The following is a 144,179-nucleotide window of genomic DNA, read 5'->3' as shown; positions in this document are numbered from 1 at the left end:
CAAGCTGACTCCTTGCTGAGTGTGGAGCCTGACACAGGACTCCATCTCAAACACATGAGATCATGACCTGACTTGAAACCAAGAATTGGATGCTTAAATGACTGAGCCACCCAGGGTCCCCGTTTACTTCCTTCTCTTATCCTATATCATGGAACATAAGATGTATTCATAATTGTTAACTTCCTATCAGAGTATTTAAGTTATAGGATATGAAGGAAAAGAGTATACATCACCCAAAGACTGCATCATCTCATTGGGAGAGAGCATGTTTTTGGCTGTATGCAGGATAGTTGTATTATCAGAAGTATGACTTTGCTATTTGCCTTATTTGGAGATTAAATGTAGTTTAAATGTATATGGGTGCCAAGTTGCCAAGGTTTCCAGTGTAGGGCTATTGCTAACAAGGTTATGACATTCTTGTATATTTTTTCCTGGTGTACATAAGTAGTTATAAGGACATATACTGAGTAGTGGAGTTGCTGATTTATAGCATATGGGTATTTTTGGCTTTGAAAGATATTGCAAAATGTTTATTTTTCAAGATGTTTTTGCCAATTTATATTCCTATTAACAGTTGATATGAGGTAGTTACTGCATCCTTGCTTATACTTGACACTATCAATTTTTTCAATTTTAGCTATTCTTGTGAGTATATAATTATATTTCATTGTGTTTGCAACTGGCATTTCTTTTTTGGTATCAGTAAAGTTGGGTTATTTGCATTTCTTTTGTGAAATGTCTGCTTAGCTCTTTTGCCCATTTTTCTATTGGGTTGTTTGGCTTCTTTTTTTTTTTTTTTTTTTAATTTATTTTTTATTGGTGTTCAATTTGGAGTATGAATTTTTATTTTATTTATTTTATTTTTATGATAGTCACAGAGAGAGAGAGAGAGAGAGAGAGAGGCAGAGACATAGGCAGAGGGAGAAGCAGGCTCCATGCACCGGGAGCCGGACGTGGGATTCGATCCTGGGTCTCCAGGATCGCGCCCTGGGCCAAAGGCAGGCACCAAACCGCTGCGCCACCCAGGGATCCCGGTTGTTTGGCTTCTTATTGATTTGTATTAGTTCTTTATATCTTTTGATGAACAGAAGATCTTTTTTTTTTTTAAATTTTTATTTATTTATGATAGTCACACAGAGAGAGAGAGAGAGAGAGAGAGAGAGAGAGGCAGAGACACAGGCAGAGGGAGAAGCAGGCTCCATGCAGGGAGCCTGATGTGGGACTCGATCCTGGGTCTCCAGGATCAGGCCCTGGGCTGAAGGTGACACTAAACCACTGAGCCACCCAGGCTGCCCAAATAAAGAAAATCCCTTTTTTTTTTTTTAATTTTTATTTATTTATGATAGTCACAGAGAGAGAGAGAGAGGCAGAGACACAGGCAGAGGAGGAAGCAGGCTCCATGCAGGGAGCCTGACATGGGACTTGATCCCGGGTCTCCAGGATCAAGCCTCGGGCCAAAAGTGCCACTAAACCACTGAGCCACCGGGACTGCCCTTGAGCATCTTTTCATGCACTTATTGGCCATTTATATATCTTTTCTGGAGAAATGTCTTTTCACGTATTTGCCCCCTTTCCCACCAGGAACCCCCACCTTGCAATCCCATTATTTTATTTAGAAAAAATTTTTATTTTATTTTTATTTTATTTTTTTTAAATATTTTTTTTTCAATTTTTATTTATTTATGATAGTCACAGAGAGAGAGAGAGAGAGAGGCAGAGACACAGGCCGAGGGAGAAGCAGGCTCCATGCACCGGGAGCCCGATGTGGGATTCGATCCCGGGTCCCCAAGATCGCGCCCTGGGCCAAAGGCAGGCGCCAAACCGCTGCGCCACCCAGGGATCCCAGAAAAAAATTTTAAATTGAAGTATAGTTGACACACAATGTTAATCCTTTGTGTATTTTTTTTAAGTTAAAAAAAATTTTTTTAAGTCATCTCTATACCCAACATGGGGCTTGAACTCACAACCCTGTGATCAAGTCCTGTGCTCCACCAACTGAGCCAGCTAGGCACCCTTCCTTTGCCTAGTTTTGAATTGAGTTGTTTGTTTTTTTGTAGTTGAGTTTCAGTAGTTCCCTAAATATTCTGAATCCCTTATCAGATATGATTTGTAAATATTTTCTCCCATTCTGGAGGTTGCCTTTTTACTCTGTTGATCTTGTCTTCTAGTGTACAAATTTTTAAATTTTTACAATTTTGGAGTTTTATTTTATTTATTTTTAAAAAATATTTTATTTATTTATTTGAGACAGAGAGAACAAGCAGGAGCAGCATAAAGGGAAAAGCAGACTCCCCACTGAGGCGGGAGCCCAACATGGGGCTTGATCCCAGGACCCCTGGATCATGACCTGAGCCCAAGGCAGACATTCAACTGAGTGAGCCACCCAGGTGCCCCCAATTTTGGAATTTTTTTTTTGTTTTTTTGTTTTTGTTTTTTTTTTTGGAATTTTTTTTTTTGTTTAAGATTTTGTTTATTTATTCATGAAAGACACAGAGAGAGGCAGAGACACAGGCAAAGGGAGAAGCAGGCTCCATGCAGGGAGCTTGACGTGGGACTCAATCCCTGGTCTCCAGGATCGCACCCTGGGCTGAAGGCGGCGCCAAACTGCTGAGCCACCTGGGCTGCCCTTCTTAAATTTTTTATTTTTTATTTTTTATTTTTATTTATTTTTAATTTTTCCCCTTCTTAAATTTTTTAAATTAAAATATAGTTTTCTCTGTAGACATGTTACTTATCATTTGTTACATCTAGTTCTAGGTCCTTGAGATTTTTTTTATGCTATTGTACATCACATTCTTTATATATATATATATACACACACACACACTATATATATGTATTCTAAAGATATATCTAAAGATATATTCTGAAGATATATATATATATATATATATATATATATATATTCTGAAGATTTTATTTATTTACTCATGAGAGATAGCAGAGACATAATGAGAGGCAAAAGGAGGCTCCTTGTAGGGAGCCCAATGTGGGATTTGATCCTGGAACTCTGGGATCACACCCTGAGCCGAAGGCAGATGCTCCACTGATCCACCCAGGTATTCCTCACCTCATATTCTTTTATTAAATTTTATTTTCTTCTCTTGTAAGTTGAAATATGATAGAATTTTATATATTGATTTTTGATCTAGCAACCTTTCTAATTTTTAAATTCTAATAATTTATCTGTAGAATTATAATTTTTATGTACATAATTATGCAATCATATTTTTTTCCTCTTTCAAATTCTTATACCTTGTAATTTTGTGTGCATGTGTCATTATTGTACTTGCTAGGGTTTCCAATACAATAGTAAACAGAAATAGGAATAATGGTGGCTACAAATTATTCTCAATCTAAAAGGGAAAGCTTTGGGGGATCCCTGGGTGGCTGAGCGGTTTAGTGCCTGCTTTTGGCCCAAGGCTGATGCTGGAGTCCCGGGATGGAGTCCCCGGATCGAGTCCCGCATCAGGCTCCCTGCATGGAGCCTGCTTCTCCCTCTGCCTCTCTATGTCTCTCATGAATAGATAAATAAAATATTAAAATAAATAAATAAAAGTGAAGGCTTTTAATGTCTTACCATTAAATATTATATTTGCTATGGCTCAAACTTACACTTTGATTAAGAGGCATGCCTATTTGTAGCAGAACACCTTGTCCTCAGCCCACTTCCTCTAGAAATGTAGGGCAAGTAGGCCCTGTGAAGCCTTGTAAATCTTCCAAAAGCCCTGCCCTGTTCTTGTGGTGGCCCCGGTGTCCTGTAGAGAGGAAAGCGGAGGGGAGGAATTCTCACTAATGCTTCAGTTACAGATGGACCTAGTGGGGGCAATCTGCCTTTGGGGATTGCAGTTGCTCTTCAGCCCAACACTGACACCATCTGGATGGAGGAAGAATGATCCATTGCAACCAATGGATTGAATTTAGAGCAGTAGGGTGATTACTCAAAAACCCTGGCCATTAACCTTTGTGTGGACAATTGGACTGCTCTAAGGGATTCATCCTATGGCTTGGACAATGAGAAGGTCTTGTAGGACCAGTATGCATGGAAACAGGGGAGCCTGGCAGACTTACTTGATGGAGCAGGAGACTTGTCCTCAGGGTCGTGAGTTTGAGCCCTACGTTGGGTGTGGTGATTACTTTAAAAATTTTTTAAATAAAAAAAAATATATGTGGAAAGACTTTGGGGTTCACTTGCAAGATCATCACTGTCTTCCCATGTGTAAGGCGCTGATACCCTCTAGCAATCAGGAAGCGAATGCCCTATTTCTGGTACAAGTCCTAGCAACTGGCCCTTCAGTAGATATAGCAAATTGGGTGCATAGAAAGAGTGGCCACTGAAGTGCTTGGATGGGATGGCATTTTGCCAAGGATGCTGGGTTGCCCTTGAAATACAATGACTTGGGGACGCCTGGGTGGCTTAGCATTTGGGCACCTGTCTTCTGTTCAGGTCGTGATCCTGGGATCTGGAATCGAGTCCCACGTTGGGATCCCTACATGGAGCCTGCTTCTTCCTCTGCCTCTCTCTCTCTCTCTCTCATGAATAAATAAATAAAATATTTTTTTAAAGATTTATTTATTTATTTATGATAGACATAGAGAGAGAGAGAGGCAGAGACACAGGAGGAGGGAGAAGCAGGCTCCATGCCAGGAGCCCGACGCGGGACTCGATCCCGGGACTCCAGGATCGGGCCCTGGGCCAAAGGCAGGCGCTAAACCCCTGAGCCACCCGGGGATCCCCAATAAATAAATAAAATATTAAAAAAAAAAAGAACATATCCCTGGAGAGTAAGGGGGAGGGGACATTATTACTGTCTTGTAAGGAGGCACCTGTGGCATTATCCAGAGAATGCTTTGTGGTCATAGTTGATGATTCTGCTCATGTATCATCTTTATTAAATCACATGAGAATACACGTGAACACCCTGAGTGATTTAAACTCTAGCCTAGGGGAATTAATAAATCATGGGGCTCTTGGTAGAAAAAAGTTTATTACTTATTTTGGGAATTATTATCTTAATCTGTGTTTTCTCTTGCATGTGCCTGTATTTCTGCTATGGTATCTGCCTCTAGTGCAGCCAGAGAGCCACCAAATGAGCCAACTCTGTGCTAATGAAACCCTTTGCTCACCCCTCAGGGCACACTTGAGAAGAGGGCATGCAAGATTTTAAGAGCCTGTCACACAAGAAGTAGTGTTGGAGAAAATCAACCAAGAAGATGTGATTGCTGGTTGACCTATGACCCAGCCCTGGGCAGTTGGAGGCTCCTCACCCCCTCCCATGTCCTTGGAATGTATGTTCTGTCCACAGTTCCCACAGTGGGGGGCCATTTTCAAGGACAGAGCCTTGAGGGAGCAAGGTTTTGTTGAGACCGTCTGGACGGCATACGTGACTGAGTCCACGGAAGGCCTCTCTACAACTTTGAAGACTGGCAGGCAGATTCCGAGATCCATTCATCTTGTGGCTGCCCAAAGCAAGGCTCATAATTAGTTCCCTGGCTTATTAACTCTGCCACCTACTCATCTGGAATGGTCGGTCTCTTTCTGCTGTCTTTCATTGCCCTCGGTGTGGGGCGCCAGTTACAGATTTCCCTGGGAAAAGTCATGAGGTTACAACCAACAGGGTAGAAGGCAAGAGTTTTTGCTTTTGTTTTTCCCCCTGTGAACTTCAAGCATTTATTTAGAAGGTCCTAGTTCATACCTGGAATATTTCTGGAGCTGTTTTTTACTTCTGCTTAAGTATAATGCCTTATTCAGTAGAGTGCACAGCAGGGTGCGAGGTACTTTCAGGAACAGTATCTCATTTGATTTTTTTTTTTTTAAGATTTTATTTGGGGCAGCCCGGGTGGCTCAGCGGTTTAGCGCCACCTTCAGCCCGGGATGTGATCCTGGAGTCCCGGAATCGAGTCCCGCATTGGGCTCCCTGCGTGGAGCCTGCTTCTCCCTCTGCCTGTGTCTTTGCCTCTCTCTCTCATGAATAAATAAATCTTTAAAAAAAAATTATTTATTTGAGAGAGAGCAAGAGAACACAAGCAGAGGGAGGGGCAGAAGAAGGAGAAGCAGGTTCCCCACTGAGCAGGGAGTCCCATGCAGGGGGACCCCCCGGACCCTGAGATCATGACCTGAGCTGAAGGCAGACGCTTAGCTGAGCCACCCAGGTGCCCCACATTTGATTTTTACAATTCAACTGCTTTTATATAAACACAAAAGTATTCCAAATCATGTACAAAAGAAACCCTGCCCTCATCTATGACTCTTTCCCACGCCTGAGGCATCAATGTTGACAACCAAAAAGCCCTATTTTGGGAGGTGCCTGGGTGGCTTACTCCGTTCAGCATTTGACTCTTTTGATTTCAGCTCATGTCATGATCTCAAGGTTGTGAGATTGAGCCCTATGTCTGGGTCTGTGTTGTTCCAATTTAATTTAAAAAATTTTTAAAGATTTTATTTATTTATTCATGAAAGATAGAGGAGAGGCAGAGACACAGGCAGAGGGAGAAGCAGGCTCCATGCAGGGAGCCCAATGCGGGACCTGATCCTGGGACTCCAGGATCACGCCCTAGGCTGAAGGCAGATGCCCAACTGCTTAGCCACCCAGGTGTCCCATCGTTACAATTTTAGTATATGTGCTGCTGAATCGAGCACAATGTCTGGCTCTGTGCTGGGCCTGGAGCCTGCTTAAGATTCTCTCCCTCTCCTGTTCCCCTCTGCTCATTCTCTTTCTTTCCCTAAGAAAACAAAACAAAAAACCCCAAACCCTATTTTGTCTTACTCTTCTGTGATTTTTAAAAAGATTTTATTTATTCATTCATGAGAGACACACAGAGAGAGAGACAGAGACACAGGCAGAGAGAGAAGCAGGCTCTCCACAGGGAGCCCAATGCAGGACTTGATCCCTCCCCTGACCTGTGATCACATCCTAAGCCAAAGGCAGACGCCCAACCACTGAGCCACCCAGGCGTTCCTGTGATTTTGTTAAAAACTGATTTTCCCAGGGCACCTGGGTGGCTCAGTTGGCGAGGTATCTGCCTTCAGCTCAGGTGATGATCCCAGGGTCCTGGGATTGAGCCCTGCATTGGACTATTTGCTTCCAGGGGAGCCTACTTCTCCCTTTCCCTCTGCCTGCTGCTTCCCCCACTTGTGCTCTCTCTCTCTTAAAAACCAAAACTGGTTTTGCCAACTATATTCAACTGTCTCAGTACAGAACATTTTGAGACTCATTTTGAGATTTTGCCAGGCATGTGGAAGGGCAACAGGGCAAGACAACCAAGATAAGATGGTGATTCAGGTTGTTAACTACATAATCCAGACTTTAAAGAACTGAATGAGACCAGCGAGTGCTACTAGATCAGAAGAACATTGAGGCATCAAGTCACAAGTTCTCTTTGAGGTTGCATCGAAGCTAGGGAAGGGCAGTACAAACCAGTTAGAAGAACAGAAAAAAAGTTAAGAGGAAAGTGTCTAGGGGATTCCTGGGTGGCGCAGCGGTTTAGCGCCTGCCTTTGGCCCAGGGTGCGATCCTGGAGTCCCGGGATCGAGTCCCGTGTCGAGCTCCAGCATGGAGCCTGCTTCTCCCTCTGCCTGTGTCTCTGCCTCTATCTCTCTCTATGTCTATCATAAATAAATAAATAAATAAATAAATAAATAAATAAATAAATAAATAAATAAAATAAATAAATAAAATCTTAAAAAAAAAGTGTCTACAGTTTGAGATTTCCAGTGTGAAATACCCATATAACAAGGTCAGATCTTTACCATAAGTGAGTGAAAGTCAGTGAGTTTCAGAAATTTCAAAAACTATAAGGCTTAGATAGTTGGATGGTTCATACTCATGAAATGAAAAATCACACTGATACCAAAGTCCGATGAGAGCTGGGGAGAGACCAGAGCAGTGGTAGATAAGGATCTAGTTTCTTTACTGATCATTTTCCTTACTCCCACTCAAGCTCCAACTTCTCACATGTCCTTATGTCCACTGGTATCATCTTTTTGCCTTCACTTCCTTGTCGATGGTTCATGTGTCTGTTCCCTCTGGCAGAAAACCTGAATAAGCCTGCTTCTCTCTTTTAGTCACACACACCAGATTAAAAAAAATCACCCTTCCAGGAGCACCATTATGTTTGCAGAGAAAAGTCAAAAGGGGCTGGTTAGAGATATGTTGACAGATGGCAGGATATATCAAACCCTTTAGATCCTACAGTGGGTTTCCCTTTCATTCTCTGAACATTTCCACAGAGGCTAGTCATTTTTTCATTGTTTTTTTAAAAACAAAATCAATGAATATATGTTATACAGAAAAACTTCAAATCCATAGTAGGGAAAAAAATGTTTAGAAACTCCTTTACAGGGCGCCTTGGGTAGCTCAGTGGTTGAGCGTCTGCCTTTGGCTCAGGTCATGATCCTGGGGTCCTGGGATGGGATGGAGTCCCGCAACAGACTCCCTACTGGGAGCTGCTTCTCCCTCTGCCTATGTCTCTGCCTCTTTCATGAATAAATAAATCTTAAAAAAAAACCCAAAAAAACAAACCTCTTTACACTCACCTCATCCAGTTCTACTCCACAAAGTTAACAGTTGTTCTAATTTTTTGTTTATCCTTCTAAAACTCCACTTACACATGAGAATGGTGTCACACAATATTTCACAAGACAGTCCATGTGTTTAACATATATCAAAATGTGTTAAATCTGGAAAACAATTTAAACAAATATGTTAAATCCCCAGAACAAAAGGATCTTCCTAAAACACATTTGAAAATTTCAAATAGGGGATGCCTAGGTGGCTCAGGGGTTGAGCATCTGCCTTTGGCTCAGGGCGTGATCCCAGGGTCCTGGGATTGAGTCCCACATCGGGCTCCCTCTTAAATAAATAAAATCTTAAAAAAATAAAAATAAAAAAAATTTCAAAGAGGTAAAGAGATAAAAGTTATGGAGAAGGTGCAAGAAATTTGAAATCCTCTTGCCCTGGAATGTTAACAGAGAGCATTATGAGTGTATAAACACTATATATGAAATACAAATTGATACAGCCTAGAATATTTGCTAGGTTGTAACTGAAAAGACAGTGTTTACAGCTAAGAGATGCAAGCAGAAATTGAAGCTTAGGCATTAGGAACTGGTATTTTTTTTTTTTTTTTTTTTTTTAAGATTGTATATCTATTCATGAGAGACACAGAGAGGCAGAGACACAGGCCAAGGGAGAAACAGGCTCCTCAAAGGGAGCCCCATGCAGGACTCGATCCCAGGACCCCGGGATCATGATTTGAGCTGAAGGCAGGTGCTCAACCACTAAGCCACCCAGGTGTCCCCCTCCCCACCCTTTTTAAACAAGTAGGATTTATTGACAGACATGAATAGGGAGGGGGCAGTGTCCAGGTTCTCATGAGTGCAGAGCCCACCATTTTTCCAGGGGGCCATGAGTAGGGATATATTTGACCCCACAGCCATCTGGGATGAGCGGCTTTTCAGTCACCATGTCTTCAAATCCGTCCACATTAAACTTAGTAAAGCCCCACTTCTTGGAGTTGTGGAGCTTCTGGCAGCCAGGGAACTTGAACTTGGCCCTATATAGGACCTCAATCAGCCACTCCTTGTCTTTCAGCTTGGTACAGATGGACACGATGACGTGGCCAGTGTGGGCCCTTGGCCACTGTGCCCTGGGGCTTCCCAAAGGCACCTGGCATACCTTTCTGGAACCTGTCAGCCTCAGCACAAGACAACACCTTGATATAGATGATGTGGAAGGGGTGGAGCCTCACTCAGATGTGAAAACCATCTTTGCCACAGCTTTTCACCATGTACTTGCTGGAACAAATATGGGCAGCCTCCGGAGCTTCAGAGAAAGGCTGCACATATCCATCAGACACTATCTGGCCACATGGTGGGAACTCATCCACTTTTGCCTTCTTCTGCCCCACCTCAAAGATGCAGATTTTGGCATCAGGGGCACCTCTGCAGAAGGGAGATTTTGGATATGACCTGTTCTTCCAATACTACTAATACCTGGAGGAGCAGCAGCCCATGGCGGCACCAGGTTCTTCAGTGGCTGGGAAGGAAAAGAGAGGAACTGGTACCTATTGGTAAAATCACATTTCCCAGCAGTTCAGTTTTCTCATTTATGGTTTAGAATGATGATCAAGTTGAGATAATGCATTAAAAATTGTATATAAATATACATATATAAAAATTCTATATAAAGGCTATTACTTTTAAAAATGTTGATGTTCTGGGATGCCTGGATGGCTCAGCGGTTGGGTGTCTGCCTTCGGCTCAGGGTGTGATCCCAGGATCCGGGATCAGGTCCCGCATGGGGGTCCCTGAGAGGAGCCTGCCTCTCCCTCTGCATGTCTCAAATGATTAAATCAAATCTTAAAAAAAAAAAAGGTGATGTTCTTTTTTTTTTTTTTTAAGATTTCATTCATTTATTCATTTTTTTAAAAAATTTATTTATTCATGAGACACACACACAGAGAGAGAGAGAGAGAGAGAGAGAGAGGCAGAGACACAGGCAGAGGGAGAAGCAGGCTCCATGCACCGGGAGCCCGACGTGGGACTCAATCCCGGGTCTCCAGGATCACACGCTGGGCCAAAGGCAGGCCCTAAACCGCTGAGCCACCCAGGCTGCCCTTGTTTATTTATTCATGAGAGATACAGAGAAAGAAAGGCAGAGACACAGGCAGAGGGAGAAGCAGGACTGGATCCCAGAAGCAATCCGGAGCTGAAGGTGCACGCTCAACCGCTGAGCCACCCAGGTGTCCCCAAAATGTTGATGTTCTTATCTTAATTTTTTCCAGTCATGTGAGGTTCTACCAATAGGAAACACAGAAAAGACAAGCGTCATAAATATTCAGTGTCTAAGGAACAAAAAAAGACAAGATTATGAATTCTATACCGCAATCAATAACCATCTAATGGTTGTAGTTGTATATTTGATAATATGGCTACATGGTAGATGGTGTCGTGTCTGTGTATCCATATGCATTTTTTGTGTTGAGCAGAATAACAAATAGGGCAGTCAACAGTTCTTTGTGTCAGCAGCCAGAACAAGAAGTTTCTTTTTTTACATGTATTCTTACTTTATTAAATCTTGCTAGCATTCTTTAAAGGAAAAACACACAGATAAGTAGGTTACACTGAAGAAATCTAATTTTATAGGAGAATTATTAAGAAGCGTTGGGGCGCCTAGGTGGTTCAGTCGGCTAAATGTCTGCCTCATGATCCCAGTGTCCTGGGATGGAGCCCCATGTCACGGTTGGGCTCCCTGCTCAGCGAGGGGCCTGCTTCTCCCTCTCCCTCTGTTGCTCCCCCTGCGTTTGCTAGTTCTTTCTCTCTGTCTGTCTCTGTCAAATAAATAAAAAAGAAAGGAAAAGAAAAAGCCTTTAAGACACTTCCAGAAGGACGCCTGATGGCTCAGTGGTTGAGCGTCTGCCTTTGGCTCAGGGTGTGATCCCAGAGTCCTGGGATCCAGTCCCACATGAGGTTCCCTGCAGGGACCCTCCTCCCTCTGCCTGTACCTCTGCCTCTGTGTCTCTCGTGAATAAATAAAATCTTTTAAATATATATATATATATATATATATATATATATATATATATATATAAAGACACTTTCAGGTATTATCTTCAGTGATGCTTGTCTTTATTCTGGGACTTCAAGTCATATTCAGCCCCTACAGCTACCACAAATGCAGCAAATCCCTATTTGAATAATGCACCAAAGGAAACATTGTTTGCAAAGCCAGCCAATGGTTGGCTCCAAGCTTCCTAGCAGCCCCATGGATCCCTTGGCTTATGTGCAGTCAGCTTCTCCTGGACAGATTGAAATGGTTTTCCTTCTGTCTTCCACTGTTTATAATCTGAAGTTCCAGTTTAATAGGACAGCGTCTGATAGCAATCTGACCTCTCGTAGCACTTAATATTCAACCCTCCAGCCAGAACCAAAGGGAAACGGTGGTATATGAAAAGTTTTTGGGGTATCTGAGAGTTATGGGACACAATCTGTCTCTAAAAGTCAATATATGCCGCCTGAAGCCCGGGGTGTGATCCTGGAGACCCGGGATCGAGTCCCGCATGGGGCTTCCTGCATGGAGCCTGCTTCTCCCTCTGCCTGTGTCTCTGCCTCTCTCTCGCTATGAATAAATGAATAAATCTTTAAATAAAATAAAATAAAATAAAAGTCAATATAGGGACGCCTGGGTGGCTCAGCGGTTAAACGCCTGTCTTTGACTCAGGGTGTGATCCTCAGGATGTGATTCTGGGGTCCTGGGATTAAGTCCCACATTGGGCTCCTTGCATGGAGCCTGCTTCTCCCTCTGCCTCTCTCTCTCTGTATCTCTCATGAATAAATAAATAAAATCTTTAAATAAATAAAAGTCAATATGTTCCTTTTTTACTTCCTTACAACTTAGTGTTCTGCATATAAAACAATCTTACCTCTTAGATCTTTTCTTATATTTCTGCTTGTACATATCTTTATTGTAGCTCTTCCTCCTTTTACGAAACCATTGCTTTATCTAAAAAAGTGAAGTTAGGGAAATGATGAACCAAGGAATAAGACCACTGGTTTATATGGGTGATAGCACTACACAGGTGACTCTTTCAATAAAGAAACATGTTGTCATACCTGTTTTACTGTCATGTTAAATTCAAATGCCAGTGATTGGCTATCTCCTCTTGTGGGGCATTTGTTTAACTTAAACATTGCCCAGAGAGTGTCCATGAGGGGTTTGCTGACTAATCGTTCCTGGGGACATCGTTCTTCCTTTTCCTCTTCCTCTTCCAGTTTTTCTTCTACTTCCACTTCTTTTTCTTCTCCTCTTTCTCTCCATTTTTCTTTTCTCCTTTCATCTTCATGATGATTCCTATTTGATTGCTCTGGATTTTGACCACAAAGCATAGCTGGTTCTTTCTGTATAGCAAAATCTGTGGAATAAAATCAAACTGCAGCTAAATTTGACTTTTAGATCATAGTCAACATTCTTCAGTGAAAGAATATATTTGATTCTCATAAAGTAACAGTGTTGTCCATTGTTGGAAAAAAGAGAGGAAAGGAAAAGCAAAATTATTAAAAATCAAGATATTAATAAAAAGATCAGTTTAAAAATAATTTACATTTGGATTTAAATATAGACTGAGTAGGAAAGGGGCTATGTATTGAAATTAATATGTCTTCTTGTGATGTTAGTAAAAAATAGGGACGCCTGGGTGGCTCAGCTATTGAGCGTCTGCCTTTGGCTCAGGGCGTGATCCTGGTCCCAGGAGGGAGTCCCGCATTGGGCTCCCTGCGAGGAGCCTTCTTCTCCCTCTGCCTGTGTGTGTGTGTGTCTCTCTCTCTGTATCTCTCATGAATAAATAAATAAAATCTTTTTTAAAAAAGTAGGTTACCTTGGGGTGCCAGGGGTGGCTCAGTCAGTTAAGCGTCCAACTGTTGATTTTTCCTGAGATCATGAGATCAGAGTTGTGATATCAAGCCTCATGTAGAGACCCTCAGACTCCATGCTCAGTGCAGAGTCGGCTTGAGGTTCTCTTTCTCCTTCTCTCTCTACCTCTCCCCCTGCTTATTCTCTCTATACATACATATATATACATACATACAATCTTAAAAAATATTCACCTTGAAAAAATTATAAATGACCTTACTTTATTATTTTTTTTTAAATGACCTTACTTTAAGGACTATCTAGGCTTTTTATTTTCTCTTGAGAGAATTTTGGCAAGATATATTGTTTTTAGAAATTTGTTCATGTTTCAGTTTTTTCCCAGGATATTTCTGGCATGCACCCATAAACTGACATTATTATTATTATTATTATTATTATTAATTAAGTTAGGTTTATACTGAATGTGGGGCTTGAACTTAGGACCTCTAACTAAGAGTTGCATGTTCTATTGAACAAGCCAGCCAGACACCCGATAATTATTAATAAACCACTTTTTACTATAAAGTACTCTGGTTAAAACTACATATAATCCCTCTACTTATACTATTAAAGAAATCAAATCAGTAATTTAAAAATGACCAAGATAAGGCCTCTGGGTAGCTTCGTTGGTTAGGCATCTGACTCTTGATTTTGGCTCAGATCATGATCTCAGGGTCATGGGATTAAACTATGCATTGGGCTCTACACTCAGCATGGAGTCTACTTGTCCCTCCCCTTCCTCCCACTCTCCTCCTCTCTCTCTTTTTCTCTTGGATAAATAAATAAAAATCTTTCTTAAAAAGGAAAAGAGGCTACCTGGGTGGCTCAGTGGCTGAGCATCTGACTTTGGCTCAGGTAGTGGTCCTGGGATCCTGGGATCAGGTCCTGCATCAGGCTCTGTACAGAGAGCCTGCTTTTCCCTCTGCCAAAGTCTCTGCCTCTCTCTCTGTCTCTCATGAATAAATAAGTAAAATCTTTTAAAAAAAAATAATAAAAAAGGATAAAAATAAAACACATCAGAAAAAGAATATATTCAAGAACTTAGTAGAAAGCAATAGTCATTGAGATGGTAAAGTGTTGTACAGATGGACAAATTAACTACTGAAACTGAAAGGGAGTCTAAAAACAGATCCAGGGGATCCCTGGGTGGCTCAGCGGTTTAGCGCCTGCCTTTGGCCCAGGGCATGATCCTGGAGTCCTGGGATCAAGTCCCACATCAGGCTCTCTGCATGGAGCCTGCTTCTCCTTCTGCCTGTGTCTCTGCCTCTCTCTCTCTCATTCTCTCTCTGTCTTTCATGAATAAATAAATAAAATCTTAAAAAAATAAAAACAGATCCATGTATATAATCAAAAGTTGATATATGATAGAGGAAAATTACAGCTCTGTAATGGGCCATTTAATAAGTACTGCTACAGGGATGCTGGGTGGCTCAGTGGTTGAATGCCTGCCTTCGGCTCAGGTCATGATCCCGGAGTCCTGGGATTGAGTCTTGCATTGGGCTCCTCTCGAGGAGCCTGTTTCTCCCACTGCCTGTGGCTCTGCCTCTCTCTGTGTGTGTGTCTCTCATGAATAAATACTATATATATATAAGATTATTTATTTATTTATTTATTTATTTATTTATTTATTTATTTATTTATTTATGATAGAGAGAGAGAGAGAGGCAGAGACACAGGAGGAGGGAGAAGCAGGCTCCATGCCGGGAGCCTGATGTGGGACTCGATCCCGCGACTCCAGGATCGCGCCCTGGGCCAAAGGCAGGCGCTAAACTGCTGAGCCACCCAGGGATCCCAAATAAAATATTTTATTTATTTATTTTTTAGAGATTTTTACTTATTTATTCATGAGAGACAGACAGAGAGGCAGAGACACAGTCAGAGGGAGAAGCAGGCTCCATGCAGGGATCCCGACATGGGACTCGATCCCAGGACTCCAGGTTCACACCCCGGGTGTGAAGGCAGGCAGTAAAACCTCCGAGCCATACAGGGATCCCCCAAATAAAATATTTTAAATAAATAAATACTGCTAGAAAAGATTGATAAAATTTATATTAAAATTAAGAACTGCTGGGATCCCTGGGTGGCGCAGTGGTTTAGCGCCTGCCTTTGGCCCAGGGCACGATCCTGGAGACCCGGGATCGAATCCCACGTCGGGCTCCCTGCATGGAGCCTGCTTCTCCCTCTGCCTATGTCTCTGCCTCTCTCTCTGTGTGTGACTATCATAAATAAATAAAAATTAAAAAAAAAAAAGAACTGCTGTGCAAAAATCCCATAAATAAAGTGGAGAGAAAAAACATAAAACTAGAGAAAATATATGTAATAGACTTATGTAATTTATTTCAGGCACCTGGGTGGCTCAGATGGTTGAGTGTCTGTCTGCCTTTGGCTCAGGCCATGATCCTCAGATCCTGGAATCTAGCCCCACATTATGCTCTGGCCCAGCAGGGTGTCTGCTTCTCACTCTTTTCACTGCCTCTCTCTCTCTCTCTCTCAAATGATAAATTTTTTAAAAACTTAAAAAAAAATTTTAAATTTATTTATTTAGAGAGACAGCACAAGTGTGAGGGGCAGATGGAGAGAATCTCAAGCAAGCCCTGCACTGAGCGTAGAGTGCAACACAGGGCTCAATCCCTCCGACCCTGAAATCAGAACCTGAGCTGACACCAAGAGTCAGAAGCTTAACCACCTGGGGTTCCCGTATGCTCCTGTTTAGAAAACAATTTAATGCATTCTTAGAAAATTTTACATTCTGGGCAGCCCCATGGCTCAGCGGTTTAGCGCTGCCTACAGCCCAGGGTATGATCCTGGAGACTCAGGATCGAGTCCTACATCAGGCTCCCTGAATGGAACCTGCTTCTCTCTCTGCCTGTGTCTCTGCCTCTCTCTCTCTCTCTCTCCTCTCTGTGTAGTCTCACGAATAAATAAATGAAATCTTAAGAAAGAAAATTTTACATTCTCTTATCCTTGATATATATACATAGAAAATCTCTTGCAAATGTGCATCAGGAGATGTAGGAATGTAATAGCAATGTGAAAAAATAGAAGTAGAAATAATCCAATGTCTATTGTCACAGGAAGTTAGTGAATTAAAGCCACATTCAACTACAGTTAATTGTAGAAACATAAATTTTGTTTTTTTTTTTTAGATTTTATTCATTTATTCATGAGAGAGAGAGAGAGGCAGAGACGCAGGTAGAGGGAGAAGCAGGCTCCATGTAGGGAGCCTGACGTGGGAGTCAATCCTGGGACTCTAGGATTATGCCCTGTGCCAAAGGCAGGCGCTAAACTGCTAAGCGACCCAGGGATCCCCGTAGAGACATAATTTTGAGTATAAAAAGAACAAGTCTCAAAAGTACATAATAATATTTTTTATTTTATTTTTTCTATTTAAAAAAATTTAAATTAATTTACTTATTTATTCATGATAGACAGAGAGAGAGAGGCAGAGACAACAGGCAGAGGGAGAAGCAGGCTCCATGCCGGGAGCCCGACATGGGGCTCGATCCCGAGACTCCAGGACTGCGCTCTGGGCCAAAGGCAGGCACTAAACCGCTGAGCCACCCCGGGATCCCCATAATAATATATTTTAAAAGCTCAAAAACCAAGGGACATCGGAGTGGCTCAGTGAGTTAAGCAATTGACTCTTGGTTTTAGCTCAGGTCATCATCTCAGGGTGGTGAGATGGAGCCCTGCATGAAGCTCCACGTTCAGCACAGAGTGTGCTCAAGATTCTCTCTCCTTCTCCCCCACCGACTCTGCTCCTCCCCTTGGTCTCTCTCTCTCTCTAAATAAATAAAATCTTTAAAAGCTCAAAAACCAAGTAATATTATTGAAGGGTGCATAAATATGTGATAAAAACTATAAAACTAAGGCAATAATAAAATTCAAGAAGATGGTTAGAAAAACAGGATAGACTAGAGGAGGCATACAGTAAGTAAATGAAATGTATGGATAATGCTATACTTACATTGGTAATGTTACATTACTATATTATTATTTTTTTATTTTTATTTTTTTAAGATTTTATTTATTCATGAGAGACAGGGAGAGGCAGAGACACAGGCAGAAGGAGAAGCAGCCTCCACGCAGAGAGCCCGATGTGGGACTCGATCCTGGGACCCCGGGATCACGACCTGATCCGAAGGTGGCACTAAACCACTGAGCCACCGGGGTTGCCCACTATATTATTTATATATATTTTTAGTACACAGTATATGTTAATACGTAGTTTTATATTTCATAAAATATATTGTTTTTGGAGTTGGTTTGTTGATTATGGGGATCCCTGGGTGGCTCAGCGGTTTAGTGCCTGCCTTTGGCCCAGGGCACAGTCCTGGAGTCTTGGGATCGAGTCCCGCGTCGGGCTCCCTGCATGGAGCCTGCTTCTCCCTCTGTCTGTGTCTCTGCCTCTCTCTCTCTATCTATCAGAGACAGAGATTGGTTCTTGCATGTTCATGTGATTGATTTGGTTATAAATTAAATATATATCAAATATGTATTTGTATATTTCAAATATTACATATAATTTTAAAATATTTTATTTATTTGTCTTGAGAGAGAGAGAAAAAGAGCACAAATGAGGGGGAAGTGCAGAGGAGAGGGAGTCCAATGTAGGGCTCAATCCCAGGAACCCTGGGATCATGACCCGAGCTGAAGGCAGATGCTTAATTGACTGAGTCACCCATGTGTACCTACATATAATTTTTTAAAAAGTAACCTCTAGGGGCACCTGGGTGGCTCAGCAGTGGAGCATCTGCCTTCAGCTCAGGGTATGATCCCAGAGTCCTGGGATCGAGTCCCACATTGCGCTCCTTGCAGGGAGCCTGCTTCTCTCTCTGCCTGTGTGCCTGCCTTTCTCTGAGTCTCTCATGAATAAATAAATAAAATCTTAAAAAAATAAAATAAAACAAACATACTTCATATATTATACTATGGAATATAATACAGCAATAAAAGTATTCAGTCGATCAATAAATACTAACATGGAAAGATGGAAGTCCCAGATATATTTGAAATAAAAGAACCACTTTAAATTAACACATACGGGCATCCCTGGGTGGCTCAGCGGTTTAGCACCTGCCTTCAGCCCAGGGTGTGGTCCTGGAGTGTCAGGATCGAGTCCCACATCCGGCTCCCTGCATGGAGCCTGTTTCTTCCTCTGCCTGTGTCTCTGTCTCTGTGTCTCTCATGAATAAATAAATAAAATCTTAAAAAAATAAACACATACAGTAGAACACATTTATTAGAACAAATCTTTTTTTTTTTTTAAATACAGAGAGAGAGAGAGAGGCAGAGACACAGGCAGAGGGAGAAGCAGGCTCCATGCAGGGAGCCCGACATGGGACTCAATCCTGGGACTCCAGGATCACGTCCTGGGCCGAAGGCAGGCGTTAAACTGCTGAGCCACCCAGGGATCCTGAAAAAGAAATCTTATAAATGTTCACATAGTCAGAAAGTTTCACTGGGAAAATCTACCAACATTTAAATAATAAACACTTCACAAATTCTTCCCCAAACCTCAATTCATTCTGTGAGGCCAGTATTACTTACCCTGTGTTATCAGTCAGGGCTCATCTAGAGAAATAGAACCAGTAGGAGATGTATATGAAGAGACTTACTGCAAAGGAATTGGCTTGCACAGTTAGGGGAACTGTCCAGGCAAGTCTGAAATCCGTAGAGTGGCCGTCAGAAAAGGAAGGCTGGCACTCTTGGGCATCTGGTGAAGCAGCTCTCCACAGGCAGAATTTATTCTCTTCAGAGAAGCCTCAGCTCTACCCCCCACCCCCTGTTTTTTTTTTTAAGATTTTATTTATTTACTCACGAGAGACACACAGAGGCCAAGACACAGGCAGAGGGAGAAGCAGGCTCCATGCAGGGAGCCTGATGCAGAACTTGATCCCAGACCCCAGGGTCACGCCCTGAGCCAGAGTCACGCCCTGAGCCTGAGCAAGTTCAACCACTGAGCCACCCAGGTGTCTCTACCTCAGCTCTACTCTTAAAACCTTAATTGATTGAATTAGGCTTACTCAGTCTATCTAGGATAATCTCCCCTCCTTCAAGTCAACTGATAGAAACTTAAATTAGATTTATAACTTTAAAATACTACCAATACCTACATTAGTGTTTGAGTAACTGGGATCTTTAGCCTAGGTAAGTTGCACATAAAACTGACCATCACACCCTGATGCCAAAACTAGACAGATATTTTAAGAAAAGAAAACCAATTTTTTAAAGATTTATTTGAGAGAAAGACAGAGAGAATGAGTGAGAGGGGTAGAAGGAGAGAATCCCAAGCAGACTCCCTGCTGAGTGTGGAGCTGGAAGTGGGGCTCAATCTCACGACCCTAAGAGGGATCCCTGGGTGGCGCAGCGGTTTGGCGCCTGCCTTTGGCCCAGGGCGCGATCCTGGAGACCCGGGATCGAGTCCCACGTCAGGCTCCCGGTGCATGGAGCCTGCTTCTCCCTCTGCCTGTGTCTCTGCTTCTCTCTCTGTGACTATCATAAATAAGTAAAAATTAAAAAAAAAAAAAAAAAAAGAATATCACGACCCTAAGACCTGAGCCTAAAGCAAGAGTCAGACATCCAACTGACCACACCATCTACATTCCCCTCCCACCCCCATCTTACTTGAAGTATCAGGAGCTTTCAAAGTGTCAGGAGTCCTCTCCACCTTGAAAAGCTTTCTTCTCATAGCTTCCAGCACATCATCTTTTTCCGAGTTTCCTTTTAAATCAATGGCTGCTCCCTCAAATTTTCTTTGGGGTGCCTGGCTCGGTCAGTTGGTAGAACACGCAACTCTTGGTCTCAGGATAATGAATTTGAGCACTGCATTGGGTTTAGAGATTATAAATAATTAAACTTTAAAAGAAAAAAAACAGGGATCCCTGGGTGGCGCAGCGGTTTGGCGCCTGCCTTTGGCCCAGGGCGCGATCCTGGAGACCCGGGATCGAATCCCACGTCGGGCTCCCGGTGCATGGAGCCTGCTTCTCCCTCTGCCTGTGTCTCTGCCTCTCTCTCTCTCTCTCTCTCTCTGTGACTATCAAAAATAAAAAAATAAAAAAAAAATAAAAGAAAAGAAAAAAAACAGTTTTCTTTGTTCCTTCTCTTTCCTCCTACCTTTCCCCAGCCTTGGTCCTATTGAGTCACTCAAGGCTAAATCCCTAGATCTCTTCTCTCCTATTTATACATGGTCCTAGCCTCAGTAATCCATTCTGAAGGATTTAATGCCATCCAAATGGTGACTACCTGCAGATTTTTATCCCTAGGCTCATATATCCAACTCCTAATTCAATATTTCTGCCTCGATGTCCACCAGGTAACTTAAGTGAAACTTAAAATTCCCAGATTTGGAGGCACCTGGGTGGTGTAGTCAGTTAAGCATCTGACTCTTTGTTTTGGCTCAGGTTGTGATCTCAGAGTCATGAGATCGAGCCCTGCTGGGTTCCTTACTGAGCGTGGAGTCTGCTTGAGATTCTCTCTCCCTCTGCCTCTCCTCTTTGCCTATTCTCTCTTTACCTCTCTCTGAAATAAATAAGTAAATCTTAAAAAAAAAAAAAAATTCCCAGGCTCAGTCACAATCCCTTTCACTGAACCCTGACCCACTTTCAGTGCCCCCCACTTGAGCAATGCCAACTCCATTTGTCCAGCTAATTGAGTTAAAAACCTTGGTGGTATCTTTGATTATTTTCCTTTTCTCATAATCCAAACTCAATTTGTCAGAAAAATCTTGCTTTTCTTCCTTCAAAATTCTCAGAATACTACCACTTCTTAACCACCATTATCTCTAGATATATTTCATAACTCTCACTTTTTGTCTTTGCCCTTCCCACCTCATAGTCTGCTTCCAACATAGAATAGTCCTTTAAAAATATAAACTAGGGGATCCCTGGGTGGCTCAGTGGTTTAGCGCCTGCCTTCAGCCCAGGGCTTGATCCTGGAGTCCCGGGATCGAGTCCCACATCAGGCTCCCTGCGTGGAGTCTGCTTCTCCCTCTGCCTGTGTCTCTGCCTCTCTCTCATGAATAAATAAATAAAATCTTAAAAAAAATAAAAATATAAACTAGGTAATACCATTACTCAAAAGTTGACAATGCCTTCCTATTTTTTTTTTCAGAGCAAAAGCCAAAGACTTTACAACAGCTTAGAAAATCCTATAGGATTTGATTTCTTGCTACCTTTCAGATTTCTACTACCATTTCCCTTCACTCCCTTTGCTCCATCCCCTCTGGTTGTCAGGCTTTTTAATAAACAAGCCAAGCACAGTCTCAGTTTAGGGGGCTGCTATTTCCTCTGCCTACAAAGTTACTTCTCCAGATAAAAGCACAACTTTTTCTCCTACCTTCAGTTTACTCTTCAAGTACATTTATTGGTGAAACAGTGACCAGAAATGAGACTTGAGTCAGTATTTGGTGAGACACTTAGGGTTTTTGGATTAGGGTTGGAGGGTAAATGGAAACTACTGGGGAGTTTTAATCTGGGTTGTGATCAGGTAAAATTTATATTGGAAAATTGATTAGAGCTATTCTAACCTGGGGACCATCAGGAGGCTGAAGTCTTTTCCAACTCAGGCTAAGGGTTTTGTGCTGAATATTTAAGACTACTGAATACCATTGAAGAGTTTTAAGGGATGAGATAAACTACAGAGTAAAGAATAGATTGGATTAACAACAATTAGAGACTAGTTTATTCCCGGGTAGTAGAGATTACAGTGATAATAGTGACTAGAACTAAGATAGGTATCATCTGCATCTTGGTTTGTCGATGGGTTGCAAAAAATGAACAGCCAGTGAATTGGATAAATGGGTATGCTGAATCCCCTAAATGCATTGTCTGTTTTTTCTACTTATTTTTTTTTTATTTTTATTTATTCATGATAGTCACAGAGAGAGAGACAGAGAGGCAGAGACACAGGCAGAGGGAGAAGCAGGCTCCATGCACTGGGAGCCTGATGTGGGATTCGATCCCGGGTCTCCAGGATCGTGCCCCGGGCCAAAGGCAGGCGCCAAACCGCTGCGCCACCCAGGGATCCCCCAAACCATCTTTATACCAGTGGGTCTTAACTCTTTTTTATTTTATTTTATTTTATTTTATTTTATTTTATTTTATTTTATTTTATTTTATTTTATTTATATCTTATCTTATCTTATCTTATCTTATCTTATCTTATCTTATTTTATTCATGAGTGACAGAGAGAGAGAGGCAGAGACACAGGCCGAGGGAGAAGCAGGCTCCATGTAAGGAGCCCAACGTGGGACTGGATCCTGGGACTCCAGGATCACGCCCTGTGCCGAAGGCGAAGGCGCTAAACCGCTGAGCCACCCAGGGTTGCCCTTAACTCTTGATGCTCATTAAAATCACCTGGGAGAGCCTGGACTGCACCTTAGAGCAATTTAATCAGAATATCTGTAGGGCAGGGCTCAGGCATTAGCAGCTTCTAAAGTACCTCAGGTGATTCCAATATGCAATCAAGAATAAGCCCACAGCTTTCCTTTTTTTTTTTTTAATTTTTATTTATTTATTTATTTATTTATTTATTTATTTATTTATTTATTTATTTATGATAGTCACAGAGAGAGAGAGAGAGAGGCAGAGACATAGGCAGAGGGAGAAGCAGGCTCCCAGGGATCCCAGCCCACAGCTTTCCATTCAGTCTCTCCTCTTTTGATTAAATCACAGAGAGATGTAAAATGATGATTGTATCAGCACACAATTTTTGGTAGGTATAAATCTGGTTCTCAGAAAGGATTTATGCCTGTTTGATATATTTTAAAAAATAGTAAGTGTGAACTGCTTGGTATACACCTCCCAGGCTAAGGCAACATTGGAAATTAATGTCATCCGCTCTTTTCTTGAGCAAATGAAAAGAAAAAAATAGTGTTGGGAGTATAGTACTTATGGAAGAAGTTTCAGACAAGGAAAGATAGTGTGTCTGATGTATAGATTGACAGTGGAAAGACATTTGAAAGTTTGATACTTGGGATCCCTGGGTGGCGCAGCGGTTTAGCGCCTGCCTTTGGCCCAGGGCACGATCCTGGAGACCCGGGATCAAATCCCAGGTCAGGCTGCGGGTGCATGGAGCCTGCTTCTCCCTCTCCCTGTGTCTCTGCCTCTCTCTCTCTCTCTCTGTGTGACTATCATGAATAAAAAAAAGAAAATTGAAAGTTTGATACTTTAGATAATGGGTTGATAAAGGTCATGTGAAATCATTAGACATTTTGTGCTCTTGTTGATGTTATTTGCCTCTACAGTGGAGATTTTTTAAATGGTGCACAATCTATCTATAGTGATATATATTCTGGTGATTTTAAAAAAAATAATTGATCATTGATCAATTAATATTAATTTATTTTAAAGTAAAATAAATTTTACTCTACACCCAAACTGTGGCTCGAACTCATGACCCTGAGAGCTAGAGTCACATGCTCTACTGACAGCCAGACTCTATTCTGGTGAATTCTTGAAATTCCAGAAAATGGGCAGAATTAGTTATACATCTTTTTAAAAAAAAAAAAGATTTTAATTTATTTATTCATGAGAGACACAGAGAGAGAGAGGCAGAGACACAGGTAGAGGGAGAAACAGGCTGAATGCAGGGAACCGGATGTGGGACTTGATCCCGGGACTCCAGGATCACACCCTGGGCCAGAGGCAGACGCTAAACCGCTGAACCACCCAAGCATCCCACTTTTTTCTTTCTTTTTTTTTTTTTTTACATTTTATTTATTTATTTGACAGAGAGAGAGAGCACAGAGGAAGAGGGTGAAATAGACTCCCCCTACTTGTTGGACTCAATTCCAGGACCCTGAGATCATGACCCAAGCTGAAGGAGGACACAACTGAGCCACCCAGGCACCCCTAGTTAAACATCTTTGTTGGGAAAAAAGATATAAATTTAATTCAAATTTAAATTAATTTTTAGGGCAGCCTGGGTGGCTCAGAGGTTTAGTGTTGCCTTCAGCCCAGCGCGTGATCCTGGAGACCCGGGATGGAGTCCCGCGTTGGGCTCCCTGCATGGAGCCTGCTTCTCCCTCTGCCTGTGTCTCTGCCTCTCTCTCTGTGTGACTCTCATGAATAATTAAAGTCTTTAAAAATTAATTTTTAAAAGGCATTAAATTCATAATACTAGACTTCTCCACAACATGAATTAATGTCAAAAGGTGAAGACACTGATGTCGAGTGACTAAGTTTAGAGATTCTTATTCAGTAAATCTGGGGTAAGGATTGGAATTCTGTATTTTTAAACCTTACTGCAACAAATCATAAAACATCAAGAGAAAGTGTCTGACACAAGATACGGTGTTTAAATAATTGAGAAGATAGTCTTAGGTCTACATTTCTGAGAATTTTTGAAACCCAAGATACAATAAAAGAAAAAAAATAGAACAAATATTCTATGAAGATTAGGCACCGAGGCAGCCCTGGTGGCCCAGCGATTTAGCGCTGCCTTCAGCCTGGGGTGTGATCCTGGAGACCCGGGATGGAGTCCCACCTCAGGCTCCCTGCATGGAGCCTGCTTCTCCCTCTCCCTGTGTCTCTGCCTCTCTCTCTTTCTGTGTGTCTCTGTGTTGTGAATAAATAAATAAAATCTTAAAAAAAAAAAAAGAATAGGCACCGAGGATAAGAACTGTCCAGAAGGAATTGGTTATAGTGATAGAACTGAGGCATGTCATTGGTTTGAAGAAACAATCCTCCAAAAGTTCAACCAATCTCACACTGTAAAGACTAGGAATTGGGGTGCCTGGGTGGCTTGGTGGTTGAGTGTCTGCCTGTGGCTCGGGACATGATCCTGGGGCCCTGGGATCGAGTCCTGCATCAGGCTATCCACAGCGAGCCTGCTTCTCCCTCTGCCTATGTCTCTGCTTCTCTCTCTGAGTCTCTCATGAATAAATAAATAAAATCTTAAAAAAAAAAAGACTGTAGGAATTAAACTACTATTATTGTCTCTGAATTCTCCCAGACAAATTTGGAAGCTCTAAGCTTTCTCTGATCTCTGGAAAATGATTCAAAGGTAAGTTTGAAACAATTATCATATTAATAATATTATCATATTTCATCATTAGTATGCACCAGCATCATAGTTAATAGTTTGGATTAAATATTCCCCTGATGACATTATTCCCAATGGGCTGACATTAAACCTGTCTTACATATGAGTAAACTGGGGCTTAGAAAAATTGAGTAACTTGCTCAAAGTCACATAGATAGCAAGTGATAGCTGAGTGAAGTAAGTCAATCGGAGAAGGACAAACATTATATATTCTCATTCATTTGGGGAATATAAATAATAGTGAAAGGGAATATAAGGGAAGGGAGAAGAAATGTGTGGGAAATATCAGAAAGGGAGACAGAACGTAAAGACTGCTAACTCTGGGAAGCGAACTAGGGGTGGTGGAAGGGGAGGAGGGCGGGGGGTGGGAGTGAATGGGTGACAGGCACTGGAGGTTTTTCTGTATGTTGGTAAATTGAACACCAATAAAAAATAAATTAAAAAAAAAAGATAGCAAGTGATAGAGCCAGGCTCGAGACAAGCTGTCTGATTTCAGTGCCTACGCTTTTAAGATTACACTGTATTTCCTCTCACTAAAGGTAATGGATATTTCCAACTTTGGGAAAGGGCAGAAGTGGAAAGTGTGATATGCATGTGAGACTTCTAGGAGAAATAATTTATTTGAAAGGAATAAAAATGTGAAGAGCAGTATTACAATTTAGACATTAAAGAATATTGATGTCAAGAGGTGTGTTGGTGGCTCAGTTGGTTAAGCATCTGCCTTCTGCTGGGGTCATGATCCCAGAGTCCTGGGATGGAGCCCTGTGTCCAGCTCTCTGCTCCATGGGGAGCCTGCTTCTCCCTCTCCCTCTGGCTCCGCTCACCCTGCTTGTTCTCTCTCTCTCTCTCTCTGTCAAATAAATAAAATCTTTTAACATTTAAAAAAATTAATTTCAAAAAGAAAAAAATTAATTTCAATTTGCTATTTTACATATACCAATCATGGTAAATGATTTAATCAATCATGCCTATGTGATGAAGCATCTGTAAAAACCTTATAAGAAAGAATTTGGAGAGCTTCCAGGTTGGTGAACCTGGAACATATCACATGTCACTGTGTGGGGCCCCAAACCCATTAGACAGAAGCTCCTTCATCTGGGGCCTTGACATGTGTATCTCCTCATCTGGTTGTTGATTTGTATCCTTTAATATTCTTTGTAATAAACCAGTAATCTAATAAATAAACTGGTTTTCTGAGTTTTATGAGCTACTCTGGCCTATTAATCAAACCCAAAAAGGAGGTCATGGGAACCTATTACTTGTAGTCAGTTGGTCAGAAGCACAAGTAACAACCTGGATTTGTGATTGACATTAGAAAGAGAGGTAGACTTATGGGTCTGAGCCCTTGACTTGTGAAATCAGATGTGAACTCTGGGTAGATGGTGTCAGAATTGACTTGAATAGGACAATCAGCTGGTGTTCAGATAATTGCTTGGTGTGAGGGGAAAAAAGCACCCATCAGAATTGGTGTCAGGATTGTATTAGGTATGCATTTTTAGTGTTTAAGTTAATTTTATGTGCTCATTTGCATACATGAAATCAGAGAGAATTGAAATTTGTCTGGAATGTGTGACAAATTTTGTGAGAATATTTTCAGGTGGCAAGTTTAAAGGTATAATGCTAAATACACTGTAACCAGATGCAAATTTGATCTTTCTTTCTTTCTTTCTTTCTTTCTTTCTTTCTTTCTTTCTTTCTTTTCTTTTCTTTTCTTTTCTTTTCTTTTCTTTTTGAGTTTTATTAGCATCCCCCCAAACTATAAATAGGATGTTCTGTATAAAACATGCTAAGAGATTATAAAACAGGGGCGTCTGAGTGGGTCAGTCAGTTAAGTGTCTGCTTTTGGCTCAGGTCATGTCCCAAGGTCTTGGGAGGAGCCCCACACTCTCCCCTCAGCAGGGAGTCTGCCTCTCTCTCCCTCTCTCTGCCTCTCCCCCTGGCTTGTTCTCTCTCTCAAATAAATAAATAAATAAATAAATAAATAAATAAATAATATTTTAAAAAGATTTTATTTATTTATTCATGAGACACATAGAGAGGCAGAGACATAGGCAGAGAGAGAAGCAGGCTCCATGCAGGGAGCCCGAGGCAGGGACTGGATCTCAGGACCCCTGGATCATGACCTGAGCGGAAGGCAGATGCTCAACCACTGAGCCACCCAGGCATCCCAATAAATAAAATCTTTTTAAAAAAAGGGAAAGAGATTATGAAACAGATTTTGCTATTTATTAGTAGCTTATCACCCACCAAAGTGTTTCTGAGGCAAGGAGGATGATCAATAAAGGTAATCAAATTTCCCTAAAAAGAGTTGGTGGAGAGCTGAGCTAGCCTTCCCTGTCCACACACCAGCCTCACGCTCTGGTGGAAGAAAGGGTTGCAGCTTTGTCAATCCCCGTCAAGTAAAGAGAGTATCTCAGAGTCACTCACAGAGCTGGACTTTGTGTTTGGAAATGCGCAGGGCCTGACACCTGACTCAAGCCGGAGAATGCTTGTGTGAGGCACAGTTGGGAGCTGTCCATGGTGGCCAGAAGGTCCTCCTGGCAGCGGCTTCACTAAGAAGCTGATCAGGCGGCGGTAAGCCATATATATAACCATGTGACAGGGTCTGGGCTGGGCCTGACATGACAGGGCTGCTTTCTCTGGCTTCCCAGGTCATCTATACTAGCAGCCCCTCTTGAAAGGGACGCTGACTACTGGAAGGCTGGTTCTGAGGAGGAAGAACCCTGGGACAAGTGTAAGAGGTACAGCCCTCATATAGAAATTCATGAAAAAGGCACCCAGGGTGGAGATATTTTAAAAGACAATAGAAAATGCCTTGGGAAGACAATCCTGAAGCAGGATCTCTGCCATGTCCAAAGGGCACACTTGGCAGAGTTACAATCACACCAGTAATGTAGGACTTTGTCCTTTTTCTTTAATTTGCCTATCATCTAGCTGAGTCAGACCTTGTTAGGCTGGGGAGGTGCACGCTTTATCATAATTTTTTTTAGGTTTTATTTATTCATGAGAGACACACACACACAGAGGCAGAGACAGAGGCAGAGGGAGAAGCAGGCTCCCTGTGGGGAGCCCAATGTGGGACTCGATCCTGGGATCCTGAGATCACACCCTGAGCTGAAAGCAGACTCTCAACTGCTGAGCCACCCAGATATCCCTCTCATAATTTTTAGATTTCTTAAAATTTCTTTATTCATGAGAGACACACAGAGAGAGGCAGAGACACAGGCAGAGGGAGAAGCAGGCTCCATGCAGGGATCCCGAAGTCAGACTCGTTCTGGGGTCTCCAGGATCACACCTCAGGCTGAAGGCGGTGCCAAACCACTGAGCCACCTGGGCTTCCCCCTCTCATAATTTTTCAAACATTTCCAATGATATATTTGAAATTGTTTTCAATTAGAAAATGAGTTTCACCCCATGGCTGATTTGTCTATTATTTGAAGAATATGTTAAATCCTAGACAGATAACTCTTTTGACAATCTTAAGCCACTGATTTGTTTATTTGTTTATTTTTTTAATTTTTATTTATGAGAGACACACAGAGACAGAGGCAGAGACATAGGCAGAGGGAGCAGCAGGCTCCATACAGGGAGCCTGATGTGGGACTCGATCCCGGGACTCCAGGATCACACCCTGCGCTGAAGGCAGGCGCTTAACCTCTGGAAGGAAGAAAGGGTTGCCATTTATTTTATTTTTTTTTTAATTTTTATTTATTTACGATAGTCACACACACAGAGAGAGAGAGAGAGAGAGAGAGAGAGGCAGAGACACAGGCAGAGGGAGAAGCAGGCTCCATGCACCGGGAGCCCGATGTGGGATTCGATCCCGGGTCTCCAGAATCGTGCCCTGGGCCAAAGGCAGGCGCCAAACCGCTGCGCCACCCAGGGATCCCAGGGTTGCCATTTAAATGACAGTTCCTTAAAAGTCCAAACTTTGAGGTCCAAAATCTTTGGGAACACAACTGGACAACATATTCAGCACTGTTTCCATCTCTAGTCCTGTCCATATGCCACTTATGCTGCATGGTAAGATTAAGGAATCAACTAACTTCGTGTATTTTACCCTTTGTTAATTAAGCCGAAACTTAATTGTGTACCGACAAACCTGTAAAAGCCAGTAGAAATTCTGGATTTTCAAGAGTTACTTCAGGGAGGAAAAGTAATGAATCATCACCCACTTTATCTCAATTTATCTCAAGGCCAATGATGGTGCCTTCTTCTTCTTCTTCTTCTTTCTTCTTCTTCTTTTCTTCTTTCTTCTTCTTCTTCTTCTTCTTCTTCTTCTTCTTCTTCTTCTCTTCTTCTTCTTCTTCTTCTTCTTCTTCTTTCTTCTTCTTCTTCTTCTTCTTCTTCTTCTTCTTCTTCTTCTTCTTCCTCTTCTTCTTCTTCTTCTTCTTCTTTGTCTTCTTCTTCCTTTCCAGTCTAAACAGTTACTTTTTTCAAATTCTATTTTCAAGTCAAAACTTGTCCCTCTAGGGGCACCTGAGTGGCTCAGTCAGTTAAGCGGCTGCCTTAGGTGCAGGTCCTGATCTCAGGCTCCTCGCCCAGCAGGGAATCTGCTTCTCCCTCTCACTCCTCCCCACTGCTCATGCTCATGCTCATGCTCTGTCTCTCTCCCTCAAATAAATGAATAAAATCTTAAAACACAAAACAAAACAAAAAACTTGTCCCTCCAATCTCCAGTGAAAACCTGGTAAAAGTTGAACTGTCGGGGCACCTGGGTGGCTAAGTGGTTGAGCATCTACCTTTGGCTCAGGTTGTGATCCCGGGGTCCTGGGATCAAGTCCCACGTCGGGCTCCCCGCATGGAGCCTGCTTCTCCCTCTGCCTGTGTCTCTGCCTCTCTCTCTCTCTCTCTCTGTGTCTCTCATGAATAAATAAATAAAATCTTAAACAAACAAACAAACAAACAAACAAACCAAGAAACCAAAATTGAATTGTCCCGACTGCAATGTGAAAGTTGGCTAGAGACCCTTAGAACTTTAAGGCATCCTAGAGGTATAGTTAAATCACAGAACTAATGTCTATTTTTTTTTTTAAGATTTTATTTTATTTACTCATGAGAGACACAGAGAGAGAGAGAGGCAGAGACACAGGCAGAGGGAGAAGCAGGCTCCATGCAAGGGAGCCCGACGTGGGACTCGATCCCAGGTCTCCAGGATCACACCCCAAGCTGAAGGTGGCACTAAATTGCTGAGCCACCGGGGCTGCCCAAACTAATGTCTATTTTGTCCAGACCTGTGTCCGGGAGCATCAGGCAATCTGCAGCAGTATCATGAGTGTTATTATGCATTTAATTTAAAATGTCTATTTAAAAAAAAATTATGTTTATTTGACAGAGAGAGAGAGAGTACATGAAGGAAAGGCTTCAGGCAGAAGGAGAGGGAGAAGCAGGCTCTCTTTGGAGCAGGGAGTCTGATGCAGGGCTCAATCCTAGGATCCCAAGATCATGACCTGAGCCAAAGGCAGGCACTTAACTAAGCCACCCAGGCGCCCCTCTATTGTTATCTTCTAGGGAAACTTTGGGGAATATCTTAGTCCTCTCACATACAGACACTGAATAAACTCAGTTCTACTTAGTGGTTTGCCATATCAGAGAACTTACTTGGAAAGTGACATGAGGTTGTCTCTATTCTCGTATCTCACAAAAAAGGGGAATCCCCTCACATTACCAAGTCTTGGACTTTGTTTAAGATCGTACATTATACTCCCATTATACTCTTGATGTGGTTCAGGAGATACTACTCCAAAATATAGCACTTTGATATATCGAATATTCTAAGCTGAAAGAGTCTGAGAAAACTGCAGGAACAGGAAGGTCACTCTGACCCCACGCCCCTTCTCCCTTGAAATAGGCCATAAAATCCTCCTGTGAAAGGTGCTCTTCCTATACCCAGAGGAAAAGAAAACATCCTTATCTCTGAAGACAAAGAGATGCCTAGAAGAATCCTAACAAACAGGCCTGGCTGGGTTTCTCCTAGTTTACCACAATTAACTCAAACTCTTTGATACATCGTATTTCTTCTCAACTGTCTGTTGTTCATCATACCTAGCACAAAAATACCCAGGTTTAACCATTTCTTTGGGTCTTCATTTTCTTTTTTATTTATTTATTTATTTATTTATTTATTTATTTATTTATTTATTTATTTATGATAGTCACAGAGAGAGAGAGAGAGAGAGGCAGAGACACAGGCAGAGGGAGAAGCAGGCTCCATGCACCGGGAGCCTGATGTGGGATTCGATCCCTGGTCTCCAGGATCGTGCCCTGGGCCAAAGGCAGGCGCCAAACCACTGCGCCACCGTTTTCAACGGGTCTTCATTTTCTTATTTATTTATTTTAAAACTATTGGGCGGCCCGGTGGCGCAGTGGTTTAGCGCTGCCTGCAGCTCAGGGTGTGATCCTGGAGACCTGGGATCAAGTCCCATGTCGGGCTCCCTGCATGGAGCCTGCTTCTCCCTCTGCCTGTGTCTCTGCCTCTCTCTGTCTCTCATGAATAAATAAATAAAATCTTTAAAAATAAAAAAATAAAATTATTTATTTATTTATTCATGAGAGACACAGAAAGAGAGGCAGAGACACAGGCAGAGGGAGGAGAAGCATGCTCTATGCAAGGAGGCGGATGTGGGACTTGATCTCAGAAATCTGGGATCATGCCCTGAGCCTGAGCCAAAGGCAGACAGAGACTCAACCACTAAGCCAGCCACCCAGGCATCCCTAGGTCTTCATTTTCTTATGAAGTCTCCAGTGTCACATCAAACTTATATGTTAAATGAATTTGTATGCTTTTTTTTTCCTGTTAATCTGTCTTTATTACTTTAATTTTTAGACCCAGCCAGAAACCCTAAGCAAGTTAAAGAAAACTTTTTCCTCCCCTATACTCTATAACTTAGACTGTAAACTCCTTCCAATATGTGAAAGGGTCTTTGACCTACACATGGTAAAGAAGAGAGGAGCAAAGCTAGTTCTGTTTAATTTTTTTTCTTTAAAATCTTTTGTGTCGGGATCCCTGGGTGGCGCAGCGGTTTGGCGCCTGCCTTTGGCCCAGGGCGCGATCCTGGAGACCCGGGATCGAATCCCACATCGGGCTCCCGGTGCATGGAGCCTGCTTCTCCCTCGGCCTGTGTCTCTGCCTCTTTCTCTCTCTCTCTCTGTGACTATCATAAATAAATAAAAATTGAAAAAAAAATATTAAAAAAAAATCTTTTGTGTCTTTTTTTTAATCTTTTGTATTTTTTAAAAATATTTTGTGTCTTAAACCAGATTGCACACTGTGGACTTAGAAGCTAAGAACTTGGACACTTTTGTTGTCTGATTTTACCATGCCTGGGTATAAGCAAGTGAACTGGTGTTGAAGGGATCCACAGGAGAAAAGACACATCTGTTAATTCTTTGCAGAATTATCCTACCTCAATGGAGTTAAGGACCATCCTCTTATCATCCTATTTCAGTGGAGTTAAGGATCATCCTCCTATTATCCTACCTTAGTGGAGTTAAGGATGGAATTCTTTGGTTTTTAGCTGATGAATGATGGTTCCAACAGCAGAAACTGAAAATTTTGGAAAGAAATAAGTAGGTGTGTGAATTAGTTTCAGACAACAGGTATAAATGAAGAATATCCCCACCAGTTGAAGATATGACTTTAAAGACCTCAGGAAAGTTCAGAGCTAGACAGTGAACTTGGGAGCCATTAGCATGGTAGTGCAATGATTCATTTAGATGAGATGCATCCAGAAATTGCTTCAAATGGCAAATGGATTTTTAGAAGTTACTTCAGGGTGAAAAAAAAAATGAATCATCACCATTTCCACCTCAACTAGCCAATAACTTTTTTTTTCTATCTAGACAGTTGTTTCTTCAAATTATATTTTCAAGGCCAAAAATTTGTCCCTCTAACCCCTTATGAAAACCTGATTGTTCAGAAGATGAATATTTTGGGAATAACAAAATTAAAGGGGAAGAATTAATCAGCTATATGATGATAATCATTGATGATCTTTTTTTTTTTTTTCAACTTAAATAATCTCTACACTCAATGTGTGGCTCAAAATCACAACCCCAAGATTGAGAGTCATGCATGTTCTTCTGACTGAGGCACCCAGATGCCCCTCTGTCAGTCTTAATGTAACTATTTTATGTGGCAGGTTGTGGGGAGGTGTGCGGGGGAATGGCAAGGAAATACAGATAACCCTTATCAGAAGTTTGAATGGAAAAAGGAAACAGGTGGGTGAAGCTATTGTCAGACCAAGTTTGTTTTTTTGTTTTGTTTTGTTTTGTTTTGTTTGTTTGTTTGTTTGTTTCAGACCAAGTTTAAAGGACAGAGGAAAAGGCAGCAAACGTCTCTGGACTAAGCAAAAGGGTCAGAGTTAAGGACTTAGGTGAGTGTGGTTGGCCTTGAGTAGAATGAAGACAAGGAGGAGTCCCTCAGCTTTTATTCTTAGACCCCAGAAGTGACAGTGACAGGTACCAGGTACCTTTATGAGTTGCTTGGGCAGGAGGGGGCATTCCTGGGGGGCAGGGAGGAAATTGAAGAAAGTCGCTTACTGGTCTTAGTTTTTGTCACTGAGTTAGGAGAGAGGATATCTGCTTAGACAAAGGGGAGCAGGGTTCCATGGGGGATATGAGGATTGATGAATAAAAATTATATAAACTGTTTATTGAATACTTTCTATTTAATATAAACTAGCAAGATAAAAAAAATTAAAAAAAAATAAACTAGCAAGATAAGAATATTACATAATTTTATTTATGTAATTACAAAATACTTGATTTTATTTATGTAATTATGTAATTACAAAATACTTAAAACAACCCTATAAGATGGAAACTACTAGACTACTCATTTTATGAACAAGGACGCTGCTGCTTAGAGCAAGTCAGTAGCTTGTCTTAGATCATGGTTTATTTAGTGAGTGGTAGAGCCTGGAGAGAAAGAAGGACTGCTGGATTCCAAATTTCGAAAGTCAGGATGCCATCCAGGAAAGCTCAAGAGATCATCCCCAGGGGATCTGAGAGTCATGAGGTGAGATATCTCTACTCTGATCTGCCTAGCTGCTTGAGAATAATAAGCATCTGTACTTAAAACATTAACAGAAGTCTTGTGTTTCCAGAGTGAAAAAGAACAGGGCAGGTAAGCGATAAAAAGAGATGTGTCAGAACCTTTCTAGCCTGAGTGCAATCAGCAAATCTGAAAGCTCTGCAGGGCGCATTTATCCAAAGGACAAATCTGCTTAACAACAACCCGGTTAAAGTGTGCTGCAGAGGCCTTGTATACAGGTTCTCGTACATTTTCTCCTACAAATGCTCCTTATGGCAATTTTATTGAAGAAGCCACATATGAAATGAGATTAACAAAACCCCTCTGGCAACATTCCCTGGCACCTCCACCTCTACCCTGCCAAAGGCTCTCAAATTTTGGCATGCATGATAATCCCCAGGAGGCCTTGTTAAAACAGAAGCTCCTGCTGCTCAACCCCATAATTTCTGATTCTGTGAGCCTCCAGAATTCGCATATTTGACACACCCCTGGGTGATGGCCAGTGGTGGCCACGCTGCTCCTCCTCCGGGGAGCACACTTTGAGAATCCCCACTCTGGCGTGCTTCACATCCATGCTCAACTGAAGGATTACAAAGGGTAGACCCGTGGGTTAGATTGGAAGTCCTGGTGCACCAACTAATGCCTGAAGGAGAGCTGACCCTCCTGCTCACCACAAGGGACTCCCCATGGTTTGCTTCAGAGGACAGAGCAAAAAAATTAGGACTTTCAGAGCACTAGCTAAAACATTATAGGGATTACACAGATAGCTGAGCTCATCTAAACTTTAACCAACTGAAAGAAGGTTTTTTTTTTTTTTAAAGATTTTATTTATTTATTCATGAGACAGAGAGAGAGAGAGAGAGAGGCAGAGACACAGGCAGAGGGAGAAGCAGGCTCCACGCAGGGAACCCGATGCGGGACTCGATCCTGGATCCCGGGATCACACCCTGAGCCAAAGGCAGATGCTCAACCAGGAAGCCACCCAGGCATCCCAAAAGCAGGTTTTTATTACAGTCTTCTCTTACATCAGACCAGTAATATCTTTAAGAATCATAAAGAGCTGCTATTTAGGTATTTTCTACTAAAGAAATTTTAGGAAAACATGGTGCTTTATGACAGAAGACAGAGTCAAAAACTTCAGTGGTCTGTGCCCGATGCTTCTGATGGAAATTTTTTTCAAGCATTCTATTGCTCCATTTCTGGGAAAAGTTTTGTTGTTTTTTTAAAAAAATTCAAATCACATTGATAATAAATTTTCGTGTGGACTTGAAAAATGTCCTGGTGTTTTAGATGCTGGCAGTTTTAAAATATGAAGTATAAATTCCCAGAGGGCCATTGGTAGAGAAGCACTCACCATATCATTATCTCAGAGACTTTTAAAATATTTTTTAAGAGGGACAATAATAGTATTTATTTTCAAAGTATGATTAAAAAAACAATAGCTTAAGACCTGATACATATTTTTTTTACCTCTTTTCAATAAAGTTAAACTTGGTTTGTGTAGTAGTTTGCTAGCGCTGCTGTAACAAAGTATAACAATCTGGGTTATGGAGACGTTTATGACATAGTTCTGGAGGCTAGGAGAATAAAATTGAGGAGTTGAAGAAGTTGGGAAGGATCTATAATATTGTTTTTAATTTTTAAATTTATTTTTTAAAAAGATTTTATTTATTTATTCAAGAGAGAGAGAGAGAGGCATAAACACAGGCAGAGGGAGAAGCAGGCTCCTCGTGGGGGGGGAGTTGATCCCGGGACTCCAGGATCAGGCCCTGGGCTGAAGGTGGCGCTAAACCGCTGAGCCACCCAGGCTTCCCAATATAATACTGTTTTTTAATGGAGATATAAACTTTGCCATAGAGGAAATCTAATGTCTGAGATTAACAAACAAACAAACAAAAAGAAAAAAAAAAAAAAAAAAAAGGAGGGGGAGCGGAGAGGGTAAAATGTCAACTTGTTGCTTGAGAAAAATTATTGTTAGGTGAAAGGTACTGGACTATCATCTGAATGCCAAATACAACTGTTCTTTATATCCCCAGGGACAAACATAATGTTCTTTTCCACCTTGGGACCCACTTGCTGGGAAGCTTCTAACTTTGTTTCTTTCTCAGGTACAAATGGATTGTCCAGATCAGGACTCTAGTGCTATAGATGTGCCTGGGGCAGTCTCATTTCTTTTTTTTTCTTTTTTATTTATTTTTTAAATTTATTTATGAGAGACATAGAGAGAGAGACACACACACAGGCAGAGGGAGAAGCAGGCTCCATGCAGGGAGCTCGATGCGGGACTTGATCCCAGATCTCCAGGATCAGGCCCTGAGCTAAAGGTGGCACTAAACCGCTGAGCCACCCGGGTGGGGCGGTCTCATTTCTAACTGCAGGCCTCCCTTGAAAGCTCCAAGAAGTATGTGATGTATAAACATTACATTGTATACTTATGGATAGTAAGACTGGGAAGAAACACAAAAATGTTCAGGCTGATTCTTTCTGAGTAATTCACTTGCAGATGATTTTTATTTTTTCTTTTCACTTTTTGTATTATTTAAATTCTCCAGGATAAAAATGTGATACTTTCAAAGTTAAAAGAAAATACTGTTGTTGTTGTTTTCGTTTTAAGGCTATGACTTATTGATTCATATTAGTGCTACCACTTCTGATAAATATTTATTGCAATTTGGAAGGGCCATTTATTTATTTATTTATTTATTTTTAAAGGTTTTATTTATTTATTCATGAGAGACACACAGAGAGAGGCATAGACACAGGCAGAGGGAGAAGCAGGTGAGCTTGTGGTGAGCCCAATGTGGGACTCAATCCCAGGACTCTGGGATCATACCTTGAGCTGAAGGCGGATGCTCAACCACTGAGCCACCCCAGCATCCCTGGAAGGGCCATTTAGACAAAATATAAACACTGACACATCCTTGGTACATCTCAGTTCAGTAAAAAAGCCCTTATCATTTTTACTTGATTGTTAAGTCATCCCCCCACCACACACACACACGTGAATGTGTCCATGTACTGCGTCTGATGTCTCAGTGAGCACTACTGCCATGATTCTTCTGAACCCATAACCACCCATATTTCAGTACTAAGAATAACCTGAGAAATATTAAAACAAGGAAATAAATAGCAAACTATTGACCACAAATGACATTTATATAATTCAAGGGACTTCTAGTTAAACAGCAGCCAACCGAGGATATTTTTGAGTAATTGCTGAATTTCTTTCTGCATCTAGAGAGAGCGAGTTGCAGTAGAGCTAATCCTCATCCCAAGCAGCAGACTGGGCAACTGAGATAGGAAGAACTTGCCAGGGAGAAAGCAAAGCTGCCTCCACCCAGGCCAGTTAGAGATTTTCCAGGACAGATTAAAACTACTGAGAAATCTGCCCCGATGGGACTTCTCACTCTCGTGTACTTGCTCTGTACACATGAACTAGAAGATAATTAGAAAATGGGGCCCAGGGGCACCTGGCCGGCTCTGTCAGTAGAGCTCGGAACTCCTGATCTCAGGGTTGTAAATTCAAGCCCCCACACTGGATGTAGGGATTACTTAAAAATAAAATCTTAGGGGGCAGCCCAGGTGGCTCAGGGGTTTAGTGCTGCCTTCGGCCCGGGGTGTGATCCTGGAGACCTGGGATCGAGTCCCACATCGGGCTCCCTGCATGGAGCCTGCTTCTCCCTCTGCCTGTGTCTCTGCCTCTCTCTTTCTCTCTCTGTGTGTCTCATGAATAAATAAATAAATAAATAAATAAATAAATAAATAAATAAATAAAATCTTAGGGACCCCTGGGTGGCTCAGTTGTTGAGCATCTGCCTTTGGCTCAGGGGATGATCCTGGGTCTGGGGATCGAATCCTGCATCGAGTCCCACATCGGGCTCCCTGCAAGGAATTTGCTTCTCTCTCTGCCTATGGCTCTGCCTCTTTCTGTGTCTCACATGAATAAATAAATAAAATCTTAAAAAAAAATTAAAAAATAAAATAAACCTTTTTAAAAAGTGGGGCCCAGAGAGGAAGGAAGCAAGGAAGCCTACTGTTTCCTAAACCCTGTGATTGTACATTGCTTTTTATTCACTCACCAAAAAAGTAGAAGGTTTTTTTTTTTCAAGATTTTATTTTTAAGTAATCTCTATACCCAGGGTGGGACTCAAACCCACAACCTCAAGATCAAGTCACACGCTCCACAAACTGAGCCAGCCAGGCATCCCTCCCTTTTTTCCTTGTCTTGCTAAAGGTTTGTCAATTTTATTTATCTTTTTTTTTAATAGCTCTTAATTTTGTTAATCATTTTTGTTTTTCTGCTATTTCATTTATTTCTGCTCTGGTCTTTGTGATTTTCATAGCTTTTTTATTTAAGAAAATTGGATGGATTTGTGATATTGAGTTCTAATCTGGAGCAAAAAGAATCAGATGATCACTCAAGATAAGAAGCTTGTGACGGTCATATTATGATCACTGTTTTACAGATGTGGAAATTGTGTTGATAAGGTCACATAGCTGGTGTGGGGGTGGGGGATGGGGGTGGAGGAGAAGGAAATCTTGGTCTAACCACCTCATGGTCCAATCTTCAGAAATACTCTTTGGAAGTTAGGAGGATGTCTTTTCCAGCCAAAGCAAGTACCTGATAAGATATCAGCATTCCAGAAAAAGTCTATTTTTTCCTGAAGTTATCATGACTTCAGTCATTTTTTTTGTATAAAGAGATTACACCAATAGTCAACCACCTAGGGAAAGAAAAAGTTTTACTTTAGTGGCTCAAACTGGTGCTACTGGAAGAAGCTTTAAAAATACTAAGCCCTGCACTCCATCCTTAGAGATTCTGATTTAATTGGTTTGGGGTATGTCTTAGACATTGGGATTTCTTAGAGCATCTCCATCTCCAAAGCCACTGGTCTAGTTTGGTGCTTTTCAAAGTTCTGTAGCACCTAGGAATCTTGTTAAAATGGAGATGATTCAGTAGGTGTTGAGTGGGACCCAAGAATCTGTGTTTCTAATGACCTACTGCTGTTAATTCACCTTTTTAGTGTCAGGTGTGCAAGGTGACAGAATTATTTTCCTATAACTTAACTAGAGGTTGATGAGCGGGAAGCAAGTTGTAGTGTAAAAAAAAATGCAACTGACTTGAACAAAAGGGGTAGGGGAACTCCTGAGGGAACCAGACTATCAGAGAGGACAAAAGCATTGGGTGGCAGGAAGCAACAGGTGGCCATTAGGGTAGTGAAGTTCTCAGGATTTCAAAAGTTGAGAAAGGGGCTTTGTTGAAGGATCCTATATTAGTCCTCATCGTCCCCCCTGGAGGTGCAGGCTAGGAAAGCACCAACAATTCAAGCTACCATTCTGAAATTTGGGGCGTGGGAGTAGGGAAGTGAGTTGAGTGGCTCACTGGGTGGCTCAGTCAGTTGAGCATCAGCCTTTGGCTGAGGTCATGATCCCAGGGTCCTGGAATTGAGTCTGCCTTGGGCTCCCTGCTCCATGGGGAGCCTGCTTCTCCTCTGCCCCTCCCCCTACTCATTCTCTCGCTCTTTCAAATAAATATATAAACTCTTCTTTTTTTTAAAAATTTTTATTTATTTATGATAGTCACACAGAGAGAGAGAGAGGCAGAAACAGAAGCAGGCTCCATACACCGGGAGCCCGACGTGGGATTCGATCCCAGGTCTCTAGGATCGCGCCCTGGGCCAAAGGCAGGCGCTAAACCGCTGCGCCACCCAGGGATCCCTATATAAACTCTTCAAAAAAATAAAGTACATTTGGTAATGTGGGGTGGGAGAGTCTCCCTGAGTTATAGGGTTCACTGTCCTAAGAAATCCCAGAGTAGAAGATGAACACAGCAAAGACTGAGAATAGGAACATGTGTGTGGAGGGGGCACTGGGCCTTTGAGCAACACACATGTAGGATTTGCTGAGAAGCTCGCCTATTTTTCACTGTAATCTACCTACTAGTCTAAGCTCAATTCTTGGGGAGCCAGGGATGAAAAGGAGAAGTAAAAGGAAAAAGAGAGCTTTTATGTACATAATGTTGACACTAAAAAGTGAAGGAAAGTCCCAGGAAAAACCTAATGGGTTGATGGTGCCACTTTTGCAAATTTCTAAATGCAGCAAGAAGGCAAGAGTGCATTAGAGGTCATTATTGATGAATTCATTTATCGAGTCCTTACTGAAGGCCTGTTATGTGCTCAGTGGTCTTCTAGGTCTTTGGGATACATTAATGAACAAAGCAGACCAGAGACAGAGCTAATAGAGCTTTCTGTGGTGAGAAAAGGGAGATATTTGCAAGACTACAAGATTTTTCTCCAGGAAATGAGAAGCATAGAGGCACAGTTAACCTTTAGAAATTGGTGAGAAATTTCTAAGTAATTTTTAAACTAATAGGTGAAATTTGTTCCTAAAAAATTGTCAGCATTTTGAATGTGAAACCATGAAAACATTTCTCTCTTCTGTTTCTCCGGCCTATTTCTTGTTTATAGCCATCACAAGTCTTTTTTTTTTTTTAAGATTTAATTTATTTATTCATGAGATACACACAGAGAGAGAGGCAGAGACACAGGCAGAGGGAGAAGCAGGCTCCATGCCGGGATCCCGACGCGGGACTGGATCCTGGTCTCCAGGATCACGCCCTGGGCGGAAGGCAGGTTCTCAGACGCTGAGCCACCCAGGGATCCCACCATCACAAGTCTTTACTCTGATTGTGGGTAAATAACAAAGAGGAGGATTTCAGACTTGAGCGTTGGAGGTGCCTAGGTGGCCCATTTGGGCAAGCATCTGCTTTTCACTTAGGTTGTGATCCTAGGGTCCTATGTTGGACTCTGCTCAGGGGGAAGCCTACTTCTCCCTTTCCCTTTGTGCTCTATCCTCCCCCTCAAATAAAAAAAAAAAAATTCTCAAAACAAAACAAAACAAAACAAAAAAAAAAAAACAAAACCGCACAATACTTGAGCCTGGGAAGAACTTTGTTTGGGATGTGCTATTTTTCTTTCTTTCTTTTTTAAGATTTTATTTATTATTCATGAGAGACACAGAGAGAGAGAGGCAGAGACACAGGCAGAGGGAGAAGCAGGCTCCATGCACCGGGAGCCCCATGCGGGATTCGATCCCGGGTCTCCAGATCACACCCCGGGCTGAAGGCGGCGCTAAACTGCTGAGTCACCGGGGCTGCCCTCATTTTATTTTTAAAGATTTTATTTGTTTATTCATGAGAGACAGAGAGAGAGAGAGAGAGAGAGAGAGGCAGAGACAGAAGCAGGCTCCTGAGGGGACTCCAACGCACAGCTCACGTCATTGCACACCGATGTTTCCTGGGCTGAAGTTAAAACCACGGAGAAGCCCAAGCATAAACCAGACACCAGGAAACTTCCTGTCAACCAGGAGTGTCAGTGTGCACAGGCCTTTGCTGCATGTGTTGCCTGATTATGATTGCTTTATGCTTCAGGAAGGTGCAGGTTATCCTCTGTACTAGAACTTTTTTTGCAGTGTTTTGCTGTCTAGATTCTCATTCCTGGTAGTGTGGGCAGTGTGCATTATTATTATTATTTTTAAAGATTTTATTTATTTATTCATGAGACACACACACACACACACACAGGCAGAGACACAGGCAGAGGGAGAAGCAGGCACCATTCAGGGAGCCCGACGTGGGACTCGATCCCGGGTCTCCAGGATCATGCCCTGGGCTGAAGGTGGCGCTAAACCGCTGAGCCACCTGGGCTGCCCCTGGCAGTATGAATTATGATGAACACTTGCCCAAGCAGTGAGGATCCTGCAGTTCGTTTATATGAAGGCCTTGATTGGTCCTGGTAGGTTGGGACTGGGGACGCAATGGTGCGGGCTCCACAGGAAGGAGGACTTGATCTGTGGAAGAGCAAGTTATAAATGGCAGATAAGAGTTTTGACAGCATGAGATGCTATCACTGGTTACTCATACTATAATTTTTTTTTTTTTAGTATTTATTTATTTTTTTTTTTTTTATGATAGTCACAGAGAGAGAGAGAGAGGCAGAGACACAGGCAGAGGGAGAAGCAGACTCCATGCACCGGGAGCCTGATGTGGGACTCGATCCCGGGTCTCCAGGATCGCGCCCTGGGCCAAAGGCAGGGGCCAAACCGCTGCGCCACCCAGGGATCCCCCTCATACTATAATTTGATGAAAATCATAGAGTAGGAGCAAGCGATTTCATGTCTATAGTTTTTAAATAAATCTTAATCCAGTTTTCATATTTGATGTGGCTTTCCAAATCGTTAGTACCGAAGTTAAGCCTCAGACCCTTAATAACCTTAGTGTTTATTGGGGCAGCTGGGTGGTTCAGGGGTTGAGCTTCTGCCTTCAGTTCAGGGCGTGATCCTGGAGTCCTGGGATGCAGTCCCGCATCAGGCTCCCCTTTCTCCCGCTGCCTGTGTCTCTGCCTCTCTCTCTGTGTCTCTCATGAATAAATAAAATCTTAAAAGAAGAACATTAGTATTTATTAAGAGATTTTAGCTATTATATTCTTTAAAGTCTTTTTGTTTTTCTCAAATGTGCCTTTGTACTGAGTATAAAAACAACAGTGCACAAATTATTTTACACTACAATTTACTGAGTTTCTTACTCTGAGACATTTTCTTCTCCTCTAAGTATGAAAAGAGGCAGTCTTTAAAAAAAGAAAAGAGGCAGCCTTCAATGAGAAATTAGTAATTTAAAAAAAAATTAGATCTTCTGTAAGGATAGACTTAAAAAAATATTTTATTTAATTATTCAGCAGAGAGAGAGAGAGAGAGAGAGATAAAGCATGAGCAGGAGGGGCAGCAGAAGGAGAGTGAGAAGCAGACTGACTGCAGAGCAGGGAGCTTGATGCAAGGCTCAATCTCAGATCATGACCTGAGCTGAAGGCAGGTGCTTAATGACGGAGCCACGCAGGTGCCCCTAGAATATGCTTTAAAAAAAAATTTTTTTTTTTTAAGCTAGGTTCCATACTCAATGTGGGGGTTGAACTCAAGACCCTGAGATTAAGAGTCACATGCTCTACCTACTGGGCCAGGTGCCCCAAAAATAGACTTTTATTTTTATTTACTTATTTTTTTTTCTTAAAGATTTTATTTTTTTATTCATGAGAGACACAGAGAGAGAGGCAGAAACATAGGCAGAGGGAGAAGCAGGCTCCCTGTGGGGAGCCTGCTGTGGGACTTGATCCCAGGACCCCGGGATCACTACCTGAGCTGAAGGCAGACATTCAACCACTGAGCCACCCAGGCACCCAAGAATAGATTTTTATATCCACAAAATAAACACATATTTACTAGACAAGATGAATGGATCCATGTGGATTTTAAATGGAATGAAATTCATGTAAAAAGTGTGGCCATGGGCAGCCCAGTTGGCTCAGCGGTTTAGCGTCGTCTTCTGCCCGGGGCGTGATCCTGGAGACCCAGGATCGAGTCCCACGTCAGGCTCTCTGCGTGGAGCCTGCTTCCCTCTCTGCCTGTGTCTCTACCTCTCTCTCTGTGTCTCTCAGGAATAAATAAATAAAATCTTAAAAAGAAAATAAAGTGTGGCCTTTTGGCCTCACTGCTGTATCTACCTTACCAAGGTTTCTAGAGTGTGACTTTAAGGCAAAGCAAATTGTGTAAAACTGGGGGCAAGCCAGCTTTATCAACCCTACTTTACTCACATATACAAAGAACATGTATAGAATGGGGAGCTATGGGCAGCCCCGGTGGCGCAGTGGTTTAGCGCCGCCTGCAGCCCAGGGCGTGATCCTGGTGACCCTGGATCGAGTCCCGCGTCAGGCTCTCTGTATGGTGCCTGTGTCTCTGCCTCTCTCTCTCTCTCTCTCTCTCTCTCTCTCTCTGTCTCTATGAATAAATAAATAAAATCTTAAAAAAAGAAAAGAATGGGGAGCTATAATCGAGGGCCACCAAAGTATCGTAGAACATTCACTACAGATTGTATCATCACAAAAGTCAGATGTTTTTGCCCATTTTTTTCTGAGTCCGGATTCGACCTAATATGTTTTCTACATCCCGAGGAAAGAAATCGGGGAATTTTTTTTTTTTTTTTTTTAGATTTTATTTATTTATTCATGAGAGGGATCCCTGGGTGGCGCAGCGGTTTGGCGCCTGCCTTTGGCCCAGGGCGTGATCTTGGAGACCCAGGATCGAATCCCACATCGGGCTCCCGGTGCATGGAGCCTGCTTCTCCCTCTGCCTGTGTCTCTGCGTCTCTCTCTCTCTCTCTCTCTCTCTCTCTATCATAAATAAATAAAAATTAAAAAAATATTTATTCAAGAGAGACACAGAGAGAGAGAGGCAAAGACACAGGCAGAGGGAGGAGCAGGCTCCATGTAGGGAGCCCGATGTGGGACTCGATCCCGGTCTCCAGGATCACACCCTGGGCTGCAGGCGGCGCCACACCACTGCGCCACCGGGGCTGCCCTGTTTTTCTTTTCATTAGAAAACAGAGTCAATTGGAAGAGGTATTAAAGAGTGAAAAAAAAAAAAAAAAAAAAAGAGTGAAACATTGCTGGTTTGGCTACAGATAAGCCGATGTCTTTCCTTTCAGACCACATTGTGAATTCCCTTTAAAAACAATTGTAGGGATCCCTGGGTGGCGCAGCGGTTTGGCGCCTGCCTTTGGCCCAGGGCGCGATCCTGGAGACCCGGGATCGAATCCCACGTCGGGCTCCCGGTGCATGGAGCCTGCTTCTCCCTCTGCCTGTCTCTCTCTCTCTCTCTCTCTCTCTCTCTCTCTCTGTGACTATCATAAAAAAAAAAAAATTAAAAACAATTGTAATCTAGGGGTGTCTGGGTGGCTCAGGGGTTGAGCATCTGCCTTTGGCTCAGGGCGTGATACTGGGTCCTGCGATGGAGTCCTGGTCAGGCTCCCCTCGAGGAGCCTGCTTCTCCCTCTTTCTATGTCTCTGCCTCTCTGTGCCTCTCATGAATAAAAATAAATAAATATGTAAATATAAATATAAATAAACAAATCTTTTAAAGAATTGTAATCTAAATATTTCGGAATTAAGTTTTTATAACATAGATCCTGCTGAAACTTTTCAGTATAAATGGTATCAGTTATCTTAAGAAGAGACAAGGGCACCTAGGTGGCTCAGTTAGTTAAGCATTCAACTCTTTTTTTTTTTTTTTTTTTTTTTTTTTTTTTTAATTTTTTTTATTTATTTATGATAGTCACACACAGAGAGAGAGAGAGAGGCAGAGACACAGGCAGAGGGAGAAGCAGGCTCCATGCACCGGGAGCCCGACGTGGGATTCGATCCTGAGTCTCCAGGATCGCGCCCTGGGCCAAAGGCAGGTGCTAAACCGCTGCGCCACCCAGGGATCCCTTTTTTTTTTTTTTTTTTTTTTTTTTTTTTTAATTTTTTTTATTAGCATTCAACTCTTGATTTCAGCTCAGATCATGGTTTCAGGGTCCTGAGATTGAGCCCCGCATCAGGTTCCCTGCTCTGCTTGTCTCCCCTCCTCCTCTCCTCTCTCACAAATAAGTAAATCCTTAAAGTAAAAGAGCTACTTAATAAGCACATTAGTTACATTTTTAAAAAAAGATTTTATTTATTTATTCATGAGAGACACAGAGAGAAAGAGAGAGAGAGAGAGAGGCAGAGACACAGGCAGAGAGAGAAGCAGGCTCCACGCAGGGAGCCCGATGTGGGACTTGATCCCTGGTCTCCAGGATTACTTCCCGGGCTGAAGGCGGCGCTAAACCGCTGAGCCACCTGGGCTGCCCTCTTTTTTTTTTTTTTTTTAAGATTTTATTTATTTATTGAGAGAGAGTGAGCAAGAGAGAGAGCAGGAGCAGCGGGAGGGGCAGAGGCAGAGGGAAAAGCCGGCTCCCCATTCAGCAGGGAGCTTGATCCAGGACTCAGTCTCAGGACCTGGGGATCCGGGTGACCCGAGCTGAAGGCAGATGCTCAACCAACTGAGCCACCCAAACGTCCCTAGTTATATTATTTCAATGCTATTTTTTATTTATTGCCTTAGATACACTTAGGCACTTACACTTAGATACACTATTTTTTATTTAGTGTAACAATGTTAAAACTTTAGTTACAACTTTTTATAGGCATATATTTGATCAAAAAAAGTATATATTTTTTACTTATGCAGAAACGTATACAGTTTTGTTTCTTTTATCTGACCATGTAAAAGCCGACTATTTAATGGCTTATATATTCTTTTTTTTTTTTTTTTTTTTTTTTATGATAGTCACAGAGAGTGAGAGAGAGAGGCAGAGACACAGGCAGAGGGAGAAGCAGGCTCCATGCACCGGGAGCCTGACGTGGGATTCGATCCCGGGTCTCCAGGATCGCGCCCTGGGCCAAAGGCAGGCGCTAAACCGCTGCGCCACCCAGGGATCCCCTATATTCTTTTTAAGGCAGAATTTCTCAGACATACTGCATTTGTGCACCTGTCAAAGTTTTTTTACTCCTTTATGAAGAATCTCACAAGGAGATAATGGGCTCTACCCATTCACGGTGACTTGGGAAGTAAGAAGGTTTATACACTTTAAGTAAGCTTCCCCACTAAGTACAGCTTATTATTGACTGCTGCTGTTTTATTTTTTATAGTCATAAACATGTCATGTTTTTATTACTTGACATGAATTAAATTTAGGACACAAGTTGGAGCTATCTTCCCAGAAATACCATTAACAGAAACAATAAATAGTGTATCTGAGATGCAAACTGTAAGCAAATTGATCTGTGGATATTTGTCAGTTCCAAGCAGCAAAATTTGATCCCTGTCCAGGTGCCTGTTTTATTTAATTTTTTAAAAGATTTTATTTATTTATTTGAGAGAGAGAGAGAGAGAGAGAGCATAGAGCATGAGTATGGGGGAGGAGCAGACTCCCAGAGAAGGAGAAACAGGCTCCCAGCTAAGCAGGAAGCAGGACAAGGGGCCTACATAGGGCTCGATCCCAGGATCATGACCTGAGCCAAAGGCAGACCCTTAACCAACTGAGCCCCCCAGGCACCCCCAGGTGCTTGTTTTAGCTAGCAGAGAAGCACCAACTGTCCAGGAGAATTCTGTTTGCAGAGGAGTGGGATCGTCCTTTTTTCTCAAACAATTATCTATACTTTCAGCATTCAATTTCAATTATTCAAAGATTCTCTTAGATTTTAATTTTTTTCATATTGTCAGTGTTGAGTTTCTCAGAACTGCTTCTTTTCCTGTGTTCAGCTTTGAGAATACAGGTTTTCCTAACAGAAAAATGTTAGTAAAAAGAATCTTAGAAACAATTAAGTATTCTTCTTCCCCTGAAACTACAAGCAAAGGCTCTCTAGTTCTGCATCATAAAACTGTCCTTGAGTGAAATATCCACTCTCCTTTCTAAGGCCAGTACCTCTTGCCTGATGCTTGAGCTCATCCTCTCAGATTGCTCCCAGCTGTGACTCCGGAAAATCTTGCGGCTGTCTAGTGCGTCATCACTCTTTCCCTCAGTACTTCAGCTTTCCCCTCAGCATACCAATATACTACTAATGCAGAATTCTAGAGCCATCTGGGGACATCTGATGGTAGACTATTAAAATTCCTTAATCCATTTTTAAAGACTTTCCCAGCTGCCTCTAAAAAACAAGAGAATTGAACTTCTTGACATAATTGTGTTCATAAAAGACTCAATCTCAAAACTGGGTTGCCCCCTCCCCAATAGCTACTGAATCAGAATCTGCATTTTTAGCAAGATCCCTAGATGCTACATAGAAGTTTGAAAAGCACCAAACTCAACCAATGACTCCCAACGCTAGAATCTGATGTCTGGGCACACTGCAGAGCAATTAACTCAGAATCTCTGGGGGTGGGGGTGGAGTCCGTGTGTGTGTGTGTATATATATATATATATATATATATATACACACACACACATTATAGGCTTTATGCCCAATGTGGGCCTTATACTCACCACCCCAAGATCAAGAGTTGCATGCTATACCAACTGAACCAGTCAAGGGTCAATTTTTTTTTTTAAGGATTGATTTATTTACTTTAGAAAGAGAAAGAGAGCATGAGAGGGGTAAAGTTTGGACAGAGGATAAGGGGGAGAATCTCAAGCAGACTCCCCACTAAGCAGGGAGCCCACAACCCTGAGCTGAAACCCAGAGTCAGACGATTTAACCAACTGAGCCACCCAGGTGCCTCAACAATATAAAATAATTGATGCCAATTTATATAGCTTCACATCAGGACAAACATAAGTTCTACTTGTTCTACAATAAATGTGGCTAAGATTGACTGCTGGATTGGTGAGATTGCAGTGTAATCTGGAGTAATGGATTTTTATGTAGTGGAAATGACTAAAAGAGGAAGGCCAAATGTATGTATTTGCAAGAGTAATTGTGACTATGGACCATGGCTAAGAAGGGAAGTGCAGCAAGAAGATATGAAAGGGTAGACAGAAATTGAGGCATCAGAGGATTGGAGATTGTGCAAAAGTATGGAAAACTGTCACTCCACAAGTCTTGCCCTTTTGTAAAGTATCCTGGATAATGGGAATAAGAGACCTGGTGTTAATATTCACCAGTATTTGTGTTTCCTTTCTCTTTTGGAGGACACACCTTTTCTGCAGTTAAGAATGACCATATAATTGACTTCTGGCCAATGCAATGTGAGTGGAAGTGACAGGCATCACCCCCAGTCTGGCACAATCCTTTCTCTCTTTTCCACATCTATCGATTGACTGGAGAAGATGCTTAAGACCTAGGAAATGGCAGCACATACGATGGAAGGAGTCTAGGTCTAGATGCTATGGAGAGCCACCTAGCCAAGCATGTTCACATTGGGCTGGAATATGAGCAAGAAATACTGTACTCTTCTGAGGAGTTTGCTGTAAGGAAATTAGCTAAAGACACAGGAGAGTAGCTGATGGTGAGAGTAGCTTTAAGAGAAGGTGTATTTAAAGTGGGGGAAATGAGGACAATTTTGATGCTCATGGACATGATCCACAGGGAGGAAAAAGAAATGATGAATAAGGAGAGAGGGGAGCAACATCCTAGACTAAATCACGGGGATGAGATTTTGTGCACACATGCTGAGTTTGGCATTAGTTAGATGCATAGAGAGGCTGTCTGTTGTAATAGGAGAAAAGGCAGAGCATGTGGGTGCAAGTGCTAAGTTAGAGGCAACATTTTTTTGACTTTTTTTTTAAGATTGTATTTTTAAGTAATCTCTATACCCAGTGTGGGGCTGGAACCCACAACCCCAAGATCAAGGGTCACATGTTCCACCAACAAAGCCATCCAGGTTCACCTGACTTACTTCTTAAAAGCATTTATGTATAGTTTTAATTTTATTTATTTTTTAAATATATTTTTAAAATTTATTCATGAGAGAGAGACAGAGAAAGGCAGAGACATAGGCAGAGAGAGAAGTAGGCTCCATGCAGGGAGCCTGATGCGGGACTCAATCCGGGACTCCAGGATCACGCCCTGAGTTAAAGGCAGATGTTCAACCACTGAGCCACCCAGACGCCCCTATGTATAGCTTTTAAAAACCCAGAAATACAAATATGGATAGCTCCAGTTAGTCCTGGAAAGTCTAACTCATTTCTACAAGGTCAGAAAGTAATTTCATAATATAGAAATACTTCATTTTGTTAAAAAAACATGCTCACCCTATAATATTCTGTGACAAATTATGCTGATATGAACATACTTGAAACATAAATTCTTTTGCACATATCTAAAATAGTTTTCTGGAAGTAACACTGCTTCCTCAAATGGCACGCATGTTTTACATTTTGATAGGTACAGTTGTCCTCCAAAATAGTTTTATTTGAAGAGTAATCAATAGTCCCTGGGTAGATGGCAGTTGTCCAAGGTGTTTGGTGTTAGGGCAGGTGTCAAGGTTGATGGTAAAGTAAGCATGACTACAGAATTAGTAATGGGTTATTGGTGGCTGTCAAACATCGATGGATCAAGATAACTTTCCCATATTAAGGTTTTGTGTGTAGTTGCTTTTGAGTTCCTTTCTGATGTTTCTCTGTCTTTGTCCTTTGATATTTCTGTTTGCTTTAGACATCTAAGTGCTTTCCCATTCATAGCCTATCATGGGTTTCTTCCCTTGTATCTAGTCAATCCTACATCCCACCAACAAAGCTTTCAGCTCGAGCCTCTGTAATAGTTGTCATCAAATTCATCATCAAGGAAGATCAATAGGGGTCCGACCAACATATCTAAAAACTCTCATACCTTACTGAGTAAAATATTATTGTGGTCCAGTTATTGATCTAATGGCCCAACCATCCAGACATTTTTTTCTTTTCCACTTCTGGGAAATATCCACATTCTATCAAAAGCAGAGTTAGTTGCAACATATTGCTAAAAGCTTTTGAATAATAATAAGTTTGTTGAGGGCAAAGATCTCATATTAGAGTAATTATTATCCCACATAAAAGCAGTTGGCGCTTGTTAATGAACACACACTTAATAGTTTCAGTGTAACACTTCAGCACCATGTTGCTGGCCTCTTCCATGTGGTCATGCACTTCCCTTTCCATCAACATCATCCCCTGAGTCTCTCTAATCATGATCGTTTTCAACTTCCTCCATTCTTAATGTGCCTGTTTAAGCATGGGAGTCAAAGTTGAAATGCCCTATACAGGATAAAAATCTATGTATGCTCAGAATGATTGCTATCTAGTTAGAACACTGACAAAAGTAATAAATTTTTTTTCCCATGAACTGATTCTTTGATATTCCTTGTAGGTTTTTATACGCAGGCTTATAAAGTCTCTGCTTAACAGGAATATGTGTGTGGAGGGAAAATGGGGTGGTGGGAGGGGCACAGAAATCTTTCAGAGGGGGCACCTGGGTGGCTCAGTCAGTAATGCATCTTACTCTTGATTTTGGTCAGGTCATAATCTCAGGGTCATGGGATGGAGCCCTACATTGAGCTTCATGCTGGGCATGGAGCCTGCTTGGGATTCTTTCTCTCCCTCTCCCTCTCCCCACCCCATTCATGCATATATGCACTCTCTCCACGCCTCTGTCCCCCCCCAAAAAGAAAGAAATCTCTCAGAGGAATACTGACAGCTCCAAATCCTACAGCCTCAGAGTATAATGAGCATAAACTGCTGTGACATTCAAATTTTCCTTATGGAACCCACGTTAGCCAAGATACAAGGGAAGATAAGAAAGAAAGAAAGAAAGAAAGAAAGAAAGAAAGAAAGAAAGAAAGAAAGAAAGAAAGAAAGAAAGAAAGAAAGAAAGAAGAAAGAAAGAAAGAAAGAAAGAAAGAAAGAAAAAAAGAAAGAAGAAAGAAAAGAAAAAAAAGAAAAGAAAAGAAAAAAGAAAAGAAAAAAGAAAAGTAAAGAATAAAAGAATGGGGGACGCCTGGGTGGCTTAGTGGTTGGGCATCCGCTTTTGGCTCAGGGCATGATCCCCAGGGTCCTGGGATCAAGTCCTGCATCACACTTCCCATGAGGGGCCTGCTTATCCCTCTGCCTGTGTCTCTGCCTCTCTCTCTCTCTCTGTGTCTCTTATGAATAAATAAATAAAATCATTAAAAAAAGAAAGAACTAATTAAATGTATCTGATGCTGTTTTTTTCAAGTATTTAATTCCTATTAGGCAACTTATATTAGTTTCTGATGCTTAATTTTTAATAATATTTTATTTAATTATTCATGAGAGACACACACAGAGAGAGAGAGAGAGAGAGAGAGGCAGACACAGGCAGAGGGAGAAGCAGGCTCCATGCAGGGAGCCCGACGTGGGACTCAATCCCAGGTCCCCAGGATCACGCCCTGGGCTGAAGGTGGCGCTAAACCGCTGAGCCACCCAGGCTGCCCCTGATGTTTAATTTTAATGTTTTATTTATACACACTTATTTGGTACTGATAACTACAGTAGCATTGAGAGTCTTCTTCCACTGCTAATCCTTGAAAAATATTCAGTAAAAAAGCATAAAATAACAATTTCTCAAACTATTAAATTGTTAAAAGGTATCATTCTAGAGAATGATGTAGACATCATCTTTACCCTTTACATTCTTTAGTACTTTTGCTTCCCATTTTCTCTGATTGGTTCAAATTATTCTTTGTTTTGTTCTGCTCTTGTTTGTTCTGTAATCCCATGAGTGTGAGGAACACCTTGACTCTGTCTTGATGTCATTCCTCAGTTTTGTAAAATCTTGGCCATTTCATCTTCAAAATTTTCTTTTACCTCATTCTTTTTAAATTCTCCTTCTGGAACTCAATTACATATGTTAGACCTTCTCACAAGGACCCATATATGCCACCTAGGCTCTCTCCTGTTGTTTTGTCTTTCTGGTCTTCTGTATGGATTTTTTAAAAAAAGATTATTTATGTATGTATATATGTATGTATGTATGTATGTATGTATGTATTTATTTATTTATTATGAGTGACACACAGAGATAGGCAGAGACATCATGCCCTGAGTGAAAAGCAAATGCTCAACTGCTGAGCCACCCAGGCATCCCTGTATGGATATTTTCTTCTCACTTATCTTTCAGTTAACTAAATTTTCTCTCTCTTTTTTTTTTTAGGTAACCTCTGTGCCAAATGTGAGTCTTGAACTCACAACCCCAAGATCAAGAGTTGTGTGCTCTACGTGTGCTCTACTCACTGAGCCTGCCAGGAACCCCAACTAATTTCTTTTTTTTTTTTTTTAAGATTTTATTTATTTATTCATGAGAGACACAAAGAGAGAGAGGCAGAGACACAGGCAGCGGGAGAAGCAGGCTCCATGCAGGGAGCCCGACGTGGGACTCGATTCCGGGACTCCAGGATCACGCCCTGGGCCGAAGGCGCCAAACCGCTGAGCCACCCAGGGATCCCCCCAACTAATTTCTTATTCAGCTGTGTTTAATCTGCTGTGAAATTCACGTATTAAGTTCTTAATTTGGAACGCCTGGGTGGCCCAGCGTTTAAGCTTCCGACTTTGGCTCAGGTCGTGATCCTGGAGTCCTGGGATTGAATTCCACATCAGGCTCCCTTCATGGAGCCTGCTTCTCCCTCTGCCTATGTCTCTGCCTCTCTCTGTGTCTCTCATGAATAAATAAAATAAAATCTTTTTTTTTTTTTAAGTTCTTAATTTGTGGAACAGCTGGCTGGCTCAGTGGGTAGAGCATGGGACTTTTGATCTGGGGTCATGAGTTTGAGACCCACATTGGGCATGGTTTTAAAAAAAAGTTCTTAAAAAAATAAAATGATAAAATAAAAAAAAGTTCTTAATTTGTTACTCTTTTTTCCAAATATATACATGTATACTGGGACACCTGGGTGGCTCAGCGGTTGAGTGCCTGCTTTCTGCCCAGGGCGTGGTCCCGGGGTCTTGGGATTAAGTCCCACATCAGTCTCTGCCTCTCTCTCTGTGTCTCTCATGAATAAATAAATAAAATCTTAAAAAAAGAACAAACTCCCAAACCCAAATATACATATATACATATATAATGTATGGATATATACACATATGTATATATATTTTTTAGTTTCTAGTGCTTTGCTGAAATTTTTCCTTCTATTACTTATATTCTTAAGCATATTAATCATAGGTATTTTAAGTCTGATTCTAATAACTCTAATCTCTGGACCTGGGTTTTTATTTTATTTTCTGTTTAAGTCAACTCTTGTCTTTTTTTTTTTTTAATTTTTTTTTTAATTTTTATTTATTTATGATAGTCACAGAGAGAGAGAGAGAGAGGCAGAGACACAGGCAGAGGGAGAAGCAGGCTCCATGCACCGGGAGCCTGATGTGGGATTCGATCCTGGGTCTCCAGGATCGCGCCCTGGGCCAAAGGCAGGCGCCAAACCGCTGCGCCACCCAGGGATCCCAACTCTTGTCTTTTTGTATGTCTAATATTGTTTATTAAATACTAGATATTATGTATACAAACTTAAGTCGGAGCATAACTCCCCATCCCCCCCCCTTTTTAACTCTCCGTCCCTTAAATGTGGCTGTGCATAGGACTTCTTTCCAAAGAGTACAATACAAAGGAGGATAAAAGAGTAAATTTACAATGGAGAAAACTGACAAACATTACCTCAGCCAGGTGATCAAGGTCAACGTTAATAGCAATAAGCATGTTGATAGTATGTATCCTTGATATGATGAGATGACAATGGGACTTTACCTCTGGTTTTGCTCTGAAAAACCCTCAATCCAATTTATCATGAGAAATATATCAAATTTCAATATGGGACATTGTACAAAATATATGACCAATATTCCTCCATCAAGGTCATCAAAAACAAGGAAAATCTGAGAAACTGTCACAGCCTGAAGAAATTTAAGACTTGATGACTAAATGTAATGTATCCTGGTTAAATCTGGAACAGAAAAAGAACAGTAGGTTGTAAAATAAGAAAATCTGAATAAAGTATAGGCTTTAGTCAATAATAATGTATCATTATTGGGTCATTAGTAGTGATGACCATACCATACCGATGTTAATAGTAGGAGAAACTGGGTAGGTAGTATATACAGGAAACTCTTGGTACTATCATCTCAATTTATTATTATTATTATTTATCTTTTTTTATCATCTCAATTTAAATCTAAAACTATTTAGGACACCTGGGTGGCTCAGTCGTTGAGTGTCTGCCTTTGGCTCAGGGTGTGATCCCAGGGTTCTGGGATCGAGTCCTGCATCAGGCTCCCCACAGGGAGCCTGCTTCTCCCTCTGCCTGTGTCTCTGCTTCTCTCTGTGTCTCTCATGAATAATAATTTTTAAAAAAAGATTGTATTTATTTATTCATGAGACACACAAACACAGAGGCAGAGACACAGGCAGAGGGAGAAGCAGGCTCCCTGCAAGAAGCCCGATGTGGACCACAGGATCATGACTAGCCTAAGGCAGACACCCAACCACCGAGCCACCCAGGCATCCCCCAAATTTACTTTTGCAAATGTCAGTCTTTATGAGGTCAGAATCTATTTTTCACCCTCCAATATTCCCTGAGGGCAGCTCAGGGTGGGTCCTACACTTGTTTCTCCCTTCTTAACCTGTGAGATTCCTGAAACTATTCAGATTCCCAGCCTCTGAATTGCCATTTTCAGGGTGGGTACCTAGTCTTTCCGGCACTGCTGAGTCAGCAAGAGGCAGGTCCAGGCTTCCCTTCTCTGATACCTTGGCTTCTTCAATTCCTTACTGCATTGAAAGCTCTCTGATGCTTTCAAGTAGTAGTAGTTGTTGTTGTTTTAAGATTTTATTTATTCATGAGAGACAGAGAGGCAGAGACACAAGCAAAGGGAGAAGCAGGCTCCCTGCAGAGAGTCTGATGTGGAACTCGATCCCAGGACCCAGGGAACACAACCTGAGCTGAAGGCAGTCGCTCAACCACTGAGCCACCCAGGCATCCCTCAAGTAGTTTTTGTGTTTATCCAGCTTTCCCTGATCTCAGCAGAGAGTTGACCTGACACCAGCTATTCAGTCACAATCCAAACTGGAAATTTCTGCTTCTCATTTTTTAGATTGCTTTTCATTTCCTCACCGATACCAAAATACTGAAAAACACTTCTGCTTTCCATGAATCCTGGAGCTTCTTCTTTCAGCCAGCCAGTAATTTAGTAATAACATTTTTTAAAAGATTTTATTTATTTATTTGTAAGAGAGGAGAGAGCAAATGGGACAGCACAAGCAGGGGGGTGGCGGAGGCAGAGGGAGAGGGAGAGGGAGAAGCACGCTACCCACGGAGCAGGGAGCTTGCTGCGGGTGGAGCTGGATCCCAACACCCTGGGATCATGACCTAAGCAGAAGATAGATGATTAACCAACTGAGACACCTAAGTGCCCCTAGTAATAGCATCTTAAACATCAGTCAGATAAAAAAAAATTACATAGATGCTAGAAATGATTAATAACTAATTAAGGAATAAAATTAGAGAGTCAACAGGAAAGAACCAAGTGACATGACTAAAATCATCTTCTAGGAAAGTAAAAGGTACTGGTATCTGTGCTTGCTTCAGTAGTTAAATTGGAAAGGTACAGAGATTAGCATGGCCTCTGTTCAAGGGTGACACATAAATTCATGAAGTGTTCCATATTAAAAAAAAAAATGTACTGGCATCCGGTCTGTTATTTTGATAAATACCCTAGTGATCGAGCTCTCTAACTGCACTAGCAGGACAGCAAAGTTCCAAAATAAGAACTAACACAGATGAATTCACTTTCTTTAATTCCATATAGATCGAAGATGAGCCTGGAATATCTTGTGGTACCAAAAAGTAAGGAAATACTCAAAAGAGTGATGGCCACATGTCAAAAGGATGTAGTATGAAGGCTGAACTGGCTCTCACTACCCACATCTAGGAGAATTTGAATATGTTTCCTTAAATATTTATAAACTACTTATATTACTAATAAATTATGAAGTTATGCTTACCATAAATTGAATTTCCACCAAATTAATCAGCTCTTATTTTTATTTTTTATTTTTTTTAAAGATTTACATATTTATTTATTCATGATAAACATAGAGAGTGAGACAGAGGCAGAGACACAGGAGGAGGGAGAAGCAGGCTCCATGCCGAGAGCCTGATATGGGACTTGATCCCGGGACTCCAGGATCACGCCCTGGGGCCAAAGGCAGGTGCTAAACCGCTGAGCCACCCAGGGATCCCAGCTCTTATAATCTGATATGTTAGACTAACATAATTGTTTGAATATTATTAGAAGGAGATTCATAATCATATGATCATAAAGCTGATCAGTAAACTTACACTAAAACTAGTTAAAATAATTTTATTTTTTTAACTTTTTTTGTGTGTGTGTGGCACCGGGCTGGCTCAGTCAGTAGAGTATATGACTCCTGATCTTGGGGTTGTGATTTCAAGCCCCATGTTGGCTGTAAAGATGACTTACAAGTAAAATATTGAAAAAAATAAAAGTACTTTTTTTCTTTGTGTTATCTTTTTTCTAGAGTGAGAGTTAGGGGCAATAAAGTCTAGATCTTTTCTAGCTTTATATCCCACTCTCTTCTGCATTCAGAACATCATCAATCCTTCATTCCTATGTTCAAATCTTTTTTTTTTTTTTAAGATTTTATTTATTTATTCATGAGAGACACAGAGAGAGAGGGAGAGAGGCAGAGACACAGACAGAGGGAGAAGCAGGCTCCATGCAGGGAGCCCGACATGGGACTCCATCCCGGGTCTCCAGGATCATGCCCTGGGCCCAAGACAGCGCTAAACTGCTGAGCCACCCAGGCTGCCCCATTCCTATGTTCATATTAAGATTTTTGCATTTGGGGAGCCTGGGTGGCTCAGTCAGGTAAAAGTCCGACTCTTTAAATATTTATCTGGAATACTAAGTTTTGAAGTGCCCTCTCCATGTGTCCTGGCCTTCCTTGTCCCATCCTAGTCCCTGTCCTTCCTCTCCTATGGCCAGTAACACCCATTCCCTTATTCCGCAAACATTGGTAGATATTGCCAAATGACCCTGGGGTGGGGGGTGGGGGGGAACTGCCCCTAGCTGAGAACCACTGCTCCAATGGTGTTAAATATCACTTTCCTGGCTCACACTGCACCCGGGTTCCTGTCAGGAATCCTGATTCCCTTAACACTCCCCTCTAGGAGTCCCTTTCATCCGGATCAACCAGGTTTTTATCGCTAGAAACTGCTGCTCTATTTGGTCCCAGGATTCGAAAAGGTAAATACATTTTCAGCTGCTGGAAGATGGCATTTGAAGAATGGACAAACCCTTTTAATTTCTAAGAAAGAGAATTCTTGGCATAGCCTACTAGTCGCAGAAGCAGTTGAGATCATGTGGTATTGTGACCCTAATCTAGACAAGATAGTGCCCGCACAACCCATTTCCTAACTTCCAAACACACATTCTAGAGGTTGTCTCAGAGAATGAATTTGTGCAGGATAATTTTTAACAGTCATATCTGGTTTTAGATTCTCTACTTCCTGGCTTGTGACTTAAGTCAAATATTCAGGTTTTCTAAGACTTCCATCTTAGGGATACTCCTCGGTGTAATGAGCATCATGATACCCACTGCACAAAGTGTTGCAGATAAAAAGATGATCTAATTTTTATTTATTTTATTAATGATAGTCACACACACAGAGAGAGGCAGAGACACAGGCAGAGGGAGAAGCAGGCTCCATGCACTGGGAGCCCGACGTGGGACTCGATCCCGGGTCTCCAGGATCACGCCCTGGGCCAAAGGCAGGCGCTAAACCGCTGCGCCACCCAGGGATCCCGATGATCTAATTTTTAAAAACTTCTCTGGACTTGCCACAAATTAAAATGTTGCAGGAGCACCCGAGTGGCTTAGTTGTGAAGCATTTGCCTTCAGCTCAGGTCATCATCTCCCGGTCCTGGGATCCAGCCGCCCCCCCCTTCCCCCAACCACCCCCGTGTCAGACTCTGGGAGTCTGCTTCTCCATCTGCTCCTTCCCCTGCTCTTGCTCGCTGTTTCTCTCTGAAAAGGTTGTAGTTCCCCTGGCCATTGGAGCCTCTCTGCTGACTCCTTTCTTGCCTGTGGACAGGCTCCCTGGTGAACATCATGTTCATGTTCCTCCCGCATAGGAGTGAGACATGCTCTCTAGCCATACATGTCAACAGGCATGAAGGTGGCTTCACTTTTCAGATCTCTTCGGGGACAGATCCTGAAACCTAATAAAACCCCTGCTTCTGGGTAGGATGTACAATGTACCCCAGCTTTTGGGTGCCTTGGAGCTGGACCAACTGGGATTGAAAACTGCTACCAGGTTTGGCACATTAGAGTCAGGAGCTTGGCTGATTTCAACGAGGAAAACCCGTGCATCCATCTGTTAAATCATCATAGAAGGTGGTCTGTGGGGTCTTTAGCTTTTTTTGCGGCAAGTTGTACATGTCTCAATGGCTCCACCTGCTGTCAGAAAGAAGAACGTGACTTCATCCCTCACATTTTTAGACTTGGGGTCAGAGCGAAGTTAGTGGGGGGATTGGGAAGGATGGGACTCCTTCTGCTACTGTTTTATCAGAACCCTCCTGGACTGAGGACTTGGTGAGTAGCTTTCTGACTCAGGTTTGTTTATATTTTAAGTCTGTCGCTTCTGTTATATTAATAGCACTCCAATCTATGTTTTTCCCTTTGTGACAAGGTTTTACTTAGAGCTGGTGAAAAATGCATATATAACTCTTCAGATTTCTTCCTTCTACAGATATTATTGGTATGTTGTGATTTTGTAGGAAATTTTTAAGTAAATTTCAAATTTATCAGGGTAAGGATTTACATGCTTTTTTTTTCAGTTTTACTGAGCTATAATTGGCATATAACATCATGTAAGTTTAAGATGTACAATGTGATGATTTGATACATGTATATATTGCAAAATGTTTATGACAATAAGGTTAATTACATCCATCCCCTCTCATAATTATCATTTCATTGTTGTTGTTGTTGTTGCTATGGTGGGTACATTAAAGTTTTACTCTTATAACAACTTTCGAGGATACAATAGAGTATCACTAACCATAGTCACCGTGTTGTACATTAGCTCTCTGGAATTTACTCCTCTTATGACTTACATCTTATTGTAAGACTCATCTTATTATTATTATTTTTTTTTTAAGACTCATCTTATTGATGAACATCTCCCCATTTCTCTCCCCATGCCCAGCCCCTGGCAAACACCATTCTACTCCGTTTCTATAAGTTTGACTTTTTTGGATTCCACATGTAAGATCATGTAGTATTTGTCTTTCTCTGACTTTATTTCACTTAGCATAATACTCTCAAGGTCCATCTACATTTTTGCAAATAGAATTTCCTTCTTTTTTTATGGCTGAATATGACACTTTAAAAAATTTATTTATTTTTCTTAAAGATTTTATTTATTCATGAGAGAGACACAGAGAGAGAAGCAGAGACCTAGGCAGAGGGAGAAGGAGGCTCCCAGCAGGGAGCCCGATGTGGGACTCCATCCCTGGACCCCGGGATTACCACCTGAGCCAAAGGCAACCGGTCAACCACTGAGCTGCCCAGGCATCCCTATTTCCAAATTTTTGAAGAACCTTCACTATTTTCCACAGTGGCTGCACCAATTTACATTCCCACCAACAGTGCACGAGGATTCCCTTTTCTCCACATTCTTACCAACACTTGTTATGTCTTATCTTGATAATAGTCATTTTAACAAGTGTGAGGTTCTCTTATTATATATATTTTTTTCTCTTATTATATTTAGAGCTTTTGGAATAAATAGGAATGCCATGTATTTTCATTCCTAAAATCAGAATGTGTGCCTTATCTTTTTAAAATAATCAAGTCTTTCCAGATTTTATCAAAATTGTTTAAAGATTTTGTTTTTTAAGTAATCTCTACACCCAATGTGGGGCTCAAACTTATAACTCCAAGATCAAGAGTCACATGATATAACTGAGTCATCCAGGTGCCCCCAGAATTGTAGACCTTTAAAATCTTGCATTGGATTTGTTTTTTTTTTTAAGTGAGTGTGTTCCATTTACCCCTCAATTGCTGTTGCTCCTGAGGTTATAGTTCTGTGGCTTTCAAGGTGGATACACACTCTCTGTGGCTCTTTGTCAGGAGCTGAAAGTTGCTCTCCTAAGTAGATCCTTCTAAACCAAGCATGACTCATTTTCCCTAAACAGTCAGCCTATCCATGTATATGACTCCTATTGGGATGTAATGGGAGAAGCAGGCTTGAAATGCGTATGTATTACCAGGGGCCATGCTATTAAGTCTATTCCTGTATTATACCATCTTCTCTAATAAAAGACAAAGGAAGCAAAACACACTCAAAAACCTCTATGTCGGGATCTCTGGGTGGCGCAGCAGTTTGGCGCCTGCCTTTGGCCCAGGGCACGATCCTGGAGACCCGGGATCGAATCCCACGTCGGGCTCCCGGTGCATGGAGCCTGCTTCTCCCTCTGCCTGTGTCTCTGCCTCTCTCTCTCTCTCTGTGTGACTATCATAAATAAATAAATAAAAATTAAAAAAAAAAAAAAAAAAACCTCTATGTCAGGGTGACTGGGTGGCTCAGTTGCTTAAGCATCTGCCTCCTGCTCAGGTCAGGATCCCGGGGTCCTGGGATCTCGGAGCCTCACATTGGGTTCCCTTCTCAATGGAGAGCCTGTTTCTCCCTCTCCCTTGGGCCCTCCACCCCACACACTGCTTATACTCTTTCATAAATTAATTAATCAATTAATTAATTATTTTTAAAGATTTATTCATTCATTCATGAGAGACACACACAGAGAGAGGCAGAGACACAGGCAGAGGGAGAAGCAGGCTCCTTGCAGGGAGCCGGATGTGGGACTTGATCCCAGATCTCAGAATCACGCCCTGAGCCAAAGGCAGATGCTCAACCACTGAACCATCCGGGTGTCCCTCTCATAAATTCTTTTTTTTTTTTTTCCTCTCATAAATTCTTAAAACTTAGTTTCCTCCTTTAAAAACAAAAAGACAAACAAAAAACCCCTCTACATCTACCCACTAACCTGGGTGGATGGTATTGAGCAGATTAATTCCAGACCAAGACCTTAACAGTCATCCAGAGCCCTCTGTCTGTTTAGCTACACTAGGCCATTTCAAACACTCTGTCAGGGTGCAGACAAGAAAGCCGAAACCACACCAGGTATTTCAAACATCGCAAATCTATGAAGAGGAATTGTTATGAAAATATTTGAAGGGATCCCTGGGTGGCGCAGCGGTTTAGTGCCTGCCTTTGGCCCAGGGCGCGATCCTGGAGACCCGGGATCGAATCCCACGTCGGGCTCCCTGCATGGAGCCTGCTTCTCCCTCTGCCTGTGTCTCTGCCTCGCGCGCTCTCTCTCTCAGTGACTATCATAAATAAATGAAGAGCTCATGGAGCAAACTGAGAAGGGCGGGTAACCCGAAGTGTAGTGTTTGCAGGTGTTGCTCCACACCCAGGGCAGGGAGATCTGAGCACAGAACACACTCCCTGCCAACAATATTGCCAGAACCCCTAGAGTCTGCTGCTGAAACTGCCCAAGCCTGTATAGCCTGCAGCCTTGCATTGTTAGAGGGGAGCTTTCCAGAAACAGAGATAGAACAATGGCTTCTCCCATTTTCCTGTCTTCCAGTCTCTCCCAGGACTTCCTCTCTTTGGTCAAACACAACCAGAACCCAGCTGCCCACAGATTCCAGGAAGTACAATTTACAGGGGTCTAGTCCTCTGCAAAACAGAGCAGAGCACAAGGATAGATGCTCTGTTTCCATTCCACTGAAGAGTGGAAATGGAACTGAGGACAGGAAAATAATTGGACTACTCACCTTTTGGGTTTTGTCTTTATTTTTTGTTTGTTTGTTTATAGCAGGGGAGAGGGGGGGTGCAGAGGGACAGGGAGAGAATCTAATGCAAGTTCCAAACCCAGCACGGAGCCTAATTTCAGGATCCTGAGATAGTGACCTGAGCTGAAATCAAAAGTCAGATGCATAACTGACCCAGCTACCTAGATGCCCTTAGATTTTTTTCTTAAAGATTTTATTTATTTGAGAATGAGACAGAGAGAAAGAGAGAAAGCACACAGAGGAAGAGGGATAAGCAGACTCCCCACTGAGCAGGGAACCTGATGCAGGGCTCAAACCCAGGGCCCTGTGATCATGACCTGAGCCAAAGGCAGATGCCCAGCCATCTGAGCCACCCAGCTGCTTCTAGATTGATTGATTGATTGATTTATGATTGTATTTATTCATGAGAGACACACAGAAAGAGAGAGGCAGAGACACAGGCAGAGGGAGAAGCAGGCTCCATGCAGGTAGCCTCATTCGGGACTCGATCCCAGACCCCAGGATCACACCCTGAGCCAAAGGCAGACGCTCACCTGCTGAGCCACCGAGGTGTCCCTAGATGGTTGTTTTTAAATAAAATGAGACAAGTATCTGTCTCCCAAACTCTAGAGAACACATGTTAGCTCTCTGATTGTCCAAAGCATCCCTTTATTTGGCTTGAGATGGGCAGTGAGCAGCAAAGCACAACAAACTTCCATGTTGCTGAAATCGAAATACTGAATAACTTTTTTAATCTCATGGTTATCCTGTAACAATTGTGTCGATGTTTTGCACTGAGGATGCAAAGGCAGAAGTGGGGAAGACGCTGGTGCCTTCCCATGACTGGAAACAGTGGTACCAAACTTTACTAATACTTACTGTATAGTTTGCTACCAGGCCTGCACAGTAAAACTAAGTGCCACTGTCACTAAGGAACGTTTTTGACTGTAGTAAATGGAAGGATGTGTAAAGTGCTCTAACTCCAGGCAGCTCCAGCCCGGGCTCTGGTTAGCCTTACCTTATTCTGGACCCAGATACTTAGAGAACAGCAGGTTTGTTTATCTGTGAGAGTAAGGCAACTGAAGACCTCTTTGTACCACCTATAAAATCAACAATGCCTCATGGATTATGTCTTTTTTTTTTTTAAGATTTATTTATTGACTCGAGAGAGACAGCAGAGAGCGTGCACTCAGAAGGAAGGGCAGAGGAAGAGGGAGAAAGAATCTCAAGCAGACTCACTGCGGAGTAAGGAGCCTGCCCTGGGGCTTGATCTCAAGACCCTGAGGTCCCAACATAACCTGAAATCAAGAGTTGGACACTTAACTGGCTGAGCCCAGGTGCCAGGGGTCACCTTAATAAGGGTCTAGTTACCATGTAGAGGGAAAGTCCCTCAGAGCTCCTGCTCATATGATAACAGAAATGATTATAGGGTGAGCATAAAATAAAGGTATTCCAGATAGGCAAGTTTCTTTTCATAGAAAGCTGCAAAGGCAATATTTATCAAAATAGGGAAGGAACCCCCCCCCCCCAAAAAAAAAGGAAATGAGCATGAGCTCAGGAAAAGGCAACAACTCATTACCTGAAGATGATGAGGAAAGTAGCTCCACAGTGACCGGTATACACAGGCATAGAGAACAAAAAATCCACATGCATGCCCAGAAAGCTTCAGGAAGGAATTTGGATAACTGGGAAAGAATTCAGAGTTGAATTACTGATCAGCACTGATAAAGTGTGTAGAAAAAAATTAATCCCTGAGAAGATAGTTATGCAGAAAAGGAAAAATAATTTGCTACGTCTTTTTTCATTTTCTAACACCTTTTTTTTTTTTTCTCAAGATTTGTTTATTTATTTATTCAGAGAGAGAGAGAGAGAGAAAAGCAGAGGACACAGGCAGAGGGAGAAGCAGGCTCCATGCAGCGAGCCCGACGTGGGACTTGATCCAGGGTCTCCAGGATCATACCCTGGGCTGCAGGAGGCGCTAAACTGCTGCGCCACCGGGGCTGCCCTCTAACACCATTTTTTTATTTATTTTTTATTTTTTATTTTTTATTTTTTATTTTTTAAATTTTTATTTATTTATGATAGTCACAGAGAGAGAGAGAGGGGCAGAGACACAGGCAGAGGGAGAAGCAGGCTCCATGCACCGGGAGCCCGATGTGGGATTCGATCCCGGGTCTCCAGGATCGCGCCCTGGGCCAAAGGCAGGCGCCAAACCGCTGCGCCACCCAGGGATCCCTAACACCATTTTTTTAAAAAAAGTTTTAATTTAAATTCCAGTTAACACACAATGTGGTATTAGTTTCCAGTGTATGATCTACTGATTCAGTATTTCCTTATGTCACCTGGTGGTCATTAAGTTAATGGTCGTTCCAGTTGGAACTCCTTTTCTCCTCACCTCCCTACATTTCAGTTATATGTTATTATATTTCACATCCCTTGGTATGTGTTAAGTTCCTTCACTGATTTATTTTTTGAGATTTTATTTATTGATTGATGAGAGACACACAGAGAGGTGCAGACACAGGCAAGAGCGAGAGGCAGGCTCCCTGCGGGGATCCTGATGTGGGACTTGATCCCAGGACCTCGGGATCACGCCTGAGCCAGAGGCAGATGCTCTACTGCTGAGCCACCCAGGTGTCCCCCTTCACTGATTTTTATGTAAACATTCATTTTCACTGCTTTTGTGTTTCCTCAAGGTGGCCTCTTCTCTCCCCTTCAGCTGTGGAGTTTGTTGTCCGCCTTCAGGTCGACTTCTGGGGTATTGAGGATGGTTTGTTAGTTTTCTAGTTGTGTTGGTGGGAGGAGGTGAGCCTAGGTCCTTCTCCACCAAGGCCATCTTCCCGTTCCTATGTATTTCCGTTTTTAATAACTTTCAGAGTCCTGATAATCAGAGTGGGAGTTTAATGTACAAGGCCTTCTGCTGAGGAATCAAGAAACAGCAAGACAGGGGCACCTGGGTGGCTCAGCCGTGATCCCGGAGTCCTGGGATCGAGTCCCACATCAGGCTCCCTCTGACCATGTCTCTGCCACTCTCTCTGTCTCTCATGAATAAATGATAATTTATTATTATTATTTTTTAAATTCTGGACTTGAAGACACTGGAAAACATGGTCAACACTATTGACCTTTTGCTTTGGGGGCTCTCTGCACGGCGGTCAGCATACCGGGCTTTTACCCCCTCTACCCACTAGATGTCAGTAACACTCCCTTATTTGCCAAACTGGGGAGAGGAGGAACTACTGGCTGTTTTCATCTGTCTTAGCTTTACAATGTGCAGCTCTCAACATCTTACTGATTCTGTCTTCTCAGGTTGAGAGGTAAAAAGAATTTAAAGATTTTAAGAAGGTTTTGGGGATTGATATATGTGGACCACATACAAGGTTTTCCCCTAGAGTTGCTTTTCCTTTCCTGAGAAGGAAATTTAGACAGGAAGGTCTTTACAGATACTGTCAGAGAATCATGGGCAGTAATTACCAACTTTGGCCATATGTTAGAATCAGCTGCGGGAGAAATGTATGCATATTTCCTCCTCAACCTCAACCATGCCCGGGAAAACACTGAATTGGTTTGGAGATGGGCCCAGAATAGGTATTGTTTAAAAGCACCTTGGGAGACTCTACTTGCAATCTCTGCAGAGAAGCACTGATCTAGGAATGAGATGAAGCCTGGGTAGCAAACAATGATTAGGCTGAACACAATTTTTTTTTCCCCCATAGAAAATACTTGATGGGGCAAAGAATGATTCTCAAAGAGGAACAAACTGATTTTTCCAGCAGCTTCAAGTATCTGAAACATGGATGCAGCTTGTCTGAATACAGACAAGAGAGTTTGGATTTCTTTCCAAGTATCTGTGGGGGAAATCTTCAAAATTTAAGATATTAATCATTAAAATCCATTTCCAAGTTGAATTTGATGTAGTTTTTTTTTTTTTTAAGATTTTATTTATTTATTCATGACAGACACACACAGAGAGAGAGAGAGAGGCAGATACACAGGCAGAGGGAGAAGCAGGCTCCATGCAGGGAGCCTGATGTGGGACTTGAACCAGGGTCTCCAGGATCACGTCCTGGCCTGAATGCAGGTGCTAAACCGCTGAGCCACCCGGAAATCCCTTGAGGTGGTTTCAAATAAGTCATATATCTGCAATAAACCAGTTTAAGTCGAGAGAATATTTTTACCTTGAAAGAGATAAAAGCAAATATTCTATCTCTAGCCAATTTTGCTTGAACATTAAATCCAGCACCAGGGCAGCCCCAGTGGTACAGCGGTTTGGCGCCGCCTGCAGCCTGGGGTGTGATCCTGGAGTCACTGTGTTCTTTGCTTTGCACGTATTTAAGCATGTCTCTCACCTAGATAGAATTCAGTTTCATCTCTAACATAAACACCTTCAATTTTCTTTAAAGATTTTATCTATTCATAAGAGACACAGAGAAAGAATCAGAGACATAGGCAGAGGGAGAAGCAGGCTCCCTTGATGTGGGACTTGATCCCGGGAACCCTGGATCAGGACCTGAGCTGAAGGCAGACTCAATGACTGGACCACCTGGGTGCCCCACCGTCAATTTTTTTTTTCCTTTTTACCTTCAATTTTAAGAAGAGCTGTGTGATTCCTTTGGTTTCAGAGACACCAGTTATAGTCAGCAAAAATGGCCTTAGAAGTCCTTTCGCCAGCATCACTACAGCCTCCAAAATGGCAGGAGAGAGCCTTAGGTAAAAGTTGAGGACTTATATTCAAGCACAGCTCACCTTGTACTTTCTGTCCTCCTTCACGCAGTATTGTCCAGAGTGCATTACTCAAACACAAAGATAAACCTGGAGTATCTGAGAAGTGTTATTTTTCTTCAGTTCTATTTCTTTGATGTTTTAGAAACAGTGGGATCTTGTGCAGTCTAATGAACAATTTGGAGTACTGCTGTTTTGTTGTTTCTGAATGTGGGTTGAACAAATCCTCCTTAGGGTAATTATTTCTTTTTAAATCTTCTGTGTTCTTAAGGATAAATGAACTAAACAGCTTTTTTTCATTCACAGAAATTGGGGCATGAAGATGAGCCTTAGTAATTCAAAACTGAGGGGCACCTGGCTGGTGGCATCAGAAGAACATGGGACTCTTGATCTCAGGGTCATGAGTTCAAGCCCCACGTTGGGCAGAGACTACTTAAATCTTTATTTTTAAAAAGTATAATAGGGTACCTGGGTGGCTCAGTGGTTGAGTGTCTGCCTTTGGCTCAGGTCGTGATCCTGGGGTTCTGGGATTGAGTCCTGTATCAGGCTCCCCACAGACAGCCTGCTTCTCCCTCTTCCTATGTCTCTGCTTCTCTTATAAAATCTTTTAAAAAATTAAATTAAGGGATCCCTGGGTGGCGCAGCGGTTTGGCACCTGCCTTTGGCCCAGGGCGCGATCCTGGAGACCCGGGATCGAATCCCACATCAGGCTCCCAGTGCATGGAGCCTGCTTCTCCCTCTGCCTGTGTCTCTGCCTCTCTCTCTCTCTCTCTCTCTCTCTGTGACTATCATAAATAAATAAAAAAATTTAAATTAAAATTGAAATTTTAAAAAGTGGAATACCGAGGAAGAGGAAAAGGATTCCAGAATTCACTATCCTGAGCGCTGAATTCTGTTCTGATGTCCAGGTAATTCCTTTCAATACTATTCAAATATTCTTTAATGCATTTGCGACAGACTAAGAGTTGCTTTTCAAGTCGGTTTTCTGTCTCCTTTGGTAAAACTTTAATTTTTTGCTTGGCATATTGCACCCTCAGCTAAATATATGTTTCCAAACCACTCTTATTAGTATGGCTACAGGATTGAATGCTAGCCAAAGAGGAATAAGCAGAGGTGTTGTAGGAAGCCTCCCAAAAGGATCCCTGAAAGATTCAATAAGCTAATTGTGGTCTATACATGCTACAATGTTTGAACTGGAAAACATGTTAAACGAAATAAACTAGACATAAAAGGACAATTATATGATTACACTTATATGAGGTAGGTAGGATATGCTGATGGCTGCACAATGGGAATGTACTTTATGCCAGTGAACTAATTACCAATGGTTAAAATGGTAAATATTATGGTGTCTATTTTATTTTTTATTTATGATAGTCGCACAGAGAGAGAGAGAGAGGCAGAAACACAGGCAGAGGGAGAAGCAGGCTCCATGCACCGGGAGCCCGATATGGGATTCGATCCCGGGTCTCCAGGATCGCGCCCTGGGCCAAAGGCAGGCGCCAAACCGCTGCGCCACCCAGGGATCCCTATGGTGTGTATTTTGACCACAATAATGACACAAGGAGTTTGATTTTTGACAAAGGTGTGGAATTCAATGATAGAAAGATGGCCTTTCAACAAATGCTGCTAGAGCAGTTGGAAATCTATACAGACGGGATCCCTGGGTGGCGCAGCAGTTTGGCGCCTGCCTTTGGCCCAGGGCGTGATCCCGGAGACCCAGGATCGAATCCCACATCGGGCTCCCGGTGCATGGAGCCTGCTTCTCCCTCTGCCTGTGTCTCTGCCTCCCTCTCTCTCTCTCTGTAACTATCATAAATAAATAAAAAAATTAAAAAAAAAAAGGAAATCTATACGCAAACAAAAAAAAAAATCCTCTGCTTCATACCTTATACAAAAAAAAATTTTTTTTTAATTTTTATCTACTTATGATAGGCACACAGTGAGAGAGAGAGGCAGAGACACAGGCAGAGGGAGAAGCAGGCTCCATGAACCGGGAGCCCGACGTGGGATTCAATCCTGAATCCTCAGGATCGCGCCCTGGGCCAAAGGCAGGCGCCAAACCGCTGCGCCACCCAGGGATCCCCCTTATACAAAAATTAACTGAAAACGAGAATCATGGACTTAAAACAAAACTAAACATCAGAAAACATCTTAAAGATCTAGGGGTAGGGAACGCCTGGGTGGCTCAGTGGTTGAGCTGGTCTTGATCCTAGGGTCCTGGGATCAAGTCCCTCATCGGGCTCCCAGAAGGGAGCCTGTTTTTTTTTTTTTTTTCTCTTTAGATTCTTATTTATTCATGAGACACACACACACACACAGGCAGAGACACAGGCAGAGGGAGAAGCAGGCTCCCCTCTGGGGAGCTCTGTCGGGTCTCTTCATGAATACATAAAATTAAAAAAAAAAAAATCTAAAGGTAAGCAAATAATTCTCAAGAGTTGACACAAAAGCAGGATTCCACCCCTACCCCCACCCAAAAAAGCAGGATCACTAAAAGGAAAAAATCTGTAAGTTGAACTTCATTAAAATTAAGAACTATTGCTCCATAAAAAAATTTTAGGAGCATAAAAATAAAGCAAAAGGATATATAAAAAAAAAAAACCAAAGTGGGGAAAAATATTTGCAAACCACGTATTTTCAATGTAGATGAAACAGGCCTCTACTGGAAGATGCCATCTATGACTTTCATAGCTAGTGAGAAGTCAGGCCTGGCTTCAGAGCTTCAAAGAACAGGCTAATGTTAGTGGATAATGTCTCTGGTGACTCTAAGCTGAAGCCAATATTCATTCAACATTCTGAAAATTCTAGGGCCCTTAAGAATTATGATAAATGTACTCTGCTTATGTTCTATAAGTGGAATAGCCTGTGTGACAGCACGTCTGGTTACAACATGGTTTACTGAATATTTTAAGTCCACTGTTGAGTCCTACTGCTCAAAAGAAAAGATTTCCTTTCACATGACTGCTCATTGACAATACACCTGGTCACCCAAGAGCTCTGATGGTGATGTCCAGTGAGGTTCATGTTGTTTCTTGGCTGCTAATACATCCATTCTGCAGCTCATGAAACAGGGCTTTCACCTTTCAAGTCTTATTTTTAGACTTGAGTCTTATTTAAGAAATACCTTTTGTAAAGCTATAACTGCCATTGATAGTGAATTTTAATAGATCTGGGTAAAATATATTGAAAACCTGGAAAATCATTCTTGATGCCATTAAGAACATTATTCAAGGTAAGAGGTCAAAATAAATATTAACAAGTTATGAAGTTGATTCCAATCCTCATTGGAGGATTTTGAGGAGTTCAAGACTACAGTAGAGTTACTATAGATGTGGTTGAAACAGCAAGAGAACTAGAATCAGTGGCGGAGCATTAAGATATGACTGAATTGGGATCCCTGGGTGGCGCAGCGGTTTGGCGCCTGCCTTTGGCCCAGGGCGCGATCCTGGAGACCCAGGATCGAATCCCACGTCAGGCTCCCGGTGCATGGAGCCTGCTTCTCCCTCTGCCTGTGTCTCTGCCTCTCTCTCTCTCTCTCTCTGTGACTATCCTAAATAAATAAATAAAATATTAAAAAAAAAAAAAAAAAAGATATGACTGAATTGCTGCCATCTCATGATCAAACTTGAATAAGAGTTTTTTTTCTAATGAAAGAACAGAAAGAGCAAAGAAAGTTGTTTCTTGGGCAGCCCAAGTGGCTCAGCGGTTTAGCGCCATCTTTAACCCAGGGTGTGATCCTGGAGACCTGGGATCGAGTCCCACATCCAGCTCCCTGCATGGAGCCTGCTTCTCCCTCTGTGTCTCTGCCTCTCTCATGAATAAATAAAATCTTAAAAAAAAAAAAAAGTTGCTTGAGATGGAACCTACTTCTGTTGAAGATGCTGTGAAGATTGTTGAAATACAGAGGACTTAGAATAGTACATTGTACATTAACTTAAAGTTGATAAAGCAGCAGCAGTTTGAGAGGATCGACTCCAATCCTGAAAGTTCTGTGGGCAAAACGCTATCAAATAGCATAGATGGATGCTACACAGAAATTGTCCTGGAAAATGCTACACAGAATTGATGAAGCAAACTTCATTGTTGTCTTCAACATTGGAGGCCAGACCATTGGCCAGTAAAAGTATTACCACTGGCTGAAAACTCAAATGGTTAATATTTTTAGCAAAAAAGTATTTAAGGCATCTAAATTTTTTTTAGACATAATGCTTTTGCACATTAATAAACTAAGTATAATGTAAAACCTAATTTTTATAGGCACCGAAAACCAAGATTCATTTGACTGGCTTTGTTGTGAGACTTGCTTTATGACAGTGGTCTGGTCCAAACTCACAACTCCAAGGTATGTTTGCAAATAGTAGAAAGAACAAGAAAATTAAGTGGAAATATTTAAAGGATGCATAGGAAAAAATAAAGATAAAGGCAATCCAAAATACACAGGACTGAACTCCCCAGGGAAAACAAAAGGAATGGAACAGGACAATTATGAGGAAAGCCCTCAGGAAACTAAATGAAACAAAGAACACACCAAGTTCAAGAGGAAATGATCCAAAATGGTCCAAACAGAGAGCTATTTGAGGAGCTATCTTTAAAGATAAAAAGCCCTTTTGAACCATCAGGCAAAAAGAGAAACAAGTGAAGGGGTGGGGAGGGGGAAGGGGGAGCAAGCTGGCCTCAGCTCTCATTAACACTCAGCATTTACAACATTTCAACAATGCTTCTAATATCCTTGAGCAAAAGGAGACAAGTGGTCAAGAAAAAAAGAACAGTTTGAAATATTAAAGACTTCAGGGCACTGAGTCCTTTCTGAAGAAAGCACTAGAGAACAAGTGAGGAGTAACTGGTTAAGTACAGAAAAGACACAGCAATGAGCGTTACATATATGTAACTGCAGGAAAAAGGAATTTTTTTAAAAAAAATTTTTTAAGGAAAAAGGACTTTAAAAAGGGACAAAAATGGATATAGAATAGTTGTTTCCGGGGATCCCTGGGTGGCTCAGCGTTTTAGCACCTGCCTTTGGCCCAGGGCGTGATCCTGGAGTCACAGGATCGAGTCCCACATAGGGTTCCCTGCATGGAGCCTGCTTCTTCCCCTGCCTGTGTGTCTGCCTCTTTCTGTGTATCTCTCATGAATAAATAAAATCTTAAAAAAAAAAGTTTCCTATGAAAACTTGAGTTCAGCAAGACAAAGCTGAATATATAATTTAATGGACTCCAATTCAAATTAAGAGGTAGAGAAGACAGAAGGGTAAGGAAGGAAAAAAGGGGAAAATGTAGTAATAATCACTGTTTGCATTAGGAAAATAGGTACTAAAAGTAAAAATGTTAATAAAGTTATATGAAATTTGAATTCTCCTAAATTCCCAAACTATTACATACAAATATAGCTGGCATGATAAAGTGAGATAAAAAAAATTACCCACCGAAACATTTTCAGATCGTGTTAGACCACAAAACCTAAATCTTTGCTGCCTAAGTCACAAGAATGATATAGAAAGGCTGAATATGAAGGAATTGTATAATTTTGCCTAAGCCTCTTAAATGACTCATTACATAATACTCTTGCTCAAGTTACAAGTACTTGAGGTTTAAGGGTTGTAACATCTGAAATTTACTTCCAAATACCTCAGTAAAAAGTGTTAAACATGGCTAATATCTAGATGAGTTGTGTACATAAGCTTATTGCTCTAGCCTTGGGAATTGTTTGAAATTTCTTAAAAAGCTAAAAATAAGTGTAGGGGCAACCTGGCTAGCCGGGTCAGTAGACTCTTGATTTCAGGGTTGTGAGTTTCAGCCCCACTGAAGTAATAGTTTACATTGGGTGGAAGTTAATTTAAAATATTTTAAGACTGTATTTGAGAAAGATAGTGGTGAGAAAGGACAAGCAGCGGGGAGAGGGAGAAGCAGGCTTCCCGCTGGGCAGGGAGCCCAAAGAGAGGCTCATTCCCAAGACCCCAAGATCCCGAGCCGAAAGCAGGTGATGCTTAATTGAGTAGCCCAGGGACCTGTAAAACTAAGGCAAAAAAAAAAAAAAAAAAAAAAAAGAAAGTTGACACCTGTTCTATATTGCAATCAGTGAGGAAATCTAACATAAAATCCCTTAACACCTGATAAATGAACTTTTTTTCATGATAATCTTTTTTAGAAGTTCCTTTATTTATTCATGAGACAGAGAGGCAGAGACAGGCGAAGGAGAAGCAGGCTCCCTATGGGGAGCTCGATGTGGACCTGATCCCAGATTCCAGGATCAGGACCTGAGCCAAAGGCAGACACCCAACCCCTGAGCCACCCAGGTGCCCAAAGAAAGGAACTTAAGGGATCCCTGGGTGGCGCAGCGGTTTGGCGCCTGCCTTTGGCCCAGGGCGCGATCCTGGAGACCCAGGATCGAATCCCACATCAGGCTCCTGGTGCATGGAGCCTGCTTCTCCCTCTGCCTACGTCTCTGCCTCTCTCTCTCTCTCTGTGACTATCATAAATAAATAAAAATTAAAAAAAAAAAAAAAAAAAAAAAAAAGAAAGGAACTTAAGAGGAAAGATGAAGAGGCACACAATAGAGCATTTGCTTTAGGCACAGGCAGTATTTCCATCTCACACCAGCCATTTCTTACGTGGTCTTGAATGGGCTTAATGAATACAGAACACATACTGTGTAATCTTGTTCCAAGTTTCACCAAACTTCAAGCCTGCCCACACTTACCATGTTGGTAGACTAGGGTAGCCCGACTAGTTTTAGGTAGAATAACCCCTGAAGACCTACCTTGGTAGCAAGCAGGGGCTAACATTTAATATCCCAAGACATCACTGCTGCACTTGCCATTTATTGCGGCCAGTCCTCTCAAGTTCATGCTTGGTTTCTGCCTCCACTCCATTCTGAAGACCCACAGATCATTTCTTACCAGGGATTTATCGCATGGGATTTATTTCTTCAGCCTAGGTCTTTAGTGGCTTCTCTTATGTATGGTGTTCTTGTAAATGAACAAAACTCTGAACACATGCTCCAATTCTATCTTCCTCTCAGTTGAGAGCTCTTCCAGAAGTTGGTATGGACAAGTATCTGTGTCCTTAATTTCTAACCTTACCCCCAAAGGTATCAAATTCCTTCCCAACAGGACAATATCACACATTAAAATGTCAGGTTACATTATAGCAATGTCATGAGGTAAGAACTATCGTTCACTGAATACACAGCTAGCAAAAGCAATCAAAAAAATAAGATTTTGACTGCTATCACGAGGAGAAACAGGGGGACCAGCTCCCGCTAAGCAGGGAGCCTGATGTGGGGCTCAATCCCAGGACCCTGGGATCACAACCTGAGCTGAAAGCAGATATTTGACTGAGCCACCCAAACACGCCCCAATAACAAGACTCTTTAAGTATTCAAATAAGTCTCAATTTTAATAAGATCCTCTACATACACATTTGCTACTAAAAATTGAAATAGCACATCAAAAAAGTTACAATTTCTGAAAACCAGAAAAATCTACCTTATGCACACCCTCCCCTAATTATACTCTAACCAAACCACCCCAAGTTTTCTGTGTATTCCTTCTGCACAAGTTACTTGGCTTCCGATTTTTTGATGTTAGGTTTTATCTTAATGACTTTAGGCTTCTCAAACACTTAGGCACACTCAAAACCTAGTAGTGCTTCCTTAGGTCAAATTGAAAAGTGGACATAAACTGACACCATTCAAATGCAAACTACAGGAACTGAAGTCATTCAAATGAAAACTACAGGATTCCTCACAAACTACTAATATCAAACTAGAATAGATACAAGACAGTTTATATCATAGATTATTAAAATATTACAATTTGTCTTAACATAGAACAGCTTTCCCGAGCTGCTGCATAACGATCCTAGAATTACTCATCAGAGGAAATAGTACAAGTTTATGTTTACATTGGCTCCGTGTCATAATTATTCTCCATGCTGGTATCCTCAGAAACATCTTTATGATACAGGCAATAATGACAGGTACATCTAAATCTTTCCACTCTGGATTCACCCTGGGGTGGGGAGAGGAAGAAATGGATTAATTGCACCATGAGCTGTAAACAACTCTCAAATCTAGGCTTGGTTTTTATTAATAACCTTTTAAAGTAGACTACACACAGAGCACGGAGCCCATGCGGGGCTTGAACTCACCACCTAGATCAAGACATGAACTGAGATCAAGAGGCAGATGCTTAACCAACTGAGCCACGCAGCAGAGCCACCTCTAGAATAGCCTTTGGAATACACCTTTTTTAGGGACAATGAGGCAGGATTGAAACGTGGGTACTAAAGAATGCCCTATTGTGGGTCATTATGTGATGGTAACAGCCGATTGTCCAACAAGAATATATTCTGGTGTCATTCTCGGAAGGTCTTAAATGTGAGCAATTACTTCTCAACACTGAACTCGGGTTGTATGCCCTCTTACTATGGAGTATTGTCATGACTGTTTTTTAAAAACATTTGCGGGGGGGGGGGGGGCAGGCTCAGTGGACAGAAACACAGGCAGAGGGAGAAGCAGGCTCCATGAAGGGAGCCCGATGTGGGACCCAATCGTGGGACTCCAGATCATGCCCTGGGCTGAAAGCAGGCACCAAACCACTGAGCCACCCAGGAATCCCTCCATGACCATGTTTTTGACAGCACTTGAAGTACAAATATACCACACCAAGAGTTGGCCTTAATGTAAGAAATAGACTGGAGGTGATGTCAGTGTAGGTTCATCAGCTACCAATTTATCATCCTGGCATGGAATGTTCAGTGGAGGAGACTGTGTTCAGGAGGTATGTGGGAACACTGGACTTTCTGATCAATTTTGCCATTAACAAAACTACACTAAACATTACAAATATGAATGGATTTCTCCAGAGTTTCTAGATATTCCAAAATTCAAAGTCAATTTACCTTTCCTTCTCTCAAAAAGAAAAAACAAGAAATAGGGTGCCTGGGTGGCTCAGTTGGTTAAGCGTCTGCCTTTAGCTCAGGTCATGTTCCCAGGGGCGCTGGGACTGAGACCCGCGTCTCGGGCTTCCTGCTCAGTGGAAAGACCATTTCTCTCTCTCCGTCACCCCCCTTGCTTATGCAGTCTTACTCTGTTACATGGATAAATAACATCTTTTAGAATACAAATCAGATACCCACCCACATGTATCATTTGAAAAAAATCTTATTTTACCTCAATTTCCTGCTCTGGTAGATCCTTTTGAAGCTTTATGGGAAGAAAAAAAATGATTGAAAATTAGATTACTAATATTATACATCTACTGGAAGATAAAAATTGGAGAATGTTAAAAATCCCAGTGTTATTCACACCCTGCGCTCACCAGGATAGTTGAGTGACTGCTGCTCATTCTTAATTGCTTGTGCACCTCCACTCCCCCACCCCTGCCCACATGGGGAAACGCTGTCTAGATCACTGGAACCTACCATGGACCGCTTGTTGAGGTAGCGCTGGTACTGAATCAATCGAATCATCCTCTCCATCCTTTCTTTCCTAGCAGTTAACAGAGTCCTCACTCCACTCCTCTTCCTGTTGTTGCTGAGGATGCGGTCAACAAGCCCCTGTGGTTTCTTCTCTCTCTCCTGCTGCTGGGGTGGATAGTCTGGTAGAGGGGAAGGGAGTTTGATACTAGGGTCGAGAGTCAGTTTGCTAAGGTTCTTTACTAACACTTCGGACATGGTTTGAACAGCTGCTGAAAGAAAAGAGAAAGATCCATTAGGGTGCATTCCATCATCCAGTACTTACTGGTCTCAGGCTCCAAGTAGGTCTGCTCTTAAGCAGATCAATGACGAACAATGGAAGGTTTTTCAGGGTGGAAGATCACATAGCACGTTATCTACTGTGCCATCTAACACACTGCACATGGTGAGAGGGTTTGAGGACATGCTTAAGAATCTGCTTTGATGGGGGGCACCTGGGTAGCTCAGTTGGCTAAGCAGTTGACTCTCGATCCCAGCTCAGGTGTTGATCTCATGATCTCAGGGTCCTGGGACAGACAGAGCTCCCTGTCCAGCTCTGTGCTCAGTATGGAGTCAGTTTGTCCCTCTCCCTCTTGCACTCTAGCTCTAAAAATAAATAAAACCTTAAAAGATAATACATTATGATGGGAAACAGTTTGTTCTTTATTTTTTTTTTATTTTTATTTTTTTTGAAACAGTTTGTTCTTAAAAAAAAAAAAAAAAATCCACCCCCTTCCTATTATTGGTAGTTCTGAAGGTTATTTTTCCCCTACAGGGATAAAAGATACCTAAGTGTATGATTCCAATTGGAATAACATGGGACCCCCCTCCCCCCAAAATTCAGGTATTGGCAGTTTTTCCATTTTCCCTTCTGTTAATTTGTAATAGAAGGTGGGGGCAGACAACAAAGTACCAATGCAAGTCAAAAATCAGTAAACAAGTTTCAGCAGCTCAACGTGGTAACAATTATTCCCCTCTTTGGGATACCTGAGTAGTTCAACACTTGAGCATCTGCCTTCCACTCAGGGCGTGATCCCGGGTCCAGGGATTAAGTCCTGCATCGGGCTTCCTGCAGGGAGCCTGCTTCTCCCTCTGCCTGTGTCTCTGTCTCTCTCTGTGGGTCTCTCATGAATATATAAAATCTTTAAAAAATTACACACCTCTTCAATTTTCTTAGGGGCAGGGGCACACACTGAAATAGACAAACCTCAAATACAACAGTCCTTATACAGAACTAGGAAGCTGAACTGGCTGTTACCCTCTTCACTTATAACCAACCATTTCATGGTATGAACTCAAACACTCCTTTGTTTTGGGAGATCAGCCACTCACTTGCCTCTCTGATCCAAACCATTATGCATACCCCATACTCCTATCTCATAAAGGAGTTAACATTAATTCTTCCTGATGAAAACATTAAGAGTCAGGATCCATTTCACTTCTAGGGACTTGTGCACAAGTAATAAAGATCCCTAGTTGTGGAACCATGAAGTACTAAGGCAGAGTCAAGGAAACGCAGAGATGGAATTCTACAGATATTCTCTTCACTAATCTTCCCCCTATATATACCCACCCAGATTCTTTTCTCAAAGGAGGTGAGGTGGGGTGGGGTGGGGTGGGCAGGTCTGGATTGGGAAGGGGATGCTGCCGGAATATTAAATATCAGTAAGCTTCCCACCCAGCTTTCTAGCTGCCCAGTGAGGATTGGCTCAGGGTTACCTACCACCACCCAGCCCCACCATTAGTCAGGGTAGTGAGGTTTCAAGTCCATTGGTTTTCTGTGGCCAAGCCTGGGATTGGGTGAAGCTCCAAGAAATAAGTTTTGGCACAGGTGGAACCCAAGAAGGAGAGGACCCCGTTAATATTTCTGGAGCTTTGTTCCTAAGAAAGCCCTCCAGAGTTTGTCCTACTAATTTACATTAAAGAGCACATTCACTGGCTTTTTTAAGTGTGTCCCTTGGATTTCCTCTGAAAAGCCACTTCTTCATTTATTAACATTCCTAAAGGATAAATTCAGCTGCAAAACCAGTCCAGAGAAGTTTGGGGAGATGAAGAAAAACTTTAGGTTAATCTGGAATTCAGGTTTCTTGTATTTTGTTCCTTTTTACCATTCCTGATCCGTATGGCTAATAGGCAGACATTTTGAGCCAGGACCTAGAAGGATTCTGATTGCTCTTCCCCAGAAGCTGGGCTGGAAACATTTAAGTGTTCCTGAGTGTAGAAAGCAGAGAATGCAGGCCTCAACACTCCTTCCCCAGTCTTCCTTTGCGTGTTTATCACTGGGGGTACCCACACGACCTAGGCCCTACCTGGATGGAAGTAGTTTTTCACTTCGCTGCATTCCTCCTCAAGACTGAAGTCAACTTAAGAAGGAGGGCAACCTCTTCACTCTAATAAAGGGTACATCCGACTTACCTGAACCTTCCTGAGAGTGCTCTTCAGGAAACATCTGAGATGATCCCGGGGCCCAGGATGGGTGCAGCTGCTTTGGTGAACCCATTGAAACCCTAGCTGTGGACTGAAGCTCCTGGATCTTCGGGTGCCAGTGGGAGGTGATGCTCAAGACTCAAACTTGCTAGCCTGGGAAGAGCTTTAGAGCCCAGAAAGAGCAAGAAAAAAATCCAAATTCCAACAAAGCCTGGTGTAGCAAGAGGAAGAACAAACCTCAAAGTTTCGGTCGGGTTTCCTCTTAAAACGAAAGATAAGCCAATCAGCCAGCCTATTTTAATGTAAATGGTAATGGTTAAGGGGATAAGGTGAGTGGGCGTAGTAGTATTAGTGGACTAATAGGGTAATTCTTCATCTGCTCTGCATCTAAACAATCATACTCTGTCACGTAGGCTGGAAAATTGTAAAAGAGCCTCAGTGCTTGCGTCTCCCAAGGGCTGCCTCAAAAATCAGTTTTTCTCGAACTACTTCTGGAGATGGTTACAGGTTTGTGGACTGGGCTTTAAAGTGTTATAGTGCGGAGATGAAGCGTGGTCCCCCCCAACTGCTAATTATTTCCCAATTAAATTAACTGAGAAAGGGACAGCTGGGTTGCTCAGTGGTTGAGCATCTGCCTTCAGCTCAGGTTGGGATCCCAGGATCGAGTCCCACATCCCTCTGCCTGTGTCTCTGCCTCTTTCTGTGTGTCTCTCATGAATAAATAAATAAAATATTTTTTAAAAAATTAACTGAGAAAGTCCCTAAAAGTTTTCCTTGGGGATGCCTGTGTGGCTCAATGTTAATTGAGCAGCTGCCTTTGGCTCAGGGCGTGGTCCTGGAGTCCCTGGATTGAGTGAAAAGTTTTCTTCATCTCTGACACATTTAAACCTGTGGATGCCAGTAAGGGAATGAGAGCAGAAATGAAGTGTCTTTTTAAATTTTTTTTTGGAAGTGTGTCTTATAAATACTTTAATAGCTTGATGTTTTATGGATGTGTACTTTGGATCTGTAATCTTAGTTTGTCTTATGGACGATTAATTGAATTGCAATTAACATTTGTGAGCAGCTGAAATTAACTAAATGTATAAGCTCTCACCCCCACCCCAATACTGTACTGAACTCGGGCAAAGAGCACCCACATTAACTGCTGATTGCCTGCAGGAGGTGGGAGAACGAGTTACCCCCCAAACATGTTTTTCCCATCTTCTATGTGCAGCTTCCCTTAAACCCCCTGTAGCTGGAAATCATGAGAAAATACTCAAAGGCAATCTTGCTTCTTTTTACTAAAAAGCAAAAGTCGAAGTTATGATCAAGAGATATTTTGGAGGAGATGAGGAACAGCCATAAAGGCATGTGAGGTTGCAATTTTTTATTCACGTGGTTCTCAAAAAGTATGGCCTTCAGACAGCATCAACAGCACCTGGTAACTTGTTGGATTCGATTAGAAAGCAGTGAGCACCAACCCAGATCCAAGGAATCAGAGCCGGCCCAGCAGTTTGGCAGGGCCTCCCAGGTGATCCTGCTCTGTGCTAAAGTTTAAGGAGCACTGCTTTATGGCACTCTTAACTCTCCACGCCTGTTGTGTTCTCAGATGTTCTCCCCTTTGCCCTGGGTACCGGTCCTGCAGCAGTGTCTCAGAATTTCATTGGAGAAGTAAGGGCAACAATCAGATTGAAGGAGATGTGAGATGACAAGCGTGAAAAGGGCTGGCATAGATTCTCACTCAAAAGATCCAGACTTAGAGGAGAGCCATTGCTACTGGAAGGTGTGGGATGTGGATGGTGAAGATTCAATTTGCTTCAACATAGAGAAGCTGAGCCAAAAGAAGGTTAAAAAATATGAGAGACAAGAGGATAGTTGGGAAAACACTCCCTAAATATGCTTTAAAAAGACTAGATCTTAAAAATCTTTAAAATTTATAACACTTTTTTAGTTAACCTGTTTTTTTCTTTATAGTATGAAAGATGAGGTTAGAGGCCAAACGGATTGAAACAACTTGAAAAAAAATCCACAAAAACAAAACCCAGACTGTAAAAGAACACATCAAGAAAACAATCCGGGATCCCTGGGTGGCGCAGCGGTTTGGCCCCTGCCTTTGGCCCAGGGCGCGATCCTGGAGACCCAGGATCGAATCCCACATCGGGCTCCCGGTGCATGGAGCCTGCTTCTCCCTCTGCCTGTGTCTCTGCCTCTCTCTCTCTCTCTCTCTCTGTGTGTGTGTGACTATCATAAATAAATAAAAATTAAAAAAAAAAGAAAAGAAAACAATCCCTAGGGGCAACCCCGGTGGCTCAGCGGTTTAGCACTGCCTTTAGCCCAGGGCCTGATCCTGGAGACCCAGGATCTCATGACATGTCTCTCTGTCTCTCATGAATAAATAAATAAAATCTTAAAAAAAAAAAAGAAAACGATCCCTAATTTCTCCAGAGATAAGAAATCCTTTTTTTATTTTTATTTATTTTATTTTATTTTATTTTTTTATGATAGGCACGCAGTGAGAGAGAGGCAGAGACACAGGCAGAGGGAGAGGCAGGCTCCATGCACCGGGAGCCCGACGCGGGATTCGATCCCGGGTCTCCAGGATCGCGCCCTGGGCCAAAGGCAGGCGCCAAACCGCTGCGCCACCCAGGGATCCCTTTTTTTTTTTATTTTATTTTATTTTTTTTTATTTAACAGAGATAAGAAATCCTATGTAGTATTTTTGAAACAAACAGGATGCACCTTCTAGAACAGGAAAACGGAAAAAAAAAAAAAAAAAAGCCCTGGAAATTAGAAGTTTGGTATTAGAAACAACAACAAAAAAATGGTTTAAAGATAAAATCAAAGATATCCCCTTAATAAAGTAAAGCAGAACTACAAACATGTAAAATAGAGCAAATATAAGAAAACGAGAATTTTAAGGGACGCCTGGGTGGCTTAATGATCCAACGTCTGCTTTCAGCTCAGGGAGTGATCCCAGGGTCCTGGATCAAGCCCTACATCGGGCTATCCTCAGGGAGCCTGCTTCTCCCTCTGCCTACGTCTCTGTCTTCTGTATGTCTCATGAATAAAAAAATAAAATCTTAAAAAAAAAGAAAAGGTGAGAATTTTAAGATTCAGAATATAATGGCTTCAGATTCCCCAACAACACTGAATGTTAGAGGATAATGGAGAAAAACCTTCCAAATTCTGAAGGAAAATGCTTTCCAACCTAGAATTCTGTATATAGTCAAAGTATTGAGCATGTTTGGAACATTCTCAGATACTCAAATATGTCATCACCAGGAGAGATTCCTTTGTCTTGTGGGAAATGAACTGGATACAAGAACACTACCAGGTAGTACTCTTAAGGTCATGAAACAGAAAGGCTCACCAACCACATTAAAAAGCTCCTATTAGGCAGGGGTGCCCGGGTGGCTCAGTAGTTTAGCTCCGTGTTTATCCCAGGGTGTGATCCTGGAGACCTGGGATCGAGTCCCACGTCAGGCCACATGCTTGGAGCCTACTTCTCTCTCTGCCTCTCTCTGTGTCTCTCATGAATAAATAAATAAAATCTTAAAAAAGGGAAAAAGCTCCTATCTCACTATATTTCAACTTCAGGTGCACAGCAAAAAGCAAGTAATGAGGTAAACAAATGGATTCAGAATGTCAAAAACTAGATAACAGGCTCAAAATGGAGTTGTTCCTGCTACGCTCCATATCACCAAATTGAAACTGAATGTAATTAGTTTTGGCTCTGCCAGAAGTGAAATCTGAAGCCAGGAGTCTCCTGATTGGCGAGTTAGGGAATCTGCCAGTAGACCTCTGCCATTCCCTACAGAAAAGTCCCCTTGTATTAACCAATCTACTTTTTCACCCAGTACCACTTCCTTACTCCTGCTCCCGTCTGCCTATAAAATCTTGTTTACCACTTTTTAAATTTTTTTATTTATTTATGATAGTCACAGAGAGAGGGAGAGAAAGAGAGACAGGCAGAGGGAGAAGCAGGCTCCATGCCGGGAGGGAGCCCGACGTGAGATTCGATCCCGGGTCTCCAGGATTGCGCCCTGGGCCAAAGGCAGGCGCCAAACCACTGCACCACCCAGGGATCCCTTGTTTACCACTTTAGAATTCCTTTCTACCTGCTAGATTGGATGTTGCCCAATTCGTGAATTATTGAATAAAGCCAATATGATCTTTAAAATTGATTCCACTGAATTTTGTTTTTTCGGGAAATAGGATACAGTCGAGTCGGAACTTAGTTCCCAAGCTAAGGGATATGCAGTCGATAGACTTCAATACATAGTCCCCTAAAATATGACATCTTGGCTGATCAAATATTTTAAGCTGAGAGGTGCCCTTCCCATACCTGCAAGAAACGAACATCCTCATCTTCAAGACAGAGGGACACTGATAAGAATCCAAATGAAGGGCAGCCCCAGTGGCGCAGTGGTTTGGCGCCGCCTGCAGCCAGGGGTGTGATCCTGGAGACCCAGGATCGAGTCCCATGTCGAGCTCCCTGCGTGGAGCCTGCTTCTCCCTCTGCCTGTCTCTCTCTCTCCTTCTCTCTGTGTGTGTCTCTACAAATAAATAAATAAAATCTTTAAAAAAAAAAAAAAGGAATCCAAATGAAGGGGCACCTGAGTGGCTCAGTGGGTTACGTGTCTGACTCTTGGTTTTGGCTCAAGTCATGATCTCAGGGTCCTGGGACCAAGCTCCACATCAGGCTTGCACTGCAGAGTCTGCTTGAGATTCTCTCCTCTACCCCTTCCCTGCCCCACACCCAACACTCTCTCATATAAATAAATAAAAATTTTTAAGGTTTTATTTATTTATTTGAGACAGAGCACAAGCATGGGGATCAGAAGAGGGAGAGGGAGAAGTAGGCGCCCCACCAAGCAGGGGGCCCAATGTGGGACTCAATCCCAAGACCCTGGGATCATGACCTGAGCACCCCAAGTACCCCTAAATAATGTTTTTTGTTTGCTTGTTTGTTTGTTTTTAATAACCGAAATGAACAGGCCTTGCTAAGTTTCCCTTTTCACTACAATTACCTCATACTCCTTAACCCATGACTGTCCACTCTTCATCAAATCTAGCATAAAAAGATTCAGCTTACCCACTTGTTTGGGTCTTCATTTCCTTATGAAGGCTGCTGTAAGTAAAATTTATACTGAGTGAATGTGTATGCTTTTCCCTTGCTAATCTGTCTTTGTCAGTTTAATTTTTAGACCCAGTCAGAGATCTTAACAGGGTCAGGAAAGCTTCTTCCTTCCTCACACACTGTTTATATATGTTTGTCTCTTGACTGCTTCATCCTTCACCTTTGATGGGGTTGTCATGAGAACCAAAGCTGAGGTTTGAGGAAAGAGCCCCTAAACAGAGAGTGCCAGGTACCAAGAACGCACCCTGTTTCCACCAGTGGCCATAGCTGTAGCTGGCCAATTAGCCCGGTGAGCAATCATGAATTTTGTTTGCATTTCAAGGGCAGAGCCTATGTGGTCCCACAATGAGATAATAGTGGGTACCACTAATGCGTTACTGACGGTTGACATAGTTGTCACTCACAGGTGATATGATTGTGACTTGTTTTTTCCATCCTTTTCTTTCTGTAAGTAATAACTCTTTTTTTTTTTAAGATTTATTTATTCATGAGAGACACACACAGAAAGAGGCAGAGACACAGGCAGAGGGAGAAGCAGGACCCTGATCCAGGACTCAATCCCAGGACCAGGATCCCAAGACCCCGGATACACAACCTAAGCCAAGGGCGATGCTCAGCCACTGAGCCACTCAGGTGCCCCTTGTAATATTGATTACTATTTTACTTACTGGATATATATTTTATAACCTACTGTATGTTTAAACACACATAATGAAATCTGCCTATATCTCATGTGCTAGTTATTTAGTGAACATCCACATTTAACTATGAGTTTCATCTTTGTCTCATAAGCTGCTAGCTTAAGGGTATCATCCATCCCATTTCTTTTTTCCCTCTATTGCAGAATTGAATACACTCAAATAACATTTTATTTTATTTTATTTTATTTTACTATTTTATTTTATTTTATTTATTTTCAAATAACATTTTAAATGCACATTATATAGGGTGCCTGAGTGGCTTAGTGGTTGAGCATCTGGTGTTAGTGGTTGAGCAATCCTGGGATTGGGTCTCACATTGGGCTTCTTCCAGGAGGCCTGCTTCTCCCTGTGCCTATATGTCTCTGCCTTTCTCTCTGTGTCTCTCTTGAATAAATAAAAAAAATTTTTAAATCAAAAGAAAAAAAAGCACATTATATAAACATCAATGTGAGAAAGTTATATGATCTCACTTAAATGAGGAATTTAAGAAACAAAACATAGAAGCATAGGGTAAGGAAGGGAAATATAAAACAAGATGAAATCATGGAGACAAACCATAAGAGACAATCATAGGAAACAAATTGAGGGTTGCTGAAGGGGAGGGGGGAGGAGGGATGGGATAATGGGGTAACAGGCATTAAGGAGGGCACTTTTTTTGATGTGATGAGCACTGGGTATTATATGCACCTGATGAATCACTGAACACCTCTCTCTCTGAAACTGCATTAGGTGTTATTTAATTGAATTTAAATTTTACAAATAAATAAATAAATAAATAAATTTTATAAATAAAGAAATAAATACATGCACCTTATACCTTTTACCAGGAATGCTGATCTAACTAAAACAGAAAATAACCAAATTAGAAGGATAAGGAGATTTGAAATTTGTGAATGTGTGGTAGAGGAGAAGATAAAGCTAAATCTCTGTTGAAAGTCATTAATAATGCCCAATACCAAAAAAAGGAAGGAAGGAAGGAAGAGAGAGGAGACAAATATATAAAATCAAGAAATATCATTATAGGATTCCTGGGTGGCGCAGCGGTTTGGCGCCTGCCTTTGGCCCGGGGCGCGGTCCTGGAGACCCGGGGTCGAGTCCCACGTCGGGCTCCCTGCGTGGAGCCCGCTTCTCCCTCTGCCTGTGTCTCTGCCTGTCTCTCTCTGTGTGACTATCATGAATAAATAAATAAAATCTTTTTAAAAAAAAGAAATATCATTATAAACATGCTATTTTGAAATATGGAGATACACACACACACACACATACACAGAAAATCCGCCAAAAAAATTTAAGGCGGGTTCTCCTCAGAAATAAAATGGAGAGGGCAGCTGAAGACAGTGTTCACAAATCCACAATTGTGGGCTACTTTACAGAATATGCACATATAACTTTTTAAAAAATAGAAAAATAGGAAATATTCAGAAAATAGGAAGTATTCAGGAAACAAAAATGAACATGTTTCACGCTTAGGTTAGGAGAGGTGGGGTTTTTAGGGAGAATATGAAAGGTTTGAGGAGATTCAAAATGTTGAGAAAGGAACAATATAATTACAAAAACGTTGCCAGATTTCATACAGAATATCAAGAATCATGGGACACCTGGGTGGCTCAGCAGTTGAGTGCCTGCCTTCTGCCCAGGGCGTGATCCTGGCTTCCTGCATGGAGCTGCTTCTCCCTCTGCCTATGTCTCTGCCTCTGTCTCTCTCTCTCTCTCCATGTATCTCATGAATAGATAAATAAAATCTTAAAAAAAAAATAAGAAAAAAGAAAAAGAAAATCAAGAACCAAGTTAGATTTATTTATTTATTTATTTATTTTAGATTTTATTTATTTATTCATGAGAGACACAGAGAGAGAGAGAGAGAGAGAGAGAGAGGTAGAGACACAGGCAGAGGGAGAAGCAGGCTCCATGCAGGAAACCCAATGTGGGACTCGATCCTGGTACTCTGCGATCACTCCCTGAGCCAAAGGCAGACGCTCAACTGCTGAGCCACCCAGGCGTTCCCCCAAGTTAGATTTAAAGGACAAATAATACAGTAAAAAAAGAAAGAGAGAAAGAAAGAAATTGCAGCATATATGACAGATAAAGAACACAATAATAATGAATAATGAATAAGAATCCAGGGGGCACCTGGCTGGCTCAGTCTGAGGAATCTGCAACTCTTGATCTTAGACTCCTAGGTTCAAGCCCCACATTGGGTGTAGAGATTACCTAAATGAATAAAACAACAACAAAATCTATTAGATGAATTTCAAAAAAACGCAAAGATTTCTCATCTGAGGAAGTATGAGTAAACTAACGTGTAAAATATTTCACTTCTGGGATCCCTGGGTGGCGCAGCAGTTTGGCGCCTGCCTTTGGCCCAGGGCGCGATCCTGGAGACCCGGGATCGAATCCCACGTCGGGCTCCCGGTGCATGGAGCCTGCTTTTCCCTCTGCCTTTGTCTCTGCTCGCCTCTCTCTCTCTCTGTGACTATCATAAATTTAAAAAAAAAAAAAAAAGTAAAATATTTCACTTCTACTCAAGTTTTAAAACCCTAATTCAGATAGCTTTTAAACTACTGCATGGCAATTTTAGAATAGATAATACTAGGAAAGATGTATTGTGAGATTAGCATTTCCCATAGTTGGCAGCTGTGAATGAAATCTTTGAAATATTGTCTAACAATAGATATTAAGAGCTTTAAAATACATACATGCAAAACACGAGATTTCAGACCAGGTAAACTCTTCAATTATCTCTAGTACCTAACACATTACGGACTCATAGACATGAAACACTTGCTTGTTGAGTGAATTAACACTTAAGACCAACATCTCTACTTAGAGTATTATTAAAAACCAAATTCAACTGAGTACATTTTATTTTTTTACTTTTATTTTTTTTAATTTTATTTATTTATGATAGGCACACAGTGAGAGAGAGAGAGGCAGAGACACAGGCAGAGGGAGAAGCAGGCACCGGAAGCCCGACGTGGGATTCGATCCCGGGTCTCCAGGATCGCGCCCTGGGCCAAAGGCAGGCGCTAAACCGCTGCGCCACCCAGGGATCCCTGAATTATCTTTTCTTAGTAAGAACTAATAGCTAGGATTACAAAATAGAGCTGGGGGAAGAGAGCTTAATAGGAAGAAGGAAAAGAGGAGAGAGCAGCTGGGAAGCTGTCCCAACCCATGTAAGGGCTTGAATTCTCTCCGATGTTGGGGCTCTTTTCCAGACATCAAGAACTGTTGATGTTTTCAAGGGATAGTGTTATTTAATTAAATAGAAGGAAAGGAGAAACCAATGTATCAAACAATTTGCTCATACAAGTTATAGTTCCATGGATATATTATTTTTAAAGTAAATTAACTTCACAATTACAAAATATATGTGTAACTATTATCTTCTTGGATTCTGCATGATTTACTATTTTGCAAGGAGAGATGTTAATGATGTAGTATTTTAAAAAATGTTTTGAAATATAATTGACATATGACATCACGTAAGGTTAATAAAAATGGTGTGTTCATTTGATTCATTTATATATTGTAATACGATTCCACTTTGGGGTTGGCTAACACCTCTATCACATCACATAATTTATTTCACGAGGAAGAAATTAAAATCTAGTCCTTTAGCAACTTTCAAGTTTACAACATGGTATTGTTGTCTATAATCACTATTTTGTGATCAGAGCTCCAGAACTCATTTATGTACTAGTTGCACATGATTTACTCTTCTACTATCCCTAGTGCTTTGTTACTTGTTTCTTCCTGTTGTTCTCCACTACCCTCAACAGAAGACAAAGTAGGAAACCCACAGGAGGTGAAAGAAGTGTTTAACAGGAAAAGCTTCAGAGAACTGGTCCCAGTTAGCTCCAAATTTTTCTGTTGGGGAAGATTGCCACTATTCTCCCTCTTGTCCTATAATACACAGGTCTAGCTTGCAAAGCAGGGTGGATTTTTAGGCAATCTCAAAGAGATACTACTAGAAAAGATAGGCTCTTTAAATTTTCCAATAGAATTGTGGAAGTTGTGGTTTTGTGAGAGAATAGAATTGGAAGCATATCAGTTCTAATTCAATCTCAATACCCACCCACTTAATTCTTTCAGTCAATGGTTCATTTCTTTTTAAATGGACTGGCAGATGGGTTTATTTGATAGGTTAAAAAGGGGTAAGAGTTGAATTTCTAGGCCAGTCCCACCTACCATTTAATTGGAAGTCAGCTGTAATTAAGCTAAAGTTGTTTTTCAGATCAACTTGAAGCAAAATATCGCCTCTCTGACAGACCTCTGGGAGGTCAGATCTAGATCTGTTCAGATCTAGGTGGAACTTCAAGCTGTGACTAGAGAGCTCCATGGACCCACCTTAGAAGTTTCCTTTGAACTTCAGGATTCACAGATGGGCAGGGGAGAAAATTAAGGGGAAGACACAGATAAGCCTGATAACTCCCTTCTTGACAATGGGTAATTTCAGATTCCTTGTATTAATTTCCAGACCTTGAAGGAGGAAAAAAACTAAGTACACTTCCTCAAGCCAGAAGCAGAAAGCTTGTAAGTCCCTCCTGTAGCAAAACAGGAGGGCAAAGGGAAAATCTGTTAAGGGTGAACTACATTATTGAACTATGTTAACAATGCATTGTTAAAAAAACAACAACAACAACACAATGCATTGTTAAGAACAAGACAACAGGGATCCCTGGGTGGCGCAGCGGTTTGGCGCCTGCCTTTGGCCCGGGGCGCGATCCTGGAGACCCGGATCGAGTCCCACGTCGGGCTCCCGGTGCATGGAGCCTGCTTCTCCCTCTGCCTGTGTCTCTGCCTCTCTCTCTCTCTCTCTCTCTGTGTGACTATCATAAATAAATTTAAAAAAAAAAAAAGAACAAGACAACATGTTGGCAAATTTAAATTAAAAAAAAAAAAGAAGAAGAAGACCACAGGCACGAAATGGAGTCACTTGCGCTAAGCCCCACCTCACCAAACCTAGAATTAATTACAACGTTGGCTCTTCTAGAAATGGAATCTCAAACCTGCCAATCAGGGATCACCTGATCAGCCAGCGCTAGTTAGGTAATCTGATAGATTACTTTATTATTCCCTAAAGGTAAGTAACCTTGTCAGAACCAAGCTGTTTTTTTGCCTAAGTATAATGTCCTGTTCCTGTTCTCTTCTGCCTTAAAAGTCTTTAATTTTGTACAGCTCGCGGGAGCTCTTTTCTATCTGCTGGATTGAATGCTTCCCCATTCCAACTGATTTTTGCTCAAGTAAACTCTGACAATTTTTAATATGTCTAAATTCATCTTAAAAAAATTGGGGGGGGGGGGGCAGCCCGGGTAGCTCAGTGGTTTAGCACCGCCTTTGGCCCAGGGCTTGATCCCGGAGACTTGGGATCCAGTTCCATGTCGGGCTCCCTGCAAGGAGCCTGCTTCTCCCTCTGCCTGTGTCTCTGCTCCCCCGCCCCTTAAAAAAATAAGTAAATAAAATCTTTATTTTTTTATTTTATTTTATTTTTTTTACTAAATCAGTTCATACCATTTTATTCATATTGGAGCTCCACTGGAGTCAGGGATGAAGTGTCCTCTTTCATTCTAAGAATGAAATCTTGAAGTAACATCTCAGGTGCTCTCTGAGCTAACTGGTCATCAGAAGGCAGGATCCCTAATTTCTCTGAATTACTGGTTTCTCTGTTTTCTGGAGGCATCGAATTAATCATCATGCTGCCAAAATCCAAACGGAGCCAGTCATCAGTGTCCTTCCCTTCTCTTAATATGAGGCAAACTTTAACATCTCAGGCATTTGTGCATTTTTTTCTTTTTCCTTTCTTTCTTTCTTTCTTTCTTTCTTTCTTTCTTTCTTTCTTTCTTTCTTTCTTTCTTTCTTTCTTTCTTTCTTTCTTTCTTTCTTTCTTTCTTTTTTAAAGACTTTATTTATTCATGAGAGACACAGAGAAAGGCAGAGACATAGGCAGAGGGAGAAGCCGGCTCCCTGCGGGGACCCCGATGCGGGACTCCATCCCAGGACCCCGGGATCATGCCCTCTGCGCCACGCAGGCTCCTCTGCGCTTTTCACGACGTGGTGGGTAGGCCACGGCGCTGGGGCCTGGCGGAAGCTGCCTACCAATCACAAAGTAATCTGTATATTTCATTTCTGTTGGAAACTTCATCTCACAAGTCTTGCATTTTCTAGCTTCCAAAGGGAAACCAGCATATCGATGTGTCAACGTTAGGGCCCGAAGGCTGTGCCACGCCTGACCAGGCGCCTCCGCGCCAGCTGCCCCGCGTGGGTTGGGGGGACCGCGGCCCGTGCACCTGCTGAGGCCGCCGCCCAACGCCGCAGCCAGCAGCCCCCGGCGCCCCGCCCCGCCGCGCCTGCCGAAGCTTATCGCTTAACCGCCCAGAAGCGTCCAGTACCCGGAGTGTTCAACAGTGAAATAGCTTCAACTGGAGGTTGGAGGAGGCGGGAAGTCTTTTAAGATCAGATGAAGGGAATTTAAAATTCTAATCTGCCGCAGGAGTTTAAACTGATGGAGCCGGCGCCCCGGCTGTACTTTCTCTCTTATCTGGTGGAGCCCACCCCTTCCTCCAGGCGGCTTCTCTAGCTCAGAAAGGTTTTCCGTCTTCTGGTTGGTTTCAGGTCAGGCAACGGAGCCACAGGTGAGATAAAAGCTTTGCCTCCGAGGGACGCCTGGGAGGCTCAGCGGTTGAGCACCTGCCCCCGGCTCAGGGCGTGGTCCGCGGGTCTCAGGATCGAGCCCCGCATCGGGCTCCCTGCCTGGGGCCTGCTTCTGCCTCGGCCCGTGTCTCTGCCTCTCTGTGTGTGTGTGTGTTTCGTGAATAAATAAATCTTTATAAAAAAGAAAAGTTTTGCCTTCGGGAGCAAATATTCTGGTGGATTGAGACAACAAACCATAGATCCAAAATATAGGGTGGGTCGTGAAAAGTATTCCGAAGAGAGGTAAAGCCTGGTACGGGAGAGGCGAAAGCTGCTGTTTGGGAAGATCCTCAAACAACACGGTTTCTGCGTTGCCTGCGCTCAGTCCGCGGCTCTGGGCTGGGTTTGGCTGGGCGGGTCTCCCCCTACACGCCTCTGCTTCTCCCCCATTTCTGCGGCCCCTGCCTGGGTCCCTCAGCCCAGTGTGTCCCCTTTGCGCTGGTTCAGGTTGTCCACTGCATCTCGAGTGGAGAAGCCTGTTTCCCCCGGTGTCCAAGGCCATCTGCCCTGATAAGGCCCGACACGCGTCAAGCGGGGGGTAAGCAGCGGGGCTCCCGGCACCTGCGCCCACCCGGGCACCGGGACTCTGCAGCCCCGCGCGCCCGCCACACCCAACCGCTCCAGGCTCCAGGCTTTGCCTCTTTTCTTGCCCGCGCCGCCTGCGGCTGCTTTCCTTTCCGCGAATCCACCTTAGTTCGTGAAATTCCACAACGAAGAATCAATATTCCCCGGGTTCGAATCCTGGGTCTGTCAATGATTGAAAGGCTTAGTGGAAAACATTTAATGACTTTACAATGGGAGAGCCGGCTAAAGAGCGGCCTGCTGGGCAGGGTTCTGATAGGAAGAGCTCAGTATGGGGGTAAATGTCCCAACATCTGCGGTTTGAATGAAGATCCTGGAACCATAAGGTACTGGCTAACTAGTCAATTAGGCCTACCAGAAGAAAGCCGGGGGGTGGCTGGTTTGGGGGAGCGCCTGGGTGGCTCCATCCGCTAAAGCATCTACCTTCCTCTTACGTGATGATCCCAGGGTCCTGGGATGGAGTCCCGCAGAGGGCTCCCTGCCCAGTGAAGTCTGCTTGTCCCTCTACCTCTGCCCCTCCCTCTGCTGTGATCTCTCTCTGTCTTATATAAAATCTTTGTAAAGAAGAGGGAAAAGAAAAAGAAAAAAGGAGGATGGGCATAATTCCCCACTCCTTTTTTTTCTTCTTTTTTTCTTCTTTAAAGATTTTATTTATTTATTCATGAGCGACAGAGAGAGAGAGAGAGGCAGAGACATAGGCAGAGGGAGAAGCAGGCTTCATGCAGGAAGACCGATGCTGGACTCGATCCTGGGAGTCCGGGATCACATCCTGAGCCAAAGGCAGATGCTCAACCGCTGACCACCCAGGCATCCCAACTCCCCACTCCTTAAGTGTGGGCTGGACAGCCTCATTTCATTTCAAAGTGTACAGTATGGAAAGTGGGGGTTGGGGGCACAGTGGTGGAGAAACCTACCAAACATGATGACCTCAGCCAGGTGATCAAGGGCAACGTCAAGAGTGATAAGTCACATTGGTAGCGCGTACCCTTGATCTGAAATGATGAAAATGACACTTTGCCACTGTGGTCTCCTTTCAGTAATCTGTAACCCTGATCTCTTCACAAGAAAAAAAAAAATAAGGATGAATTCCAGTACTGCAATATCGTACAAAATACCTCACTAGGACTCCTCCAAATTGTCAAGGTAGTCGATAACAAGGCAAGTCTAAGGAATTCCCCAGCCAACAGAAAGCTAACGAGGACAGGACTGCGACAAGTAATGTGGTGTCCCGTGTGGGATCGTGGAACAGGAAAAGGACATTAGGTAAAAGCTAAATAAAGGAAATATAAAATAAATTTTGACTTTAATAATATATTAATATTGGTTTATTAATGTTAACAAATGTACCATTCTAAAGTAAGAAAATAATAGGGGACACGGTCATATTTGCTTCTCGATTTTCCTATAAATCTAAAGCTATTGGCAAAAAAATGAAGTCTATTCCATCAAGGGCATAGCTCTTGGAAGTTTGACCTTTTATCCTTTATACACAGTCAGCAGCTTCAGCCTTTTCTACCTTTGCTTCCCTCGGGTTACCTTTACTTTTATTAGGAATTTTGTATATCTTTCTTTTTTTTTTTTTTTTTAAGATTCTATTTATTTATTCAGGAGAGACACAGGCACACAGTCAGAGGGAGAAACAGGCACACTGCAAGGAGCCCAATGCAGGACTCAATCCCAGGACCCTGGATCAGGACCTGAGCCAAAGGCAGACGCTCAACCACTGAGCCACCCAGGTGACCTAAGATTTATTTTGAAGTAATCTCCACACCCAATGTGGGCTCCAACTCAGCACTCCAAGATCAAGAGTTGAATGCATTACCAACTGAGCCAGGCTGGTGCCCCTGTTTATATTAGAATTCCTAATGTTTTGTGTAGTTGCATAGATTTTGAGTGTTTTTGTCTCTTTACCCTATATTCTCCATAATGACTGCATGTGTGTTTCTGTTTGTGAGCATATGCACACACATAATTTTGCAGGACATGAGACTTTTCTGAAGTTGTATGTGGCAGGCTGAATCATGGCCCTCAAAAGGTGTCCACATTCAGTTCCCTGGAACCTGTGAATATGTTACTTTACATGGCAAAAGAGACTTTGCAGATGTCATTAAGTTAAGATTCAAGACACCAGAAGATGATCCTGGATAATCCAGGTAGGCCCAAGATAATAATAAAGGTCTTTGTAATAGGGAGGTTGAGGGGCCAGACAGACAAGCTTAGAAGAAACGAAATACTGTTTTCTTTTTTTTTTTTTTTTAAAGACTTTATTTATTTATGATAGTCACAGAGAGAGAGAGAGAGAGAGGCAGAGACACAGGCAGAGGGAGAAGCAGGCTCCATGCACCGGGAGCCTGACGTGGGATTCGATCCTGCGTCTCCAGGATCGCGCCCTGGGCCAAAGGCAGGCGCCAAACTGCTGCGCCACCCAGGGATCCCGAAATACTGTTTTCATTTGGGTTACAGAACAGTAGCAGATGAGAGACAAGGTCATAATGACCCCAGACTCAGCTTCCTATTAATATCTCCCCCTGGCACAGGAGAGAGGCCTACCCATGGGTATGGATGAAACTGGACCTGACATTAAGTGCTTGGGAATATGGTGTGCAAATTTTTTCATCCACATTCTAAGGGAGGTGTCTCTACCCTGTGTGCAATGAGAATACTTCCATCTATGTTCTGGATTTCAGCCCCCTCTTCCTCAGGGAAATGGCTTTTCCTCTTGCTTTCTGTCTTCAACTCTGGTTCCTTCCCATGAATATGTTTGAACAGGTCTAAGTCCCTACCTACAAAAAATACCACTTTTTTTCTTTTCTTTCTTTCTTTCTTTCTTTCTTTCTTTCTTTCTTTCTTTCTTTCTTTCTTTCTTTCTTTCTTTCCTTCCTTCCTTCCTTCCTTCCTTCCTTCCTTCCTTCCTTCCTTCCCTCCTTCCTTCCTTTCTTTTCTTTCTTTCTTCTTTCTTTCTCTTTCTTTCTTTCTTCTCTTTCTTTCTTTCTTTCTTTCTTTCTTTCTTTCTTTCTTTCTTTCTTTCTTTCTTTCTTTCTTTCTTTCTTTCTTTCTTTCTTTCTTTCTTTCTTTCTTTCTTTTCTTTCCCTCCCTCCCTCCCTTCCTTCCTTCCTTCCTTCCTTCCTTCCTTCCTTTCTTCCTTCCTCTTTCTCTCTTTTCTTTATTTCTTTCTTGATTTTATTTTTAAGTAATCTCTACACCCAACTCAGGGTTCAAACTCACAACCCCAAGATCAAGAGCTGCATGCTCCACTGACTAAGCCAGCCAGGTGCCCCCCAAATACCTCTTTCTTTCCTTCTCTCCTTCTACTTTATCTCTTATCTGCTGTTCAATGCCGATTTCTCAATATCAGCCCTTTCCTTTTCTGGTCTCTCATCCCTCAATCTGGGGCCTACCTGCTCCCTTGAAGAGCTTTCTGTAGCTGCTCTGTATATATATATATTTAAAGGTTTTATTTATTCATTCATGAGAGACACACACAGAAAGAGAGAGAGAGAGAGGCAGAGACACAGGCAGAGGGAGAAGCAGGCTCCATGTAGGGACCTCCTAACTACTTAGGAGTTTAGGACTCAATCCCGGGTCTCCAGGATCACACCCTGGACTGAAGGCGGCGCTAAATTGCTGAGCCACCCGGGCTGCTCTGCTCTGTTCATATTTAACAAAGTCCTCTAAACACCTAGTGGACCTTGTTTAGGCCTTCTTCTCAGAAATATTTGACCCCTTTCAAAAAGTCTTTCTTAAAACATTTAACTTATACAACACTACATTCTTCAGGATTTCTTTTTATCTAGAAGGAAAGACACTTTTTCCTTGCATTTTCTGTTAAAAGAAAATGTTTTTAAACTGAAAAAAGAATAAGAAAAAAGAGGGGATCCCTGGGTGGCGCAGCGGTTTAGCGCCTGCCTTTGGCCCAGGGTGCGATCCTGGAGACCCGGGATCGAATCCCACGTCGGGCTCCCGGTGCATGGAGCCTGCTTCTCCCTCTGCCTGTGTCTCTGCCTCTCTCTCTCTCTCTCTCTCTCTCTCTCTGTGTGACTATCGTAAATAAATAAAAATTAAAAAAAAAAAAAAGAATAAGAAAAAAGAAAAGATAAACTGAGGTAAGGCACTTGGCTGGCTTAGTCAGTAGAGCATGTGACACTTGATCTCAGGGTTATGAGTTTGAATCCCACATTGGGCATGGAGCCTACTTAAAAAGAATTAAAAAAAGAAAGATAAACTGAGACGTATTGAAATTTTTTTAAGAGTTTCTTTGAGCAAAGTTTATTTCAATCAGACAGCACCAAACTGAAAGTAGTTAGGAGCACTGTAAGGACAGGACCAGAGGGAAAGACACACAAAGTTTAGAAGAGAAGCAAGAAAATTATTTGGGGGGATCCCTGGGTGGTGCAGTGGTTTGGCGCCTGCCTTTGGCCCAGGGCCCTATCCTGGAGACCCGGGATCGAATCCCACGTCGGGCTCCCGGTGCATGGAGCCTGCTTCTCCCTCTGCCTGTGTCTCTGCCTCTCTCTCTCTCTCTGTGTGACTATCATAAATAAATAAAGAAAAAAAATATTAAAAAAAAATAAATAAAAGATGAAGAGTGAGTCAAAGCGTTAAAAAAAAAAAAAAAAAGAAAATTATTTGGTTGATTGGCTATTGCTTAAAGCCTTGGTGGCTATGCTGGTTGTCCCTAGCATTTTGATTTTGTAATCTTGAGGCATTCATGGGCTTCGATTTTGGTTTATTTATGTAGGCTCCATGGCATTAGAGTCACATCAGTCTAATGGCCTCCTTTTCTAATTAATTAAACAATTAATTAAACAGTTCTTTCTGTGGATTCTGCACTGTGTCCGTGATTTTTCTCATGGTACATTAGATGTCGTCAAGGATCTCATGGATGTGATTTAAGAAGTTAAAGAACTCCCTAAAAAATGCAATCAGGGTTGTGAATATGTTTTCTCTGGGAAGCAGATAGATTACTTTCATTACATTTTTCTAAGTGTCCCTGATTCATAAAAGATAATGATCCATTGCTCTGAGCAAGCTTCCTGGGCAATCCAGTGACACCTAAATTGGCATATGCAACTCTCCACTCAACGTCTCTTTGGACATTAAGGCGGCAGCTGAGCTTTACCCCCAAACCTGCTCTACTTCCTCTATTTTCTACCTCAATGATTGGCACCCTCATCCATCCAGCTGCCCAGGTCCAAAGCCTCACTGCCATATAGAATTCCTCCTTTTCTTTAGCCTAGATACTCAATCACTAATTCTGTTTAGTTGTATGTATTTATTTTCATGTCTCTCCAATCCTTGCTGCTAAAGCCACTGTTATTTCCAGTCAGAATTACTGAGCCAGTCCCCTAGTTGACCTCCTCCTATTACTTAGTTCTCTGTGATCCATTTCTCTTCCCATTGAGGGTATGTTTTGCTGAAAGGTTATGGGGAAATCCAACCCATGCCCTACTATGGGGCTTTATTAGTCCAGAAGAGACTGTGTCTAAATGACTGTCTAGAGATGAAATCTTAAAAAAAAAAAGTACTACAGTTGATGTGTGCTATCAAGCAGATGCTGGCCTCATGAGAGCCACCGTGATGACAAACTTGCTTTTATTTATTTATTTATTTATTTTGATTTTTTATTCATTTATGATAGTCACAGAGAGAGAGAGAGGGGCAGAGACATAGGCAGAGGGAGAAGCAGGCTCCATGCACCGGGAGCCTGATGTGGGATTCGATCCCGGATCTCCAGGATCACGCCCTGGGCCAAAGGCAGGCGCCAAACCGCTGCGCCACCCAGGGATCCCGACAAACTTGCTTTTAAACTCCTCAAAGCCCACTGCCCGCCAAATGAAGTCCACATTTTTCATATGGTTTACAGGGCTTCTCCTGCTCTAACCCCTCTTCTATTTTCTCATCTTATCACTTCCCCCAGGGTTTGGTTTAGGCTCTGCTCAATTCTCAATCTCATCCCAAGTCCTGTGTGCCTGCAAGCCCCAGATGTCAGGCACATGTGCAGCTCCCTGCTGCCCCACCTGTCCCCCAAATCCCATGATGGTAATGGCGAATACTTGTTAAGGCTGAGACGGGCTGAGCCGGGCTGAGCGCTTTGCTTTAATTATTTCCTTATCCTCACAACATCCATATAGGAAAAGTACCTTTTTTTGGATAAGGAAACTAAGACATAGAAGTTAAGTAACTTGCACAAAGCCACATGGGAAATAGTGATGGAGCCCTGGAAAGATCCAGGCAGTTGGCCTTCAGAGTACATGTCATAACCACTTCTCTAGCCTTACTGAAATGGCATTTCTTCCAGGAAGCACCTCAGATCCCTCATTTCTAGGTAAGGCACTTTTCACATTGCTGCCTCTGGATGCTGTACTCACCCTATTACATCATCATTGTTGGTTTTCTTACCAGTCCCCTGACCAGAATGTTAACTCCATGAAAGAAAGCAGTTGTTCAAAAATGTCATTAGTATGGTGGCATTCACACTGCCTTGCCAGGGACCCATATTAAGAAATATACCCAGGGTGGGATACCTGTGTGGCTCAGCGGTTGAGCATCTGCCTTTGGCCCAGGGCATGAACCTGGAGTCCCAGGATCGAGTCCCACATCGGGCTTCCTGCATGGAGCCTGCTTCTCTCTTCTCTTGCTGCCTATGTCTCTGCCTCTCTCTCTCTGTGTCTCTCTGTGTTTGTCTCTCATGAATAAATAAATAAAATCTTTAAAAAAAAGAAAGAAACAAACAAACATACAAACAAACAAGCAAACAAACAAACCCAGGGCATCTGGGTGGCTCAGTCCCTCAAATGTCTGCTTTCTGCTGGGGTCATGATCCCAGGACCTTGGTATCAAGCCCCAAGTTGGGCTCTCTGCTTAGTGGGAAGCCTGCTTCACCCTCTCCCTCTGTCTCCCTCTTCCTTTCCCTTTGCCTTCTGCTCCCCCTGCTTGTGCGCACGTGCTCTCTCTCTCTCTGTCAAATAAATAAATAATTTTTTTTTTTTTAAAAAGAAAGAAATATACCCAATATAGAGGTGGGTGCCTTGAGGACTCAGTTGGTAGAGCATGCGATTGTTGATCTTAAGGTTGTTAAGTTTGAGCCCTACACTGGGGTATAGAGATTACTTAATCTTCCAAAAAAAATAAATAAAAGGAAGAATAAATATAAACACTATAAAATTTAAAAAATAAAATAAAAAAATTAACTCCCCTCCCCAAAAAAGAGAAAGAAATATATTAAGTAACATATCTAGATAAATATTAATAGCTAAAATTTTCAGGAAAAAATTAGCCATTGTGCAATGCACTCATATTATCTACAGGGTTTTTTTTTTTTTAAGATTTTATTTATTTATTCATTCATAAGAGACACAGAGAGAGAGAGAGAGGCAGAGACACAGAAAGAGGGAGAAGGCTTGCCCGAGGGAGCCCAATGCAGGACTGGATCCCGGACCAAGGGATCACACCCTGAACTGAAGGCAAATGCTCAACCACTGAACCACCCCGGTGTACCAGTTTATTTTATTTTTTTTTTAAGATTGTATTTATTTATTCATGAGAAATACAGAGAGAGGCAGAGACAGGGAGAAGGAGAAGCAGGCTTCCTGCAGTGAGCCTGATGTGGGACTTGATCCCAGGACCCTGGGATCACGACTTGAGCCAAAGAAAGATGCCCAACCACTGAGCCACCCAGGTGTCCCCAGTTTTTTTTTTTCAATGCCGACACACAAAATTTATTTCGATATTCATTAATGAGTCAAAACAAAGGTTGAAAAACACTCACCTAGGGCCCTTGGGTAATTCAATTGGTTAAGCCTCTGCCTCGGGCTCATAACATGATCCCGGGGGGCCTGGGATGTCCCCACATCAGGCTCCCTGCTCTGCAAGGAGTCGGCTTCTCCTTCTGCCCCTCCCCCCATTCATTCTCTTTCTCAAATTAATAAATAAAATCTTAAGAAAAAAAGAAAAACACCCACCTCGTGCATTGCCTGGAACAAAGTTAGGACACCATAATATCTGTTTAGTCATTTGTTTGATTGTTAAATCGATGGGCACGTATATTTCATACTCATCTATATAGTAAGTCACATTTAGTCAAAGAATGAGTGCATCAGTTTTCAAGGTTGTTTTGGTTTTTGTTCTTTCTACCTCAACCTTAAAATTTGTTAATTCTGCTACTGCTTTTGAAACAGCAAAAATAAACTTGGAGCTCCTGAATCTCAACAGAGGTTAAAGAGGTTAATCCTAAGGGTAAAGGTCAAGAGCAACATTTTTTCTATTATCTTCCAACCCTTTAAAACAAGAATAACTTTTAAAAATTTGTTATCTAAGAATGCGAGGCTTACAAAACATTGTTATCCAAAGTAATACAAATGACCCCACCAATCCTTATCAAGGGCTAATTTCTACCCTTGGAGGAAAGGAGAACTACTTTTTGTTTTCTTTGCTCTAGGCCCAGACATTCAGGGTAACGTTTTAGATAAAATAAACGACTTAAAATAGCATTAATATTTTATTTCCCTTGCCTTCAGAAAAAACTAAAAGATTCACACACAAGCTGTTATCCAGAAGAGAGACTGTTCATAAACATTTAAATTGCCATTCAAGTAATTTCTTAGTCATAATATACAAAATATCAAATATGACATTTTATCATGAAATATTATTTTATCTTTCATCTAATTTTTATTTCCAAAGTTATTTCGGCAGCCCCAGTGGCTCAGTGGTTTAGCGTCGCCTTCAGCCCAGGGCATGATCCTGGATACCTAGAATGGAATTCCATGTCGGGCTCCCTGCATGGAGCCTGCTTCTCCCTCTGCCTGTCTCTGCCTCTCTCTCTCGCTCTGTGTCTCTCATGAATAAATAAAATAAAATCTTAAAAAGAAAAAAAGTTATTCAATTCTGTGTTAAATATTTATCCTATCTAAAATACATAATTGACTGTTGCTCTATTTATTTATTTATTTATTTATTTATTTATTTATTTATTTATTTATTATTTTAAAAATATTTTATTTATCTATCCATAAGAGACACAGGGAGAGGCAGAGACATAGGCAGAAGGAGAAGCAGGCTTCCCACGGGGAGCCCGACGTGGGACTTGATCCCACGACCCCAGGATCACGACCTGAGCCAAAGGCAGATGCTCAACCACTGGGCTACCTAGGCGTCCCAGCAATTCTATATTGTATAAAAACCTATAATATGCATATTCCTTGACCCAATAATTCCATTTCTAGAAAGTTGTTCTGTAGAATTACTTGAAGTGCCCAAAGATATTTCTACTTATTTATTCAACAAGTAATATTTACTTATTTATTATATTTATTGAGTAGTGACTGTCTTACCCCACTAGAATGTAAGTTGTTTGAGGCCAGGGATTTTTATCTGTTTAGCTCACTCGTACATCCCAAATGTGTAAAACAATGCCTGGCACAAATATCCATTGAAGAGATTAATGAAATTATTTGTATGTTAAAAAATACATGCTGTGAAGGATGTATTTTTGAAAGTAAAGGAGACTGCAAGCGTGAGAGAAGAGCACAAGTTGGAGAGTAAAATGGAATGGTAAGACTACACTTTAATGAGAGAGTGAGGAATGTGTAGAGACTTGGAGGTGAGAAAGTCAGACATGGGGACATCTAGTGAAAGTTTTCCTGGCAGAGGGAGCTGTGAGCACATAAAAAATTTAGAATAGCACCAGTGGAGGAGAAGGAAGATTTTTCTCTCTCTTTTTCTCTCTCTTTCTCTCTCTCTCTCTCTCTCTCTCACACACACACACACACACACACACACACAAAACAAATTGGAGTAGCAGCCGAATCACTGTGCTGGAGCCAAGTGAGCAAGGGGCAAAATTAGTAGATGAGGCAACTGGGATAGGATCTTGTAGACAATGACTTTTCCTTGGAGTAAAACAGCCACTGGAGGGTTTATGAGCAGAAGAATGAATGAGTTAACTGACCTTTTTAAAGAATTTGGCTGATGTAGGGTACCTGGGTGGCTCAGTCAGTTGAGTGGTTCAGCATCCAACTCTTGATTTTGTCTCAGGTCACAATCTCAGAGTTGTGGGTTGGAGACACCTGTCTGGCTCACCACTCAAGCAGGGAGTCTGCTTGAAATTCAATCTCCCTCTCCCTCTGCCCCTCCCACCTCTCATGTACATGCATTCTTTCTTTTTTTCTCTCTCTCAAATAAATAAAAAAATCTTTATTTATTTATTTATTTATTTATTTATTTATTTTTTAATTTTTTTATTTATTTATGATAGTCACAGAGAGAGAGAGAGAGAGAGAGAGAGAGAGAGGCAGAGACATAGAGGGAGAAGCAGGCTCCATGCACCGGGAGCCCGATGTGGGATTCGATCCCGGGTCTCCAGGATTGCGCCCTGGGCCAAAGGCAGGCGCCAAACCGCTGCGCCACCCAGGGATCCCAAAAAATCTTTTTTTAAAAAAAGATTTATTTATTTATTCATGAGAGACACAGAGAGAGACAGAGACAAAGGCAGAGGGAGAAGCAGGCTCCCTGTGGGGAGCCCGATAAGAGACTCAATCCCAGGACTCCAGGACCATGCCCTGGGCTGAAGGCGGGTGCTCAACTGCTGAGCCACCCAGGCATCCCTAAATAAATCTTAAAGAAAATAATTTGGCTGATGTGTTGAGAACAGACTGGTGGGGATGGGGATAGGCCAAGATTGGAGGCAGAGATCAATTCAGAGGTTACAGTAAAGAAGAAATAACAGTGTCTTAGATTAGAGTGGCTGCCGTGGAGTACAGATTCTGAAAATATTTTGAAAATCGAGCCAGGAGAATTTCCTGATGAACTGAATATGGGGTATGAGAAAATGGAGTCAAGGAATTCTAAGGGTTTGCAGAGGGGTAGGGTACATAGAGCAGAAATTCCAGTTTGAATAACATAAAATTTTACAATGAATTTTAGACACCCAAGAGGAGACGAGTAGATAGCTTAGTAAAATGGTTCTGAAAGAGATGATCTGAGCATACAAAAAGTCATCAGGATATATATATATATATATATATTTATATATATGATGTTTGAAGCCATAGCTTAGATGAGATCAAGGTGGTGAATGCAATTAGAGAAGAAAAGAGACCTGAGACCCAAGGTTGGGATACCCCAACTATAAAAGACCAGTGGGAAGAGGAAGCAGAAAAGGAGCTTGGGAATGAATGACCAGTGAGATAGGTGGTAAACCAAGAGAGAGAGCACACTATCCTGGAAGCCAAGTAAGGGTAGGAAGTGGGAGAAAGTGATCAACTGGGTGAAAACCTGCTGAGGGATAAAGTCAGATGAAAGTCAACAACTCAGTATTAGATTTGGTTGGTGCCCTGGACAAGAGCAGCGTTGTAAAATGAAAGAATAAAACAGGTGCCTGGCTGGTTTAGTTGGTGAGCATGTGACTTTTGATCTGTGGTCATGAGTTCAAGCCCCATGTTGGGTTTAAAAAAAGAAAGAATAAGACAGCAAATATAATGAATTATTTCAAGAAGTTTTCGGCAAGGGGCACTTGGGTGGTTCAGTGGTTAAGTGTCTGCCTTTGGCTCAGATCGTGATCCTAGGGTCCTGGGATTGAGTCCTGCATTAGGCTCCCCCTGCTTCTCCCTCTGCCTGTGTCTCTGCCTCTCTCTGTGTGTCTTTCATGAACAAATAAAGTTAAAAATAAATAAATACTGCTTCTCCCTCTGCCTGTGTCTCTGCCTCTCTCTGTGTGTGTCTCTCATGAATAAATAAATTAAAAATCAATCAATTAATTAATTTTTAAAAATGCTTAATAGTAAAAAAGTGGTGCCTGGGTGGCACAGTCAGTTAAGTGTTGGACTCTTGGTCTTGGTTCAGGTTGTGATCACCAGGTTGTCAAGTGAGCCCCAGGTTGGGCTCTATGCTCAGCAAGGAGTCTGCTTGGGATTCTCTCTCCCTCTCCTTCTGTTCTGGTGTATAACTCACTTCAAACAAACAGACAAGTCAAAAAATCAAACAAAATGAAAGGTCAGATTCTTTCCAAAAATATATTGTTAGTGTGTTGGCTTTGGAGGTGCCCTCAACAAATTCTTATTCTGCCTATTTGGGTAATCCCTTATTGCCTGTGCTCATTCCTCTTTTCTCTAAAAATTGCAGGAGAGATGTCTATGGTGACCAGGGTGTGGGTTGTTGTAAGTAGTATAGAAAATCTTTTTTTTTTTTAATATTTATTTATTTATTTATTTATTTATTTGTTTGTTTGTTTATTTATTTATTTATTTATGATAGTCACACAGAGAGAGAGAGAGAGAGAGAGAGAGAGAGGCAGACACAGGCAGAGGGAGAAGCAGGCTCCATGCACCAGGAGCCCGACGTGGGATTCGATCCCGGCTCTCCAGGATCGCGCCCCAGGCCAAAGGCAGGCGCTAAACCGCTGCACCACCCAGGGATCCCAGTAGTATAGAAAATATTAATGAGTTTTCCTTATTCCTGAAGATCCTTCTCAACTTTTTCTTAGATTTAAATTATTATTATTATTATTATTTTTTTTTTTTTTTTTTAATGATAGTCACACAGAGAGAGAGAGAGAGGCAGAGACATAGGCAGAGGGAGAAGCAGGCTCCATGCACCGGGAACCCGACGTGGGATTTGATCCCGGGTCTCCAGGATCGCGCCCTGGGCCAAAGGCAGGCGCTAAACCACTGCACCACCCAGGGATCCCTCAACTTTTTCTGAAGTGTCCATACTAATACTATGACTTGGTATCATGTCTAAAAATGATGAGGACAGAAGGGCGCCTGGCTGGCTCAGTGGTTACAGCCTGGGATTCTTGGTCTCAAGTTGTGGGTTTGGCCCCATGTTGGCTGTAGAGGTTACTTAAAAATAAAAATCTTAAAAAAAAAAAAATATATATATATATATATATATATATATATATATATATATATATATATATATATATATATATATAAAGGGACACCTGGATGGCTCAGCGGTTTAGCACCTGCTTTCAGCCCAAGGTATGATCCTGGAGTCCCGGGATGGAGTCCTACATCGGGCTCCCTGCATGGAACCTGCTTCTCCCTCTGCCTGTGTCTCTGCCTCTCTCTGTGTGTCTCTCATGAATAAATAAATAAATAATTTTTTTAGGGATCCCTGGGTGGCGCAGCGGTTTGGCGCCTGCCTTTGGCCCAGGGTGTGATTCTGGAGACCCAGGATCGAATCCCACATCGGGCTCCCAGTGCATGGAGCCTGCTTCTCCCTCTGCCTATGTCTCTGCCTCTCTCTCTCTCTCTCTCTGTGACTATCATAAATAAAAATTAAAAAAAAAAATAAATAAATAAATAATTTTTTTAAATGATAAGGATGTCTACAATTCAACTGAGAAGAAAAGATTAAAAAACAAAACAAAAACGTTTCAGTGTCTTTTTATTACAGGAAAAGAGGAATATATATATATATATATATATATATATATCAGTAGGAGAGTGTGAGTGAGGTCAGTGGGTTGGGTTAGAGAACTTCATTCTTTATTTGAAGTTCTCCTTAATGTTACTACCATTTCTTTCCCTGTAGGACTTTGTATTGTCACTTCTATACCTTAGTCCTTAGAATGGTTTTCTAGACAATCAGTAAATATTTGTTCACCTCCTGGCAGAAGCATCTGTATCACTCTGTGCTTTGGTAGTTATGACTACGTTGGTTTAATAACCTTTTTATGATGATAAAACTAATAAATATTTAGTACACAAATTTTGGAAACTATAAAATTTACAAAAGTTATAAGAAATAACAACTATTAACATATTGATATCAATCTTCCAGGCTTTTTTCTGTGCCTATTTGTGTAAAATTGGCTTTTCTATATATTGTTTCAAAATCTGCTTTTTTTGCTTAATAATACTCATGGCTATGCTTCTATAGCATTAAGTATTTTTTCAACATTACTTATGGTTGAATAATATTTAATTTGTAGATAATCTATAATGTATTTACTATTATACAGTTAGGGGGGCAGCCCAGGTGGCTCAGCGCTTTAGCGCCACCTTCAGCTCAGGGCCTAATTCTGGAGACCTGGGATGGAGTCCCAGTCGGGCTCCCTGCATGGAGCCTGCTTCTCCCTCTGCCTGTGTCTCTGCCTCTCTGTGTCTCTCATAAATAAATAAAATCTTAAAAAAAAAAAAAAAAAAGACCTGAGCTATTATACAGTTAGGTTATTTTCAAATTTTCTTGATAAGAAATAATACTAAAATGAATAAAATTATAATTCTTTGTCCACTCCCATTAATTAATTCACTCAACCAATATTCATCAAATGCCCATCATTTGTCCCTACCCTCATGGAGCTTATAGTCTAGTGGCTTAGAATCATATTCCAGAATCAGAATTGCTGATCAGAGAATATGAGTATTTTTTAAAAAAACTGTGGTAAAATGTACATAACACAAACTTTATCATATTAATCATTCTTTTTTTTTTTTTTAAGTCATCTCTATGGATGCCTAGGTGGCTCAGTGGTTGGGCATCTGCCTTTGCCTCAGGTCATGATCCTGGAGTCCCAGGATCGAGTCCCACATCAGGCTCCTTGCAGGGAGCCTGCTTCTCCCTCTGCCTATGTCTCTCCCTCTCTGTGTGTGTCTCTCATGAATAAATAAATAACTTTTAAAGAAAAAGTCATAAAAAATAAATAAATAAATAAATAAATAAATAAATAATTTTAAAAAAGTGATCTCTACCCCCTACATGGGACTCAAATTCATGACTCCAAGATCAAGAGTCATACCCTCTACCCACTGACCCAGCCAGGTGCCCTGCTATTGTCTTTTCTCATCTTCCCAGTTGATAGACATTTTATTGCTTTAATCTGCTTTTTTTTTTTCCTAGTGAGGATGAACGTCATTTATACTTATGATCACAATAATTCTGGTGGACTGATATATTTTTTGTTTTATTGATTATAAAACCAAAGATCAGAGAAACAACTTGTGCAGGACTGCCCAGACAGTGAATGATAGACCTGGGGTTTTAATCTAAGTCCATGACTACAGAGCCATATTGCCTCCCTTTTTGAATTTCTGATTTGGGCTGAAAATCCAGAATCACAATGTTTTTGTTTGTAAAATCCTTAAAGACAATCCAATTCAATCATGTGATTTTATAGGTAAAGAAAGTGAGGCCCAGGGATGCCTGGGTGGCTCAGTGGTTGGACGTCTGCTCAGGGTATGATCCCGGGGTGCCAGGATCGAGTCCCATGTTAGGCTCTCTGCATGGAGCCCGCTTCTCCCTCTGCCTCTGTCTCTGCCTCTATCTCTCTCTTTCATAAATAAAATCTTTAAAAAAAAAAAAAAAAAAGGTGAGGCCCAGATAGGTTAACCCTTTGTGACATCTCAGACCATTTAAATCTTTCTATTTAAAAAATTTCCATGCCTGGGTATGTATCAAAATGCTGACACTGAGTGAAATAACCAAGATTACACAGGCCATTAGAGGAGCTGTGATTAACTTAGGTTTTCTGACTCTTGCTTGATTTGGTGCTTTTTCTTGCTATATATAAATTGCTATATTGCATACCCTCAATTATTTTCTTTCCTTGATTATGTCCCCTTTCATAAGTAAAAATGATAACAATAATTAATACCAGCTAATTTTTATCCAGTAGGTCAAATGACAAAACTAAAACAGGTTAGTAACAAGTTTGATGTCTTTTTTTTTTTTTTTTTTTGATGTCCCTTATTTAAGAGAAAACAATCAAGGATTGGGAGAGTACAGGCCTCACAGCAGAGGGACACTCTTCTCTAGGGATTGGTTCAAGTGTCGGGTTTTTTGTTTTGGTTTGTTTTGTTTTAAAGATTTTATTTATTCATGAGAGACACACACACAGAGAGAGGCAGAGACATAAGCAGAGGAAGGAGAAGCAGGCTCCATGCAGAGAGCCTGATGTGGGGCTTAACCCTGGGACCCCGGGATCATGCCCTGAGCCAAAGGCAGATGCCCAACCACTGAGCCACCCAGGTATCCCTGCAAGTGTCGGTTTTATGGAGCTTTAGAAGAAGCAATATGAAAACAAGGCATGATTGGCTAGGAGGTTGGGGATTTCCTTAGAAGGCTAGCAAGTTCTACTTTCTTTTTTTTTTTTTTTTTTTTTGTGCAAGTTCTACTTTCAAGGGAAAGGTGTGCTAGCTAGCTAAAGCTGAGTTGAGGATTGTGATTGATGTATGTTAAGTTTTCTTTGGTAGGTGTTTCCATAAACGCAGGCTAACTTAGATGTAGGTTTGTGATGTGGGCACCAGGCCCCTGGGGTGGCCTAAATTTCATGGGTCCCAATATACTAATGAACTTTATCAAGTGTCTTCAATGGCAGACATTGAACTGAGCATTGAGTACACATCATCCCATCAGATTTCCTCAGCACCTTAGCAAAGAATGTTTTATTCTTACTTTACAGTTGAGTGACTTGGTCATGATCACACAACTTCTAAGTGATGGAGCCTGAATTTAAACCAGTTTGTCTGATTCTGACTTTAAGAAAAGTTAAACAAGGAAAAACAAAATGCAACTGACACTTATTGTTGAAAACAGGTAGAGATTATAGATTATTTTAAAAGTGCTAACTTTTCACTTTTTAGAATGCCAGCAGGAGGAGATAGGAGAAATGGAAATGGAGAAAACTTGGCTATCCAGAAGAAGACGACCTCTGGAAATAGCACTGATCCATTTGATCATTTATTTATTGCCTAGATATCTCCTGAATGTCTACTACCTGCCAGACACTTACATGGGCTGTGGAGATACTTAGAAAAAATTACACAGTGAAAATACTTAGATGGAAACACATGATTCCAATTCCCCAGAAGTATATCATCTGGGAGGGACAGAGGTAAACGACACAGTGAGATGCACTGTAGGAAGCGCTGTAACCGGTGCCCACTTGAGGTTCAGTGGGAGAAAGAAACCTCTACATCTACTTTGGTGAGTCAAGAGGTTTTTGCAGTGGAAATAAACTTTGAACTTGGTCTGGGGCAAGGCTCTCAGATGAAATGAGCTCACAGGGGAACGACAAATAGATCAATATCATTATAGCATTAACACTGCCGATGGTGGGTGGGAGGAAATGAGACTGGCTGGTGATAGTGATGTGGGAAACAAAGGCAAAAGAGATGTAACTTAAATGAAAATCTCCTTACAGCTTACAGCCCACTGATAGGTTCCTGGAACATGGACCAGGGAATCCAAGGCTGCCTTAGTATCTTCAAATTTATTTTATTTATTTATTTATTTAAAGATTTTATTTATTTTTCATGAGAGACACAGAGAGAGAGACAGAGACACAGGCAGAGGGAGAAGCAGGCTCCATGCAGGGAGCCAAATGTGGGACTCGATCTCGGGACTCCAGGATCACACACTGGGCTGGAGGCAGATGATTAACCGCTGAGCCACCCAGGAGTACCCCTTCATGTTTAAAAGTAACCTGATTGGGGCACCTGGGTGGCTCAGTGGTTGAGCATCTACCTTTGGCTCAGGTCATGATCCCAAGGTCTTGGGATCCAGTCCCACATCAGGCTCCCCGTGGGGGGCTCTGCTTTTCCCTCTGCTTACGTCTTTGCCTCTTTCTCTGTGTCTCTCATGAATAAACAAATTAAATCTCTAAGAAATATAATAAAAGTAACCTTATCTTGGCACAGCCCACCCCTCAAGGTCCTGAAAGCCTTGCTTCCAGATTCCTTGGAGACTTGCGCTATCCCTCATCCCCACTAATTAAAAAGTATACAGTCTGTCACTCCTCACAATCCCAGGACAGTTCTTTCTGCCCACAGGTCCCGTCCCATGAGCAGGGAAGGGGTGAAGGTCTAGACAGGAGAGATAAGAGGCCCCTGACTCCTGTGACTGGGTTCCAGAACTATTTCTGGCAGGTAGAGATGTCGAGACTCAGCACAACAAGAGGTAAGGGGACAGACGGCACAAGAATCTCAAGGCCACAAGCTTCCCAATTGGTTCTCAAGAAAAGACTGCCACTAAAAGCCCTCAGTGGAACCCTTCAAGACCCTCTCACTCCAGAGAGCTTTTTCTTTCCTTTCTGCTCTCACCTCCACTTGATAAACGTTTACTTCACTTCACCCTTTTGTGTCTGCGAAATTTACTCTTCACTCTGTGAGACAAGAACCCTGGAATCCTGCAACAATATGGGTGCCAGACCAATACAGTCTTTGAATGCCAAGCTAGAGTTTTGATTTTATCCTGTAGATGATGGGAAACTATTATTATTACTTTAAGATTTTATTTATTTAAGAGAGGGGGGGGGGAGCAGTAGAGGAAGAGGGAGAAACAGACTCCCCACTAAGCAGGGAGCCCGATGCGGGGCTCAATTCTAGGACCCCAGGATCATGACTTGAGCTGAAGGCAGAAGAGACATTTAATCAACTGAGCCATCCAGGTGCCTCAATGGGAGACTATTATATATTAGACACAACATTTTGTTTTTCCTTTGAGGGAAACAAGGTTTTAGAATAGGTGGTATAAAAGAATGTAAAATAAAGTTTCTGTTCTCAAAAAGCATGAAAATTAGTTTGGCAAGAAAGCAGCTAATTCTTCTATAGCATTTGGAAATCTCCTAAGGGGTTTGTAAAATGACAAAATACAACACCAGAAATTGATGTGTGCTGCCATAAACTCAATAACCTCCATGCCTTTCCACAGTTGTTCCTTCAGCCTTGAATACACAATTGTCTTGCTGAAAAATGTCTACCTCATCTTTGAAGCTCTCTCCTCTGGGAACACTCTATGTTTGCCATTTGGCAGGCGTTGTGCAGAACGTTTTAAAGACATCATCTTTTCAGAGTCCTATAACAAATTAGAAGGTCAGCTTTTCTTTTCAGGTGAGAAAACAAAAACTTCAGAAGGTGAAGTGGCATGCCCAATTACATATAACTAAAAAGTAATGGAATCAAAATTAACCCAGTCAGTCCAATTTTTGACTTTTAATCAGGAAGGGCCAAGTTAGGGCCCAGGTGGCTCAGCGGTTTAGCGCTGCCTTCAGCCCAGGGCGTGATCCTAGAGACCTGGGATCGAGTCCCACATCGGGCTCCCTGCATGGAGCCTGCTTCTCCCTCTGCCTGTGTCTTTGCCTCTCTCTCTCTCTGTGTCTCTCATGAATAAATAAATAAAATCTTTAAAAAAAAAATTAAAAAAAAAAAAAAAAGGAAGGGCCAAGTTAGGGGCGCCTGGCTGGCTTAGTTGGAGGAACCCCTTGATCTTGGTGTTGTGAGTTCAAGCCCCATGTTGGGTGTAGAGATTGCTTAAATAAAACTTTACGTAAAAAGGAAGGGTAAAGTTAGGTGAACAAAATTCAATCCCTCTTAGAGCTGAAAACAGTGTAGATTGAATTCCTTGGGTGAAGTTTTCTCCTCCTTTTTAAAAAAATATTTTATTTATTTATTTATTCATGAGGGACACACAGAGAGAGGCAGAGACAGACAGAGGGAGAAGCAAGCTCCTAGTGGGGAACCTGATGTGGGACTTGATCCCAAGACCTGGGATCACACCCCGAGCTGAAGGCAGATGCTCAACTGCCGAGCCACCCAGGCGTCCCAAGTTGGGTTTCCCACATCGTTGTGGATATGGTCTAATGGAAATCCACCTATGTATTTGTCAGTGACAAGACTTTGCATTTTTCATTACTATTCTAGCACCTTACCTCAAAGCCTTACACAAATAGATGCTTAATCAATGTTTGTTAAATGAATAAATGCATGTATCCTTTCCCCTCTGTCTACCGCTGACAAACCTCAAATTTTTGTGAACTTTTGAGGGGAAAGAGTAGAGGAAAAGAAGAGAAAAAAAAAATTCGATGTCCTTTCACATCCAATTGCCTTTGAGAAGCTGGGAAGAGAGCAATTCACACTTGATAATCTTACATCAGATAAAATTAGCAGCACTTGAATTGCCAGGCAGTCAGGCGCTAAGGCTCTCTCCATCCCAGCTAGCAAGCTTGGTCTCAGTTCAGAGGCCATGATTCCTTCCCGGACTGTCTTGGCTCTCCGCCTCCTGTTAACTGTGGCTTTGGCCCAAACATTCCAATTTCAAGAACATGTCTTTCTCCAATTTCTGGGCTTAGACAAAGTGCCTTCACCCCAGAAGTTCCAACCTGTGCCTTCTATCTTGAAGAAAATTTTCCAGGATCAAGAGGCAGCAGCGATCAATGGGGACTCCCAAGATGTATGCTACATAAAGGATCTTGGTATCAGTGGGAACATACTCCGACTTCTCCTGGATAAAGGTAAGGAAATTAGAGTGCTTTCTAGACAAAGGTGTGGCAGTAGATGGAATGAAGAAAGAAGGACAAGGTCACAATTACCAAGGGGTTTGTAGAAGGCCTTGTGCTGGTAGTTTACATATTTTATCTCATTTAATCCTGACCACATCCCGAGATTCAAAAGGTAGGTTTTCTTATCAGCTTTTTAACAATAAGGAAAGTAGGTCTCAGACAGTAGATAACCTGTAAGCTATTCAAGATCATACAGCCAGTGTGTGAGCAAAGTCAGGGTTCAAAACAGGTTTTTTCTGAACCGACCCTTTTGTACTACAGGTAAGGGGGTTGGAGTGAGGGTGCAATTATGGCTCAGGTATCACTCTTCAGCCCACAATTTATGCATTGTGGTGCCTTTGATATGGCAAGCAGGGGGCGGTGAGCATTTGGAGTCCAGTTTGCCTTGGGGACTCTTGCTTCCGGTCTCCACACCTCCCCACTACTTTTAGATAGAAATGGCTTGTGATTTGTGAGTACAGAGCACTGATATATATGCCATTGTCATGCCCTTCAGATGAGGATCTGATTGACATTCTATAATTTGTCAAACTGACACCACCCACCAAAATTGCCTAGGCTGACGGTTAAAAGTAGACTAAATAAATAAATAAATAAATAAATAGTTGGTTCTCCTTACCGGTTCCTGAGCCTCACTCTCCCACCCAATTCTTATTCAAAGCCAGAGATGGGTGTTGTAATCTGCATTTCTGTAAAGCTTCCCAGGGTCGGGGGGTGGGGATCAGAAGAGGAATGGAGAACCCCGATTGGTTGGTTTTACAGTAACTGGAGAGAAAATTTGGAAAATTTGAATACTTATTTGTCCTGGAAGCATTTCTGGGATACCTACTATGTGCTGGGAACTGTGTTTGGCTATGGGAATATAGAACTTAAAGTCTGCCTTTTAAGAGTTCATAAATGATAGAAGAAAAAAATTTGTAAAAAGGAGATAGAAAAACATAAAACTGCCACACTTTATGCTAAGTATTATTATGTTAAAGACTCTAGGCCTTGGGGGTGGGGGTCCAGGCACAATTCCTGGAGGAAGGTTAAAAGTTATGGGAAGCTAGTTGAAGAGTTTCCTTGGAAAGAGTAGAAAACAGCCATGCAAAAACTATGATTTTTGTGGTGACCATAATCCCATCAAATGATACAGGAAAGGGCGTAATTTTGCCATTATCCATCCCTAACCTCCACATAGAGAAAACTATTATAAATAGTTTATACATATATTATCCCAGACTTTTTTCCTTTGTGTATATTTATGATAGAAGCTTGTATTTTTTTTGATAAATGGGGTCATAATTACTCAAGTATTATGACTATCTCATACAAATCAGAACTAAAGGTTATAATTTATCTCACTTTATTTTTTTATTTTTTATGTCTTAAAAATTTTATTTATTTATTCATGAGAGACAGAGAGAGAGAGAGGCAGAGACACAGGCAGAGGGAGAAGCAGGCTCCATGCAGGGAGCCCGATGCGGGACTCGATCCCGGTTCTCCAGGATCACACCCCGGGGCTGAAGGTGATTTACTTGAGAGAGAGAGAGAGAGAGAGAGAGCATGAGGAGAGGTGCAGTGAGAAAAGGAAGCAGACTCCTCACTGAGCAGGGAGACTGATGTGGGGCTCAATCCCAGGACCTGGGATCATGGCCTGAATTAAAGGCAGGCACTTAACTAACTGAGGCACCCAGCCACCCCCAGCCTAGAATGTTCTTTTTGTTGTTATTGTTAAAGATTTTATTTATTTATTTATGAGAGACAGAGGCAGAGACAGAGGCAGAGGGAGAAGCAGGGTCCATGCAGGGAGCCCAATGCCGGACTCGGGATCCCGGAATCACGCCCTGAGCTGAAGGCAGACGCTCAACCGCTGAGCCACCCAGGCGTCCCGATCCTTTTTTTCCACCTAGAACGTTCTTACATTTTTGTGCCATGGGTCCCTTTGGCCTTTCTATTGAAGCTGATGGACCCCTTCTCAGAGTAATGGCTTACATACCTAAAATAAAATATTTAGAATTCCCAAAGAAATCAATTAAGTATTACAATACATTTGTAAAAATATTTGAAACCAAATGTGTGTATAGTAACATACATGGATGCTAGAGTTCTGTGAAAATAAAGAAGTAATTCTTTTTCCCATCCAAGTTCATGGACCTTCTAAATTCTATCCAGGACCCCTTGGGGACCTGTGGATGTGAAGATAAGAAACTCTGGTCTCAAGTGAGGAGTGAGAGGAACAAATCCTTGCAATGGTAGGGTTTGAGTAACTCACCATTTTCTGCCCTTATTTTGTATATGTAGATATCATATAACATTTGACACTTCTATCATCTAGGTGGATATGAAGTCAAATATGTTATGGTGACTCTCACTTCTCTGTTCCAATTCAGGTCTCTTTCTTTACTCCAAGAAACGTCCCCAAGCCTCCTCTTGCCTCCAGAAATTCCTCTACTTTAACCTCTCTGCCATTAAAGATAAGGAGCTGTTAACAATGGCCCAACTGGGCCTGGATTTGGGGCCCAACACTTACTATAAGCCAGGACCGGAACTGGAGTTGGCTCTGTCCCTGGTTCAGGAGCCTCACGGGTGGGGCCAGTCCATCCCTAAACCAGGTAAAATGCTTGTATTACAGTCAGTACCATGGCCTCGAGGTGTCGTCCACTTCAACCTGCTGGATGTGGCTAAGGATTGGAATAACAACCCCAGGAAGAACTTAGGTTTGTTGCTAGAAATACTGGTGAAAGGAAACAGAGACTTTGTGGTGAATTTTCAGCTTCAGGACACCTGTGCCAGACTGAGACAGTCCCTTCATGCTTCCCTGCTGGTGGTGACTCTCAACCCTGAGCAGTGCCACTCTTCTTCCCGGAAAAGGAGGGAAGCCATCCTTTTCCCTAAGGCTTCTTGCCAGAACCTCTGCCATCGTCACCAGCTATTCATCAACTTCCAGGACTTAGGTTGGCACAAGTGGATTATTGCTCCCAAAGGGTTCATGGCAAACTACTGCCATGGAGATTGTCCTTTCTCACTGACCACCTCCCTCAACAGCTCCAATTATGCGTTCATGCAAGCCCTGATGCATGCGGTTGACCCAGAGATCCCCCAGGCTGTCTGTATCCCCACCAAGCTGTCCCCCATTTCCATGCTCTATCAGGACAATGATGACAATGTCATTTTACGACATTATGAAGACATGGTGGTTGACGAATGTGGATGTGGGTAGGCTGTTAGAAATAGAAGGAGTGCCCTTACAGTAAATCTAATAAAATTAGAAACTTGGTTTATGACTTCTTGGATCTAAAATAACAATATATTTATGTTTAAATTTTGTCTTCTTGGAAAATCCATCATGATTAATGATCTCCCTAATTACATACACACACATGGACACACACACACATTCAGCCCTAATGATCTAACAGTCATGATGTAAATAGGGAGATATTAAGTATAATTTATGCTAATAAATTAGAAACTGTCTTCCTAGAAAAAAAATAAATAAATAACAGAGTCATGATGCACTTGACAGTATGTTAGACTCTAGATAGGAGACTGGCATTTATTGGTGGCCTATTATAGGCAGGCATTAAACTGTGTTTTACCTATAAACATCATTACAGGATGTTTTTTGAGGTAGGCCTTATTATTTATACTTCATAGATATTGAAGGTGAATAACAAATTTCCCTAAAGTCATCAACTTTCCCTGGCAGATCTCACAGGCTAACAACGTTACTTTTTTTTTTTTTTTTAACAATGTTACTTTAAAAAAATTATTTTGATGAGCATCTGGGTAGCTGGTTAAGTAGCAGACTCTTGATTTTGACTCAGGTCATGATCTCAGGATCCTGGGGTTGAGCCCAGAGTCAGAATCAGGTTCCACGCTCAGGGGGGAGTATACTTGAAGATTCTGTCTCCCTATTCCTCTGCCTCTCCCCCTGCTCACGTACACACGCTCTCAAATAAATCTTTTAAAAAATTATTTTGAGACAATACAAAATAATAAGAAAAATATGATCAAAACTGTACCTGATATCTACATTTCCTTCTGGTCCTTTATTGTTATATATGATTATTTTTAAAAGATTTTATTTATTTATTCATGAGAGACACAGAGAGAGACAGATACAGGCAGAGGGAGAAGCAGGCTCCTCACAGGGAGCCTGATGTGGGACTTGATCACCGGACCCAGGATCATGCCCTTTGCCAAAGGCAGATGCTCAACTGCTGAGCCACCCAGGTGTCCCGTTATATATGATTTTTATAGCTCAGATCACACTGTACATATAATTTTTTTAAAGATTTTATTTATTTATTCATGAGAGACACAGAGAGAGAGAGAGAAGCAGAGACACAGGCAGAGGGAGAAGCAGGCTCCATGCAGGGAGCCCGATGTGGGACTTGATCCCCGGGATTCCAGGACCACGCCCTGGGCCGAAGGCAGGTGCTAAACCGCTGAGCCACCCAGGGATCCCCTGTACATATAATTTTGTATCTTCCTGTATTCAACCTTACCATAGGACTTCTTTTCATATCACCAACATCTACATAGTTCTTTTAATGGCTGTATTATATACAATTAGATGATTATTTAGATACATATTTTACTTAAGAAAGTTTATCATTGGGCATTATTATATTGTTTACAATTTTCATGGTGGAATACTGTTATGATTCTTTGTATATCATTGTCCATATCTTGTCCCCACTTAGAAAAATTTTAGACATGGAATTACAGAGTCAAAGGCATAAATTGATTTCCATAATTAATAGAAAATATACTGATATGAAATATGCATATGTTGTAGGGTAAAATGCAAAATTCACACAGACTTCAAGTACAAAACTCTAGACTTTGTAGGATACTTGGAGTTGTAGCAGGAAGTAGGAGTTCACTCATCTTTCTTGTTGAGAGAACTAAAGCAGAAGTTTGTGAATCACTGCTTCATTTAGTCCCTTTTTTTTTTTTTTAAGATTTTATTTATTTATTCATAGAAACAGAGAGAGAATGAGAGGCAGAGAACACAGGCAGAGGGAGAAGCAGGCCCCATGCAGAGAGCTCAACGTGGGACTCCATCCAGGGTCTCCAGGATCATGCCCTGGGCTGCAGGCGGCGCTAAACCGCTGCGCCACCAGGGCTGCCCAATTTAGTACTACCCTTTTTTAATGCCATTTGTCACTATCTTATGTCAACTTCACCACTCTCACCTGGATTATTGCCACAACTTTTAACTGAATTGTGGTTTTATTTTTAAGTTTTTAAAAATGTCAATTATTACAATTTAACTATATTACAAATACACATATAGATGCCCACATAATATTCCCAGTCTCTTTTCCCATTCTCGTAATGAAACCACCATACTGAAGTTGATATATTTTTAAACTATTATTTATTTATTTATTTATTTATTTATTTATTTATTTATTTATTTACTTATTTCAGAGAGAGAGAGAGAGAGAGAGCACAAACATGAGCATGGGGAAGGACAGAAGGAGAAGCAGAGTCCCCACTGAGCAGGGAACCTGAGGTGGGACTCAACCCCAGGACCCTGGGATCATGATCTGAGCTGAAGGCAGATGCTTAACTAAGCCACCTAGGCACCCCACTGAAGCTGATATGTCTTTCCCATTCTACAATTTGAATACATGTATTTGAAATCATAAATAGATAAATCATTGCTGCATAAATACGTAAACTTTATAGAAACAATATTGGAGTATATTTTTCTACAACATTTTTTCCCTCTACTATTTCACATATAATTAATTTTCCCCCTCTGCTGAGTCATAATCCATTACATGTATATTTCACAATAGATTTATCCATTATTGAACACTGGAGGCATTCAAACAAACTGCTACAATCATTTCAATAGGATGGACACAAAGTCTCTTTGCAATCTCCTTGTCCAGCCGGGACTTCCTTGTAGCACAGCAGTGAAGGGGTAATTATAAGGAGAAGGGACTACAGAACTTGTAGCAACTCTGAATGCATATCCTTGAACACAAACAGAACTGATCGATAAAAAGCACCTTGTCAAATGCCGTTTGAACCAGGAACACTGTTCTGACAGGTTTTGGGGAGATTGGCTTTAGACATACCATTTAGAACAAGTTAGTGGAACAATCAGGATGTTGCCAACAATAGTAACTATGTCAATATGTTTACAGAAGTACTTTCAAATTATATATATTTTAAGATTTTATTTATTCATGAGAGACACAGAGAGGCAGAGACACAGGCAGAGGGAGAAGCAGGCTCCATGCAGGGAGCCCGATGTGGGACTCATCTTGGGGCCCTGGGATCATGCCCTGAGCCAAAAGCAGACGCTCAACTGCTAAGCCACCCAGGTGTCCTGCAAGTTATACTTGTTGAAGAAAGAGCTAAGCTCAGTGTAACAGAAGATGGTTGTTTTGGTAAAGGTGGCAATGCTTTGGTGGGGCTTCTGCAGTGCCAGCATTCTTGGTAGTCCATTCAGGCTTGAACAAGTGAATCTGATTGGTATAGACAAAATTCATAAAAATTCACCTGCAAACCAGTCATCAATATGTGAGTTTACAATAAGATGCCAAGGGAAGAGGATTAGCCAGCATAGTATGTTTGATTGAAAAGTACACATGGAAAACAAGTTATCGTAATATATATTTTGGAAATCAGAGGAAGGGAATTAGCTAAATGATCTAAATGGCGAGATTTATTAACCTCCAGATGCAAACAGTAGAGGAATTGTAGTCATTTCAGATCATACCCTCCTATTAACATTCTTTAATCAGTCTACAATATGCTTGCTTGGATAATGGCTTTCTTATTTATAATATCACATGCTAAGCTTTGTTTATTGAGTAAATAAGCTGCTCATTTGATTGGGGTGACCCCAGATTATGTTGGACAAACATTATAAATCATCTTGTAGGGCAGTTTATTTCTGAAGAAAATTATCCGTTTTTTTTTTTTTAATTTTTATTTATTTATGATAGTCACAGAGAGAGAGAGAGGCAGAGACACAGGCAGAGGGAGAAGCAGGCTCCATGCACCTGCACCGGGAGCCTGACGTGGGACTCGATCCTGAGTCTCCCGGATCGCGCCCTGGGCCAAAGGCAGGCGCCAAACCGCTGTGCCACCCAGGGATCCCCGTATCTGTTGTTTTATTTCACTGAGGGACGCCTGGGTGGCTCAGTGGTTGAGCATCTCTCCTTTGGCTCAGGGCGTGATCCTAGGGTCCAGGATGGAGTCCCACATCAGGATCCCTGCAGGGGGCCTGCTTCTCCCTCTGCCTGTGTCTCTGCCTTTCTGTGAATAAATAAATAAAATCTTTTTTTTTTTTAAGTTTCATTTCATTGAAGTGATATTTATTTTTATACACTATCATTTTTTGATGATATATATTTACTGAACTTTAGGATCAGCATAACAATAACTTCTTGAACAGTATGTTTGAGGGCAGCCCTGGTGGCACAGCGGTTTAGTACCGCCTGCAGCCCGGGGTGTGATCCTGGAGACCTGGGGACCTGGGATCGAGTCCTGCGTGGGGCTCCCTACGTGGGGCTCCCTACGTGGGGCCTGCTTCTCCCTCTGCCTGTGTCTCTGCCTCTATCTCTCTCTCTCTCTGTGTCTCTATGAATAAATAAAATCTTTAAAAAATAAATAAATACAGTATGTTTGGGGGAAAAACCTGGTTATTCAATCTTCTCCTTGATTGAGTTCTAGGTAAATAGAAATTTACTGTAAATGGCACACCTGGGTGATTGAGTCAGTTAAGTGTCTGCCTTTGGCTCAGGTCATGATTCCAGGGTCCTGTGATTGAGCCCTATGTGGGGCTTCCCCACTCAGCAGGGAGTCTGCTTTTCCCTCTCCTCCCCATCTGTGCTCTCTCTTCTCTGTTTCTCTCTCTCTTAAATAAATAAAATCAAGGAAGAAAGAAAGAAAGAGAGAAAGAAATTAAGAAATTTACTGTAAGGACTAGTTTTGGTAAAACAGGTAATCTGATCCAAAAGTGCTTAGGAAAAAAACCCACAAAACTGCTTAGGAAATATTGAATTTGAGTTTTTTTTTTAAAGATTTTATTTATTTATTCATGATAGACATAGAGAGAGAGAGGCAGAGACACAGGCAGAGGGAGAAGCAGGCTCCATGCCAGGAGCCGGACGTGGGACTCGATCCGGGACTCCAGGATCACACTCTGGGCCAAAGGCAGGTGCTGAACTGCTGAGCCATCCAGGGATCCCCTGAATTTGAGATTTTATTTTATTTTATTTTATTTTTATTTTTTTTTAATTTTTATTTATTTATGATAGTCACAGAGAGAGAAAGAGAGGCAGAGACACAGGCAGAGAGAAGCAGGCTCCATGCACTGGGAGCCCGACGTGGGATTCGATCCCGGGTCTCCAGGATCGCGCCCTAGGCCAAAGGCAGGCGCCAAACCGCTGCGCCACCCAGGGATCCCTGAATTTGAGATTTTAGAAGAGAGATGGACAAAATCAAAATGGTTTCTTTAAATCAACTGGCATTAAAATATTAGAACAGAAATAGTAGTAATTATAAAATGCCATCATACCACTGTTAGTGGTAATTTTTTTTAAAGATATTTATTTATTTATTTATTTATTTATTTATTTATTTATTTATTTGAGAGAGACACAGAGAGAGGCAGAAACATAGGTAGAGGGCAGCCCCGGTGGTGCAGCGGTTTGGCGCCGCCTGCAGCCTAGGGCGTGATCCTGGAGACCCTGGATCGAGTCCCACGTCAGGCTCCCTGCATGGAGCCTGCTTCTCCCTCTGCCTGTGTCTCTGCCTCTCTCTCTGTGTGTGTCTCTATGAATAAATAAATAAATAATCTTAAAAAAAAAAAGAAAAGAAAAGAAACATAGGTAGAGGGAGAAGCAGGCTCCATGCAGGGAGCCCAATGTGGGACTCCATCCCGACCCTGGGATCACGCCCTGATCCAAAGGCAGATGCTCAACCCCTGAGCCACCCAGGCATCCCTGTTAGTGGTATTAATCAAAGTATTAGAACAGTGAAAATACTAAAGAAGGAATACTTTCAGACTAGAATGGGGGGAAGAAAAACGGAGGTGTGAATAAAATTTAAAGTACTCATTAAATAATAAACAATTGGGTCTATGTTATAGTAATTCTTTGACATGGAGCATGTAATTAAGTAGAGTCTTATATCTGCAGAGAATCCTCTGCATTTAAGGGAAAAAATTCAATCTCTCTCAGAACTCCTTGACTTCTCATTTCTCTGGGGCCTTTCAACTGCCTTGGGCTGCTTTATTGGTAGGAAAGTGAGCGCTGACCTCGGTGAGTTATTGTCACTAGGGGTGGGGTGGCAAAAGAGTGTGGCCTACAGAAAACCACAGAGTGGTTGGAGGAACAATGCTGAGGTTGGTCAGCTGTACAAAAGGCCAGTACATCAGTTCACTCTTATACATATATATTTTCCAGAATTTCTGTCTCTGTCCCCACACCTGTCATCCCGATGAGGAGAACAAAGGTGAGAGAAATGGAGCCAAAATCAATCTCCTTATGAAGCAGGAGAGCTTGGTTCTTGTCTCATGGAGTTAAAGGATGAATCTCTCAGACAAAGGAGAGTGAGTAAATCGATAGTTTATTAAGTGAAGATATAGAGAACACTCTCAGGAGTGAGAAGGGTCCTGACAGGGTTGCCACTGTAGGTTTTTTAGACTGGTCTTTTATTGAAAACTTGACCGGGGAGCTTGCAGCCTTGAGATTCTTGTGCGGTCTTGGTTTGAGCAAGGACTGTTGAGAACACCCTTACTGACTGTGGTCTGGTCATTTTCTGTGATTACATTGTGGCCACCAAAGAAAAATACACCCTAACATCTGGGGTCAGGCGGTCTGGTTTATTCCCTTATCTCTGGTTTTCTTATATCAGCATTTTAGAAACTTTGTTGTGTGAGCCTGATTCCATGGCCCCCTATCCATCTCTCCCTGCCTAGTCCTGTCTCTCACCCACTTACAGCTTGCAGCCCAGTGACAGAGACCTGAAATGTGCAGAGTGTGACCTTCCATGAAGAACCCATGGCTGCCTTAATGTCTTCATGTTTATGTTTTATTAAAGACTAGAAGAAACCTTATCTTAACAGCAGCTGGCTCCTCAAGGTCCTGAAGGCCTTGCTTCTAAATTCCTTAGAGACCTACACTATCCCTAACCCCGGCTAACGAAAAAACATATAGTCACTTCTTACAATCTCACTGCAGCTCTTTCTGCCCATGGGTCCTGTCCCCATGCTATAATAAAACCACCTTTTTGCACTCTAAAATATCTCAAGAATTCTTTCTTCTTTCTTTTTTCTTTCTTTCTTTCTTTCTTTCTTTCTTTCTTTCTTTCTTTCTTTCTTTCTTTCTTTCCTTTCTTTCTTCCTTCCTTCCTTCCTTCCTTCCTTCCTTCCTTCCTTCCTTCCTTCCTTTCTTTCTTTCTTTCTTTCTTTCTTTCTTTCTTTCTTCTTTTTTGGGGGGGTGGAGGGTTAAAGATTTTTATTTGAGAGAGAGAGAGCATGAGCAGAGGGAGAGGGGGAGGGAGAAGCAGACTCCCTGCCAAGCAGGGTGTCCCACCTGGGGCTTGATCCCAGGACCCTGGAGTCATAACGTGGGCGGACACAAATGCTTAACCAACTGAGCCACTCAGGCACCCCAAGAATTCTTTCTTGACCATTGGGCTCCTTGATCCCGCATCAGTCCTTTCCCTGGAGAACGCTGGTCCTGGTGCAGAAGGCCCAGATGGCCAGGGGCGCGCCAAGAGCCTGGTCGCTTGAGGTCAGTAGGGAAGGGCACAGGCACTGTGACCACGCAGCGTCTGTCCTGTTAGCCTGGCAGCCTCAGAGCAGCTGCTGCAGCGAGTGGCTAGCCAGCCCAGGAGAAGCCCAGTTTAGAGCAGATTGTTCATGCGACACTGGTGCTCTGGGTCGCGGGGAGCAGCACCTGACACTGGCCACCAGGCCTTATTTCCCAGGACCTAGTGCAGTAATTGGCATGTAATAAACAATAACTATCGGTTCTGGGGGACAGGGGGTGACCACAGCCCAGAGAACTGGTGACCCCTGCCCCCTGACTCCCAGAATAATCATTTCAGCTATTTAAAACTTTTTTTAAAAATATTTTATTTATTTATTAACGAGAGACACACAGAGAGAGGCAGAGACAGAGGCAGAGGGAGAAGCAGGCTTCCCACAAGGAGTGCCATGTGGCACTTGATCCCAGATCCTGGGATCATGCCCTGAGCCCAAGGCAGATGCTCAACTGCTGAGCCACCCCGGTGTCCCCCTAATCATTTCAGCTATTATCACAGAGTTTTCTGTGCTTTGCTTGTGAGTAGAATACTTGGAGTCGCTAAGCTCAAAATAAGATGTTGGCTGGTCCCAGAGACAGAGGGTAGCCAAGGTTGCAACTGAAAAAAGGTTTGGAGGGAGGTCAGAGAATGTAGAAGGGGTGTCTCTGGATTTGTTCTGTCCAAACACAGTTGAAGAGACAGATCCATGGGACTGCCAGGAGCACTGCCTTCTCTTACTTTTTGTTTAATTGTTTGCTTAGCAACATTAAACAGCAAGCTGGTACAATTATTTTGGGATAAAAATTGTATCACATATTTTGCAACCATTACCTTTGCCATGTTGCAGTGATGTGAAATTTATCTTTCTGAGAAAGATGCGCACAGATCTTTTGGAACCTTACTTGAGAATGGCTGGTTTAGCTATAATCTATATTTTCATCTTTCAAAAAAATAATAATTATGCAGTGATTAATACAGGTAATTGCCCAAGGTCTCCTGGAACAATAATTAAATCAATAGGTATTTTGAAAGGAAGAATATGATAACTGCCAAAGATATCAACAGAATACACATGGAAACTGAGAGGTGGGAGCAAATCCACCTAAACTTGACTCTTGATATAGGGTCATAAGTTCAATTCCCATGTTGGGCATAGAGTTTACTTAAAAAAAAAAAAAAAAAAGCTAGAACAAAGGCAGGAAATAGATGGCAGAAATTGAAGATTTATTTACAGGGGGTTGAATTTGTTAATTATATTGCTTTTCTGCCCTCTGCTGATTAAAACAGGGAAGAGTAAGTTATTAAAATACATGATTCCTAATATCTGGAGGATCAAGGGTGTCCTTGAGAACCTGATAAGACATATAGACTCTCCTCCAGAATATAATATACATAAATACAGAATATTTTGCAAATAATTTCAGTTGTTTCATGGAATCCCTGAAGTGTAAACTATAGGATTGTGAAGAACACATTCTTCTTGAGGTTTCTTTCTTCTTTGTTTCATTATTTCATTCTTCCTGGTTTCCTTCCTTCCTTTTTCTTTTTTTCTTAAAGATTTTATTTATTTTTAAAATTTTATTTATTTATTCGTGAGAGACACAGAGAGAGAGGCAAAGACAGAAGCATAGGGAGAAACAGGCTTCTTGCAAGGAGTCTAATGCGGGACTCCATCCCAGGACCCCGGGATCACGCCCTGAGCTGAAGGCAGATGCTCAACCGCTAAGCCACCCAGGCGTCCCAAATTCAGTGGTTTTAATAACTATATTCACAAGTGTAAATCCATTACAACTGTATAACTCCAGAAATTTTCATTAACCCCCAAAATAAATCCCATTTCCATTAGCACATAGTCCCCAAGTCCTCTCACTGCCTGCCCCCATCCTCTGGCAACACTAAAGTACTTTCTATCTCTATGGATTTACCTCTTCTGGAAATCTCATATAAACAGAATCAACACGTAGTCTGTTGTGACTGGGTTCTTTCACCGAGGATAATGTTTTCAAGCTTCATCTGTGTTGTAGTGTGTATCAGTATTTCCTTCCTTTTAATAGCTGAATATTATTTCACTGTATGGATATGCCTCAACTTATTTATCTGTTTATCAGTTGATGGATATTTGAATTGTTTCTGCCTATTGACTAGTATGATCTTTTTTTAAGATTTTATTTTTAATTGTATTCATTTTTTTTTAAGAGAGAGCACATGGGTGAAGGGGGGGGAAGAGGGAGAGAGAGAATTTTTTTTTTTAAAGGTTTTGTTTATTTATTCATTAGAGAGAGAGAAAGAGAGAGAGGCAGAGACACAGGCAGAGGGAGAAGTAGGCTCCCTCAGGGAGCCTGATGTGGGACTGGATCCCGGGACTCCAGGATCAGGCCCTGGGCCGAAGGCAGGCCACCCAGGTATCCCTCTTACAAATAATTATTGTCATGTGTATCATATCTGATAGTTCTGAGTTTTCTTTATATATATATAGATAGATAGATAGATAGATAGATAGATAGATATAGATAGATTTATTTATTTGAGAGAGAGAGACAGAGTAAGTGGGGGCAGAGGAGCAGAGGGAATCTCAAGCAACCCACCCCTACCCCCCACCGCCCTGCTGACACACAGCTCCATGCAAGCCTCAGTCCCACAACCCAGAGATCACAACCTGAGCTGAAACCAAGAGTCGGAGGCTTAATCAACTGACTCACCCAAGGCGCCCCGGTTCTGAGTTTTTTTAACACAAAATTTAATCAAAAGTACCCTTAATGACAAACATTCGATAAGAATTCTAATAGAAACAAACTTGAAGGGATCCCTGGGTGGCGCAGCGGTTTGGCACCTGCCTTTGGCCCAGGGCGCGATCCTGGAGACCCGGGATCGAATCCCACGTCGGGCTCCCAGTGCATGGAGCCTGCTTCTCCCTCTGCCAGTGTCTCTGCCTCTCTCTCTCTCTCTGTGACTATCATAAATAAATTAAAAAAAAATCTTTAAAAAAAAAAAAAAAAAAAAAAAGAAACAAACTTGAATTATACTTTGCCTTAACTATCGCGTATATGCTTTCCGTGACTCTGTCATATTAGTATCTTCATGCTGCTATAACAGATTATGACAAATTTAGTGGGTAAAACAATATAAATTATCATATAGCTCTGGAGGTCAGAAATACACAATAGGGCATGCCTGGGAGGCTCAGCGGTTGAGCGTCTGCCCTTGGCTCAGGGTGTAATCCCGGGGTCCAGGATGGAGTCCCCATCCAGCTCCCTGCATGGAGCCTCCGTGTCTCTTCCCTCTTCCTGTGTCTCTGGCTCTCTTTCTGTGTCTTTCATGAATAAGTAAATAAAATCTTAAAAAAAGAAAAGAAAAGAAATAGACAATAGGGTCTCACTGGCTAAAATCAAGGTGTCATCAGGCCAGCGTTTCTTTAGGGAGGCTCTAGGGAAAAATCCATTTTCATGCCCTTCCAAGCCTAGAAGCTGTCCTCATTCCTTGAATCATGGCCCCTTCCAGTCTTATCTCTGCTTTCATATTTGCACGGCTTTCTCTCAGTCCGATTCTTTTGCATCACTCTTATAAGAGTACTTTTGATTAGATTGAGACCACTCATAATAGAAGTAAGATTACTTCTTACCTCAAGATCCTTAACTTAATCACACCTGCAAAGTCCTATATGCCCTTGTAAGGTACTGCACTTACAGGTTCTAGATATTAGGAGGCAGACGTCTCTGGGTGGCTGTTATTCTACTTACCATAAGTATAACTTTGAAACACTTGGCTTCTGAAGGACCTTCGTTTATGATGTGGCACTTCTGCTCCTTCTTCAAAACTCTCAGCTGTCACTCCAAACTGCTTTCCTTGTGGGAGTTGCAGCTTATCTTTCATAATTAAGGAATATCTTTTATTTAGGGCTCCAGTATAGGGTTCATGGTACTTGAGATTCAAATTCAGGAGCTCTAGATCTGAGACCCTAGAGGGAGGGAGACTTAGGTCTTGAAAATGACCTCAATTCTGGGAGTCTGTACTGAAACTCAGAGATGTTTGAGCCAAAGTTCAGACAACAGGAGGCAATGGTAATCTGGAGCACAGTTTTCACTGTAGTCTCAAGAAAAATGAAAAACCAGAAGTGGACTTGGCCATACACTTAACCTTGGCTTCAAAAAGGAAGGAAGATCATGTGAAACTTGTACATTAATTGCCCAACTCAGAGGCCAAAGTCCTACTGATTTTGCATCTAACAGTGCCCTTCCCCATTCCAACAGGATTAAGGGCAAAGAGCAAAATAAGAGGAAGTTAGAAATAAATAATAGTTAAAAGGCAAGTCCACAGAATCTTCACCAGGTAACATTGAAAGTCTTCAGGTTTTTTGTTGTTGTTGTTTTTTAGTCTTCAGGTTATACAAACAGGTTAATACTCTCTTCCCTTTGTTCTTCCTTTGTGCTCTCTAATAAGGAATGATGGGTCAGTCTTCTCTCAGCCTTCACTCAAAGGAAAGGGAAAAGTTACCAAATTCGGATGTTATTGGGGAAGAACATAGAAATTTGGTTCTCCTTAGTGATTTACTCTACAGGATTAATTATTTGAATCACAAGCTTTGTTATCAAAACATTGATGCAAATCCCCACGCTAATGTCCTTCTTTAATCTGTTCCTTGTTTGTACAATCTAGGTACCCAGTAACTGCCTGACTTGGGACTGAGTCATCCTCTGCCCAAGCCAGGTAGCAGTTGTCACACCTGTGACGTTCAGGCATGTTGTTGGTAAGAGCAATCAGCACAATATATAGTTCCAGCGGAAATGTCCGGTGACAGAGCACCATGGCTTCTGACAAAGGTAAACTGGACCCAGAGTCTGGCAAACTCTCTATTCTTGAAAAGGGCAAAAACTGTGTGTGTGTGTGTGTGTGTGTGTGTGTGTGTGCACGCGCGCGCTAGCGCGTCTCCTGCCTGTACTTTTGTCCTTAGGTATTTTTCAACTTTTCTATTTCTTAATATATTGATATTATTCTTAAACAAGGTTTATTATTATTAATACTAACTTTTCACATCCACAAATGATTTTGATCAAATGACACCAAATCAACAATGCTTATTTCACCATAATATAAAATAAAGTAAAAAATATAACTGTTAATATATATATGTATAACTGTTAAATAACAGTTTAAAATAGCAACAGAAATGAAAGAACAAGCTCATATTCATTGATAATTTAAGATTCAGTTACTTAATGTTGGAGAAATTCGTGGGAGAGAGAGGACACTTCAGGATGTGGAAGGAAATGATTTTCAGCTGAAGTGAGATTTGAGCTGGATCCTAAAGGGTTTCAGAATTTGGTTTGGCAAAAAGGAAGAGAGTCTTGACTGATACAAAGAGCTTGAGAGAATTTATAAAGATCATGTGTGGAAATAAAAGAATAAACTGGTTTTGGCTCAGGTTGTGATCTCAGGGTTGTGAGATCAAGCCCTGCATTGGGCTCTGTGTTCAGCTGGGAGTCTGCTTAAGGATTCTCTCTCTGCATTTCCCCACCACACTGTCTCTCTCTCTCAAATAAATAAATGAAAATATAAAAATATAAAAGAAAGAAAGAGGAATTTCTGGGTGGGTTGGTGCTTGGGTGTCTGCCTTTGGCTCAGGGCATAATCCCGGGATCAAGTTCTGCATTGGGCCCGCTTCTCCCTCTGTCTATGTCTCTGCCTCTCTGTGTGTCTCTCATGAATAAATAAATAAAATCTTTAAAGAAAAAAAGAGAAATCTTTAAAGAAAGAAAGAGTTCAAAGAAAGAGAGAAAGAAAGAAAACAAACCTGGAGTGATATTATAGATGGCTTTTGAGTGCCAAGCTAAGGAAATTGAGCTTGATCTTTTTAGAGAAAATTTTTGGAGAATTTGTGAATAGCATAGCCATGACTAAAATAGTGCTTTTTTAAAAATTTTCTTTTATTTTTTTAGAGAGGGTGAGGGGGTGAGGGGCAGAGAGGGAGAGAGAAAGAGAGAGTCTTAAGCAGGCTCCATACCCAGCATGGAGCCCAACATGAAGCTCCATCTCACAATCCTGAGATCACAACCTGAGCCAAAATCAACAGTTGAACTCTTAAGCAGGTACCCCTAAAATAGTGCTTTAGACATACTTAGCTGGCTTTGGCACCTTTGTGACGGCAAGCAGAAAAGACTTGGAAGCAAAGAGACCCATTAGGAGACTTTGCGGGAATACGAGCATGATGATAGCAGAGGATATATATATATATCAGTCTTAGATTTTAATAACAATATTTTTTACTCCATTATGCTTTTCCTCTACTAAAATTCTCTTGTGTGTGTTGGGGGAAAGACTAAAAGCATTATTAAGTGTCTGGGTAATATCCCTGGCTTTCCTCTGAAGGTGGTCTGTTTTTTCCTCTCAAACCATCCCAACTCATGTGACTGCTATTATTGCCTTGCATCAAAGGGGTATAGATTCTGAAAATATATCTCACTCTTTCTTTTTCTTATTTCTTCTTTTTTAATAAGATTTTATTTATTTATTTGACAGAGAGCAATAGCACAAGCAGAGGCAGCAGCAGGCAGAGGGAGAGGGAGAAGCAGGCTCCCTGATGAGCAAGGAGCCCTATGGCGGGCTTGCTCCCAGGACCCTGACATCATGACCTGAGCTGAAGGCAGACACTTAAGTGACTGAGCCACCCAGGTGATCCTTTCTCTCTCTCTTTTTTTTTTCTTTAAGATTTTATTCATTTATTTGAGAGAGAGAGAGAATACAAGCAGTGGGAGGGACAGAGGGAGAGAGAGAAGCAGACTCTTTACTGAGCAGGGAGCCTGATGTAGGGCTCAATCCCGGAGGGATTTTGACCCGAGCCAAAAGGCAGACACTTAACTGAATGAGCCACTCAGGTTCCCCTATCTCATTCTTTCTTTCTGAAGTTCTCACTGCTGCTTCACCCAGAGTTCTCCCACCATTAATATGACCTTCTTCTATAGCTATGGCCTCTGTTTCTACAGGGCTCCCTCTGAGTGGACCTGCTGCTTCAAAGGCCCCAATTTGGATTGTCTGAGATGTATCCATTCTAAGATATTAGCCACCTTCTTCTTCCTCCATCTCAGTGCTTAAATTCCCTGTACATCCTCTTAAGGATAAGAGGTTTACTCTTCAGGTCACACTTAGGATAGTGTTTCTTGACTCTGTCCTTTTTCTAGATATCTGGTTAATTTCTCTTTTTATTTTTAATTTTTTTTAATTTTTTATTTTTTTAAAGATTTATATATTTATTTATGATAGACATAGAGAGAGAGAGAGAGAGAGAGAGGCAGAGACACAGGAGGAGGGAGAAGCAGGCTCCATGCCAGGAGCCCGATGCGGGACCTGATCCCGGGACTCCAGGATCATGCCCTGGGCCAAAGGCAGGTGCTAAACCGCTGAGCCACCCAGGGATCCCCTAATTTCTCTTTTTAAAGGTCTCACACTCCAGAGACACCTGGGTGGCTCAGTCGATTAAGTGACTGACTCTTGATCTTAGGGTTGTGGGATCCAGACCTCTCTCACCCACAACATTGGGCTCCATGCTGGACTTGCAGTCTGCTTAAGATTCTCGCTTTCTCTAAAAAAAAAAAAAAAAAAAAAAAAAAAGAAAAGACAAGAGAAGAAAAAGAAAAGAAAAATGTCCCACATTCTAGCTAGAATTATAGCTCCCCGCTGGGTAACTCTCTACTATCTAGTACAAATGCACAGAGAGTGACCACACACATACACAGAACTGAGGAGGAAAAAACTTTTCCTTTACCCTCTTAGATTCTGTTTTGGGGCCCCTGCAGATTTAAACTACCAAAAGACAGATTAGCAAAAGAAAAGACAAAATCATGTACAAGAGTTCACAAAAATGGGACTCAAAAAGGTGGTTAGTGTTTAGGGCTTGTATACCATCTTCATAGGAAAGCAGAGAGTTAGAAGAGCACTTATGGGAACACAAATAAACTTTTAGGAAATAGAGATGGGCCCTTAGGAGAATAGATACCCATATGATAATTTTGTGACAATGTCTGTGTGGGCGTGTATCTTGAGTGGTAAGAGACAATCTCCTCTGGTTGTTCCAGGGAATGGGATTTATGACAATTGGTTTCTTTTGAGTTTTTTTGAAAGCCTCTGCTTGTAGGAAAATAAGGGATTTCAGGGCAAGGCAGTCTCTTTTTAAATGTTTTCAAATCCAAATTATTTTTGTGCCTAAGTGGCACATTCTGGACACCTCAACACGTGCACGTGCATGCGCGCGCACACATACACTCACACACAGAAAGCCTTGGGCAAAATGCCTCCTATTTTGGAGGAAGTGTCTTCCAGGTCTTTTGACTCTTCTTGGCTTAAAAACATCACCACAGGGGCACCTGGGTGGCTCAGTCGGTTAAGTGTCTGCCTTTGGCTCAGCTCCTGATCCCAGGGGCCTAGGATCGAGCCCCGCATTGGGCTCTTTACCCAGTGGGGAGTCTCCTCCTTCCCCCCTCCTGCTTGTGCTCTCTCTTTTTCAAATAAATACATAAAATCTTAAAAAACAAAACAAAACACACCTCAGAGTTAAGGTTTGCCAGGAGGATAGACTGAATGTCCTGCCTGCAGCTCAGCATAGCCACATCACCCTCAGAGGTGGCAGTGATGTATGCACCTCTCTGGCCCACTGAGGAAGGGTATCATGTGGGGGAACCATCTGCTCTGTGTCTCCTCTTTCTTGGAAAAGAGACTGGTGGGATGCCTGGGTGGCTCAGCAGTTGGCATCTGCCTTCAGCTCAGGGCGTGATCCTGGAGTCCCAGGATAGAGTCCCACATCAGGCTCCCCACAGGGAGCCTACTCCTCCCTCTGCCTTTCTCTCTCTGTGCCTCTCATGAATAAATAAATAAGATCTTAAAAAAGAGAGAGAGAGACTGGTAATAATGACAATAGAGCCTTTTGATTTATTGGTCCTTTTATCCCATTTCCACAAATTTTATCTTTCAAATAACCAGGGAGCAAACACCATGAGTTCTCGTTGAAAAAAAAAAAAAAAAATCCATGGGCTTCCAAATAAAAAAAAAAAAGACTTGCATTTCTGTTCTCAAAGTTTTAGTATTCTGTGCTGTGAATACTCTGAATTCAGGCGAGGCCAGTGCTCATTTTATCTCTCCAAAGCTCCGTTTTGAGAGGCATGGGCCTCTAAATTCCAGGACTTGAACTTGAATCATCCTTATATGCTCTCATGGTTCCCAGGACACTTTGAGAATACAATCTGTGGCTTAGAATATAAACTCCACGAGCATAAAGATAGGGATTTGCTTTGGTTCCTGTTCCTGTCCTTCAAAGGCCTACATTTCGTAGGCCTGTCATCAACATTTGTTGAAAGGATGGGGCACCTGTGTGGTTCAGTCAGTTGAGCTTCCAACTGTTGATTTTGGCTCAGGTCTTGATCTCGGCTCAGGTCTCAATCTTAGGGTTGTGAGATTGAGCCCCGAATCAGGCTCCATGCTGGGTGCAGAGCCTGCTTACGATTCTTTCTCTCTCCTTCTGTTCCTCCACCCCCTCTAGAAACAATAACAACAACAACAATGAAAACCTAAAAAAACTAAACAAAATCCCAAAAAACATTTGTTGAAAGCTTAAATAAGTGAAACCCCCACTTTCCCTACACAGACTATAGTTTGCCAGGTTTCAGGGGTGACTTACCTGCTGGTCACCAGTAGGCTCTTCGTGGCCATTCTTGATATCTGGCCCTATGTGACAGCAAAAGGATGGGCACAGGAACCAAACAGGGCTCTTGGCTGTTCCATGGAGTCTTTTGACTAAAGGAGGATCAGGATTATCTCCATTCCCTGAAACCTTGTGCACTGAGATCTCAGATGACTGGTCATGGCCATGTTGACTCAACTTTTACTTCCTGGCTCCCAATTCCCCTGTTAATATTATTGTTCTTTTCTTTCCCTAAGGGCACTGGTTGTTGCTTCTTGCTCTTCCTCCTTCTGTGTTAGCATGATTCAGAGGGAGAAGTCTGTCACCCTTGAGATCCTCTATGCAGCAGCATTTTGCAGTCAATGCCTTCAGTACCCGCTGGGCTCCAGGTGAAGCCTGGTTCTCTTCTATTGGTTCAATAATATCTTTCTGTGTGTACTTTGCAAATGTTTTTTCACTCCTGTCACTTATGCAGATGCTTTTTCTCATTCCTCTTGATTTGTGGTTAAATAGGCTCTATCTATGCTCATGACCCTGAGATCAAGAGTCTCAGGGTCATGAAAATGTTATCTCTATACCCAACATGTGACTCGAACTCACAACCCTGAGATCAAGAGTTGCAAGCTCTATGGACTGAGCCAGCCAGGCACCCCCATGCTGTTGTTGCTGTTGTTGTTGTTGTTTAAATATTTTATTTATTCATGAGAGACACAGAGAGAGGCAGAGGGAGAAGCAGGCTCCCCTTGAAGAGCCCAATATGGGGCTCAATCCTGGGACCTGGGATTATGACCTGAGCTAAATGTTGGTAGCTAAAGGTAGCTAAAAGACGCTCAACCACTGAGCCACCCAGTGCCCCTCCATTTTGTTGTTTCTAATTGAGAAACTGCCAAACTGTTTCCTAGAGTGGCTGTACCAATTTACATTCCCACCAGCAATATATGAGAGATCCACTTTCTTTGCATAATGCTGTTCTCCACCCCCCCCCATATATATAATGGATAGTAGTGAGATTCATTCAGTCATTTGTTTAATAAATACCTATTGCAAACCAACATGTTTCAGGCAGTGTGATAGGATCTGGAACAAGATATACATAACCCATATCCCACATAATTTACAATTCAGTGTTATTATAGGCATATAAATACCAATCAAAATATAGCATCATTGCTATGTTGAAGGAAGTACAGAATGCTATGGAAGTACATAGAAATTACACAAGAGCCTCTGAGGAATGACTTTCTCATTGCACTTAATCATTCTTGTTGGAGCATTAAGGAGGATTACTTGGTTTGGGATTGGGTAAATAGATTTCATCAGAGCCCTTAAAAACTTGCTTTTCTTGGTAGTCCAATCCAATTAATACTGGAGATAATTTTTTTTTTTTTTTTTGGAGAGAATCTTTAAACTCCATTTTCTGATATGGGTTTGCAGGTTTGGAAGACAGAGTTTTTGTTTTTAGCTAAATTTGTGTGTGGGTGTTCTTTGACATAATCATCTCTTGGTCAACAGGTCCTTCAGCTGGAGATGCCACCTTGAGGTAAGAATAATACTATCATAGTGACCATTTTTTTAGAAGATTTTATTTATTTATTCATGAAAGACACACAGAGAGAGGCAGAGACATAGGCAGAGAGAGAGTACTTTACTTTTTGTTTCAATAATTACCTTCCGGGGGATCCCTGGGTGGCGCAGCGGTTTGGCGCCTGCCTTTGGCCCAGGGCGCGATCCTGGAGACCCAGGATCGAATCCCACGTCAGGCTCCCGGTGCATGGAGCCTGCTTCTCCCTCTGCCTGTGTCTCTGCCTCTCTCTCTCTCTCTCTCTGTGACTATCATAAATAAATAAAAATTAAAAAAAAAAAAAGAATCATCTGGGGGATCATTTAAAAAAAAAAAATAATAATAATTACCTTCCAATGGGGCACCTGGGTCGCTCAATGGTTGAGCATCTGCCTTTGGCTCAGGTCATGATCCCAGGGTCCTGGGATTGAGTCCCACATTGGGCTCCCCACAGGAAGCCTGCTTCTCTCTCTGCCTATGTCTCTGCCTCTCTCTGTGTGTCTCTCATGGCTGGAGAAATAAAATCTTAAAAAAAAAAAAAAAAAAAGTACCTTCCAGCTTTGTTCTGTTATTGTCTTACCTTTGTTTCTTTTCTGTTTAAATCACATGATTGAATAGCTACTAGTGAAAAATCCGGAGAACTCATTTGTCACTTTGATTTCATCTTTTTGTTTCATACTATATACCCATTTTCAAACATAGCATTATAGCAGGGGGTCATCTGTCAGGGAATATGGGTGGAAGGATTGATCTATGTAATAAATAAATGTAATACTTTAGGGATGAGTGGAAATATTAGGATGTAATAAGCTGTTGACTCAACCATATTACAAAAAAGAGCCCTCAGCACAATCCTGAGTGTCCCCCGAGTTCCAGCTTTGACGCATGGAAAGTATTAAATCTAAAGATGTCATTGGGAGGGGTGCCTGGCTGGCTCAGTCAGTAGAGCATGTTACTCTTGATCTCGGTGTTGTAAGTTTGAGCCCCACACTGGGTGTAGAGATGACTTAAAAATAAAAGCTTAAGAAAATAAATGAATAAAGATGTCATTGGGAGCAGTTTGAATTTTTTTCTTATGAGGAATTAGTATACAGAATTTATTGTGGAAGAATCCTAAGGCTGAATCTCTCTCTTCTTACATTTGGCAACAGAATCTTGTTGGCAATTTGAGGCTTCTATGCCCAAAAATCTAGTTAGAGTCCACTAAGGCATGAAGATTAACAATTGGGACATGGCATTTCTATGGTGAGATAGAAAGATTAAAATATAAAGAGAAAGCTTATTTTTAAAATTTTTAAAAAAATATTTTAGTTATTTATTTGAGAGAGAGACAGAACATGAGTGGAGGACAGAGAGAGAGGGAAAAATGGACAGTTTGCTGAGCAGGGAGCCCAAGTGGAGCTTGATCCCAGGACCCTGAGATCATGACCTGAGCTGAAGGCAGATGCTTAACTGACTGAGCCACACAGGTGCCCCAAAGAGAAGCCTTTAAAAGAGCAACAAAGACACCTTTATATCTGAATTTAAAATTACCAAGTAATGGTATAAAGAGAGTGATAACCAAATAGCATGAGTTGGGAAAAATCTCTTCACTATGATTGTGAGAGAAACTTTGATAATTCAAAAGGACCTCCTGAGGTAACTGAGAAATAGAATAGAAAAAAAAGTTTTCTGAGATGTCATGTTTTAGATCTGCCTGGTAGAAGAGGGGAGCAGGAAATGATTTCTAAGGTCCCTCTAAAGATAGCATGACCACATGGGAGTGCTTTTTGTGTTTCAGGAGGAGAATTGAACCCTGGGAATTTGAAGGCTTCTTTGACCCTAGAGAACTCCGTAAAGAGACCTGCCTCCTCTATGAAATCCAGTGGGGCACAAGCCATAAGACCTGGCGAAACTCAGGCAAAAACACCACCAACCATGTGGAAATCAATTTTATAGAAAAGTTTGCTGCAGAAAGACAGTATTGCCCATCCATTCGCTGCTCCATCACCTGGTTCCTGTCCTGGAGTCCCTGTTGGGAATGCTCCAATGCTATTAGGGGATTTTTGAGTCAACACCCTAGTGTGACTCTGGTTATTTATGTGGCCCGGCTTTTCTGGCACACGGATCCACAAAACCGGCAAGGACTCAGGGATCTCATTAATAGTGGTGTGACTATCCAGATTATGACAGTCCCAGGTAAACACAATAAACAAAGAGTCTTGGGTGTTGATGGGAGACTGTGGTACTGGCATGTTTCAAGGCCAGGAGCTTGATTATCCCACTCTGGAAGTCTCAGAAGTAAAAGTCCAAAATAACATGAGAAAGGACCAGGTCTGATCTTCATAGTAAGGAAAATATCAAAAAGAGGACTCCTTTCTCCATTCCTGCCACTATAACCTCTCAGCTGTCTTCAAATAAACTACATTGTCTTATTTTAGGGATTCTGGGGGGAGTTTAGCCTATATCCAACAGCAAATAGACTACTGGGCTTTATCTAAACTGTATAAGAAAAAAAAAAACTATATAAGTGAGGCTCTCTTTAAAGTAACTTTCTGCTGTATTTGTTGAATGAACCAAGATTTGTGTTTCCTTAGAGTATGATCACTGCTGGAGGAATTTTGTCAACTACCCACCTGGGAAAGAAGATCACTGGCCAAGATACCCTGTTCTATGGATGAAGCTATATGCACTGGAACTTCACTGCATAATTCTAGTAAGTTACTTTAAGGGACAAGATTCTGATGCCAAAAGAAGCATCCTTCTTCAAACTTCTTTTCCGATAAATTGACATGTACACTCACCATCTGTCATTTATATTGAAATTTGGTTATTTAACTACTTGATCCATCTGAAAAAAATGTGAGAATAAAATGATCTCTTTGTAGGAAGTAAGTGGGAGAAGGAAAAGGATAAACTGGTCTGTGATATATGTGGACTCCATATTAATTTGATATTACTATTATCATTATTTTTTAATTATCATTATTTTTTTTAATGATTTTATTTATTTATTTGTGAGAGACAGAGAGAGAGAGAGAGAGAGAGTCAGAGACACAGGCAGAGGGAGAAGCAGGCTCCATGCAGGGAGCTGGATGTGGGACTAAGTCCGCGACTCCAGGATCACGCCCTGGGCTGAAGGCAGGTGCTAAACCACTGAGCCACCCAGGGATCCCTACTATTATCATTATTATTACAACACTTACTGGCTTTACAGAATGGCAGATATTCTCCTTTCCTATATTGGTGTGTGTCATCCTATTGAAGAAATGGAGGTGTCTCATTTGTATTCTCTTCAAAGTTGTTCAATAATCTTTCAACTAATGTTTTAAAATGTTTGTGGTAGGGGGGTTTGGGTGGCTTAGTTGGTTAAGTGGCCAACTCTTTTTTTTTTTTAAGGTTTTATTTATTTATTCATGAGAGACACAAGAGAGAGGCAGAGACATAAGCAGAGGGAGAAGCAGGCTCCCTGTGGAGAGCCCGATGTGGGACTCCATCCCAGGACCTGGGTTCATACCCTGAGTCAGAGGCAGATGCTCAACCACTGAGCTACCCAGACATACCAAGCGGTCAGCTCTTGATTTTGACTTGGATCAGGATCTTGGGGTCCTGGGATCCAGCCTCCGTCAGGCTCTACACTCAGTAGGGAGTCTACTTGAAGATTCTCTCTCTCCCTCTGCCACTCCCCCCCGCCCCCCACTTCAACTTTTCTCTTTCTCTCAGATAAATAAATACATCTTAAAAAAAAATAAAATAAGAGAAAATAAAACAAAATGTTTGTGGTAATAATAGTATCAAGAAAAATATTATTCTAACTTTTTTTTCTTCCAGAATCTCCCTCCCTGTTTAAAGATTTCAAGAAGAAATCAGCATCAGCTTACATTGTTCAGACTTACTCTTCAAGACTGCCATTACCAAACAATTCCACCTCCTATCCTTTTAGATATGGGGTTGATACAACCTCTTGTGACTTGGAGATGAATAGAGTGGTTCCTTCCATGACACTGTTTCTGTATCAGGCACTGAAAACCCATGGAAGAGTGAATGCTTTTGGAATGTAGAAATTTTCAGTTTGTGTTTCTATACATCAAAAATGAATCATCCAAAAAAGAAATTAAAAAAAAAATCCTAGTCACAATAGCATCAAAAATAAAATACCTCAGAATAAATTTAACAAAGGAAGTGAAAGGTTTGTACACTGCAAAACCCAGGACGTTGATGGAAGACATTGCAGAACATGCAAATACATGAAAAGATAACCCATGTTCATGGGTCAGTAGAATTAATTTTATTAAAATTTCCATACTACCCAAAGTGATCTGTAGAATAAATGCAATCTGTATCAAGATTCTAATGGTATTTTTTTTTTTTACAGAAATAGAAAAACAATTCTAAATTTCATATGAAACTAAAAAAGAGGGATGCCTGGGTGGCTCAGCAGTTGGGCATCTGCCTTTGGTCAGGGCCTGATCCTGGGATCAGGGATCAAGTCCCCCAAAGGGCTCCCTGCGTGGAAACTGCTTCTCCCTTTGCCTGTGTCTCTGCCTCTGTGTGTGTGTGTCTCTCTCTATATGAATAAAATAAATAAATAATCTTAAAAAAATAAAAAATAAAAAGCTTCTGCATAGCCAAAGAAACAACCAGTAAAATGAAAAGGTGACCTATGGGATGGGAGAAAATATTTGCAAACTACATATCTAATGAGGGGCAAGTATTCAAAATATATAATGAACTCATACAACTCAAGAGCAAAAGAACTAAACAATCTGATTTTAAAATGGGCAAAGGACCTGAATAGATATTTTTCCAAAGAAGATTTTCAAATGGCCAACACCTATGTGAAAAGTTGTACAACATTACTAATAATCAGGGAAATGCAAAACTACAATGAAATATCACTTCACACCTGTTAGAATTTCTATCATCAAAAATATAATTGATGGGCAGCCTGGGGGCCCAACCGGTTAAACTTCTGCCTTTGGCCAGGTCATGATCCCAGGGTCATGGGATCAAGCCCTGCATCAGGCTCCCAGCTCAGTAGGAAATCTGCTTCTCCCTCTCCCTCTTCTTCCTTGCTCATGCTCTTTCTCTCTCCTCTCTCAAATAAATAAATAATATGTTAAAAAATAATAAGTGATAACAAATGTTAGTGAGATTGTGGAGAAAAGGGAACAGTTGTACACTGTTGGTGGGAATGTAAATTGGTAGAGCCACCATGGAAAACAGTATGGAAGTTTCTCAAAAAATTAAAAATAGAAATACAATGGGGTGCCTGAGTGTCTCAGTTGGTTGAGCATCCAATTCTTGATCACAGGTCTTGATCTCAGGGTCATGAGTTGGGTGTGGTGCCTACTTAAAAAAGAAAAAAGAACTACAGTATGATTCAACAATGTTTTTCCTGAGTATATATCTGAAGGAAACAAAATCGCTATCTTGGGGTTCCTGGGTGGCTCAGTAGGTTAAGCATCTGCCTTTGGCTCAGGTCATGATCCCAAGGTCCAGGGATTAAGCCCTGAGTCAGGCTCACTGCTCAGTGGGGAGTCTACTTCTCCCTCTCCCTCTGCCTGCTGCTCCCCCAACCCCCGCTGTATCCTTTCTCTCTGAAATAAATAAAATCTTAAAAAAAAAAAAAAATGAAATCACTGTCTCAAGATATTTGTACCCAATGTTCATTGCAACATTGTTTATAATAGTTGAAGACATGGAAACAACCTATGTGTCCATCAATAGGAATGAATAAAGAAAATGTGATGTATATTATATACATACCCACATATATACATATATAGATGTGTGTATACACACACACGAAGATTATATAGCCATAAAAAGGAGGTAATTCTGCTATTTGTGACAACATGGATGAAACTTAAGGGAATTATGCTATTTGAAATAGAAAAGACAGATACTATATGATCTCAGTTATGTGTGGAATCTAAAAAATCCAAATTCATAGAAACAGAGAAGATTAGTGTTTGAAGGGCAGGGATGAAGGTAGTCAAAGGGTAAAAACTTCCAGTTTTAAGATAAATAAGTTCTGGGGATGTAATGTACCACATGGTGATTATATTTAACAATTCTGTATTGTATACTTGAAGTTTGCTAAGAGAGTGGATCTTAAATGTTCTTACCACACAGTCTCACACACACACACACACACACACAACTGTAACTATGTGAGGTGATGGATGTGTTTACTCACTTTATTGTAGTAATCATTTTGCAATATATATTATATCAAATCACTATGTTGTACCCCTTAAACTTACACAATGTTGTATGTTAACTATGTCCCAATAATGCTAGAGGAAAAAAAAAGAGATTAAAAAAAAATCTAGAAATTTTAGCAAACAGTACTGTCATGGAGCATGTCACCTACTGCCCTCTTATAAATTATTCCAGTCCATTGTGGCTTTAAGACAACAATAAATATTTATTGTGTCAGCTTCATCAGGAATTCATGAGTAACTTATCAGAGTGTTTGTGGCCCAGGATCTCTCAAGAGGTTTCAGTGAAGCTGTCAGCCAGGGATGCAGTCATCTCCAGGCTTGACTGAGGCTAGAGAATATGCTTCCCAGATGGCACAGTCACAAGACTGGAAAGTAGGTGCTAGTGGTTGAAGGGAGGTCTGTTTATTGCCAGGATGCCTCTCCCCAGGCTGCTTAGGTGTCCTCATTTAAGGCAGCCAGCTTTCTACAGAGTAAGTTGCCTAAGAGAGACCAAGTTGGAAGTTGCCCCGTCTTTAATGACTCAGTCTTGGAATCATACACCACTTCTTCTGCAGTGTTATATTGGTAATGCCAGACAGCCATGATTCATGTGGGAGGGGACGACACAAGGACTTGAATCCCAGGAGGTGAGAATCACTGGAGGCCATCTTGCATTTTAACTATAGGGACTTTTGCCGTGTGTTTGGGACAAATAATTACATGGAACCAATTTCTAAGATGCTAAAGGGAAACAAGGAACAGGTCATACTTATTTCTGACTCAGGACATCGTAAGAATTTTTTTTTTTTTTAAGATTTTATTTATTCATGAGACACAGAGAGAGAGAGAGGCAGAGACACAGGCAGAGGGAGAAGCAGGGTCCCTGCAGGGAGTCCGACATGGGACTTGATCCCGGGTCTCCAGGATCATGGCCTGGGCCAAAGGCAGACACTCAACCACTGAGCCACCCAGGCATCCCAGGACATCGTAAGATTTTTTAAATTTTTTTATTTTATTTTTTTTTTATGATAGTCACAGAGAGAGAGAGAGAGAGAGAGAGAGAGAGAGAGAGGCAGAGACACAGGCAGAGGGAGAAGCAGGCTCCATGCACCCGGAGCCCGATGTGGGATTCGATCCCGGGTCTCCAGGATCGCGCCCTGGGCCAAAGGCAGGCGCCAAACCGCTGCGCCACCCAGGGATCCCACATCGTAAGATTTAACAGAAGATTTACTAGTCAGAATTTATAGGATGATTTACTGTCGTAATTATCAACATCTTAAACTTTGAGTGGCTAAATGCAAAAAAACAGTTATTTCTTCCTCACACTGCAGCCTAATGTAAACTGGGTGAGAGTGTCGTGGATCTGTGCAGTTTTTTTGGGACCCAAATCCTTCCATGTCCTATGGCCTTCGGAGAATTCTGGAGTTCTCCACATTCAGCCCCTCATAGGAGAGAGAGCACACATGGGAGAATAGAGAGACAGAGACAAAAAGCATTAATTTGTGTGAAAGAGTGTATTTTATTTATATTTTATTTTATTTTATTTATATTTATTTTATTTTATTTATATTTATTATTTATTTATTTATTTATTTATTTTATTTATTTTATTTTTTTATTTTTAAATTTTATTTATTTTATTTTATTTTATTTTATTTCATTTTATTTATTTTATTTTATTTTATTAAGTAGGCTCCATGTTAGGCAGCCTGGGTGGCTCAGTGGTTTAGTGCCGCCTTCCGCCCGAGGCATGATGCTGGAGACCTGGGATAGAGTCCCACATCGGCCTCCCTGCATGGAACCTGCTCCTCCCTCTGCCTGTGTCTCTGCCTCTCTCTCTCTGCCTCTCTCAAATAAACAAACAAACAAACAAACAAACTCCATGGCTAGCATGGAATCCAACACGGGGCTTGAACTCATGACCCTGAGATCAAGACCCAAGGTGAGATCAAGAGTCTGACACTCAACTGACTGAGCCACCCAGGTGCCTTGAAAGAGTACTTTTAGAATCAAGGACTGGAAATGACAAACATCACTTCTGATTCAGTTCCACTAAGCAGAAGCAGTCATGTGGCTCCACTCAACTCTAAGAAAGACAGAAACATGGTCCAGGAAAAGAAGAAAATGGAGTTTGGTGAACACATAAAGTGCCTGCCACATGAGGAAACTAGGAAATGGAAAGATTATGCAATTTAGCCAGGGTCAGAAAAAGAACACCATGGGACTAAATAAAGCCAGTGTGCTTTTTAAAAAAAATTATTTAATTAAAAAATTTTTTTGTTTGGGCATTCAGGATATGCCAGTAACCAACATCTCACCAATTTTCATAATGGAGGGACGCCTGGGTGGCTCAGCGGTTAAACATTGGCCCTCTGCTCCGGGCATGATCCTGGAGACCCAGGATCGAGTCCCACATCAGGCTCCCTGCGTGGAGCCTGCTTTTCTCTCTGCCTCTCTCTCTCTGTGTCTCTCATGAATAAATACGTAAAATCTTAAAAAGAAAAAACAACTTTCATAATGGAGTCAGATTGGCTCAGATACTTGCTTTGCTTGCCCTCCTGGGTTGGCATGGGAATGCAACTCAGTTTTCTGGGTGTGTGTGTGGGGGGGCATAAATACAGGCTGGGAACTTTTTTTTTTTTTTAAAGATTTTATTTATTTATTCATGAGAGAGCCAAAGGCAGACACTCAACTGCTGAGCCACCCAGGCATCCTGAGGTTGGGAACTTATGGCAATGTCCATATGAAAATTATATGCATTTTTAATTTAATTTAATTTAATTTAATTTAATTTTTTAAATTTTTATTTATTTATGATAGTCACAGAGAGAGAGAGAGAGAGGCAGAGACACAGGCAGAGGGAGAAGCAGGCTCCATGCACCGGGAGCCCGACGTGGGATTCGATCCGGGGTCTCCAGGATCACGCCCTGGGCCAAAGGCAGGCACCAAACCGCTGCACAACCCAGGGATCCCCTATATGCATTTTTTAATTAAAATTTTTTTTAAAGATTTATTTCTTTATTAGAGAAAGAGACTGAAAGACATAGAGTGCAAACTGGGGAGAGGGGAGAGAAGAGAGAGAGAAAATCTCTAGCAGATTCCCTGCTGAGCTGGAACCCAGAATGGGGCTGGATCCTATGACCCTGAGATCATGACCTGAGCTAAAATCATTAATAAATAAAAATAAAATCTTTATTTATTTATTTTTTTAAAAAGATTTTATTTATTTACTTATAGAAACAGAGATAGAGAGAGAGGCAGAGACACAGGCAGAGGGAGAAGCAGGCTCCATGCAGAGAGCCTGAGGTGGGACTCAATCCAGGGTCTCCAG

The 144,179-nt window shown here is 41.8% G+C and overlaps 4 protein-coding genes and 1 non-coding gene across 19 annotated transcripts; 3 read left to right on the top strand and 2 right to left on the bottom strand.

Annotated features, from left to right (window-relative positions):
* Nucleotides 1-9,202: 9,202 nt before the first annotated feature.
* NANOGNB (NANOG neighbor homeobox) lies at nt 9,203-12,891 on the bottom strand. The gene is given in 5 exon segments (XM_072797430.1): nt 9,203-9,632; nt 9,634-9,984; nt 11,068-11,089; nt 12,424-12,503; nt 12,614-12,891. Coding segments are annotated over 5 exon segments (987 nt in total). The 5' UTR covers nt 12,887-12,891; the 3' UTR covers nt 9,203-9,371.
* A 28,766-nt stretch (nt 12,892-41,657) lies between these two features.
* Nucleotides 41,658-127,604, bottom strand: DPPA3 (developmental pluripotency associated 3). 14 transcript variants are annotated; one of them, XM_072799174.1, is made up of 10 exons: nt 127,173-127,227; nt 115,178-115,250; nt 87,240-87,320; nt 83,614-83,824; nt 79,275-79,449; nt 76,827-77,092; nt 76,576-76,608; nt 75,306-75,412; nt 64,259-64,364; nt 41,665-42,337 (listed from the first exon to the last, which is right to left on the bottom strand). In XM_072799174.1, exons 5-10 carry the CDS (start codon nt 79,357-79,359, stop codon nt 42,257-42,259), a joined length of 678 nt encoding a protein of 225 aa, XP_072655275.1. In that variant the 5' UTR covers nt 79,360-79,449; nt 83,614-83,824; nt 87,240-87,320; nt 115,178-115,250; nt 127,173-127,227; the 3' UTR covers nt 41,665-42,256. The 14 variants fall into 14 exon arrangements, with proteins under 14 accessions (XP_072655268.1, XP_072655277.1, XP_072655275.1 ...); XM_072799173.1 differs by lacking the exon at nt 115,178-115,250 and having other exon boundaries at nt 127,173-127,305; XM_072799175.1 differs by lacking the exon at nt 87,240-87,320 and having other exon boundaries at nt 127,173-127,230.
* Nucleotides 56,381-56,483, top strand: LOC140617774 (U6 spliceosomal RNA). Its single transcript, XR_012017941.1, has one exon. It is a non-coding gene; the product is annotated as a U6 spliceosomal RNA (small nuclear RNA).
* GDF3 (growth differentiation factor 3) lies at nt 112,268-115,929 on the top strand. Its single transcript, XM_072799166.1, has 2 exons — nt 112,268-112,617; nt 115,038-115,929. The coding sequence occupies exons 1-2, from the start codon at nt 112,350-112,352 to the stop codon at nt 115,865-115,867; spliced, it is 1,098 nt and encodes a 365-aa protein (XP_072655267.1). The 5' UTR covers nt 112,268-112,349; the 3' UTR covers nt 115,868-115,929.
* A 32-nt stretch (nt 127,605-127,636) lies between the features above and the next one.
* Nucleotides 127,637-138,987, top strand: APOBEC1 (apolipoprotein B mRNA editing enzyme catalytic subunit 1). Of its 2 annotated transcripts, none has more exons than XM_072799181.1 (6): nt 127,637-127,761; nt 128,089-128,252; nt 134,612-134,639; nt 136,441-136,838; nt 137,237-137,355; nt 138,471-138,987. In XM_072799181.1, the coding sequence occupies exons 2-6, from the start codon at nt 128,237-128,239 to the stop codon at nt 138,618-138,620; spliced, it is 711 nt and encodes a 236-aa protein (XP_072655282.1). In that variant the 5' UTR covers nt 127,637-127,761; nt 128,089-128,236; the 3' UTR covers nt 138,621-138,987. The 2 variants fall into 2 exon arrangements, with proteins under 2 accessions (XP_072655282.1, XP_072655283.1); XM_072799182.1 differs by having other exon boundaries at nt 127,713-127,826.
* Nucleotides 138,988-144,179: the final 5,192 nt, after the last annotated feature.

This window comes from Canis lupus, chromosome 25 (genome assembly GCF_048164855.1).
Source record: "Canis lupus baileyi chromosome 25, mCanLup2.hap1, whole genome shotgun sequence".
In the NCBI taxonomy this organism is placed as follows: Eukaryota; Metazoa; Chordata; class Mammalia; order Carnivora; family Canidae; genus Canis; species Canis lupus.
Note: the sequence above shows the minus strand (reverse complement) of the source record. Positions and strands in the feature narration are given on the sequence as shown.

What these genes read in the sequence shown, in the direction of transcription:
- GDF3 (XM_072799166.1), top strand. Translation starts at nt 112,350, where the DNA reads ATGATTCCTTCCCGGACTGTCTTGGCTCTCCGCCTCCTGTTAACTGTG. An exon ending in CCGACTTCTCCTGGATAAAG is followed by an intron (nt 112,618 to 115,037) that starts GTAAGGAAATTA and finishes GTTCCAATTCAG; the next exon opens with GTCTCTTTCTTTACTCCAAG.
- DPPA3 (XM_072799167.1), bottom strand. Translation starts at nt 127,305, where the DNA reads ATGAAAGATAAGCTGCAACTCCCACAAGGAAAGCAGTTTGGAGTGACA. An exon ending in GTTTCAAAGTTATACTTATG is followed by an intron (nt 77,093 to 127,172) that starts GTAAGTAGAATA and finishes CTTTTCTTTCAG; the next exon opens with CAGCTGTTCAAACCATGTCC. An exon ending in ACTTTCCTCATCATCTTCAG is followed by an intron (nt 42,338 to 64,258) that starts GTAATGAGTTGT and finishes GCTCTTCCACAG; the next exon opens with ATCAAGTCCTCCTTCCTGTG.
- APOBEC1 (XM_072799181.1), top strand. An exon ending in CCAGATTATGACAGTCCCAG is followed by an intron (nt 136,839 to 137,236) that starts GTAAACACAATA and finishes GTGTTTCCTTAG; the next exon opens with AGTATGATCACTGCTGGAGG. An exon ending in AACTTCACTGCATAATTCTA is followed by an intron (nt 137,356 to 138,470) that starts GTAAGTTACTTT and finishes TTTTTCTTCCAG; the next exon opens with AATCTCCCTCCCTGTTTAAA.